Genomic DNA, 108314 nt, shown 5'->3' on the forward strand with positions numbered 1-108314 from the left:
AATGCTGCTTTAAGGAAGAAAGTGAGAAGTGTGAGAGGGAAGTGTGGTGATTTACCGTCAGACTGGAAAAAAACCTTCCCTGAACAAGGAAATGACTTGGTAGAAGTAACCAAACAATAAGATATGCACTCTGTAAATACCCTTCATGTGAGTTTCGCAACGCCATCGGTCAAAGAAGTCATTGTCCTCTTTCATCAGTCCTAACCTTTAAGGTAACACCCAATGTTTCCATATCAGACAACCTGGTGCCATTTACGCAAGACATTTCCTGCTAATACAGTTTAAATACAGGCGTGTTAGATCCAGTGTTACCAATCAGTCGACCTGTTCATCTCAGACGGATCCTCTGAAACCATGCCCCACTTCAGGCTGAGCAGCACCACACTGTGTGAGTACACAACTAAAGACTAGAGCAATACTTATGTGGGTTCAATTAGACATTTCATTTCTGCTACTGAAGAAGCTACATGTGTTATTATATCAGATGATGCTGGAAGCTGTCATGGACACTGAGTGTGCACGTCGTTCCTGTTACACACAGTTTTGTATATTAAATGTACTGTTTATATGGATGTCTGTATGTAGTTCTGGCAGTTCTTCTATTTAATTGGGATTGATACACTCCAGATATGGTTTGAAATCAAGACATATAAGATAGTATAGCAAGTGAGGTGACATCTTTTTTGCTTTTGCCCTGTTCAAAAACCGCGGGTGGAAATATGCATTTTACTTGGTATCATCATCAGGAGAAAATTGTTCCAGACTGTTCATTTTCTGTTTTGGGGTTGTTGTAAAGTAAAGGATCTAAATCTTCCAGGTGAGACACAAAAGACTTCTATGGCCACAGTTGAGAGGATTCATTTGAGATAATTCAAATCTACCTAGTGTCCTGGCTTTTGTCCAAGTGATTGGGTTCTCCTCATCTGATTCCTATTGTAAAATTACAATCAAACAACGATTGAGTTAAAAGTAATAAGAGAAAGGTGACATACCAAATGGGCCATTGAAACACAGTTTCTCTGCTGTACGGCATTTGTATTTTCTAACATGTCATGCTTGAAAGAGAATAGGTCTGACTGCATTCCTCTGATGTTCACAAGGCCCTACTACAGTGCATGAGGCCTCACTGTCACACTGTGATAGTTGGTAATGTTGTTAGTAACAGGTGTGCTTTTCCTACCGAGACAGGTCAGAAAATCTGCTGCGAAAAAGGCATTTCCTACTCTGATACAAGACAGTTGTAACTTCTGCTTATATGTCTGACAGTTTAACCTTGATGTGTCTTTTCCAGTGCTGGTAGCAACATGTTTGGTCGTGACAGAAGGTAAATATCTGAGTGATTTTGGTATGGTAATGCTCATATTTATTTTCTACAAACAGTACCTGGTTTGATCATACTTCAACTTTCATATCTGTCATTTCAGTTGTTTGGACAGAGAGGGTTATCACTTGTGACGATGGCTCCAGTGTCCAGCGTCTGAGCTGTGGTATGATTAAACTCTCTAAGTCAACAATAAGTGGTACATTTAAATAACCCCTAATAAACCATGTTTAAAGCCCCTGTAAACACAAATCAACACTATCCTTAGTTCTCACTACAAAATGTAATTAGAGATATTGTCATTTAAGTTTGATACACTTTGCAGGATTTCCGTTGAGGCAGGCTATGCTCTGTTTCTTATTACACATTAAGTATGTTGAACCAATAACAGCAGTTCTCTGCACGAACATTTGATCAAAACAGTCTAGTATAAAACTATTTATTTAGTTGTGTTGGTGTTTTATAATATTAATGAACATTTATTTTCAATCAGATTTTTTGTTAAAGCTTATTGAGACACCAAACTTCTATATCATATATTTAATTGTTACTATTTCAGACCAGGTTGATTTATCTTGTGTCACAGATAATGGAGTGATCAGTGTGCAGGCATCGCTGTATGGACGTGAAGACAGGGAGACCTGCAGTGAGGGCAGACCTCCAGGACAGCTTGCCAACACAGAGTGCTCTCAACCGGGCACCGTGGACATCCTCAGGAAAAGGTACACATTACATGTAGCTGTAGGCTACAACATTAGAATCAACATATATTGTTTATTACAACATAATCTGAATTTGGCTACTGCGGTCTATGGGTGGCATATTTAAGTCAATGATTCAATTTCACTGAGCTTTAAAAGAAAAAGAAAAAAAAGCTGTATATCACATGTAGTGCTCTGATCAGCTATAACAGGAAAGCACACTTTACCCAATCTAGCAGTCAGTCACTAGTACTATGCAGCACAGCACAGATGAAGTGAAGATCTTTTATACAGGTAGAAATAAAGACTGTGTCAAACCATCAAGCTTTTTTTTAACAGATGAATAAAAAATCCTTCAGATCTGTAGATCATTCAAACTATTCTATGCCGCTAACTCTTCAACATTGTACACTCTCCTGACATTATGGCAGAGCATTCTCAAGCTGACTTGAAAAGACAGAGTCTAATCTATGCATATAATGTTACATGTTAATACAATGGGACTTTACATAGTACTTAGTCCATGGAAGTGTTGCATGTACAGGGGAAGTGCTGCATGCATAGCATTCTGCTGGTAGAGGCTGCATGGTTTAAAGGATAAATAAGACTTAAAGTCTAACCACAAGAATAGTCCCAGTATGGATTGAATGCCAATGACAGACGGACTAGCAGCAATGCAGCATGCTTCAACACAGAGGAAGTATAAAAAAATAATTTAATCTCAAATGAAGGCCTATGATGTCATGGACTGAGGTGTCAGTCAAGTGAAAACTCACAAAAGTAATTAGGATTCATATCTACTGCACTTTAAGTCCACATCTTAAGCTATACATTTAAAATGTGGGTATAGAGTAAAGTCTTTTTACGTTATTTTACACTATTTATGGGATCTTCGTCAAATTTGGAACGGACTCACCATAGAACTCAAGGATGAACTCTTAAGATGTTGAGGGTCAAAGGTCAAGGTCAGTAGGTCACTGTGACCTATCTTATTGTCAGCGCAATATCTCAAGAACGCTTTGAGGGACTTCCTTTGCAAACGTTGACTCTGATTCAAAGGTGAACCGATTAGTTTTTGGAGGCCAAAGTTAACTGTTAAAGGTGCTACAGGAAACTTTAAATATTTCTGAAACCGTCAGACTTACAGTATGTAGCAGCAAACAAGACCATCAGTAAAAGAATGCAATTTTTATATGGTTTTTCTTAATGCCTTTGTCATCATGGGTACGCTCAACAGGAGCAACAGCTATTTAGGGGGCGCCCTTGGCTCAGTTGGTAGGGCGTTCCCCCCATGGGCCTCGGCCAGCAGTGGACCCGGGTTCGATTCCAGCCAGCGGTCGTTCTCTGCATGTAACTCCCCTCTCTGCCCCATTTCAACTCTGTCTCTGCACTATCAATAAAGCATAGAAATGCCAAAAAAAAACATTAAAAAAAAACAAAAAAAACAGGAGCAACAGCTGGCATAGTAAAAAAATTACCGCTTTTGTCCAAAGTGGGTGCAAGAATTAACACAAACTGAAAGTTCCTCAGAGCACCTTTAAAGCACTGCCTACCACCACTGTACTTTCACTGTTCAGAAATTGACCAGGCGGTATGTCTAGTTTAGTTTTTTTGTGCTAAAACATGATCTTAATGTTCTTCCGACAGGTGTGATGGCAAGAAGGTGTGTGAACTAAACACGTTTGATGTTCGTAGAACTGATCCCTGTCGCGGCATCTTCAAATACGTGGAGACAAACTACACCTGCTTCCCAGCAAGTCCGTCTCATTTCTAAATTAAACCCTTTGATATGCGATATATTTGCAAGTTCTAGAGTGTCAAATATAATTTATTCATGCTTCTTTTGACAGTTCGCCTTGTTGCATGTGAGCATTCTTTGGCATATTTGCATTGTGGTAAGTCAACTTCTTTTTTTGCATTAATGGAAGATTCCCATGACAAACACAAGCATAAATACAGTTCAAAATAATAGCAGTGTGTTTAAAAAATTGAGTAAAGATCAAAATCCTAATAATAGCTTTTATTTCCATACACGCACATGCATTGGGGATATTGCACATTCTATTCCAACTCCAAATATGAAGAAACATTTGTCAAATGTGTCTTCATCTTTACAGAAAGTGAAGAAAAAGGAATATTAGACTGTTCAAAAAAATAGCAGTGTCTAGAGTTTTCTTTACAACTCAAACATTTACTGTATCAACTGAAAAATGCATGAAGATTTAGCTTTCCTATGAATCACTGAACTAATATTTAGTTGTATAACCTCTGTTTCTGAGAACTGCTTCACATCTGTGTTGCAGGGAGCCCACCAACTTATGGCACCTGTGAACAGGTGTTCCAGGACGATTGGACTACATTCCACAATTCCTCTGCATTTCTTGGTTTTGCCTCAAAAACAGCATTTTTGATGTCACCACATAGGTTTTCTATTGGATTAAGGTCCAGGGATTGGGCTGGCCACTCCATAACGTTAATCTTGTTGGTCTGGAACCAAGATCTTGTTCGCTTACTGGTGTGTTTGGGGTCGTTGACTTGTTGGAACACCCATTCCAAGGGCATTTCCTCTTCAGCATAAGGCAACATGACCTCTTCAAGTATTTAAATGTAACCAAACTGATCCATGATCCATGGTATGCGATAAATAGACCCGACACCATAGTATGAGAAACATACCCATAACATTATGTCTGTGCCACCATGCTTCACTGTCTTCAAAGTGTACCGTGGCTTGAATTCAGTGTTTGGGGGTCGTCTGACAAACTGTCTGCGGCCCCTATTCAAGCCACAGTAGACTTTGAAGACAGTGAAGCATGGTGGCACAGACATCATGTTATGGGGATGTTTCTCATATCATGGATCAGTTTGGATACATTAGAATACTTGAAGAGGTCATGTTGCCTTATGCTGAAGAGGAAATGCCCTTGAAATGGGTGTTCCAACAAGTTAACGACTCCAAACACACCAGTAAGCGAACAAGATCTTGGTTCCTGAGACCAACAAGATTAACGTTATGGAGTGGCCAGCCCAATCCCTGGACCTCAATCCAATAGAAAACCTATGTGGTGACATCAAAAATGCTGTTTTTGAGGCAAAACCAAGAAATGCAGAGGAATTGTGGAATGTAGTCCAATCGTCCTGGAACACCTGTTCACAGGTGCCATAAGTTGGTGGGCTCCCTGCAACACAGATGTGAAACAGTTCTCAGAAACAGAGGTTATACAACTAAATATTAGTTCAGTGATTCATAGGAAAGCTAAATCTTCATGCATTTTTCAGTTGATACAGTAAATGTTTGAGTTGTAAAGAAAACTCTAGACACTGCTATTTTTTTGAACAGTCTAATATTCCTTTTTCTTCACTTTCTGTAAAGATGAAGAAACATTTGACAAATGTTTCTTCATATTTGGAGTTGGAATAGAATGTGCAATGTCCCCAATGCATGTGCGTGTATGGAAATAAAAGCTATTATTAGGATTTTGATCTTTACTCAATTTTTTAAACACACTGCTATTATCTTGAACACAACTGTACATATTCATCGCATCAGACATTTTAAACACTGCCTGCATCTCAACTACATGTATTTCCTTTCTGTCTTGCTAATTTTCCCTGCACTTTTGCTCAGATGTTGGGCAGGTTATATTCGTGTACGGTGCTGACTATGGACGTCGTGACATGACTACATGCTCTTACAAGCGGCCTGCCTCTCAGATTCAAAATGTCCTTTGCCATGGCCCCACTAGCAAAGTTGCTGACAGGTAAGGTTGCACGCTTTTTTGTTAAATATAAGAAACTGGCACATGGGAGTTGTTGTTCTCTCTTGAAGTAAAATCAACAAAGAAAGGAATCAAAACAGGGATACCCAGGGGGCAAAGTGGTTTAACTCATGTCACTCTGCATCCACAGCTGTAATGGGCAGAACAGCTGCACAGTCAGAGCTAGCAACTCCGTGTTTGGGGATACCTGTCGGGGCACTTACAAGTACCTGGAGGTGTCTTACGTGTGTGACTGTAAGTATCTCTAAGTCCTGTTTGGATGTACACTCTGCCAAAAGGGTTGTGGTGTCACTAAATGGCCTGATGCAAAGACATGTGCACATTATGTTGCTAGCACACTGCTGCTAAACTAGCAGCTAAAGTCGCCTTATTACATTTTTGTTCTTTTGCAGATCCTGTGGGGAACGAAGCCTAGACTCTGGAACCAGTCCATATAAAATAATAAACATGCACTGAATGAAATTAATTGCTCAGTTTGTCGTTTTGCTCATTGGCTAATGAAATGTTTGTACATAACTACCAAAGTGTAGCTACCAATATGGTGTAGGCTTAGGCTGTGTTCACACCAGCTTTGTTTGGTGCGATTGAAACGAACCCTGGAGCATTGAAGCCCTTGGTGCACTTCATTTAGGTTGGTCTGAACGCAGTCTAAGGGTGTATTCACACATGGAAGGTCCGTTAGTTCACTTGCTTTGGTCCAGACCAAATAGAATTTGGATTTTTTTTTTTGGTGTGGTCCACTTTCATATTGCCCCTTTTGCAAGTGAACCAGCATTACGAAGCAAAACCACATGTGATCTGAGGTCATTAATTCATTGGACAGACATTCTGGGGTGGAGAGAAGCAGGAAGAACTAAGTAAAAACTGCGAATTTATCATTGATATAATATGGGGTTAAAAATAATAAAAATGCCTACATCTAGCCTATAAATAAAGAAGAAAAACATCAAATTATTGTTGTTTCATATGGTTATAATATGTAGCCCTATGACAATGCCACGTTATGTGGCTTCTAGCCTACGATGTGAAACATAATTTTTACTGTATTTTTGCTGCTGGACGTACGGCTCGCGTGAAGAATATGCTCAAACTGAAACACAGCTGATTAAGCTGTGTATCAGCTGGGTGTCAGTTCGGCGCAGTTCAGCACCAAACTGACACAGGGACAGTATTGACGGTCACGTTGGGAAGAACAATAAAAACACACACTTCATACAAAGCGCAGCGTGAACCTGTTGGCACTGTAGGCTACGGGAGACGCTCCTCTCCATCTGATCGCTGAACATATCAGCATGTGTACGCCGCACGCGTCATTATCAAATGTAATATTTTCTCCCGGTCAAACCACAACTAATCTTCCTAACAATGACGACAACAACACTTTCCCATAATGTGAAGCTGATGGCGATTTATTAAAAAAGAAAAGAAAGAAAAGGCGCAGTGCTTCCTGCAATTGGGTCGGATCGAGTCCGGCCAAATTCACACCACAAACGAACTGCAGCAGAGTGCGTTTCGAAGCGCATCGAGACCACCTCTTCAGCTGGGTCTCGGAGCGCTTGTTTGGTCCGCCCCCGAGTGTGATTGCTGTATTCACACCTGTCTGAAAGATGCGCACCGAAGGTGGAAGTGCACCTGAGTTTGTTTCAACCAAACTAAACACAGCATGTGTGAATACACCCTAAGACTCTAGTGCGCACTTCGTCAGAGCATACAGCCATATGCTCCATCTGCTACAGTCTGCTGCTATTGTAATGTGGGCTGACAGAGGAAAGTAGCACTATATTTAATAGTTCTGGCTGTTACAATATGCGCTCCACATTAAAGTGTAACTATTAATCCCAAGATTACTTTGTTTCAGCTTACAACCAATTTGAATAGGAATTTAGTAGTGTTGTTGATTCACGCAGGTCAAATTCTCCACATTTTAGTACAAAGTATGTTTGTTCAACAATTAATGGTATAAATCTGCATAGCTAGATTCTCTACAGGTTAAACCTGGGTACTGCATTCAAATGATTTTTTTTTTTGGCTGATCTAGTTGAGCATGACGTGTGTGGTTCACTGAAACGTCACCATTGCCCATTTCTTTTAAAAAAATGCACGCACGGTAGTAAAAATTTTGAACTATTCCTTTAACACAGAATGGCAATGTGATGTCAGAACAAAGAAACAAACTGTTGTATCTGTGTGTGTTTATGAAGCAAACATGTAATGTTTAGTATTGAAGAATTATATTATAAATAAAAAACTAAATCACATTGAGGCACCTTGAACCAAACAAAAGCCCAGAATATGTTTCTCAATAAAACTGTGGGCCCTGCAGCTGTAAACAACAACAGTGAAACAGTAACTTTCCAGGTAGATATCTAACTTCAAACAGTGTCAAGGATCCAATTTTTCTGTGAGGAAAGTTTGTTTATTCAGTTATGAGAATACACCTTCAAAAATATTCACTTCTCTGACACACCCAAAGTTACATAGTGCACCTTTAATAAATGATCAAGTCAGGGTTTGATGTCTGGAGTAATATGTGAATCACTCTGTGGTCAGAACAGAGAGCGTAAACTGATGCAGTGATGTCATCATATTTCTGCCTTGAACCAATCAATAAGTTATGAGTTTACACAGTCAATATTAACAGTAATACAGCATATTCAATACATAACATCAGTCAGTCTCACTGTGAACCTTTTCAAGTTCTACCTTCTTCATGAATTACACATGTCTGTCTTATGTAATGTGAGACAGATCTTTCACTGTGTAGGATTAAAACAGTGTATGTTCAAAGTAAATAAATAAAATAAAAGTGCCAAAAAGGTAATGTTTCCCACCACCGCCAAAGCTGTTTCTCTAAATCTGACCTGAGTAACATGTACACCATAAATATATCCTAAAAAAAAAACAAAGCTAAAATGACCATCACTTTCTCACTAATTCAACTTCTTAATTGTTTCACGCAAGGCTGCTTTAAAATAATAATAAAAAACACAACGCAAAAACCACGTTGCCCGCTACTATGTCTCAGTGCTTTCAAAAGATATTCATTCGATAATTAATGCCCTAATTATTTAGCAATTCCCACTAGATACATAGTCACTTTAAACCATATTCAAAGTCATTTTCTGATAGCAGTGCCTTATAGAATGGGGTTGTAGTGCACATTTGAGGTATTGCCTTTGGAGTTACACAGTCCATTCATGTGGAAAAGTTTCAGGTATTACCTTTATCAGTTCTGGGTGGATGTAAACAATGCAGAACAATGGAAGTAACAATCCATTTCTCTGAACAATCTGAAGGAGAGAGCTACAGCCAGACAAACCTCTCTAGACAACTTACCGCAAAAACTCTTTCACCGTATCCCACCCCAATTAAGCTGTCTCTCTGACACACACTTCACAGCGCTAGGGTAATTACAGTATCCTGTGGTGTGCTGAGTCAAGGGGCCTTTTGCAGCAATCAAAAGGCCTGGCCTGGCCCACTTTAGAGCTTAATGAAGTCTTTTTGGTGGCACTTCAGACACTACAATCTATTGGTACAGGTGTATTTTAGGCTGACGTCCTGTTATTGTTATCCTGGAGTAGATCAAGTATGAGTGCAACTTTTCTCTGTTCTCCCTCCTCGTCTGCATATTTATTAGGGGTGTACCGAAACCGTTACAATACAGGCACTTACAGGTTGTTTCAGAGGGGAACTGCGATACATAATTAAGGGGTAAACAGCAGTACTAGAATGTCAATACTAGGTTTGTTTTGATGACGGTGCAGAACTTGCACTTTTTGTTTTAGTATTTTATTAATTGAAGAACTTGGTTGTAGTTAACGCTGTACTTTTACTTGAGAATAATTGTATTTATTGGCCAACTTGCAGCAGATACATTTTTTTATATATTTAAAAAATATATATTTTATACATTTTATTTTGTATTTTTAATTTAATTTGAAAAACCTGCTGAGTCGCTGACAGCTAACAAATATACTGTTATTGTTTAACCAATTAAACTCATGTTCCTTATTACAAAACAACAAGTTTTTTTGGGAATTTTTCCTCTTCAGAGTACCGAAAAAAATCGAACAGTGACCTCAAAACCAATGTACGTGCCTTGTGTACCGTTATACCCCTAATATGTATTGCAAAGTAAACTTCTTCCATTAGTGGTAGGAAATACTCCAGTCCTTCAATAAGTTGTTTCAGCCTTATTGTGTAACAGTAGTCAACAGTGTCTGTAAATAGATTGTCATTGTGTCAATAGAAGTACCCTATTGTGGAGGTAGGCAAAGGGGGGGGCAGGTGAAGTGTTGTTCTAGCCTGCCCCCTGCTGGAGGTTGCTCTCATAGTTTTCCATACAGATGTTGACACGCTTGGTGAAGTAGCTGCGGTCAGAGATGGCCTGCAGCAGGTCTGTCTGCACCAGATTCACGTCATACAGCTCACAGGTGCTGGCTGTACGTGTGTCTGCGCCACCTGGCTCCAAGAAAACCTGAGAGAGTGAGACACACACAGAGAGAGAGAGAGAGAGAGAGAGAGAGAGAGAGACAGAGAGAGAGAGAGAGAGAGAGAGAGAGAGAGAGAGACGCACACACAGCATTTATACATGTGGTGAAAAAACTTGTTTCTGCTGCCCCCCTCTGAAACAGTACAATGCTGACTTCTGCTACAGCGACGTCTCCCCTGAACTCCTTCAAATGACTGCGCTGACCCAACTGCAATCTCCATAAGATAACACACTGACTATGCTGAAGTTTCTAATACAGCCACACTTCAAAAATACTGAACTGTCCCTTTAAGCTGTTTCATAAAGCTCTCCATGCGGTAGTCATTGGCAGTACCTTGGGATGGACTATGGTGTCGTGGTCTTTCTGCCGTAGGTTGTCGTCTATGAAGATGTGCTGGAGGCTGGAGTCAAAGGGGTCCACCCACAGAGGCTTGCCCCCATGGATGGAGAAGGTGTTACCAGCCCACCTGGGGGACAGAGACATTAGGAAGAGTTAGAAATGGGACCGATCCCATCCAATTGGTATCTGCTCCAAAATGGCTACAATCCACTCATTGGATATCAGACGGATGTCACCAGGGCCGACGGACTGCGGGGGAAAGTGCGACAGTCGTGTGGGGGCCCAAGGCAGAGGGGGGCCCATCAAAAAAAAAAATGTGTTAAATGTGGGGCCCCGATCTTCGAAGGCCCTGAACAATGCCATTCCAAAAAAAGAAATAATTGACTGGCTTTTTTCTCCCCTGAACCTTGCAAGGAGATCAGGGGCCTGCGCATGACTAACGGCCCCCACACACATCCTGCGTCTACCTCTGGAGCGCGTCGCGTTACCTTACTGCTGCCTCTCTCTGACTTTTCTCGGACACACATGCAACGTCTCAGCAGCTGCTGCTTCTAAAAGCCCTATCTTTCTACATAGAGTTTTCATAGATAATTCCCATTAAAAATGAAGTTCTTTCATGTCATCTATGATGCATATGATTTATATTGAGTCTGGACAGTAATCCGTGCGCCCCATTGCCATTTTTTTTATTTTTTTTGCCATATTTTCGCTTGTTGGAAGTTTTATTTTGAAGGGGACACACCAGGAAATGGTGAAACTACAGCGAAAGCTGCCAGTATGAAGTCAATATGACTCTCAGCAGAGTATTTCAAAAATCACTTTACTGATTTATACGGGAGAGAGAGAGGGGGGTGTGGTCGGGGAAGAAGAAGGCCGTAGACACAGATAGAGCAACGGAAAACTGTTGCGCTCATCATGATCTTTTTTATTTCTTCACTATATTGGATCTCTATATGTGTCATTTATCCAAAAATGAAATGCCAGAACAAATTTAAAATTAGGTTTTAAATCCCTCGGATTTTGATTGCACAATTAAATCGTGAAATAAAGGGATTATTCGCGTATACGACTGAGGGATGTTTTATTTTGAAATAAACACACCGGGTAAACGTGTAACTAGAGTGAATGCTGCTAGTATGACTGTCAGCAGAGTATTTCTCTATCAGTTAAAGCACAGAGACGCGAGAGAGACGCGCTGCTCTCAGAAAAAAAATAGGCGAGCCTCCTGAGGTGAAGGGGAGCGTCGCTGCAGACGTGCCTCCGACGCGCCTCAGCAGTGCGTCTGAGGTTGGATGTGTGCTCGCTCTACGTTGATTTCACAGTCTGCGACAAAAAGTCAGACGCAGACGCGAGGTAGACGCGCAGTAGAGGTAGGATGTGTGTGGGGGCCGTAAGGCATGTGTGCGGGAGAATAATCAGGAGCAAGCCGACAATGAATTGAACTGGTGGCGAAAATAGACGCAGCGATGTTTCTATGGGGATATTTAGCTGTACAGAAATAAGTGCTGGCAAAGCTAGATCAGTTTAAGACGCCACATCACTGTGGCAACACAACCTATCTATCAGCTCAGCCAGTGCAGAGAAAAGTCTGATGAATGCATGAGAGTGATGGCCATGCACAACTGTAAGGTCAGTGTGTGTTGTATTTTCGTATTCAAATAAACAGTTGTTTATTTTTATAGTGCGCATTGGCATCTTTGAGCAAAATACCCCCACCATTTTTGCCTCCTGTGACACTGGCCAGTGACCACCTTCATTAAGACATTTTCTGGGAGAAACACTGCTAAGAGTAATGATTTGGTCATTCATCAAATGAAATATTGTGGAGTTGTCTGGCTCAGAGAGCCGTGTGTATTTTAAGAACGCCTTTCAGGGGGCCCATCAGGACTTTTTGTATAGGGGCCCAGAATTTGGTGCTACGCCCCTGGATGCCACAGATCAAAAAATTCCTTTATTTGAAATGTAATTATTTCAATTATTAAACCAAATATATGAAACAAATAAATTATTAAACCATAGCTACGTGGTCATATAATATAAACATATAATATAATAATATAAAGCACACGTTAAAATAATTGAATTATTAAAAGGTTCAGCAAATATATGCACTGTATAGTTCCACTTGGGTTTGAATACATTTTGGAAATGGTGTTGCTCTTTTAATTAAGAGTCGCTGTGCAGTTGAAGTCTTTATAACCTTATACATAATATCACCGCATACAAAAAAAAAGTATAATAATTATGACAAATTGGACAGCATTGCGATCGGCCGATATCCAGATATCAGAATGAGGTTGCACAAAAAAAATAGGGGATCGGTGCATCCCTGGAGAAGTGTGGATGGAGGGATAGAGGCCAGACTAACGCTGGTCTCAGGTCTGTGTGTGTGGTGTGTGTGTGTGTGTGTGTGTATACCAGTCAAAGTGGTCCTGGAAGCCCCCCAGGCCCTGTACTGAGCTCAGGTACTGGTATTGGGCTCTCTCTCCGTCCCTGGATGACACACACTCGTCCCCTCGACTCAGCACACAGCCCTTCTTACTGCAGCGGATCTTCCCTGGAGTCAAGTTCACACTTAACTGAGTCACCACAACAACAACAACAACAACAACACAGTCACAGTTAGAATAGACACAGAGTGGTGTTAACAAAGTACAGACTGAACACTCACATTTTAGAAAAAACATCCACATTGTATCAACTCACCTTAGCATCAATTTAAAATATTAAATGGGCGAAATAACTCTAAATCTAATCTACACAAGGCCTCACAGTTTTATTTATTTATTTATTTTATTATGATTATTCATTTTGATATAATATCTAGCTTTAGCTTTTTGGATTCATTGAAACATCTCTATTTTACTTCATTGTATTTCTTATCATTTGTATAACCATTGTTGAATTTTATTTTGAAAGTGGTACCTGTACTCATCCAAGTGAACTATTGAAAACAAAAAACCCCTTTGGCACACAGTTTAAACTTAAGAAGAATGCTATCAGCTGTCCATCAAGTAAATCAATGAGTTTAGACTCATTCAATATGTGTAGCCATGCTCTGGGGTGGCTCTAGGCACTGAAGACTTCCACACTGCTCTCTTTAAAAACAGCTCACTGTGCCTGACAGGTTCACCCCACATCCACCCAATCCACTCTCCACTAGTCTCTCAAAATCAATGTGTTCCACTCCAGAAAACAAAAGGGCAACAATCCTGTGGGAAGGGAGTGTGTGTGTGTGTGTGTGCGTGCGTGCGTGCGTGCGTGCGTGCGTGTGTGTGTGCGTGTGTGTGTGTGCTGATGGTCTTATCACTGCAGCTCAGATGCTAACCCCATTGTTAGGTCCCATTAGGTGAACACCTGCAGCATGGCTACACTGAGGTGTGGAGCAATACATTCCTTCTACCTTCACAATGATGCTACATGAAGAGAAACTCTCTGACTCTAGACTTGAATACCTTGAATACCATTGAGTCACACTGATTGTTGTATGACTGTATGTGAAGTCAAACATTAATCCATTAGGTAGGAGTGGAAGAGTTTTATCAGCAATGTCTTATATACCATGTCATGGTTTTAGGAAAAATAAAGTTCAATATTGACTTGTAAAGCAGATCAGGCATCAAACACTGGTGTCTAAGTGGCACAGAGCCGTCATTTTAGAATCAGATACATACTGGAAGGAAACCAGCAGCCATGGGCACTTCCTGGTTTCTTATCAGTAGGTATTTGATTCTAAAATGACATGACACATACACAATATACAGTTTATCTTTTGACCTGCTCCCATTGACTACAAGTGTGGGAACTAAAAGCTAACCTGGAGGTGCAGCCTTTGCCCATTTCTATATAAAAAAATGCAAGCACAGCTTACAGGAACGATTTCTGTCGCCTTATTTTGCACCGGAGATTGTGGCCAAAAACCTGAACATTTTTAAATGTTGAACTATTCCTTTAACCCCTAAAGGAATACTTCATTGATAATGGATAAGTGTGATTGTGTTTTGACCTTGAGATCAGGCAGATCTGGGAACAGTGGGTGAGCCCCCTCGGTCAGGACTCTAGACACAGCCCTTAGCACACGAGGCAGGTCCGTCCCAAAGGTTCTGAACAGGACGGCAAAGTCCCTCCCAGCATGCACCAGGTCTCTGAGCAGCTGGAAGAAGGAGGGCAGGATCCAGTGGTACAGGCGGCCATCTTCTCCCTTCACAGTCAGCTCTTTGTCTGCCTAGACACAACACAGTCACACACACTCACTACAACACAAACAACTGTTCACAAAAGCTCTTTGCTGTTTTACTGTTATAGCCCAACTTGAGCATCTATTGATTAAAACTGATCGATGTGTCTGAGCCATTCCTATCAGCTGTGAAAGCTGCAGGATAATCCTTGTCATCTTCTACTAAGGTGGCGTTCACACCAGCCTTGTCCAGTGCAGTTGAACAGAACCCTGAACCCTGGAGCGCTAGGTTCAACCCCTTGGTGCAGTTCATTTGGATTGGTTGCATAGAGTATTTGTGTGTAGCATGTAGGGATGCTACTGTGTGGAAATGTGGCTTAAGCTACTAACATTTTGAGTAAAGCTACTACTGATACATTTGGGGGGGGTCATTTTAACAGGGGATATTTCCCCCCTCCTTTCAAAATGTGTTTATCATTCATTAACCGCTGCTCTGTGACGCGACTCACACTTTCAGTTGAATTGTTTTTTATTTAATGAACGTGCGCCCTATAACTGTCACGCAAAATGAACCAAATGTCTTTTATATCCAATAAGAAAAATTAAAATAAGCCTACTTGGTGTTGCCGTTAGGGAGGTTACGTAATCGGTGTGAGCCTCACCACCGAGTGACACCAGTAACACCTACTATCACAGCAACCCTAATAGGATGTAATGGCAATGTAGCAGTGAACAGAGTGGGCTGACGAGAGCCCTCCTCCTGTCCAATCTGTGTGTGTGTGTGTGTGCTATAATGTGCCTCTTGCCTTGACCCCCTCTGTCCTCTCTGTGTGTGTGTGTGTGTGTGTGTGTGTGTGTGTGTGTGTGTGTGTGTGTGTGTGTGCTATGTTTCTCTTGCCTTGACGCCCTCTGGCCAGCTCAGCAGGTCCAGATGTTGCTGGAGGACCTGGCTGAACCTCTGTCCTGCAGCAGAGGTGAAGCCCGGCATGCGCCCGAACTGGGAGTAGTAACACACAGCGTCATCACAGGGAGGCAGCAGGGAGGGAGCGTCACTCAGCCAGTCCCACCGGCCTGGAGGGAGACACCAGGGGAACAAGAGGGGACACTTAACATCAGACCACACAGTGACTAGAGGGTGCTGCTAGTGCATAAGAACAAGAGTCTTCTAACTGCAACAATATATGACCCTATGGGATAAGAATGCAGTAGAGTAGCAGATGAGGACATACTGTATAGGACACCACTCACAAAGCTTTCACAACAATACATCAGCGTAGACATACCAATCACCCTACACATACCATATGTACACTGAACTGTGTCTAACTGCTTTCAGACACCATGCTCCTCACAGCTGGAATAAACTCCAAGGTTCAATGAGGCTGGATCGTTGTTTTTTACCTTGGAACATTTTAAGTTTTATGTTAAAGGAGAAGTAAGTGATATGGTATATGGACATTTAGCTAGCTTCCTGTCAGTGACTGCAGTTAGCAGTCCCCTCCCTCGTCCCTACCACATGAACACGCAGCCGCCATCAGCTTATGGAAAGCAGTAAGTCATCGATCACAAGCACAGAGACCCGCCTCTGTATTGCGTTCTGTCTCCTGATTGGATAAAACGAGCGGGATACTTGAAATTATATCTGGAAATTACTGCAAAGCTGAATGACTGGGAGACCTGTGTAATGGATTGTGCATACTGTTTAAGTGATTGCTTTATGAATATAGAGAGATTTAACACAAATAAACAGGTGTAGCCTACAGTTTGGGAAAGTGCCAATATTATTTGTCGAAAGTAAAGTTTGGAAAGGTGTGTTTTGTGGATATTCATCTACATCATGCTGCATATTAATGGAGAAAGCCTGTTCATTTCCCTTTATAGTGAGGTCCCATTGGTACTGACCATGAGCAGCTCACTGTGTGGACTAATGACCCAGATATGATCGACCAACCACACACTCAAACTTGTTTTCTAAGTTTACTATAGCGAACAAACAGAAGAATGGCTCCAGACCACATTCTGCCAAACTGTAGAATCATAATGGACCACAGTATTATCCCATGTGACAGAAGACCTGTGGGCTTCTTATTGTATTGATGAGCTGCTATTCAGCATCAAGTCATTTCAATTAGCCTACGTCACGTCAGTGGAACTGATTTATGGAGGAGTGAGAGAAACTCCTTTTTTTAATTAATCTGAATGGTAATAACAATGTCAACAAGGGAAAAAACAAAAGCAATATTGCTATATTCCTAATATTTTTCAAATGTAATTTATTCCTCTTTATCATTTCACTTTCAGGCCTATTTTCTTATTCTTTTGAATTTATATTTTTTTAACTTGGCACTACTCCATATTATTAAAATAATTAAAATAATTAAAAATATGATATAACAATGAACAGCAATGTTGCTTTATATTTCCCATTTGTTTAAAAGTAGGCTGTTTTAGCCTACATCCACTTTTCATTTCTGATTCTTTTACAGAGCCTATTTATTTTTGCCCTCTTGGTACTCCGTAGCCAACTGATTGGCTGACAACACGTCACTTCACTTAACACCTTTGAATTGAAGGATGTTTAAATAGGATCAGGTGTAACGGCTACTCTAGCTCTAACAGCACAGCAGGGACAATGGCAGCTGACTCAGCAGCACCCCCTCCGTGCTTTCTGTCCAGTCAGTCAGTGAGACAGTTGACAGTCTATGTGTGAGACAGAGAGAGAGAGACAGCTTACCGTGTGTGTCCATCTGTCCCCAGGTGACCGTGGAGAGGAAGTAGTCCAGAGCGGCCACGGTCCCCTGCGCTGTCACTGCGTCACAAACCACGATGGTGTTGTTCAGGTCGATGTGTAACACTAACTTCTTGGTGTTAGAGGAGCACAGCAGCCCCCGAGGGACTGTCCCAACCATGTCCGTCCCGTCATGAGCGTCGTGTTCGCGCTGCTCTTCGGGTTCAGCCATGAATACACTGTCTCCAAATAGTTCTACTGAAACTAGTTAGGCGACATACCATGGAACTGTTATAAGAGGACCCAACCGGCTTCTCGACTCCGCTGCTGTCTCATTCATGTTTTGGTCGTTGTTGCCAGATGTCGCGAAAGAAAACAAGCAACAAGGCATATGAAAACAAGCCCAAAAGTAGCAACCTCTGTGACCCTATATCCATGTTATAGGCCTACACCTTTTTATTGTATTATTTAACAGTCTATAGCTATACACAGCATATAGCCTATAATAAAGGCCCTTGTCCATCTGTACAGTAATAGAATGTAGTAGCCTATTCAATAACGTTACATTCTTCTGACAGAAAGATAACAAGAAACATAAACTGTATTCAATGCATGGGCAGCAGGTCCAAATAAGCAACTGCACTTTATAAACAAACCCGAATAAACGCCACCCACCCACGACAGGACAATATTTGTAAGCGACTTTACAAAAAAAATAGGGCCAATGTTGCTTGTAAAAAGCGGACTTGGCAACATTGGCTTCTTCTTCTCCCAAAGATTAAATGGTGGACAGACACTACCAGACATGCCACAGCGCCATCCTCCGGCGAGATCAGTAGTGTCAGTGGGTTTTAAACAAGCCCGCAGACTATACACTACTACACTATTATCAACAAATAATCTGAATCTGTAAAGTAACTAAGTAAATAGAGCTATCAGATAAATGGAGTGGCATCATAAGTACAATATTACTTTATTACTACTGAATAGAAGCATTCGGGAACACATAATGGAACATCCCAAATAAAATTAAAAACATTGAAATTAGTATTTAACTTAAATTTATTTAAGCCTACTTTTATTCACACTATTTGAAATAAGACAGGCTTTTACTCTCACAATGTCCAATTGCTACATTTAAATAATCACATAATAGTGAATGAGATTATAGCTCTAGCTTTGGCCTATATGTTGAGAAATTGTATTAAATGAAATAGACAAGTTAATAGCCAAACTTGACTCACTTTGCTGTGATTGTTACTGACATTCCTCCATATTCCATCTGGATAAAGTTCTAAAAAATAACAAAAGGCCTGAAGAACAGATTTTTTTTCTCTTCTTCCTTCATATTACATTTTAATAAGAGCTCACTGCATTATCTTTACACCTAGTATTTACTTCTGTTGTGTTATAGTTTGAATTTCTTGTGGTTTAAAGGCTTTTTCCTCAGCCTATTGACTCTAAACTGGCATGTTGCTAGCAATAGTGGGCACCACCAGTTTACAGAGCCTTTGCTGTGTATTAACACCAGAATTTGTTTTCAGCGAACACAAAGTAGGGTATTGGACCGTGAGGAGATATTTACTGATTGACAAAAAAGTGATTTCGACATTAAAGCATTCTCCAGAATCACTGACTCCACCTTCAAATAAACACTGATATATGTTCTAATGCAAGGACAATGTTAAGTGAATGTTCAAGATATGATAAGATATTGAATGTTCTTCAGTTAAACACATTACCAAACAAAGTCCAAATTAATCTAATAGCCAAACGGTAACTTGTTCCTCTGTGGCCTCTCTTCTTTTCAGGATCAATCAAAACTGACTGAAAAAGAAGCCTGGCAGCCATCTTTAAAACACTTATTCAACAAGACAAGGTTGTGTAGATCTACTCTAGCCATAAAGACAATCAATAATGTCAGCAGGTCCCAAAATTGTTTTTATTTATATTAACCATTTATATGTATCCACAGCTGTATTCCTTAATGATTCCCACTTCATATACACAGTCCATTACAAAGGAGGGGAGGGGTGAGGCTGGACTAACTCACACACAAAACTGAAATCATGAAATGTAGCAAAGTCTGAGGTGGGGGCTGGGGTTACTTAAACAGGAGGCTGGGGGGTTACAGCCAGTATTAACATGCAATCATGCACATTTCAGTTTATACTGAAGCCTTTTAACAGTTGCATCCACAGGATCGAATAACTAAAATGAGTACAAAACAGATCAGGAGAAAAAGGAACCAGAGCACACTACAGCAACAGAAGCCAAAAAAAAAAAAAGTTTAGGCAGCCACATAAGACCCAACAGCGTGAGTCTTCTGTGTTCCAGAAAAGTTCAGCACCCATCTTTTGTTTTTTCCTTTACATCAGTTGCTACAATTTCAATCCATGTTACAGAAAAGCCTGCTACAAAACAAAACTTACCAGACAATACGCCAAATAAAATTAAAAATAAAGATTTACACACGTTGAAATAAACTCCCCACATTTACCCTCAAAAATCAACCACAGCTTTAAGCTATAGGGATGCACAGGTGTGGTTAGCGTTAGCAGGTATGGCCTTTTAGCTTGAACCCAGAGCACAAGGTGCGGTTGGTGCGTGGACGGCAGACCCCTCCACTCAACTCTTGCTGGCTGGTTGGAGGTCAGCAGCTTATTAATGAGCTGCTTCACAGGAGCTCTGAGATTATACAAGGGTTAGCTTCTGTGTGTGTTTGTGTGTGTCTATATGCACTGAATGAATAGAAGTATGTATAGAGCTTGGTAAGGGGTTATCAAAGGGTAAGTATACTAAAGTGAGTATATCAATGATGTGGGTGTGTAGTTAGCATTGAGTAGTACACATCTTTTGAGTGCATGTGGAGGTTTTGACATGCGAGTGCAGTCTAGTCCAACTCCAGATCAATGGAGCATCGGAGTTATTTTGACAGCGTATCCAGGTGTGTGTGTGTGTGTGTGTGTGTGTGTGTGTGTGTGTGGACTGAGCACTGTTTGAGGTCTAGTCCACCTCCTCCATGTTGCTGTAGGAAGGCGCTGCACACTCTCCAGCCAGGGAGAAGAGGTCTGAGGGCACCTCAGGGCTCAGTGTCGGGGCTCCTTCACGGTCCAGGTCTGTCCCAAATAGTGACTGGCTAGAGGCCTGTAAAATAAACCAGTGTTAACAAAGACATCCTGCTGCTTTTTTAGTATTCAGGGTCGATTTAATCTGTTGGGGAGGAAATGGTGAAGAATGTACAGTAACATGACTTCAATAATCAACATAAGGGCTAGAAACAGGTGGAGATTTTATTTCCAAAATTAAAAGTACAAGGCTTTATATATTAAAAAAGCAGCATTTAGATGGAAGTAATCTAGATACATTATTGCAGAGAAATTGAAATGGGTAAGACAATACTTTTTTAAATGTTAGCGACAAATCAGTGATTCAAAAGTATATTACAAATACAGACCTAAATCATTTCAGTACAATCTGAATCAAGTGGTGATTATTGTTTTTCCATTGACATTTTACAGGGAACAACACACACATACAATCCAGTCAATTTAACAAAAAACCCAACACAATCCATGAGTTTAAAAACACAAGCTATACCTCACAGAGACTTCTAAAAATTCAGTCTTGTACGTCTCTCAATCAAGTATCCACAGTGTGAGTGAGCTATGCTGAGCTGTGCTGAGCATTTAAGGCAAACATACATGTGCATCTAAAAAAATCTATATAATTTAATCCAAAAAGTGAAACTTTTATATATTCTAGATTTATTACACAAAGTGAAATTAATCTAGAGTAAAAATACTTTTCAGAAGGTTGACATTTATGTGTTTTTTTTAATTGGTTTTATGTAACATTCTTATATTTGGGAGATACTAGATTTCTTATTTCATGAGCAGTAAGCCGTAATCATCATAAAACAAAAAGGAAAGCCTGACATATTTCACGTTGTGTAATGAATCTCATATATAGGATAAGTGTTTTTGAATGGACTTTTCCATGAAATTAATTTTTTTAGATGCACCTCTATGTCACTGTACACTGCCTTCATTACAGAAGAAAACTGGGATTTCCCTGAGACCCACATACACACACACCCACAATCACCACCGCAGCAGCAGAGCAAAGGACTGATCTATGGACAGTTTGGATTCCCACAAAATGACTTTGAAAAGAGTTAAACACTCATAGTTGAGTTGCTGATTATTAAACCAATAAAAAAAACTGAACTTAAGCTATTTTGATTGGAAAATAACTAATTTATTTTGGGATGATTAAAAAAAATAGCCATTAGTATAAAATGAATAAGGAGTTGAGTATTTCTTATATTTTGCATACTACAGGTGGAACTATTACTCTGTACTACTACAATGAATGTTTTGAGAGCTCCAAAACGGTCCATCATCAAGTACTCTGGAGCTTTCCACTCTAAACAGTGTAACACATTGAAAAGAAACATTACATTCATGAGGTGGATGAGAATTCCTTCATCGATAATAGGAAAATCCCCTGTGACCAAACTGCATCATCAGTGCATTTCTCATCTTATTTTGTAGGGTTTTAAAAGGTACAGAACAACAGATTACTAACTATTAACTATTGCATCCTGAGAATTGAAGAACCATCATCTGGCTATGGCTTTAAAATGTTTTAAATAAGAATAAAACCTAAAACACATGTTCACAGGCATTTCAATTAAAAAACAACTAAATAAAATGGAAAAGAAGACATGACACTGACATACAAATATACAGCTGCAGGAAGCCATTTTAAATAGAAGGTGGTAGCCAACATGAACAGCTCCTGCTTATGTTTTCAGTGGCCCATCAATACAATTATTTTCAACATCAAAACAGTGATTGGTCACAAACAAATAGAGGGTTCTCTTTTTTTCATGATATAACATTTAAGATAAGTCACTGATAAAGTGCCCCTCTCACACACAATCCAGTCATTAATGTTGCATTCATACTGCAAGACTTGGTGTGTCATTACTTTCAGAAGGCCTTCAACAGGTGGCTTCATCTGTACCTGTTGTCAGAATGCTTAGCTTTAAAGCATTTCATACATTAACATATAACTATGTAGTATATACTATGTTTCCACGGTCAATTATCAACTTCCCATGATTAATAATATAGCTCTGAGATTCAACAGTAGTGATTAAGGTTTCCAAAGAACCTTTCATTAAAAAACGTGACGCTAAAACTGCAAACTTGTTGAAAAGCACACATATCCTGGAAGCAAGAGTGGATACAATGCATAGAGGCAAAGTAGAGAACAGCTTACATACAATTTGACTGTGCGCTGATAGTAGCACCACTGCAGCTTTAACTACTGATTCTCCTAGCAGTCTTAACATGTTTGGGAAGTTGTTCTTCATCTGAATGGATGTTCTAAAGGACAGACACAATGCTGTAGAGAATGTAAAACCCACTGAGGCATATTGCCATTTGTGATATTGGAAGATATATATATATTTTTAATTTAAGCGGTAAAGTATTCTAAAGGGCTGACCATAAATCAATTATACATACACTTCATTGGCTGTAGTGTTGGGGGGAGAATGCTGAAGTACTACCAGCTGAAGAACGGATGGAAGACTTACATAAGAGGAAGTGGTTAAGTATTTAAAAAGTGCCTACAGCATCATCCAATCTCTCCTCCACATTCATATTGTTAAATGCTTATTGGCCAAAGCAACAGTCAGTGACCCGCCCCCCACACTGCTGTGCTCAGGTCCAGGTGGCCTTGTATAGCAGAGGGTAGACCAGGTTGACGAACAGAGCAAACACAGCAGCCAGCGTGCCCACTACAAAGTAGCGCACCCAGTCATCGTCGGGACAGTCCGACAGTGTGCGCTGCCGTCCCCCAGACCCCTCCCTCCTGTGTGGGCCGCCTCTGTTCCTGTGCAGGCCAGAGCGGAACAGTCCTGGGGGGCCTGCGTCCTGCCCCCCCTCCTCTTCCTCCTCTAGTTCCCTCCATATTAGAGAGGCCTGCGATTGGCGGAAACCGGGTGTCAGCTAACTGGGAACAGGCCCTGGTCTAACAAATACTCTTACACACATACTCAAGCTCGCTCTACCTTTCAGATCAACCACGCTGATAACAGTCATTTTTTAAAAGAACTAATGATATGCTTTGGATTTGATCCTGTCTTGGCATCCCAAACCCTAATCTGACGGGTGTCGTAATGGAAAACTATTTGTATTTAGCTTGGATCTCCGGATGTCAGTACCTCCATGGAACCTATAAGAAGAAAGGACGCCCAATTGAAAAAAGGGAATTCTATTCATCTCTAAAGGAAAGCTGCTCTTTTTCCATGACTACACCCGTCAGATTTTGGTATAGGGGAAAACCCCCTGTGGGTTAGGGGCAAACTGGGACAGTTTGGGAGGCTTTTTTATGCCTGATGTTTGTGTGTGGAGACAGTCACATCATCTTCAAGTAAACACGGTTGAGTAAATCAAAAGCAGTTGTCTTCCTCAATACTGTCTACAAAACTTGGTACAGACAGAAACAAAAGTTACAGATTCTAGTTTAAATTGACATATTGAGCTAAACACATTCACTGCAAAACTGGTAGAAAAGCTTATATCATTTTCTTTTTTAAAGAAGTTTGAGAGAAGGTTTTTTTCATTGTGTATGTATGCTTTAACAGAACCACTCATCTCCTATGGTCACACACAGTCTTGTGTGGTTACTCATCACAAGGTTACACCCAACAAGCCATCTGATCCAAACTAGTTGTATAATGGCACACAGTATTGCTTTACCTTCATCATCTGGATACAGACATTAAAGTGCATCTTCAGACAGGCACAAAGCAAGAGTGAAAGAATCACACTTAACTTAACTCAAGACTCCCCTATGGATTTGCAAACGTTTAAGAGCATTCACGGCTCACTCTCTCTCTCTCTCTCTCTCCCCATCTCATCAACTCAATGCTTATTGCTTCCATCCTTACCAGGTTAAACAAGGGTTTACACACAGGTTTCTCTTGTGCTGTTGATCCTTATGAGTGGCTGACATATATATTACAACTCAAAATGCCCTGTGAAATTATTTCAACACGTAGGGACAATCAGATTCCATAGTGTGTTAACACCTGTCACTCTTTTTAATGGGATATATCTGAAAACACTTTCTCCCACATGACTACAGTTTTTACCAGTGAGCAACTCCAATTAAGCCTTTCAATTGGATCTGATAAACAGACATGGGGTGTGTGTGTGTGTGTGTGTGTGTGTGTGTGTGTGTGTGTGTGTGTGTGTGTGTGTGTGTGTGTGACAAACTGAATCTCACAAACTTCTCACCGTAAAATATATATATATATATTTTTTTTTAAAGAAAAGTGAGTTAAAGGTGGAGTGAGCGATTCTGGAGAACACTTGTTGTTAAAATCACTTTCGATCGAAATCAGTGAATATCTCCTCACAATCTGGTACCTGTCCATACTGTGTGCGCACTAGGGGTGGGAAAAATTATCGATTTTCCGATTAATCGCGATTCTCTCTCGAACGATTCCGAATCGATTCATAAAAGTTAATAATCGATTTATTAATTTTTATTTATTTTTTTACTAGTATTTAATATTAGTATTTCCTGCGAAGCTGCGCATGCACACCACACAAGTGCGAGTTGTTAAAAGTGGCGACAAAAGGGCTGAGAGCAGCAAACCCATATGACCTGCACTGGCTTTGTGTTTGTTTACGTTTTTGTATGAGAGCTGAATTCCAAGCCATACTTGTTGTACAATGTGTTGAAATGACATAGAAAATAATAGAATAGAAATCCTATAGAAACATGATTCACAAGAATAGAAAGAAAATTAAACTGAATCGGTTTAGTTTTTACACTTCCATATTGTGTTGAAATGCAAGCTGCATTGATTATTGCACTGGTCATAGAAAGTCATATTTGTGACAAGAAAAGCTTTTTCTCTATTACAATATTAGAGAAGATAATTCATCTGTTGATTGTATTTAATGATCATCACAAAAGTAGGAAGTGATTAGCAAACTCTGAGTAGCAAACTCAGATGTGTATATAAATATATTTTTGAAAATCACACATGGGTATGTACATAAAAAAAATTGCATCGAGATGCATTGAGAATCAATTTTGAATCGAATTGTTGACCTCTGAATCAGAATCGAATCGAATCGTGAGGTGCCAAGAGATTCCCACCCCTAGTGCGCACTGGGGAAAAAAGTGATGTTAATACACAGCCTAGGTTCTGTAAACGGGCATATTGCATGGTTGCTTTTTCTCCCGACAGGATCCGAGGTGAGGAAGTGATCCTTCACCGCAGGTTTATGAGAGAGTCACTCTGTGTTAGTCACCAAGGACAAGTGTTAGTCCAGGGTGGGCAAATAAGGGGCATTCATACTGTTTGTTTACACACCAGTTTACAGAGCTTAAGCTGTGTATTAACAACAGATTTTTATTTTCAAGGTACACACCAGCAGTGTTAATTTCGTAGACTATGACGAAAAATATTCGTCTACGAACCTTTTTCACGGACGTAAACTAAATAAAAACTAAATAAAAAGGCAGATGTGATGACGAAGACTGAGACTAATTTAACTGACACTATAGTCTACGAATAGGAACTAGACGAAACTGTTAGGGCGGGACGAATGGAGAAGAGATCCAATCAGAACTACTCTTTTTGTGGGACAAGTTGGGAAGAAATCCAATCAGTGCAAAGCAGCGAATGCAACCCTGTGTCGCGGCTGCATCTGGACCATATAGGGAGACCACGCAGATGTGAGCGGGTGGAGTGAGCCGCTGTGCTGAAAAACTCTGCGGTATGATGGACAAAAATGATAGTCAGGGATATCCTGCCCGTTAACGATGTCTAGGGGAACGACTAAGTTCCGCGATCTGTTTGTAGTAGGCTCTGTCTCGAGTTTGAATACACAGAGCCATGTGAAACTGCCGCCTCCGTCCGTTAGTTTCTGTTTTTAAGTTACAATCAACTCCGACGCATGGACAGCGTTCAATTAAAACCTCTAATTGTATTATCTAAAAGGCTTTGATGCAAAAGAAGTCCGAACACACACAGCGGCAGCAGTGTTGCTTAAAGGAAGGCGCAGTTGCTCAAATGTATCAGCACCTCAACTGCGTGCTGCTGCTGCTGCCCAGGGGCGGCCTTAACGATCTCGGGGCCCGTTTCAAGACCTAGTGTGGGGCCCCCCACTTTTTTAAAAGATTTTCTTTATTTTCTTTTTTTTTATAAATAATGCTTGTGCATGCTCCCCGCAAAAAGAAAAAAGATTGTGGAATCCAGTTGGTTCATAGACAGATCATGAGATAATGGACCCCCGGGCACAGGCTCTTAAAGCCCCCCTCCCCCCTATCCAGTCAGGTACACTGATTTTATGTGAGATTATTACTAATGAAATAGAATGTTTTGTATTACAACCATTAAATCTGTGTCTGTATTGCATATTCAAACCTTAATACCATTCAATGAAGAAAAACACTTAGTCGACAAAGTCCGCTGTAGATTTAGTCAAACTAAAATCTGCTTATATTTAGTAGACTAGACTAGACTAAGACTAAAATATCTTAGATGACTAGAATAGGACTAAGACTAAATGGTGTGATATTCAAAAGACTAAGACTAAGACTAAATCAGAATTTGCTGCCAAAATTAACACTGCACACCAGTTCTGACAGGTAGCCGAATCGTGAGGAGATATTGACGATTTTGCCAAAAGTGATTGTCAACAAGAATTGCTGACTCCACCTTTAACAAGGGCTATTCTAAAAGGGTTGAACCTGTGTGTGTAAGGCTGTGTATAGAGCTGACCTGGCTGGCAGCAGCTCCAGCAGCGTTGGTAGCCTCGGCCCCCCCGGGCCTGAGGAAGCGGGGGGGTCTCTCCACGGGGGAGTTCCTCCGTCTGTAGAACAAGACGTAGGCGTAGCGCGTCACCACCTGACTCTCCTCCACCATGGTCACTGTGCTGTCATCAAACAGACGCCAGCCTGGACACAGAGGGAACAGGCTTTAGTAAGGGGACACGTATCAGTTACAACATGGACATCCCATGTCAGGGTTAACAGCAGAGATTGTTAATCATGATAATATGTAACAGTGGGAACAAACTGCTGTCCTTATTACAGGGTTCAAATAGCTTTTAAAGAGTGAAATTCAAGCACTTTCAAGCTTTAAATTTGGGCCTAAAAAAAGGTATTGAAGAAAAATGGATTTTCTATAAAAATATGTACTAAAATCCAATAGTAATATTCTCCAGAATAATATGGAGACCCGAAGCGCACCACACAGTGGAAAGGAGGCATTAGAGTGCTACACCAAGGCTGGCAGCCAAGGCTCTATCTTTACCAAGTAGGAACAAGAGGGAAAGGTGAATGTAACACTGGTCAGAGCTAGTAGTGGTTGTATAAGGGAGAAAGCCCCATTGACCACACACTCACCAACATCACTGCGCTGGCTGTTCTGGGCACTGGGCAGGCGGGCGTATGCCGTGTAGTGGCCTCCTATCATTCCTCCATAGTGGTTGATGACTGCATATAAGTCATAGATAGGAGGCTGCTGCATGTCATCCTTCTGGCCAATACAGAACTTACTCAGATCTAGATTCCTGGAGGACAGAGTGAACAACATGTGAGAAATATATCAAATTATTTAACATTTAGAATATATCAAATTATTATACAGCGCTGATAAATCCTTTGTTCTGATTGGTCAATCAGAACAGTCTACGGTCAGTTATTTCTCTGCTGTTAAGGCTAATCGCTTGTTACTATGGACCTACGTCACTGTTTTGTTTGATCACTTCCTGCCATATCAATAGACTCCACACAGTTAGTGCTACTACTCCTTCAAAATACAGAATATTACTTTCTCAACATGACTTTGAATGGGGATCAAGAGAGCAGGGAACTTAGGAGTCATGGTTAATATCTGAAAAGACTCCAGTCAAGGCCATGCGAGTAAGTTTGGCCACATAGTTACCGTTACTATGAGGAAGTGCTGACCGTAGCAAACTCGTTTTTGCACCGTTAGCAAAAAAAGAACACAATTAAAATACAATTTTGCCTCAATTAATTGGTTATTTAAAGTTAGTAGCCGTGTAATAAGTGAGACAATGTATAGCTAATGGGTCACTCTGGAGAAATGAAGACAGACAAAGTGAAGAGGATGCGCAGCAGAGTGACCCATTCCATATACATTAGCCCTTCCATACTGGGTGTGTATCAGAGGGACCAGTTCCATATACATTAGCCCTTCCATACTGGGTGTGTATCAGAGGGACCAGTTCCATATACATTAGCCCTTCCATACTGGGTGTGTATCAGAGGGACCAGTTCCATATACATTAGCCCTTCCATACTGGGTGTGTATCAGAGGGAGCAGTACCATATACATTAGCCCTTCCATACTGGGTGTGTATCAGAGGGACCCATTCCATATACATTATCCCTTCCATACTGGGTGTGTGTCAGAGGGATGTGTGGTGGCCTCTACCTGACGGGGAAGTCCACCATGTCATTGATCTTGTCCCTCCAGATGAAGCTCCTGAAGGAGAAGCGTTTGAGCTGGATGATCAACACGTTGGGCAGACGCCACAGCAGCAGCTGCTTGGAGGCCTCTCGGTGCTGCTGGCACTTTGGACAGTACCTGGAAAACAAAGGGGTAGTATGGACCAGTGTTCAATAGTGCTTCACAGTGAAGAACCACAACTGAAGCGCTTAGCATGCATTACTAGAATTTAGGGTTAGGAAGTATCCATGTTTTAATTTTTAATTCCCAAACTATACGGTATTACATTCAGGTACTATGCTTCCTATTGCTAAATTTTACAAGATTACATTGAACTAATCACTATGACGTTACCCCAAATACTCATCTTTACTGACAGCACTTGAACACATTCCAATCAAAGTGCCAAGCGAGGGAAAAGAACGCATGTCATTTACTTGGAAGGTATTTTAAGCTTTAAGCTGTCACGTGAGGCGCATGTGTGAGCCTGGCGGGTCTAAAAAAAAGCTTTTTGCTTTTTTGACACGTTCTTTAATTGAAAAATACGACCTACATTGTTAACAGGAGTTGTCATCACTTTTAAAGTATCTTCAAACAGAGGCATTGGTGCTGCTACTGGACATGGACACACACACTCTTAAGGCATTTATAATAAACATGCACCAGGCATTTTTTATGACAGTATCCACTGTAATTACAGGAATACCGTTGCTATTTTCTTTAATACCCTGGTATACGGTAATACCTTAATACCTCCCAACCCTACTAGACTTGTCCGCATGTAACAAAAACAAACAGAAGTGCTGAAGACAGTTGTTGATATGAGCTGTCCCTAGCACATAGTAAATGTGGTGCGTACCATGCCTCCTCCGGTGCCAGCACCTCAGGCTTGGTGAAGAGGTTGAGGCACTGCTCCAGGGTGAAGTGTCCTGCCCGGGCCGTCTCACTCAGAGAGCCGGGGTCCTCCTCATACTCCAGCTCCTTGGAGCTCACCAGCACGTACTCCTTCACCCGCTCGTTGTTCTTCCACACCAGCTCCAGCACTGAGTCTTCAGGGAGCTCTGCCAGGGCCGCCTCTGCACACAGGGGACTGGGTTAGGTTCTTTCATAAAGCACAAGCTTTAAAAAGGTGCTCTATGCAGTTTCAGGGGAGGGCCTGAAGTTATTCGACAAAAACATATTTGCACTACATGTAAATCTTAGTATTGAATAATCCTAGAATCATAAATAAGAAATGTAAGTATTTTGTGGCACCTGCTTGAACCAACATAAGACTAGAATATGTTTGTAAACTAAAATATGGGCCCTGCTGCTGTAAACAACAAGAGTGAATCAGTTAACTGTTCCAGGGATCCAATTTGCCAGCGAGGAAAGTTAGCTTATTCAGTTTTTGGGAATATACACAAAAAAAATGGTCACTTCTCTCACATGCCCAAAGTTACATAGTGCTCCTTTAAGTATGACAATACAACAGCAAGTAAGCACACACCAAGTATGGAAATAGTATTTACCTTTATTTAACCAGGACGTTTAGTTCAAATTCGTATTTAAAATGACGTCCTGGCAGCTAGGATGGAATCGAATCAAACTAAATCTCTGTACCTGAGACAATGTTTGGACTTACCATTCTCATCCAGCCTCTGTTCCTTGTTGGTAGAGTCCAGATGAAAGATGTAGAACTGACTGGCATGGCCGGATGGCGACTCACTTGGATGCTGATAACCTGTTACTGCAGCTGCAAAAAACAAAAAAGAATGATAGAAAAATGATATACAGCTGCATCTCAAATAATTAGAATATCAATGAAAAATAAAAATAAAATTATAATTTCAAACTTTCATATATTCTAGATTCATTACACAAAGTGAAATATATCAGGCCTTTCTTTTGTCTTAATTTAGATGATTACAGCTCATGGAATAAAAAAAATCTAATAACTCAAAATATTAGAATATTACATCAAACCAATCCAAAAAATAGATTTATAATACAGAAAAGTCAAGCTTCTGAGAAGATTGTTTATTCTTGATTACTTCACTTCATGTGTAATGAATCTATATATACTCAAATCACAGAACTAATGAGGCACGTGTCCATCAATAGCTGGCTCATCATTACCCTCTGGCCGCACTGCCTTCTCACAGGTGGTCTCCTTCTCAGCGTGGAGGTCCAGAGAGCAGCAGGGCGTGGAGGAGGAAGAGGAGGTTGACTCAGAGAAGCCTGAGTCTGTAGTGTGTGTGCTGAGGGACAGGGAGTCGTCTGAGGCCTGAGCACACCCCTGGGCCTGGGCTCCAGACAGCACCGTGTCCCCTGGTCCTCCTCCACCCACCACCTGGTCCTCCTCCTCCCCAGGACCAGAGCCCTCTGCACAGCCTGCTGACAGCGGGGCCACGTCAGCCCGCACCTGGGACACTTCAGGGGACGTCCTGCCCGACTGGTACGGAGGCTGGAACACGTTGACTGAAAACCTGCACACAGATAAGAGAAACTCCATTTATAGGCGTACTATACAGTGACAGAGGAGGGAGGGTTTGTTTAAATTTGCACAGCCTGCAGTTAGTTTATAAAACATATTTACTCAACATGAAATTCTTAGTGTTGAATATTTCTATCATCATACATCAAAATTATTTTGAGGCACCTAGAACCTAACAAAGGGCCCTGCTGCTGTAAACAAGAGTGAAACATAAACTTTATAGGAAGCTTTCTAACTTCAAACAGGGTTCAAGGGATGTAATTTTCCTCTGAGAAAAGTTTGTTTTCAGTTATGAGAATTTGAACTTCTCTGGCACACCATTGCACCTTTAACATTTCACTTCCTTTTATAATAAAATGATAACTACAGTCATTTTGAGCGGACATGAACAATGATTATGATAGCTGAGGAAAGATTTTCATTCCACTATCTGAGGCTAAGTTTACACAATGAAGGATTTCACTCTTGAACAGTTAATCAGCCACTGTAATTTCCCAACGATTTAATAATGTATCATTTAATAGGGGATTCTGTTGTATAATGTTAGAGAGTGAAGAAATAAAGAAAATAAAGTGGAGACCTGCATGCTCTGTATGTTGAGTGTTTTGCTGGATATGTATTCATTCATCCATACAGTTGCCTTTTTTTAATGATTAAAGGCCTACTTCACCGGTTGGAATATGAAGGTGTATTGAACTCGGAGATCCCATGTAGTATAAATGTGCAAAAAATAAATAAATCGGATCATCTTAGCCTGAGAAAAGGCAAAAAGAGTGGTTTATGGTCTCACTGTCTAACCCTACAGTTTCCTTCTTGTGACATCACAGTAAGGGTTAGGATTAACAGGACAGCTGGGCCAAAGGAAGACTAAGGGAAGACTGAGGGAAGAAAAACCTCATTCATTATAGTATAATAGTTATTTTATAATGATAGAACGCTGGTTCTGTATGGGTGAAGTATTCCTTTAAGATTCATAACAGCGCTCGCTCTTAATAAGGTATAAAATACTTGCATTTACTCTCTTTGTGGATATTTCTCCATAGATTTAAAATGACGATAAGCAACAAGGACTGTTTATCAGGCTGTTTACCTGGAGTAACCCTCTAGTAGCTGGGAGAGGCGTCCGTAGGAGAGGCGAGATTCTGGCACACTGAGCATGAAGGGCAGGCCCACGCTCTCTGTGTTGGGTCGACACAGACCTTTGTGATTGGGCCAGTGGCTCCTCTGACACGCTCTGGGGAGGGAGTGAACAGCTTTATTATCAGGTCAATGGATATCATTTAAAAGGTGGAGTCAGCCATTCTGGGGAATACTTTTTCGTCACAATCCCTAACCTGTTTGAACAGTGTGTGCGCTTAAAATAAAATCTGGCGTTAACACAAAGCCTAGTCTTTGTAGAGGGGTATGTTGCAAGTTAGGGTGGGCCACTTTGTTCATATACCAGTTCACAGAGCCTAGGTTGTGTATTAACACACACATAGTACAGACAGGTAGCGAATCGTGTGGAGATATTGACGGACAACAAATGGTCTCCATAATGAATGACTCTTTAAGACCTTTAAGAATTAAATGACAAATGCCTCAATGCAGAGTTTAAAACACATTTCTGTTTATAAAAAAAATTAATTTGGAAAATTAGATTTCCAATGCTCAGACATTTCCAAGTAGAACTCACTGATTGCAGTAGCCCACACGGTAGCAGCGGGTGCAGCGCTTCAGCTTGTCTTCCTCAGACACTGGAGGCTTGAGGCAGGCGGCACACTTTGAGATGGGGATATTAGGGACCTGCAGTCTCTGTGAGGGGCAAAACAAAGCAACGCTCAATATCTGGAGAGAAGCCAGCACACTTTAACATACTGGTGCAATGTTGAATCAGGAGTCAGTTGGCTTTTTATTAGTACCTGTTGCACTCTGAGCAATACGACTCTCTCTTTGGCCATGTCTTTGGAAAGCACCTCAAAGCAGAACAACATGTCAGAGGAGGACACAGTGTCCAGGGAATGGGACGGCAGGAACATGCGCTGGAAGCGATTCTTGATCACCTGACCAGGAGAAACAAAACAGATATAGTGTGTTGGGTGAAGTGTTCTGAAGATAGACATTGACAATTGTTCCAGTTTCTTTTTAAAAGGTGGAGTCAGTTATTCTGGAGAAGGCTTCACATTTTGTCAAAATACGTTATATCTGATCACATTCCACCACCAGTCTGTACTGTAAGTGTGCTTTAAAACAAATCCAGTAATACTTCACAGCCTAGGCTCAGTAAACTGGTAAGTATACATAGGGGGCCCACCGTAGATAGCATCATGTGTTTACAACATTTACAGAGCATAGGCTGTGTATTAACACTGTGTATTAACACAGTGATTTTGACAACAAGCGTTCTCCAGAGTTGCTGACTCCAACTTTAAGTGAAGGGGAACAGCGTTTAATTATTTGAATATTTGAACATTAATCAGGACTTTCAAGCCCACATAATGTGTGCAAAGAATTGGATTGATATGATTACATATCGATGATATGATTAAAAATAAGATAATTACCTCTGCCAGTCTGAGGTTCTCTGGTTTGACCCGGACACTCCTGGAGATGGATTCCAGGACTTCAGCAGTGCTGGAGTTCTCCTTGCTCACACTCACCAAAAACTAACATGTACACACACGCACCACACAAACACAAATTCATAATCAATCAAAACAAAATCACAGCTAGATTCTGCATCCCATTTAACACAGCGAGTAGTAAGACTTTATGTGGAAAGCAGTTCTTATTTGATCTTACCTTGATGGGTTTTTTATGAGGGTCTTTAGCAAAGTAGAAAACTGAGAGCACCTTTTGTTTCTGGGGCAAGGGAACGGGCAGGTAGAGGAAAGGGTCAAAGGTGATGGACACCTGAAGAACAAGAAAGAAGAAAGGAAGAAGGTCAAGACATCAATGTATTAATGCTTAATATTAACCAGCATTTACTGTCAAAAAAGACAAACATTTTGTAGGAAAACGATGTTGTGATACCTTGGAGCATGTGGGGCACACCAGCTTGGATTTGAACTGGCCTTGAAAGAGGTCCACTATAAAGGAGTCGTTTCGCATCTTGTGCCTCTGCCATGCCTCGTCTGCCACCAACTGTAACAACACACAAAAGGTTATTTTTATTAATGTCTTAAAAACACATTTAAGATACTTGCTTTTTATGTGATGCCGTACATTATCGTCTCTTTTTCCCTAGCACATTTTAATTTAATAATTAGGTTAATCATTTATTGTTAGTCCCATCCTACTGTCCCATCTTCCCTTTTTCACGATGACATAATTGTGTATTGACTTTTTCTATATATTTGTGTAGTTGATTCCTCTGTCAAAGCATTTTGTAAACTACTGTTTCTAACAGGTTCTATACAAAAAAGGTATTATTTTAAAAGATAGCAGGCCAAGGATTAAGTAGGTTGGAGGAGGAACGCTAGTCATTTCCTGTCCTCCTCTGTAAAGTAACTTAAGTGTAACCCTGCGAAATTTGTAGTGTTGAAATCAGTTTGAGTGATTCTGACCCACAATCCAGTGGCGTCACATCGACGGAGCCATCCCGTATGAAAACAACCAGGGATCCAACGGACATAAAAGAGTCAAGTTCAAGGCACAGTGTTATGAAGAAATAAATAAGTAAAAGTATGTCCGAAATGTGTGCCTATTGCATGCTAACTAGATTATTTCTATGATCAGCTGTGGTATGTAGAATAGAAAAAAGAAAGAGGATGCGATTTGGAACGCAGCCTTTAGTGTACCAGAGCAGCTCAATATTTGACAAGGAGCACCCACCTCGTCCAGCCGCCCGTCAGAGTCCACGGTCTCGGTGTAGGGTTTGTTCTGGATGCGGTTCAGGTCTTCATGGAGCCCGTCCAGCAGGAAAGCCATGAACTCCTGGGCGTCATGCTGGGCGTAACCTGTGAACTGACTGGCCTTACTCGCCACAATCGCCTGCGTGGTTACAAACAACAAAGGACAAAATGGAAATGAAAAACATTGGTCATATTGTCATTGCTACATTTGACATGAACACGTTTGATATATTTTTTTTTTTTTTAGCTTTCTGCCTCACTCACTCTCCGACTCAAGAAAAGGCGACAGAAACCGTTCCTGTAACCGTGCGTGCATTTCTGATTTGGAAACAGTAGGCATAGGGCGCTCATCCGGGTTAACTTGGCTCAAACACTGGTAGTAAAAGGGAGCAGGTCAAAAGATATACTTTACATCACTAAATGGTTGTGTGTGCTTCTTGGGACTTGTTTATTTACCACGTATGTTGCGCTCTATCTTTTTTACACGGTATGTCATTTAAGAATCATATACATACTGGAAAGAAACCAGGAAGTGCCTGTAACAGCTGGGTTCTTTCCAGTATGTATGTGATTCTAAAATAACATAACGTGTAAAAATATAGACTACCAGTTTTTTAGCTAAGCTAACCTGGATGTGCGACCTCTGCCCATTTCTATATAAAAAATGCATGCACAGGTATAGGTATACTTGGTTTCTGTTGCATTTTCTTGAGCTGGAGAGTAGAAAAAAGCTACAATATTCCTTTAAACATGTAGTCCATGCAGTCAAAGCCAGATATAGCCATTCCAAAGCAACACACTTATTATCAGCTACAGCAAATAAAACAGTGTGGGTGCTGCTTGTATACCTTGAGTTTGGATGGTTGAAAGGCATGATGTGTTCCTTTCCAAAGGGCCCTGAGCAGCACAGCAAAGCCAATAGCTAGCCTGCCTCCTGTTCCCAGAGGGTTATTGCAGTTGATTTCTGCCTCAAACGCTCGATCTGCAGGGCCACACAACATACAGGCATGAGGTAATGGAGACACACATCAACCACAGGCATGGCTCCACAAGCAGGGATACTGATAATATGTTCATAGGCACTTTGCTTAATTAAAATCCGCCTTCTCATTTTTATTCCAAAAGGACATCTATGTAGAGTATCTCGTTTAAACATTAACATGTACCTGAGCTGATATGAAATCAAGGCCAAACAAAGAGGAGGACATTTACCATGGAAGAAGTCCCTGAGTTCTCTGGTGTTGGACAGGGATTGGATGACACTGTTCATGAAGCAGGTGTTGCCGAGGTTGACCAATCCTGTAAAGCCAGGCAGACACACCTTCTTCTCCTCTTCTTCCTCGTGGCGCTCGTGGCTGGCCAGCTGTGCATGAGTCATGGGCTGCACCATGCAGGTAGGCTTAGGCTGAAGCAGGAGAGATGCCACTAATTAGACCATCTTCACCTTAGTGTGAGGGTTATTGGCAATGACTTCACGATAGGATATTCATCACGATACATGGGTTATTATATGACATATGGCGATACGTTGCATATTATACATTGTGATATTCCACATAGATCACCGGAAATGTAAAAACTGCTGATACCGTGGAAGCGTGGTATTTGTGCTTAATGAGGTCATCACACTTTCAGAATATCACACCGGCCCATGCTTTGATCCTTTGTACTAACCGTGGTAACAGTGGGTTCTGGCTTGGTGATGGCGACATGCTCAGAGACAGTGCGAGGAGCCACAGTCTCCAGACCAGAGTTGGCCTTATGGGCCTTTGGTTTCTCTTCTCCCACCCGCGGAGGCTCATCCTTGGAGGGCAGGCTGTGCTGGCTGCTGCCTGGCGCGCTGCCGTCCATGCATGCAGGGCTCGAGGGCACAGCCACCTTAGCACCCCCCACTGCACCTTAAACAGAGGAGAATGAAGCTTGTGGTTAGGAGGTGAAGGTCCAACAACAATGGACAGGATGTGGTGTGCGACCTATAGCATGTGTGTGTATGATATATAATAAAGTAGTAAGGTATCCATCCAAAGCATACATATGGCAATTAAAGCCTTGTCATTAGGCATACTGATGATATCCATAAGAGGACATGTATACCCATAATGAAGCTATTATAACAGTATTGATAAATCATATGGTTTCTGCTATTTTAAATAATCGGTCATTTAATCTTGTTAACATTTCATTTTTGCAGGGCTGTAATTCCCAGAGAAATTTCTAGGATGTTTTTTTTTGTGGCTTTTTACTGAACATTGGACATACAGAAAGCTCCTTGAAAGAAAAGCTCCCTTCAATTAAATATACATTCATTGACTTATGATTGAAGACTTATTTGCCCCAATTTTTTTCAAAGTAATGTTTGCTTGCACACATTTTGATCGGCATGTATAGATGACCACATATATCTACTTACTGGTAGGGCTGGGTATCGTTTGAATTTTAGCGATTCCTGTTCTGGTTCTGCTTATCGGTTCCAGTTCTTATCGATTCCGAGTTCGATTCCGACAGGATAAAAAAAAGAGGTCAAACGTTTATAGGATGTTTTTTTTTTTCCTTATCTTGTTCTTGTAGACATTGAATAGTGTACTGTAACTGCAGGATAATGATCTTGGGAAATGCTTGCTCTGACTCACACTGACTCTACGTCATTTTAAATGAGCCTCAATGATCTGTCCAGTATGAATAAAGGTTGATTGATTGAACACTCGGAGGCCGCAGTACGTCAAACACTGTACAGTCTTTCAAATGGATTGCACTTTATGTGCAACCTGCCTTGCAGCTGCACTTTTCCTTGACGTCGCTTTCTTTGGCAAAGTAAAGCCGTCTACCGCGGTCCATCTTTTACACTGCTACTGTAACGTTGCTAACATGCTAACCACTAGCTCGTATCAAACCATGGACAGACACGCAGGCGCGGTTACACGGGTATGTTGATGTGTGACATAGGCACGTCTTTCCACGCATACGTAGCCGTTGATCGTACGAATAGGATTTTCTTTAGGAACCGATAAGCGGAACAGAATTTCAACTAAATGGGTACCCGTCATTTTATTACCGGTTCCAATTTGGAATCGATAATGACTCTAAGGTTGCAATTTCATATTACTGTTTGGAATTGACTGAGAATGTTACAAGAATATATCCCTTTAATATCTAACCCATGCAACATGAAAAAGCTCTATGTATTCAGCCCCCTCAGCACACCTTGTGGAGCAGGGGCCTCCAGCCCCCCCCAGCGCTGGCTGTGTCTCTTCTTCAGTGTGATGTCCAGTCGGGACGGGGTGAAGGAGTAGCTGCACTGCTCAGGCTGGATCAGGTTCCTGACAGAGCAATGTAGACAGAAACCTGTTATTTGTCTTTAACCCGCTAAACATTTTAACATAATGAATGTTTAATAATATTTGAAAAATTTCAATTATGACAAAAAGGATGCCAACTTCCTTTATTATTTGAAGACATTAAACGCTGCTCCTAGAAAAACTAGACTGTTTATGTATCTACAATAATGTTATTTCGACAAAGTTTAAAAAAAAGACACTAGATACTTTCTGGTGCGCACAAGAAACTATCACAAGATAGTATCTGGTGCGCACTACTGTGCTAAACTGTGATCCCACTGTGTGTGTGCTAACATAAGAAAATCCAGTGTTGATACACAGCCTAGGCTATTCAAACTGGTATGTAAACAAAGGGTATGTTAACAAACTCGGGCCTGCGTAGCAAGCAAAATACCGGTTTACAGATGCCTAGGCTGTGTATTAACACTGGATCTATTCCAGCACACACACAGTAAGGACAGGTAGCAGATCGTGTGGAGATATTCACGGATTTTGACAAAAATCAGTGATTTTCACAACCAGCATTCTCCAGAACCGCTGACTCCACCTTTAAGTTTGGTTTTGGCCATCAGATTGACAGACACCTGATCTATATTGACAGGATGCAGTACGACTGCTTTGGCACTGTTGTTTATTCATGACTCATGAGGCCAATAAGCGACACACTATTTGTTGATGATACTGAAGACAATCGCTATGTTTCGTGGAACAAATCAAATCTGCTACTCTTAAAATGCAGTTCAGAAAATTGCACAGAAAACATACAGTCTCTACTTTCTCCAGTTACCCATTGACATTTAGAAATGTCACAAACACATCACTTAGGCAAACAGATGACGGCAACAGTTACCTGAGTTTGACCTGCCACTTGAAGACTGTGTTTGGTCCACAGTCTGAATGGAGCCGCAGGAAGTTAGAGTCGCTGTAAAATGAGGACACACACACAAACAAGATGGTTGACTGGTCACCTGTTCAAAGCCATGACAGTAACGTGTTAACGTGACGCATATTGAGATGGAGCACCTTGTCTGGAAGATGAGGGTGAAGTCCTGTTCCCTGAAGATGACCTCTGCGGTGTCCCTGCAGATCCCCTTCATGTAAACGTTCACCACCATCAGGTCTGTGCCTTTCTCGTACGAGTCGTTCTTCACAAACTGCAGGTTGACCATTGGCTCTGGGGCTGCAGAGAGTTATGACCGGGTATCAACAAACTCATATTAACTGTCACCGCTGAAAAGTATCTGATACGCACTAAAACGTCCAAGCCCACCAAACAATGGTATGCTGGACAGCTCTATATCTTTTTACACATACACACATAGACGGGTAACACAAATTAATGAAAAACCTGATTAAAGAAAGATAAATGAGGAGAAACATAACAACTCCTTTTCCTTTCATTGGTCTTCCGTGTGTAGATCAGTTTATAAAGCCTTTTCTCTGTGCATTCTGTACAGATATGTAGTGGCTAGTGAGGAGATATTCACTGATTTTGGACAAAAAGTGATTTTGACAACAGGCATTCTCCAAAATGGCTGGCTCCACCTTTAATTCTGAGGTATGAGGTGTTTACAAATAAAATGGAAAGCGGTTGGTTTGCAATCAAATAATATTAAACACATACATGTACAGTATTACAATCCAACCCAAGTGCCAACACCTTCTGAACTCACCTTCCTGTGTCTTTGTCTCCAGAGTCGGCTCCTCCTTGGGCTGGTCCTGCTTCTCCTGCCCGTCACATATGCCCCTCCTCTGGGACTCACTGGAGGGGGACTGGGCTGCTGCTGGAGCTGCCTCTGTGGAGGGAGGAGGCTGCTGGTGGAGCATCAGAGAAGCCTTTCCCTCTGGCTCAGGGTCAGTTCTGTCTAGCAGTGTGTGTGGAGGAGAGGCAGACTGGGCCTGGCTGCTGACGGGAGCTGCTGGTTGGCTATCGCTGCCATGTGCCGCTTCTCCAGACCGGTCTGAAGACTGGCTTCGCTCCACGGCCACCTTTAACCACAGAAGACACCAGACATTTAATTTAAGCCTAAGTAATGAAAACACTGGGAGATATACTGAACTGTGAACCCACTGTGTGTGCACTAAAAAGGAAAATCCAGTGTTAATTCACAGCCTAGGCTCTGTAAACTCGTATGCAAACAAAGGGTTACATACCCTTTGTTTATTCATGGCTCATGAGGCCAATAAGTGATCATCTCTTTGTTGGTGATATTGAAGACACTGGCTAGGTTTCCTGGTACAAATCCTGCATACTCTTAAAGTGGACCTATTATACTTTTCGACTTTTATGACCTATAAACGTTGTTATAATGATTTATAGTCATGTTTAACCATACTAGCGTATCAAATAATTACGTACATGCATTTAGACTGCTGACCGTCTGGGGTGGCTGTGCAGAGCACTAAACACTAGGGCAGCCGGTCGAGAAATCACGTGTTCAAATCGGTTCAGAATTTCCTGATATTCGTTACGTAAAAGTCGTCACGAAAAGCAGATGTTTCCATGTATGGTAATGCTGCAACATGCCCCCACCTTCCTGCTCAAGTCTGCCTCGCGCCACTGAAAGTGTTCCGGAAGGAAGGTAACCAATCACAACGGAGTGGGGTTTGCAGGAGGGGGTGGGGGAGCGGAGAAGCACAAAGCCGAGGTGTGGAGCAGACTGCTGTGCTCGCTGAGATGAGAGGAAGAGTTTCCCGAAAATCTACATGGTTTTTTGTGATGTGATTCGTGTCAGGTTGCTCTATAGCAGTTTTTAACAAGAAATTAAGACCAGAAAAGTAGTATAATAGGAGATCTTTAAAGTGAGTTTATAAAACTGCACAGAAAACATACAGTCTCTGCTTTCTCCATTACCCATTGAAGTTCTGGCAGCAGCACTGTGCTGGCAGCTCAACTACAAGGACATTTATAGCTATCATTGATCTGAAGATATACACTTCAGTGGTTGAATGGAAATCAGGACCAAAGCAGCAGCCAACATCCACCAGGCCAGGCTGGGCCCAGACTTCAGCAGAATACATCCACCAGGTATGGACATTGAAGAGATGAAAGCTTCATTAAACAGGATCTCTGAGGAGTTGGTGACCCTTACAGAGGGCCAAGGCACTATGATGAACTAGGTGAGTGAAATGAAGGACTTAAAAAAAACAAATGAGGGCCAGGAGAAGACGATTGCTTCTGACATGGAACAATATTCAAGTATGAACAATGTCATCATAACAGGGCTGGTGATCAAAACCTCCTTTATATGAAAATATAAATACCCGTTCAATTGTACACTATATTTAGGATTTTTTTTGTACTGCCGAGTTGCGGACTGATATGCTGCACTGCAATGGCAACGGTTTGCGTAGTAATACATGGCCGAAATAAGCTTGAAAAAAGTGCAAAAATAAAAGGCTCTTTACCGGTGCAGTGCCGCGTATCAGTCTGAATGGATTTAAAAAATAAATAAATAAATAAATGTATAGGTAAGCTTTCATAAATACATGTGGTGAAAAATAGTTGTTTCTGCTGGCCCCCCTCTGCAACAGTACAATGCTGACTTCTGCTACAGCGATGTCTCCCCACAAACTCTTTATAGTGACTGCGCTGACAGCCATCTCCATAGGGTAACAGACTAACTATGCATAAGTAGTACCTCATAAGACCCCACTTCACTATTAACGATTCCTAAATGAAAGCAAAGCAGAGTGTGACAGATATGCGTGTCTCACCTGAGTTGTGTTGCTATGGCTGGCAGCAGCAGCAGCAGCAGGGACGTTGTTGTGTTCCTTGCCTTGTCTCTGTGCTCTGTTGTCTGCGTTGTCCCTGCGTTGTGTGTCCGGGCTCCGACCAGCGGGCAGGTGTGTGTGTGTAGTTTGCTGGTGAGCTCCAGGAGAGAGCACAGTAGAGTGCGTGTCCCTGTCAGTCTGGGGGGGAGAGGTAGCAGCCTTCTTGCTGCTGGTCTTGGTTGGCTGTACTACGGTGCGCTTGGCACTGGGTTCCAGAGGCTGGGGCTGGGGCTCCCCTCTCAGGACTGGATCAGGCTTTGTTATGGTGGTTGGGGTAGAGCCGTCTCCAGCTCCCCCATTCACCGATACAGAGTCCACGGTGGCCTTGTCCACCAGGGTTGTTTTGTTCTTGAGGCAGCGCTTGACCCCGCGCTCTGCTTTGCCCCCGTTGCGTCTGGGTTCACTGGGAGGCTGCTGGCCTTTCTCCCAGGAAGTATCAGCAGCAAGAGGCGTCGTCTTCTCCTTGTCGTCTTTGGCCTCAATGCAAACGGCCTCCTTCTCCTTCTTGTTTGACTGAAGCACAGTACACATAGGGGGGGGAAGCAATCTGATCATTTAAAGCCCCTGGAAAACAATCCTTCCAACTATGTCATTTGAGAAGTATGTTGCATGTTTTATAATATTTCTGAAGATGTATTTTCAATCAAATTCTTGTAAAAGCTTTTTGAGACACCCAACTTTCATATCATACAGTCATTTATACTATTTTCAGACCATGTTTCCTGAGGAGTTAACCAAAAGCAGCCGAAGGTCACAATTCATTTCTGGATCTTGTATGGATTGTATGGTTGCAGTGGTGAACCTGGAGTGACTGACCTTAAGCGAAGGCCAGATGTGAAAGGGAATCTTCTTCTGCATGACGACGTGCAGCAGAGCTCCCTTCTCCTTGTACTGGACTCTGCTACACGAGGCCTCGATCTCCTCCTGCAGTTGACAGCTCCACTGACGTCCATCTGCGCCATGAAAACAAGCATACACACGTTATTAGAGCCACTCTCGTGTTCTCTCTCTCTCTCTGGTCATTTCTGCTTCACTGTGGTAGTATCTAGGGGTGTAACGATATTCAAATCGAGTCATCATAATACAGGCACATACGGTTTGTTTCGATAGGCAATTGTCGAAAGAAAAACGTTTATATGACGTAAATATGCCGAATGTACAGGTTTGTTTTTGATTGTGTTAATGCTGCACCTTTACTTGAGAATAATTTAGTTTATTGGAGAACGTGCAGCACTATTCTTCCATTTCATTTGAAATACTTGCTGAGTCGCCGACAGCTAATGAATGTTTACCTGTTACTGTTTAACTAAATAAACTCATTTCCCTTATTACAAACAAGCTGTTTTTTTTTTTTTGCATTTTTCCTCTATAATGAGAACCGAACAGTGACTTCAAAACCAAGATATGTATGCTATTGAACCGTGCACTGTTTACGCCCTATTAGTATCCATTTCACACTGCACAATGACTTTACCTGGGAAGCCCACATGGCAGTTTGTGTCAGTGAAGGTTGTGTTGATATCTTCCGTTCTCTGCACGCCCTCCCCACAGCGCAGTCTGACCGTCACCTCATTGACATTCTGCTTCCAGTCCACAAACACATCTGAAAAACACAAAGTAAAAGGACAGTCACATAGATGTCAAACCAGAGAGGGGGGTCCTATCATGATAATTACAATACAACAAAGGCCTTAGCAAACACACACACAAATAAAGAAACACAGAGGTTGTGTATTACCATACACAACCTCTGTGTTTACTATGTATGTTGTGGGGACATTACATAGACTTCATTTCCTGGAGACTTGCCCTACCCATAACCACTACATGCCTAACCCTTATCTTAACCTAAGTCTACCCTAACCGTAAAGCAAGTCTTCATCCTAAAAAGTCATGATCACATTATGGGGACTTCCATATTGTCCCCAAAAGGAAGGTACGTCCCCACAATACCACTGTGTAAACAGAAAAATGTCCCCACAACATGAGTAATACAAGCACACACACCCACACACACACACACACACACACACACACACACACACACACACACACACACACACACACACACACACACACACACACACACACACACACACACACACACACACACACACACACACACACACACACACACACACACACACACACACACACACACACACACACACACACACACTTTTAGTGAGACCAGTGGTGATGATACTGTGTCCCTACTACCCTGAGAGATATAGACATGCACTGCAATGCACCTGCTCGCAAATTCACATTATGCATACCGCTGCACTCATATGGCTCAACTGGGTCAGTCCAGTGAACTCAGCAATCACTGACCAGACATCTATAATTATCTGTGCCACACAAAACTGTCGACCAAGGAAGCAACTGCAAGAAAGCATATGATCGACTTACTTTAGCTAACATGCTACAACTAAGCCCAACACACAAGCTTCTACGCTAGAATCAAGAGTGGAAACATCCACAGAAATAAGGCAACGTGGAAAACCAAACCAAAACGTACCATTTTTCATAGTGACCTCAACAGTGTAGCAAGTGATTCAAAATCAAATATCATCCCAGAGGTGCGAAAAGTCCAATGCCCTTCCGGCAAAGTAGTCAGGTATGAATCACGCACACACAGACACTTCAACAAGGACAACTAGAAAAGTCTTCCCCCTCTCTCACTCTCTCTCTCTCTCTCACCCTCTCTCTCTCTCTAACCCAAAGGTCACAGTAACATCCAATCCCCACCAGCTGGTGACAGTTAATAGTCCTAGAGGAGACCCACCACAGTGCACTCCTGTGACACACAACACTCACAGTCATGATACTGAATAAATACTTGAAATCTTCATGGCACATTGGTTTATTATGACAGCACATTCCATTATCGATGCCAGAAACTGTGTAACACCAACACAGTGGACTGTCAACCTGCAGCTCAAGGTAAAATATTAAAATGGGTGGATATCATTAACTCTGCTGTATGTCAATGAACATATTATACTTTATAAAGAACACAAGTATTACCATGCTTAATACAATATATATAACAATGGACACAATTAGACAACAATCCTAAAATGTAATAGATCTGCCATTAGAAACCATAGGGATTCTGCCTCAGAATTACTTTACTTGGGGGCGCCCTTAGCTCAGTTGGTAGGGTGTCCCCCCCATGGGCCTCGGCCAGCAGCAGACCCGGGTTCGATTCCAGCCCGCGGTCGTTCTCTGCATGTCACTCCCCTCTCTGCCCCATTTCAACTCTGTCTCTACACTATCAATAAAGCATAAAAATTCAAAAAAAAAAATACCTTTAGAAAAAATTATAATAATTACTTTACTTTATCATATGCTGTTTAGCACAGTATTATTACACTTCAAATGTACCCAAACGTATTGAGAAGCAGTACACCACATATGGTTGTGTAATGGTAACACCTCAAATGTGCTAATAACAATATATGGGGGAACGATGTACACAGCATTTTTAAATAAAGGCCCAGAGCTTTATTTTACAAAGCAGTCCTGTGGCAAAAAGAATGATAGTAGAAGTGCTTTTCTTTGAGGGGGCGCTTGTGTTGTGTAGAGTAAGCAGCAGACTCGGGTTAGAATCAGGCCCGGGTCGTTCTCTGCATGTCATCCCCATCTCTGCCCCATTTCATCTCTGTCTCTCCATCTGTCAATTAAGCATGGAAAAGGTACTTCTCCTCACTCAGTGCGTTTACATGCAGACTCATAATCGGGTAAATAAACGAATAAGACTTCAATAGGACTTGTTAAATGCATGTAAACAGCTTTATCCAATCTACTTCGCACACAAATCGGCACATTAACGGACAAGCGAAGTCGGATAAGAACACCTAGATAACGTGTTCATAGTCTGCATTCTATCTGCATGTATACAGGATCGCATAAAGGCATATAGGAGTTTGCGTTCTTCGCTTGCTCGACATTCCAGCTGGGGATTTCACAAGGAAGTGGAAGGACACAACGTAATAAATAGTAGTGTTGTTGCCGGAAAAGAACCGGACGTGGCTCTATAAAAACGTGTTAAAAGGGCTACAGCGCCACATATCGTAGCAGAGTCAGCCATGCGCCGGCCATTTATCCAATTCTCTGAAAGGCCATGTATACTCAGACAAGTGACGCGGTCCGTTCAAGTGGCAAAATCTGTATATGGCTTAATCCAATCTACCGGTCCCATGGAAACGCACTGACTGACTTTAGACTGGTATGAGATGGTGTGTTAATAACCAGGCTCTTTGGACAAGGGGTTGATGGGGAAATGTGATATTCTTGCATCAGCATTTCTACTTCCAGGGATAAACCAGTGTCAAAGCACATCCATCATCACCGTGGGTAACCCAGTCAATCATGTACACTGCTATCGCACAATGCAGCAATGATTCTTGTGCAGGACAAATGTAGGATGAGAATATAAAGGTTGTTTGTTTTCCATTTTGGCACCTACACAGATTAGCTGCAGATTTGTGTGGGAGTGTTTTTAAAAACAAGAAGCTTCCTCTGAATGGCAACTGCTCTCCTCCCACAGAAAATACACATTCAGTCACTAGCACAAATGTAAGGCGTGTAGAAAGCAAGCTGTAATCCACAACAATATTGCAACTAAATAACAAAGCTGCATGTTTTTTTCCCTGTGTTTCTATGTGTTAAGTAAAATATTTTTTTTAAATATCCCAATGTCACTTAACTACAGAATGGACAATGTCAAACAATTGATATCATATATGTGTTAAGGAATTACAGCAGCAGCACTATGCTTTGTTAAAATGAGGGGTGCATTTTTTGGAGTATTCTTGTAATGTTTGAATCCAGTGTTTCTCACCAAAACATATCGCTTTTTATCTTTGAGGTCCAACAAATGTGTTGAATACACTTATCCTTCCCCATAACGTTAGCAAAACTATTTTTAAATAATCCTGCATTTTTTACATTAACATTGGCTAACTTGCGGTCTTGTTCTATCTTTCTATCGCTTGCAATGCCACCAGTTGTTGGACAGTGGAATAGCATAACATCTGCTGCAGAGTGTAAGTGGCCCTCCGTGGATCTGTGCTCGTTACAGAAAACAGGGATCCACTCATTAGAACATTGACATGACAACACTGAGAGTGCATTTACTTTACTAAAAAGACACCAATCCTGACTGAAAGCTGGTGGCCATGATTCTGTGCAAAGAAGTGTAAAGATGGCGACAGCACGCTAGCAACCATGAGTGATTTTTAGTGTGGAAATCAGCATGCCCTTTGGACGATTTTGACCCACACAATCCACTGCGCAGTGGAAACAGAAACAATAATAAAAAAATGGTCTAATAGGTCTGCCAATATAATGCAAATGGTTATAATTTAAATGCAATACCATCCATACAGCAGTGTAATAATACATTCTTCCATTTTTATTTTAAATGACAGTTTAACCTGCAAAGTATCCGCAAATGAATCAATAAGAAAAAAGTCCTTTTTGAGGCTCAGTCCTCGTTGCAGCAGACTGTTCGAATACGGCCCGGGTCGTTATCTGCACGTCATTCCCCTCTCTGCCTCATTTCATCCCTGTCTCTCCTTAAATAGTTCACAAAGATGACAGGTGCGTTGGAGGAAGGTGCACCGAATCTATAGGAAAAAACTCTCTCGCACACGTCCTGTATTTTTGCTGATCATAATTTATTCGAAAGGAAGCAACGTTTCAGTCAAACGACCTTCATCAGGCAGAAAAATGTCAAATTAAAGCAGAAATGCCAACCAAAAAAATCTTTAAAAAAAAACCTTACCTTTCTTGCCCTCTGCAGTAGGGCCGTCCAGTGCTGCTGATGCGGCGGCTGCCCTCTTGGCCTCTCGACTCTCCTGGTTGGCCCGGTCCTTCTGCTTCTTCTTGCTGGTCGTGGAGGTCAGTTCCCTGTGCTGCTGCTGAGCCCCAGAGCCCCGGCCAGACACACCTCCTCCACCCCCTACGCTGCTGGCCATCCTCAGGCACTTTGCACTGACCGGCCGCCCGTCTCCCGAGTCACTACCGCTGCTGGGGTCTGGATCTGAGGGCTGCCTCTTCCTACCCGGTCCAGCTATCTTGGCGATGATACCGGTCGGAACTCTCCCAGAACACAATCAGGAATGATGCCAGGGGGATGGGGGACCTAAGGTGGAAGACAAAGAGACATTTGAAAAAGGTGCAGTAAGTGATTCTGAATTGTTTTTTTATCAAAATCAGTTAATATCTCCTCATGATCGTGAGGTGTGTGCACTGAAAAATCTGATACACAGCCTAGGCTCTGTAAACTGGTATGTAAGATAGCAACCTACCAGTTAACAGAGCAATGGCACAATGGATTTATTTTTTCAGCACACAAACAGTAGGCCTAAACTCCACCTTTATGAACCCAGTAAAAAAAACATTTGAATCAATATGTTCTGTGTGCAAGGTCTAACAAGTCATGTAAACATGTTTGTATAACACACACACACACACACACACACACACACACACACACACACACACACACACACACACACACACACACACACACACACACACACACACACACACACACACACACACACTACTTTACATAATAAATACAACACTGAGCGAGACATTCACGTTGTCTCACACAAAGACTCGTACGGCTTCACAAAACGTTAGCCGACACCGACGTTGAGCCTATTTTCGTTTCCTTAGCATAGCAACAACAACAAGTTGCTAGCTTGACCAGTCAAATGACAAACAAAGGACAACAGCTAATCAGCCATTTTATTGGGCGTTCGGTTACAGCATAAGTGTCTGCTTTAAACGTTTATGCTAGTATTAAGCTCGTTTGCAAGCTTAACAATGCCGCCTCTCGTCCCCTGCGCTGTTAGCTTGGCAACTGTTGAGTTAGCCAGCCGACTCCCGACTGCAGAGGTGCGTTTAGTTTACAGCACACTAGCTTTTGTGGGCTGTCACGTGCTGGCGTATACACAAGCCTGGCTGTCTGTAGCATTCATCCCACGTTACAGTCCCTACGTTGTGTCTTTTCAAGTCCATTTATTGAAAATGCCAACAACTAAATTGGCAACAAAATCTTTAGTCAATTAACGTTACATTACAACCTAATGTAGCCTATGTGGCCCGCTGCCCGCAGTGGGGTAGTAACGTGGGACAATGGGAACGGCATTACTGTACAAGATTTTGTATACTGGATGTTCAGTCTTGGCTTACCTAACTTGCTTACCTTAGTTAACCAGCCACAATACTATTACGTCAGGTCAAAACAAAGTATACTATAGCGCGTTTCCTTAGTGCTATCAATTGGTTTTTCAGTGCATATCTTCCATGAGAGCGCTGGACGGGTCATACAATCCAACGCTCCTACAGGCTACAAGCAGCTAATGTCATTAGCCACATCAAGCTAACGCTAGCTAACTGACGGCTTGTTTAGCCTGCACACAACATGACACCTAGTGACACCTGACGCCCGCCTGGGATTTAAATGTCAAATGAATATTGCAATTATAAAAGCGGACTCACCGGGCTTCAAATTGGTGATAATGTAATTTTCCTGCGGACACACAATGGCCGGTGACTCCTTGTGCCTCCTCTCCCGGCTGCTAAGCTCCTGCACTACCGCGGGCCGCCAAACCCCGTAGTCCAAGGTGTTTCTGGAAGATTTTTTCCATTTATCCGGGAGCCATTTCTGGTCAATTTAAACCAAGTTATTTCAAAAAGGTTAACAAATTAAAAAAACTGTTACAAAAAACTGCTCAGTCTGCTGGTGTCATTCGGCCTCTGCGGCGCGTGTTTTACTTTGTTTTGGGCAAATTACAGTAGTGCCCCGGCCACAGCTGAGATGAGTGCGCACAGCCAGGCCACTTCCTGACTGGAGCGATCACGTGATCTGTAGCTCTCCTTACCTTACCTCACCTCTCTCTACCTCTTTTTTTCTGTCTTTTTTCTTTCTCTCTGTTGAGAATTCGCATGGAGCACAAACGTAACTCATTTGGTAAACCATGACTACACATTACGGCTCATCCTATGAAATAAAACAGCACGTTTAGCCTATAGTTTTTTATCAAATGCACCAGATTGTAAACATTGCTTACCATCTATGCAATTGTTCATTTATGTTTGAATGTTATCTCTCTCCTCTTTAGTGTTTACTTGCACACATTTATCTCCACTTTATATTGGGAGTTTAACAAAATATAACTAACCTAATTGTTCAAGACAGATGCAGTTGTGTTCAAATTCACAAAGAAGGTTTATAAACAAAACACTGGTTACTTTAACAAGACAACAATAGTGCAACCAAAGCCATAAACTAGACAGTAAAAGCAACTATTGCCACGTAAAATGCCTGTCTGATCTCCCTTAATTGTAATGAACTGTAGCTCCATCACTTTAGCTTTCTCTCTCCCTTCTGCCTCTGCACACTATGGGTCTTAGTTCACTCCTGTCATCTTGGCAGTATACTGTCATCACTGCTACTCACAGTGATCAGACATTACTGGGAGGCTTGGGTAAGAGACAGCTGTGTAAATGCAGACTTAGGGCACACCAAGGACTAATGGCAGGCAGAGATAAATAGAACCCTTCACATCACAGAAATAGTAAGTGGTCATTTAATACCCTTGCAAACTGTAGCGTGAATCAATGCATGCACATTCAGGCCACAAGACAACAAGGTTAGAAACGGTATAGGCTCTCACACAAGGAAGCTTTTCATTTGATTCAAGAGACACGCTAGTATAGAGACATGTTTATCCAAACTTTATTCACAAAACACGGTTCAAATTGACACAAGCTTCTTTTTGGTATTTTTTGCTTTGGTAAGTATAGTTGTCAAAATCCTGTGTACTAGTTGACATGGTGATCTGAGGGACATATGTGTGCAAAGTTAGTTTTTTGGTTTATGTATTTTTTCTTATACATAGTCTGTCATAGAAATATTTCATGAGTATGAGACAATAGCATATATTGTAAAGGCACAGTTAAACATGGCTGGAGAACCATGTGACTTCAGTGAGACGTCAGTTCCTTGCATATCTTACACATCAGCATCAGAGTACAGTACAGTTTATGAACAAACAGGTGTGGCATGAATACTGGTGATGACTTTGAGAAATAGTTCAACATGTTGTGAATTAAACGTATTCACTTTCCTGCTAAGAGTTGCATGAGAAGATTAAGAAGAAGACCTTTGGCGGCGCTGAGAAGGGTATTTTCTAGCCCTTAAACAGAGCCATGCTTACTGTTTCCCGATGATCATTCTTTATGCTAAGCTAAGCTATCAGGCTGCTCAATGGAGCGTCATATTTATCCTACAGTCTTGTTTCATCAGTTCTATCGGACAGCTGTTGAGATATTTTACCCTTTGGCCAAAGTCCAGTGTGGACTGATAGAGCGACCCATAATTAGCATCCTGCATCCATAGCATGCACTTTTAGCCTACGTTGCTTGCTATATTATTTCTGTGTAGTAGTATAAGTACACAGCCATCCGTCCTACTCTTGGGCTACTTGCTGTATATCTATTGGCTTAGCATAGTCAAACAATTCATTTTATTTTCACTGAAAATCCTTAAATGAATAACCCTGCTATTAACCTGGTCTACTGGAAACGTATGTCTTGTGATACATCCTCTTTGTATGTTTGGCTTGTTTGAAAATAAAATATCTCACATTATTTTCCACCCAGATCTGTGTATAATTGACTTTTAAAGTATAATTTGCATGACAAATGATACATTTAAAACAAAAAATAATACATCTACATTTGAATAGAAGATGTGATATCAGACAACCTTAACATGTTCAGGACATATATATAATATCTAAATAATATAACAACAATTTTAAATACTTACATAAGAAGGCCGTTTGCACACAAGATAACGCACATTCAGTTGTAGAGTGATAACAGGAGCATCCCCAGGCCTCGTTTTGATTGCCTTTTTTTTCACAGTCTATTGTACAGTTAGTGTTAATGTGGAGGAGAGGCCAGATTAACAGCACAATGTTACTGGCATGTGTTGTAGATCTGGATCTGTTTGTTGATGTCGTTGAGGATGCCTTTCATCTTGTCCTCCAAGCCGTCCAGCTGACGAGCTTTGCCTTCCAGCTTCTTCTGGTTCTCCTCGTAGTTTTTCTCCAGCTCTGTGGGCAGTAGATGAGAGGGTCAATGGCTTACTCTGTGTAGATCAGTGTGGGGAATACATATAAGGCCTGCAGAGACTCAAGGGAGGACACTAATGGAGAGATAAGTGACAGACATGGACCTAACCAACATTGACATTGAGGTCACCCAGATCCAGACCTTGCTATTTCCTTTGAATTGTATATAATAAAAGCCACAACATTGTAAGATATTGTACAACACATAGATTGCAGCTACACTATGTGGTTAAACAATGGCTGTCCATCATGATGATAGTTAATTAAACCGGAGTATATGAACTCATTCATCTGTGAGACAAGCAAGTAAAACAAAGTCTGAGACACCTGAGACATAAAAAGTCAGTGATGATCACTGTAAGTTAAAAAGCAAAACATTGAAGTAAATCAGGTAAATGGCATGTCTCTGTGTGTGTGTGTGTGTGTGTGTGTGTGTGTGTGTGTGTGTGTGTGTGTGTGTGTGTGTCCGTGAGGCCATATATCTAATATTTACCAACTACTGCATAATGTTCTCTTTGTGAGGCTTTACATTTGGCAACACACTGTATTTTGATATCCTTTAAGGCATTTATGCTATTTTGGATTCACTTATGAAGCTTATACTTATCATTACATGTTTAAGTCTTAACTTATTAAAAGCTATAATACCGCTACAAGTTCATGGAATAACACTACTGTGTATAAAAGGTGCTCTACAAACTTTGAACAAATAGTTTGATGGACTCATTAAGGAGTCCTTGAGTTGCCTTTCTTCCCTCGGCTTACGTTTTTTTGTGTAGTTTTTTATTTATTTCAACCAGCATTGAACTTGCTTTTGCCAAGTTAAATAGTAAAATAATTTTTTTTTAAATTAGTAACCGATTATTTGCACTCTAGACATTGCAACCATTTGTTTTAAAATTGTAAAGCGATTCCTTTCTTGATCCGAACAATTCCAAAATCATATAAACTTTGTCTTTGTCTTCATCTCCATTCACAGAGACACACACACACACACACACACACACACACACACACACACACACAGCCATGTAAACACACCTGCTAGTCGCTGCAGTTTGTTCTGTGCATCTGTCAGTAGTTGCTTAGCCTCATCTCTGAGGCTCTCTGCTCTCCTCCTGGCGTCCTTGGCAGCCTTGGCCTTGGTATCAACGCGCTGCTGCACCTCATTGTATTTATCTGTCAGCTGGCCGTCTAGAATCTGAAGCCACAGGAGAGATGCTGTCTATACAAGGTTTTCCCACACATTATTAACAATACATTTTCAAAACTTTTCCATGAAATTTGACCAAATTCCCATAACTTTATTGAAGTAGCTTAAAGAAGGTAGGCCTGTTAATGGTCATATGATTCGAAAATGAAACCCTTACTGCGTCTTTCCTGAGCCATGTGTTATATTTGTCTTTGGAAAGCTATACATTATTAAACACACATTTTCTAGGGATTCTTGTGGATTAGCAAACTGCTAACTGTTAGTTTGCTAACATTACTCACTCTCAAGAACAACTGCCAACTAGCTGCATCCCAATGTGTATCACGTGATGTATAGTAATTAAAATCCCAATTAGATGTTACTGTAAACAATAGTAATTCAAGGAACTATTTTTGCATAACATAACATAACATAACATACCATTAAACATGTTTTAGGATTTTTATGAACATGTTTTAAACACTAGTGAAAATGAGTGTAAATTCAAAACTTTTCCAAAACATTCAGTTAATTCCAAACCAATTCCATGCTTTCCAAATTCCATAAGTACATGTATACTCTGTCTATACCAGCTGTAAACATGTATTGAGGCAGATGTGTGTGGGCGTTCACACAGACACCCACCTGCTTGGCTTCGTTAGCCTTGTCTCGTGCCATGGTGGCGGTCTCTTCAGCGCGGGCTGCTGCCATGCTGTTGTTGGCCCGTTTGGTCTTCAGTGCACTGATCTCCTGTCCCAGTGTCCCCAGTCTGTCCATGGCATCATTCAGGTCCTTCTCACTGTTGGACGTCTCCGACTCAATCTAAGGAGAAGAATGTCATGGGTGTCAGTAAGTGAAAGCTGATCTTCCTCAAATTGAATCATGGCAAGGCTTGTGTTGTGTTGTGATTTCTCAAAAAATTAATCCTATTTGTTCATGTAATAACCCGTATGTGTGTCTGTCTTGAATGCATATTGGACATCATTCTTGTACCAGCCAGTCTACACGTGGATATTGTTGTTCCAAGCCATTTGGTGTATGCTAAATTCCTTCAACAGGGCACTGAGTCATGTATGCTTTTCATCAACCACTCCTGAAGGAAATGTGGCTGGTCAAGCTGCACAATTCTCCACTATTTCAGCCAATGGCTAATAGTGTGTGTCTGTTGTTTGGTACTGGACTAGCAGCGTAGAGCGGGTTTAACAGAGCCTGTTCTCTGAAAACAGTTGCCATTTATAAAATTAAATGCAAAAGAAATGAGCTGAAAGACACTAAGGCATAGTGGCGCTATAACCACATCAAATACTGATTATCTATGTCTGGGCTGGCAACAATGATCCAATGATCCAAAGACTCCAATCTTAGCCTCTGCCAATCAATGAGTGAGAACCATTGCTCAAACGCCATATCACCCTATACAGATATGGCTATGGTGTAACCTGTTTCATGATTGGTTACCTGTGCCAGTCGGGCCTCAGTCTCCCCTATGTCAGCCTTAGCTTTCTCTATGGCCTTCTCTGCTGATGTCTGGGCCGTCTTAGCATCCACCAGGGCCTGTTTGACTGTCTCTGCTGTGGTCTTCACCCCCTCAGCACCATGCCTACAACAACAACAACATAGTGTTACTGACAGTCACTTCAGAGAGGAGAAAGAAGTATGGAATGTTCTTCGTATTATGTAATTATAATAGTTAATTAATGTTCAGAATACTGTCTATGTTGTTGTTATTGTGACTACCTTGCTCTCTTGGCGTCCAGCAGCAGTTTCTCTGCCCTGCGGACGTCGTGTTGCGTGTTCTCCAAAATGGCGTCCACGTTGGAAAGGCTGCGGACCCGCTCCTTGATCTCATCAGCCAGATGTTTGATCTGGAGGGGGGAGGCGGGGATGGACAGCTCCAACACACGGTTAGCCACCGCCTCAATGCTGTCTGGGTCTGCTCCCTCCTCTGAGACAGTGGAAAGGTTGACATAGGAAGATCCATTCAAAAGTGACATGAATTACAGTCCCCTCCATAAGTATCGGAACAGTGAGGCCAATTCCTTTATTTTTACTGTAGACTGGAAACATTTGGGTTTGACACCAAAAGATGAATATGAGACAATAGCTCAACATTTCATCTTTCATTTCCATGTATTTACATCTGGATCTGATACACAACTGAGAAGATATCATTATTTGTAAAGGAACACCACATTTTTAGGCGAGCAGAAGTATTGGAACAGATAGACTTTAAATAAATTAAAGTGAATAAAACATATTATTTTGTCACAAATCCTTTGCTTGCAATAACCGCATCAAGCCTGTGACCCATTGACATCACCAAACTTTTGCATTCTTCTTTTGTGATGCTTTTCCAGGCTTTCAACGCAGCCTCATTCAGTTGTTGTTTGTGTTAGGGGGTTACTCTCTTAAGTCTCCTCTTTAGCAGGTAAAAAGCATGCTCTATAGCGTTTAAGTCTGGAGATTGACTTGGCCAGTCTAAAACCTTCCACTTCTTGCCCCTGATTAACTCCTTCGTTGTGTTTTGGGTCATTATCTTGCTGCATGATGGAGGATCTTCCAATCAGTTTGGTTGCATCTTTCCTTAAATTGTCAGACAAAATGTTTCTGTAAACTTCTGAGTTCATTTTGCTGTTGCCATCATGTGTTACATCATCAATGAAGAATAATGAGCCCGTCCCAGAAGAAGCCATGCAAGCCCAAGCCATGACATTGCCTCCACCGTGTTTCACAGATGAGCCTGTATGTTTGAGATCATGAGTAGATCCTTTCTTTCTCCAAACTTTAGCCTTTCCATCACTTTGGTAAAGGTTCATCTTGACAACAACACAGTAACACATGATGGCAACAGAAAAATTAACTTAGAAGTCTATAGAAACATTCGGTCTGCCAATTTAAAGAAAGATGCAACCAAACTGATTGGAAGATGCTCCATCATGCAGCAAGATAATGATCCAAAAAAACTGCAAAAACAACAAAGGAGTTCATCAGGGGCAAGAAGTGGAAGGTTTTAGACTGGCCAAGTCAATCTCCAGACTTAAACGCTATAGAGCATGAATTTTACCTGCTAAAGAGGAGACCGAAGGGAGTAACCCCCCAAAACAAACAGCAACTGAATGAGGCTGCGGTGAAAGCCTGGAAAAGCATCACAAAAGAAGAAGGCAAATGTTTTGTGATGTCAATGGGTCACAGGCTTGATGCAGTTATTGCAAGCAAAGTATTTGCGACAAAATATTACGGTTTATTCACTTTAATTTATTTAAAGTCTATCTGTTCCAATACTTTTGCTTGCCTAAAAATGTTGTGTTCCTTTTCAAATAATGATATCTTCTCAGTTGTGTATCAGATCCAGATGTAAATACCTGGAAATGAAAGCTGAAATGTTGAGCTATTGTCTCATATTCATCTTTTGGTGTCAAAGCCAAATGTTTCCAGTCTACAGCAAAAATAAAGGAATTGGCCTCACTGTTCCGATACTTATGGAGGGGACTGTATACATGTTGGTTAACTAGCTAAATGTACATTTACTGGTGCATCTAAAAGAAAGAAGAAGAAAAATTCATCTATTCTAGTTTCATTACACAAAGTTAAATATGTCAGGCCTTTTTTCTTTTTCATTTTGATTAATATGGCTTACAGCTCATGGAATTTCATTTTTTAGATGCACCTGTAAACTATATGATAATGAATAAAGGCAGAAGCACACTGTTGAGACTTACGAGTGAGGAATTCTCTGATCTGTTTGATGAGGTCCCTCAGGTCATTGTTGGAGCGCTCCACTTTGTTCTTGGTGGCTGTGGCTTTGTCCAGAGCGCTCTGGGCTTGACTCTTGGCCTCCTGTGCCTTGGTCTTGGCCACTGCCACCTGAATGATCCACACACATGCTTAAGACAGGACACACAAAGAACTCTCCTCCATAGGTCCTGTATATTCTCACTACTCTTCATCTTCCGTTACCTAACAGCGTTTAACAAAAAATATTTATGTGATAAAGTTTTCCACTAAATGTTTTTCAGTGTCACTTCCAATCAATTATAGTACCCTGTGTTCCAATACCCATACTTCCATACTATTTAGTATGCCAGAAAAAGATTTAGGATGTCCCAATACATTCATGTTAAATGCAGTATGCCAAAAATACCAGGATAACCTAATACATCCAATTGCATTTTGCAGTATGGAAACGAGCATGCTTTTGTGTAGTATAGTAGAAAGAAAAAGTATGTGATCTGGAACACAGGGTTGGTCTTAATAAGTGCACGTGTCCCAGAATGCCCATGATGCACTGATAAACACAGGCTGGATGTCATTTTAGAAATGAAGTGTAAAGTCAAAGCTGACAGCTTCAGTCTGTGATACACTGTAGAGGGGACACTGACACAAGATGGAATCTAAACTATAGATGTGAATGAATGTAGCCGTAGGCCTATATACTGAGAAAACCTCCCACAGTGGCAAAAACTTTAAGAACTGCCAGGCAAGTGATTCCCCCAAAAGATCTGTCGCTGCATTGCATTCTGGGCTGGCAAAAAAGTTACCTAAACCTCCTATGAAATGACTACATATATTTTTGCGCAAAAAAACCCTACATGTAGAGTTGTATATTTGAAGCAGCAGTAACACATAGTAGTCCCATATGCATCCATACCTTGGTAAAGAGTGCCTCCACCTCTCCCATGGCTGTGTTCAGCTCATTCTCTGCGTGTTTGGCTCTCTCCAGAGCATTGTCGGCTAACGCTACAGCTCCGTTACAGTTCAGCCCTCCACAGTGGCGGTTGCCCTCGTCGTCATGGCAACCCGCGCCCCCACAAGGACTCTCTCCACAGGGAGCATCGCCCGGAGCCCCGCAAACCTGTGGGCACAGTCCAACATGGATCAGGCTGTGTGTATGTGTATGTGTAGCATCATCACCTTCTTACAATAATGGCATGAGTTGACTTAACAATAATATTCTTTACAGATCAGAATCTTACTTTTTCTGTTGGCTAAATTCAATCATGATGAAACACACAAGCCAGCTAAACACTTGCTAAATATAACGTATCATCTCAGCTTTGGACTGTAGTGGAATCCATTTTATTTTGCTCTGGCTACTAAGTTATCTTCAAATCATATAGCCTATTTGAATATATTATTATAGATGCTTCACTTTATCTACATTTAACCACTATATACACTATGGGCTGTTGTAAGTAATAATAAAATAGTTCTTAAACAAACTAGTGGAAAAGCTAAAAGATTACCATTATATCCCTAGAAACACTTGCTAATACTTCCCCTTCTTCTGCTTCTTTTACTTCCCTCTGTCTTTTGTGTTGATGTATACAATGCTATCCACTTTGTTAGTGCTAAAAAGCTTGCTTCAATGACAAAGGAATGTGGTCCAGACCTTCTCATTGATTTTCTTCATATCCAGCCCCTGTGCTCTGGTGTTCAGTTCTCCCAGTGCGCGCTTGTTGGCGGCGTTCTTGCGGTTGAAGTCGTCCTTCTTGGCGGCGATGAGGCGCTCTGTGCGGAGGCGTGTGCCCGCTGACTGGCTGACCGTGCTGGGCTTGGTGGTGGTGGATTGGTTGGCCCGCCGCTCGGCATCACGAGACCTGTTGTAGGAGCTACGGATGCTATCGTACGCACCTGGATGGAGAGAGGAAGTGGAAGAAAAGGTATTCATCTATAACCATAACAATACTGAATCCTGGATACTGAAAAGATAAACTTCCTGAAATCTCCCCAAAACATGATATGTTTTTCAAAATCTGTTTTTGTCAAAATCAGTAAATATCTCCTCCCAACCCAGAACCTGTCCGTACTGTGTGTGCAATGAATAAAATACAGTGTTAATACACAGCCTATGATCTGTAAACTATTATGTACACAAAGGGTATGTAAACAAAGGGGGCCCACCATAGCTGACAACATCCCCGTTTGGAGAGCCTAGGCTGTGTATCAACAACACTGGATTTTATGTCAGTGTGCACATAGGACAGACAGGTAGCGGATTGTTAGGAGATATTGACTGGTATTGACAAAAAAAATATTTTGAAAACAAGCGTTCTCCAGAATCGCTGACTCCACCTTTATTGAACTGAATATGGATATAGGTGCATGTGAGGAAACCAAAGTAGGAAAAGGTCAAAGAAAGTTAATAGTTACCTTTATAGATTTAAGGTAAGATTGTTAATGGTTGAGTAATGAGGAGCTACCCTCCTTCTTGTTCTCACCTAAGAAGTTGGAGTTCTTGAGGATGTCCAGTTGGTGGTGCAGCTGCTCTGAGGTGAGGTTGAGTTCTTTGGCCTCTCTCTCCAGAGCACTCAGCTCCTTGCTGGCCTCAGAGTTGCTGTCCTGGACAATGGTCAGGTCTCCTTCCAGACGGTTCAGTGTGTCTGTAGTCTCACCGATCTGTGCTCTGCAGAGCAACACAATCACTTATCAGGCTGATCTAAAATGGATTCCTGATTTGATCAAACTCAGAAAAATCATCCGGAAATGTAAAGATATTTTTTCTCAACTCTATTCTTTTAAATGTCCTTTTTGATTCTGTTACCTCAAAGGGATAGTTCAGTATGTTTTGAAGTGGGGTTGTATGAAGTACTAAGGCACATTTACTATTTCACTGTAGTTGCAGGGACCACAGTTTGGTTTACAAACATATTCTAGTCATACGTTGGGTTAGAGGTTCCTCAAAAATAAAGATTTTGATTTATAATAATATAATCATTCAATACTAAGAATTACATGTAGAGAAAATATGTTTTGTTAACTAACTGCAGGCACTGAATATGTAAGGAGGGGAGTTTGCTTGCATAAGTCACGAAGAAAATGAATAAATGGATATTTTCAAATGCTGAAAATAAACAAACGCAGTGGGATTAAAATGTAATAAAATGTAACACAGTGGTACCTGAGTTCTTCAATGAGCTCCATCAGGGTAGCGACGGCTACAGCGGTTGCGTTGCGTGCGTTGACAATGCCCTGAGCCTGTGCTAGCTTCTCCTCCAGGTCTCTGAAGGCCTTCTCATAGACTCCAGTCAGCCCGGTGGTCTGGATCTCATGGGCGCGCTCTGACAGAGCCTTGGTACGTACGGCCAGGTCCTGGGAATGACAAGCAATTGTGAAGAGAAAACAGTGCTTCAATCCATTTGGCTTCCGCTAACTGGGAATTGGACCAACCTTTGTTTTGTATGAAAGTATACCGGCACACATACATCTATTTAGTAACAAGCTTCAACATGGAAACATTTTGGTACAATCTCAAGAAGATGATGTGTAATGTTATAAGTAAGAGCTTGGTTTTGAGTGTGTAAGCAATGTTGTAGGTATGTTGCATCCCCTTTGGACAAAATCAGTAGTGTTTTTACCACGCCAGCTGTTGTTCCTGGGTGAGCGTATACCCGTGACAAAGGCTTTAGGAAAAACTATATAAAAATAGCATTATTTGCACTGATGATCTCATTTGCTGTTACATGTAATTTATGATCATCAGAGAAAACAGAAATATTTAAAATTTCCTCGTAGACCTTTAAAATAATTGTAAATAATTATTGTAACATCTGTATATTGTGTCTTTTTCAAAATTGCTCAATAAACATAAAGTTGAAAAAAAGAAAATAAATGAAAGTGTGTACCTGCACAATGCGATCCCAGTCCCCAAAGCACTGGTGACAGGGCTGACAGTTGGGGAAGGTTCCGGAGAAGCCGCGGGCACACTGGTCGCAGCGCACACCCGACACGCCCTGCTGGCACACACAGTGGCCGCTTGTTCTGTGACACTGAGACGTCTCAATGCCACGCCAGTCACAGTCACAAGCTAAGGGGAAAAAAGGCCAGGTGTGAATATGGAAAAAAAACAACACAGTTCTTAATGAAAACATATCAATTGTTTACATCTATGTTCAGTATTAAAAAATTAGTTTTCTGGTTGAATCCCATGTGATACATTCAGATGTGTGACAGATTTATTGGCAAGCCTTCATTTAACATTTACTGTAGTCCATTTTAAATCTGATAAATCTAATAATAATAATATTAATATTACTAAATAATATATATTCTATATAATAATATAATATTGCTTGTTATTCAAACAAGTAATTCATTCTTAAAATATAATGGACACACACATCCGTGAAACTAATAGCAGACTGTTGAGATATTCAGCTGCAGTCGCTGCCGAACTCTGCGTTAAAGGTGGGGTGGAGACAAAATCACTTTTTGTCAAATCAGTGAATATTGATACTGTGTGTGTGCTGCACTGATGTGACTAAAAGGGATTTTTCTTTTCTGGAGCACGTACAGTCTGATGCCTTTGTGTGTGTCTAACCTCTGCACTGTGTCCTGGGATCTCCCCAGTAGTTCTCCTGACAGTCGGTGCAGGTCTTCCCTCCAAAGCCGTCACGGCACTGGCACTGCCCAGTGAACTGCAGGAACAATTCACTTCATTGAGTCTTCTCAGAGAAATTTATGTGTACGTATTGACACTTGTATTTAGGCATGGGCCGATGACCTGTTTCAAGGTTTATCGCGTGGGTTTGAAGAAGCCAAGTTTTCAAAATCACTATTATTTTCCGTCATACATATTTTAACACCCTCCTCCCCCGCCCACATAGGATGTTAACATACACGTTTATTAGTGTTCAGAATACTCATGCATCATAAGTTTTACTAAAAGAGAAATGTTTGGAAAGTGATCATTTCTCTATAAAACCGTGTTGAGCTGCTCACTTAAAAGGACTGCTTTTCAATTGTTTATTGTATTATGCTATCATACAAGTTAATAAATGTTCAGAATATGTTGTTTATAAATAAAAAATATCATGTTCAGCCCCAAAAAAAAGTATCGTTTAACACATTTGAGACCTGTAATCCCAATACCGTTGATACCGTGAAACCGGCGAACAGTATTTTTGCCTAAGCTTTTCATACCGTCAGAATATCATAGCGGCCCCATGCCTACTTGTATTGCATAGTGCTTGTTGTGCCTATTTGAATGTGTTCATGTCGAAGTGTTCCAGTCCCTACCTCGTTGCAGGAGGAGGTGACAGAGTTGTTGGGATCACATCCACAGCGGTCACAGCCTCCTCCACTGGCCAGGTTCCAGTGGTTGGGGGCACAGTGGTCACAGGTCAGCCCCATGACGTTAGGGAGACACTGGCACTGCCCCGTGGCCCGCTGGCACACACAGTCCTCACGCTGCATACACTGGCTGTGTTCAACACCCAGGAAGTTACACGTGCATTCTGAAGGGACAGGCACAGACTGTTAAACTCTTAACATTCATAGTGTATCCTTGTTTTTTTTAACATTACAATATGTTTTTATAATGTTTTTAAATGCAAAATAATTCAATTGCATGAATACAATTATAACCTTATGCTTCAATGTCTCTCTAGCAGGATATTCCCATTTAAAGTAGTCCAGAAATGGCTGCCAGTCAGACCTGGTAAAAATGCCTGGACTAGATGCCCCTGTCTGAGAATTTCCGTTTTTAAAAATGTGCCATCACATCCCTAACCCAGTGCTTATTGGAAATGGCTGATTTCCAATTAGACAAAATAAAACCTCTTTCTGTTTTTCTTTTCTTTTTTTAAAGACTTTTTTTCCCACTATGGTGTCACTCACTCCTGCAGTTGCGTCGGGAGGCGTCTCCGAAGTAGCCGCTCTTGCAGATGCCACAGACGGGGCCCTCGGTGTTGTAGAGGCATTTCCTGCACTCTCCGCTCCGCCGGTCACACGCCTCCATGTCAGACATGTCTATGTTGTTGTTACACTGGCACGGCTGGCAGCGGCCCCCGGGCTGGGAGGGGTTGCCATAGTAACCTGGGGCACATTCCTCACACCGGGCACCTTGGATTGGAGAAGGGATATGGAGGAACAAAAAAGGAAAGCGAAGAAATAGTTACAATAAGAAGGTGGAGGGGGGATATAATAGGATAATCACATAATTGCATACTAATACTAATAATAAATATTTGCAATTAGACAGTGTTGTGCAGTGCTCTCCAGGGATATCCTAAGGTGTATTCAACAGCAGAAAGAAGTGAACGCTTTGGATGTATAGCTGTAGAATCAACAGGTAATCTCAGTGTGATCTCTCCTCTTACCACTGCATTAGACTAAACTGTACTAGACTGGATCTAAGAATGTTTTGAGTAGACACTGAAAGAAACATGTTAGTTTAGCAGACTTGGCCTAACCCATCTCTACAAAGCATTAACATTGTGTTTTATTAATAGTGTTTGAATCAGTTGTGTTACTGGTCATCACTCGTTGGGGTTGGGTTAACCAGATCTCATTAGTTAAGGGTCGTTGTTGTCATAACACCCTTCTTTAGTAGATTATGCAACACGTTTACTATACAATACTATATTGATGATATGATAGACTATAATAGTCATTTGCATTCCATTATTTAGCCCCAATGTCTCAGTCTGTTTCAAGAAACTCCACATAGACCTACACTGTGCTGTGTATTGTTTTATGCTGCATCCATCATCTGAGTTATTAGTTTAGTCAGGCTTCTTCCTCTCATCTGTAATATATCATGGCTGTCCCATTTAGGCTGGACTCTGAAAGAAGAACTACTTGTCATATTTGAGACTAGAAAATGGAATGAGAAGCTAGTGTAGGGCTAAAGTAGACCTACAGGGTAGATACGTCCACTAGCTCTCCCTCCCTATACTTTTGAAAATCAGAACCCTAAAAGTTCCCTATCCTGGCTGCATGCCTATACTGCCTTATTGAGCAAATGACTCCTTAACAACCGCCCAAAATCATTCAGCAGTTAATCCTATTCCAAACACAAGAGACAGAAGCTGACCCAGACTCACAGCCGGTCATCACCTGTGTATAAAACAGTGTGTTACAATATTACCCTTCCCCAAGAAATTTGGGGAAGGGTTGTGAGTTAACTTTTTGAAACCAGATGTTTTTTTACACAATCACTCAGACAATAATGATTCTGGGTCAGGTCCTACTATTTGCTAATATCTACACAGACCTGGTTCAAATATTGTTTTATCGTACGATTTAACCACCATCATTTTTAAGGAAATTTTTTGGTCCCTTTGGTGCCATCTATAAACATGAGCAGTCACAGAAAAGCAGGTGAAAGGGGTTTGTTTTGCCGTTACTCTTTGAGCCAGGTCTGACACATGGACAGGAGTGCACTGTGGCACAGCAGCAGCCATGCATGCTGGGTAGGAGATGGGTAAGTGGAGGTGTGGGGAAGGGGGGCAGGGCTCAACCATCATTACTCACGCTTAAAAATGGTGGCCCCGGAGCGTTTAACAATCCCTGTGCCAGTAATACAGGGGGGGGGTGAAAAATGACACTGGTTACCGTTCACCCAGAGCCCACTGACAAACAAAACCCTTACCTCGTTTCAGTTCATCATTGGCCTTTACACAGAAGGCGGGAGATTGGAGTAGTTGTATTACTCACATTAAGGATATTAGCTCAGTGGTTGACTCAATGGGTAGATGGGAGGAACCACATTGTATCAGAGTTCAACTCAGTTGTCTAGGAACATAAATGCTGTGCTAATAAAAAATAGAAAAAAAAACAATCTAAACAAGAGTCAACATCCATGCTAGCAGGAGCTAACAGAGAACAGCGTTGGGGGAGATTGTAAGTATGTAAGCTCTGTTTGCTGTATATACGTAAGACTTTGAATGCACTGCAACCCAATGAGATGAAATGTCCCTTGGTTTCAGTGCATTGATAGTCATAAAATGAAAGGTATCTTTATAGGAGGATATATACCGAGGCATGATGGAAACAATGGTGCTTCATAGATAATGTGTTTTAATCATTATTCATTACACAAAGTGCATCATGAAGAGCAGTATGATAATAGCCTACAGCATTACAATGTTAAGGTGAGCTAAAGGCTCATAATGTCACAGTTCTGTAGCCTCTTTAAGGACAATGGATTTCTATGTGACATCCATTCTACAACTTTAACTACAGAAACACGCACACATCTGGACACAGCAAAGATTTCACCAGGAAATATACACACAGAGAGGAAATAGAGCATGAGCTTAGCTTTACCTGTGTAACCCTGGTTACAGTTGCAGACTATTTGTCTGTTGCGGTTGTCCTGGTAACAAGATGCAGCAAAGTTGCGTCCACTGTTGGGACCGTCTGGACAGGGGCATGGACGACACTGACCACTGGACGCTTTGCCCAAAACTGGATTACCATAGTAACCATTGGCACACCTACGGACATGACAAAGGGGTTAAATACCAGGGTTAAAAGGCACACTACTCTAAGCAAATAGCATGTCTAAAGTCACACATCACAGTCATATGATTTACAGCTTTTCTATAATATATACTATATATACAACTATGTAGATGCATGCATGTATGCAGCCGTAATCAGTCTTGTGTTGTTGTTATATGATTAAAGGAATAGTTCATTTTTAATAAAAAATAATGTTTACGAACTCTCCAAATCAAGAAAACGTGTCTATTTACCACATTATGTTGCGCTCTATATTTTTACACGTTATGTCATTTAGGAATCAAATACAATCTGCAAACAAACCAGGAAGTGCCTGTGACGGCTGCTTTCCTTCCAGTATGTATTTAATTCTAAAATAACATAACGTGTAAAAATATAGACCGCAACATAAAGTGATAAATAAACAAGTCCCAACAAGCACAAAGGGATGTTAGTAAAGTTACATTTTTTGACCTGCTACCCTTGACTACCAGTGTTTGAGCTAACCTGGATGAGCGGTCTTTTTCCATTTCTAAATCAAAAATACTCGCACAGTTACAGGAACGGTTTTTGTCGTCTTTCCTTGAGCGTGAGGAAAAAAGCTAAAATGTTGAACTATTCCTTTAGAGTGAGAATCTCCTTGCCTGTCACATTTGTCTCCTCCGGTGTTGTCCCTGCAGTGGAGACATGCTCCAGTCCTCTGGTCACACTGCTCTGCGTGTCCGTTACACTGACATGCTCTACAGCTGGGGAAGCCCCAGTGACCCGCCGGGCAGCCGTCACAGCGCTGACCAAACGCCCCAGGACGACACTGGCACTGTCCACTCAGCTTATCACACAGTAGAGTCACTGAGCCCTCCACACTGCATCCACAGGCTGGAGCAGAGGATGGGATGGAATGGGAGGAGGACATGAAGCGGGGAGGAGTAGAAAACAAAGTTAGAAAAGTGAGGTGGAATAAATACTTAAAGATGGAGTCTGCAATTTGGGAGAGCCCTTGTTGACAACATTTTTTTTGTTGATCAAACTCAGTGAATAATGGATGGTGGGGAGATATTCACTGATTTTGACAAAAAGTGATTTTGACAACAAGCGTTCTCCAGAATAGCTGACTCCACTTTTAAATTAACGGGCCTTAAATTTGTAATTGTAACTAAGCGGCACTAGAGGGCGCCAGGAGCACTACATATCACTAGTTTATCACTAGGCCATTCCAGTGAAAGTTTTCAAAGTATAAAAATATGAAAAATGCCGTTATATTACATCTATTCTATAGGATCAGGTCTGGATTTCAAGGGGAAAATGTAGAAAGGCGGAGTTCCTAACCTACGCAGCCTGAGGGTCCAAAGCCATAGGTTCCCGGAGAACACTGGTCACAGCGTCGCCCAATCACACTGGGCCTGCATTGACACTGGCCCCCGCGGACATCACACAGTGAGCTGACGGAGCCTTGAGGGTCGCAGTTACAAGCTGGTGGAGAGGAGAACAAACATGGCTGATGAATGGAATTGATCGGCCTAACGAAAACCTGGATTAGCATGAGTCATCATTAGTGCAACATTGCATTGACAGACATTAGAATCTCCTTTTCCTTTATGATAGTAATAGTTCTAAATATTAAATTAGGCATTGTTTCACTCACGCAGAGCCCCGTCGTTTATGATGGCCGACATGCTGGTCATGAGCTTGGCGCAGGTGTCACTCATGCGTGGGCGGGTCACACTCTTTGCCCCCTCGTGACAGCGGTAGCGCTCGTAGGTCTGCTTCCTGATGTTAGAGGCTGGATCTCCTGCGTTGAACATCTCCATGGAGGTGTGGCGTGGCATCAAGGCCAGCTGGTGCAAAGAATAAGACAGATATGAAAAGAGGTTAGCTGGACATTTCAATGCAGTCTTGTTAAGGGGGTCACGATTTTAACCAGGTGCAATATGAAGTCATTTAACTGTACACATGTTGAGAAAAATAAAGCAAAAATAAGCTCCAGTGTCATAACTGCACATCTACAACTCGTGCAAAATGTGTCATTTTTTGAAATGTAATCAAACAAATTCCTTCACAGGTTAGCTGCTCATTTCAATGCAGTCTTTTTAATTGGGTCACTGACTATATCCATGTGCAACATGAATTTTTTTAACTGTATGTATTTTGAGAAAAATAAAGCTAAAAATGAAAACTATAATTTTGTCCTGAGTCAGATGCTGATTTCATAGGGCTGGAAAAAGAAAGTAAGTCTCACAGAGTCCACCAGTACGATAGTGTTGCCTCCTTCGTTGAGGACACTGTTGGCGTCCTGATAGCGGCTGAACTCAAGGCGGATGGTGTACGTCACTCCTCTCTCCAGACACACAGGCTGAGAAGGGACCACAAACCTGCAGCAAAACACAGTCACAGCACACACAGTGGACATTCAGAGATTGTGTTTGCATGTGTGTGTGTGTGTGTGTGTGTGTGCATTCCTGTGTGCGTGCTTGCAGGAGTGTGTTTGTTTTAATGTGTGTTTGCGTACATTTGTGTGTGTTTATGTGTGCATGTGTGTGTGTGTGCACGCGTGTGTGTGTGTGTTAGAGCCACAGACCTGGCTCCAGCAGGCAGGGACACAATGAATCGGTCATCATCTGGGATGGTGTTTCCACAGGGGCTGCTGGTAGGAATGGGCCCGGGGCGGATCACCGTTATCCGCACCTCTTCCCAGTCTCGGGGCATCTAGGCACAATCAGTCAATTATGGTTAATAATATGCAGTCTAAAGCACAATAATATACCAGCAGGATGCTCCTTTACATTAATAGTCAGTGGAGGCTTGTCTGTTCAGGGTGGGCACATAGTTGAAGGGAGAGTTTGAAATTGTGTGAAAATGTGTCATATCTACACAAACCAAAATTGCATTTTAATTGTTTCATTTAACCTTTATTTATTCTGGATAGATCATTGAGGGGTGACCCTCATTTACAATAAAAAAAATTAAAACATTTTAGTTTTATGGGCTTTGTGTTGGTCTAACTCTGGCTTAGGTGTGAGTCTTTTATCTTTCAGTAAGTAAGTATATATGAGCAACACATTCTATGAAGTATTCCTTCCTCCTTTTGCTCTGGATCCACTACCACTACAGATGATAAATGCACATGTCCAAAGACACACAGACCTGTGACTCATAGCGGATGAGCAGCTCATATTCCATGGAGTAGGGGACGTTAGTGATGAGGAACTCCAGGCTGCCCCCCACAGGGACCCGACTGAAGCCCAAGCCTGTCCATGTGGCAGGGCGACCAGGCTGGTGCTCCCTGGTCTCCAGTGCACAGCTCTGACAATATACACACATTTAAAATTTGAATAAAGTAATATTTCCATATTTAAGCCACATAATCACTCCAATACAAACTAAGAATCCTGCTGGGCTCACCTGCCCCATTTTGGCCAGCTCCGCCTCATACAGGAAGTGATCATGAGCCATGAAGAAATACCCAGACTCCACCTGGGCACACTGCCGTCCGGTCATGTGACTGCGGCAGCGACACTGACCGCTCTCCATGGAGCATCTACAGAGAAGTCATAAATAGCTTTCTGATTTTGTTATTTTACAGCTACAGTTATTATATGGCTTAGCTAGCTCAATACTTTTAACACACAACATTAGGTACAAATAATGCTTACCATTCTACGAACTAGTTGAGCATAGGCATAACTTACTTGATAATTAGCACTAAACTTATAATTGGCTGATGGGAATGCCACTAGTTTTGTTGCTGGTTTTTGATCATCAAAGTATGTAGGCTTCATCCACTGGGGACTATGACTGTGTCTACAAATTGCTGCTATTTAATGCCTGGACCAAAGTAGTGGACAGATTTACATTACCATCGAACAGGCTAAGAATAAAGTGAAGTAGTGTAGGGTTTTCCATTTGGGAACTGAATTAGGATATGACATTTGAATAGAGGATGTCAACCTTTAATGGCACAGAAACGCAACCATTAATCTTATCAATAAGATTACAAAGGCCTTCAGTTGCTATTTTGGGGAAAGAAATTCCTTTCTGAATGTGTTATATTATGTTATGTTTCAAAGAGATCACTTCTGAAAGGTGCCCTCCACACTATGTCATCTCCTTAGTAACAGCCTCATACTGCATGTATGACCCGCTGTGACTCACTGGTTGTCCATGGCTCCTCCGATGTCACACTCACAGCCTCTGCAGCCGTTCAGGTCGTGGCTCAGAGCCCAGTGTTCAGGCTGGAAGACAGACAGAGGACACAGTCAGACAGACAGACAGACAGTATAGACAGACAGTCAGTCAGACAGGCAGACATACATTCAAGTTCACATACATTCCATCAATAAAAATAAATTACATGCATAATAAATCAATTAAAAAGCTTTATAGTTTCACATGACGTCCCTTGATAAATAATTCATCCAACCTATTCTTCAAAGCGTTAACTGAAGGGGACCTCACCATTATCTTCCGGTAGCTGCCATGTTTATTACGCACAAATTGTAAAGACTTAGAGAATTTTTTTTCTCTTTTTAGACAAACATGTTTTGGGTTACAACTTTAAAGAATTCCCTCTTTGATCAATGTATTTTTCCATGGATGAGAGGGGGCCTTCCCCTGCATTGTGACTGTGAGTGTGACTCATACATTCTGTATCTGGCTCTCTAATACTGTATAAAACATTGATAGCGTTGGGTCCTAACATCACAGCCAATTTCCTTTCCATTTACGTCATAAGATTTGTTTCTGTCTTGAAAATAGCTGACATGACAGTGTGACTGTGAATACATGATTATTTTGCAGTCAGCACTTTCCCTTTTTAACTTCAGTTTGTTTTGGCTGAAGTAGTTGTAATTTTTCTAAATGTAGTGGTTTCTTCCCTTTGAGTTATGTAAGAATCTGGTCACTTTTATGCTGTTGTGGCATTTGCATCAATCAACGTCAAGTTTGTGGACAAGGCAATCCATCTACAGTAATACTGCTCTGTGGTTGTTGTTTTTTTTAGCTGAGAAAGATATGTGGAAAGCAAACAGGAATGACATTGACTTTTACTCTTCAGTGAGGCAGCTTCTTATATATAGCTTTTTACCATTATCTGTTTATATTTGATTGGAATACACTTTCCCTACAGTGACAGTTAGATCAAACATTGTCTTCCTCCTGTTCAGTGTTGACATTGCTCCATTGCTAGCTTAAAGGTACACTATGTAACTTTGGATGTGTCAAAGTAAACATTTTGTAAGGTATTTTCTCATAACTGAATAAACAGACTTTACTCACAGGGGAATTGGATACCTGGAACACTGTTTGAAGATAGAAAAGCTTCCTGAAAAGTTACTGTTTCACTCAGTTTGGTTTACAAACATATTCTAGTCTTGCGTTTGGTTTCAGGCGTCTTAAAATCATTTGTGTTTACATATGATGATATAATCATTCAATACTAAGAATGACATGTAGAGTAAAAATGTTTTGTATGCTAACTGCGGGCTCTGCAAATGTAAATAAATCCTCCTCCCCTAAAACTGCATAGTGCACCTTTAAAGAGGCTCCACAGGGCTTATCAGAAGACAGGTTCAACTTTTGGAGTCAGGTTGAGGCCCTGACCATTTTAGACTTGCTGTAGCCCACACATCAAATCCCTGGAGTAAATTTAGCCACTGTGCCCAGGCAGGAGCTCACATTCCTGCCTAGACTATTCCTGGCTGAGTGGGTTTGGGACCAAGAGGTTGAATTATAACAGGAAGCTGATCACGTCTTAGCACACTGAGCTTCTGGTCTGTTTTAGCAAGAGCTACGACATCAGGGAAAGAATCCAACAGGTTGGCGTAGTAGTGAAATCCAATATCACTTAGCAACTCTTACAGCCGCTACTTGCTGCAGAAACCAACTTGGCTCTGAACATTTTGGCTAAAGCGGCCCAAGAGCTTATGACATACTGTATGCTTTAGCAGAAATGTATTGTCAAATAAGGAGTTAGAATTACTGTACGATATGAACAGATCCAGCTATTTAGATGTGCCTTTGGTGCAGTGCTCACAACATCACAACACCGGTTCCTCTGTTGATGGGAGGCGATGACATAAATTTAACCGTCTACTCAACCGTGCTGCTTTAAGTCCCTGCAGACTAACAGACAACAACATGACAGCATGTAATTCACAGGTAAGAAGAGCAAGAGAAACAGAGAGCCTACAGTATGTGAAGTTCTTACCAGACACTGGTCACAGCTGCGTCCGGTGACGAGGCGCTTGCAGAAGCAGTCTCCACTGACCGGGTCACACTGGGAGCTTCCTGACACCGTCCCCCGATGGTCACACCGGCAGGCTGGGGGCACACAGCAGAGTCACTCAGCCATTCATTATTAGTGATCGCAGCACATCATTGAAAAGCATGATGTCAACATAAATGACTTAATGACATAAATACAAAACTACCACTACTGGCAAAGCAACATTGTTAATCAATTTATTTGTGACCCCCGAATGGTAGATTATTATTACAAAACCTAGAAGATCACACAGATCACTGTACATTTTCCTTTTGATATAAAGGTGGGGAAAGCAATTCCGGAGAACGCTATCTCCTCATGTTCTGCTACCTGTCCGTACTGTGTGTGTGCCAGGGGAAAATGCACAGCGTAGACTTTGTAAACCGGTATGTAAAAAAAGGGTATGTAAACAAAGGGGCCCACTGTAGCTAAAAACATGCCAGTTTACAGAGCCTAGGGTGTGTATTAACACTGGATTCTTTTCAGAGCACACACAGTACGGACAGGTAGCAAATTGTGAGAAGATATTCACAAATGTTGACCAAAAATTATTTGGTAATCACTACAATCTCTAAGTGTACAATCTGGATCATTGTAATATTTATATATGTTTGTAAGAGAGGCGTACTCACGTTGGCAGCCCTGAGGGTTGTCAGCGCTCAGGCCGAAGTAGCCGGTCCTACACTTATCACAGCGTGGCCCCTCCACGTTGGCCTTACAGCGGCACTGGCCCCCGAGCAGACCCAGGGAGGGGTCCGTGTGGCTATCACAGCTGCCTCCATTCTGGGAACCATCAGGGTCACAGTCACAAGCTATGGGACAGACAGACAGGAGCCAGGCACGTTAGAAAAAAAATTCATCAGGAGGCAAACTTAAACAATGCATGATCTTCATGATGCTTGTTGTATTTTATTCTGTTGTGAGTTTTTGTTGTTGATGTTAAGGTGTCTGGGATTTGAACGTGGAGTAACACTGTGTGACTGGACATAAAGAACACACATTTCTAACACAGAAACATAAAGCAGTCTCTAAAAACATGCAACACATGTGCCTACCCACATCCATACATATATTATCAGTGTGATGGGTGCCAGCAGTATGCAGATTGTTTAATATACAGTACAGTATATGTACCATATTTTTATAAAAAAGTTGTTATTGTTGATCTCGGGGAGTGTGGATAAAAGTGCTACTGTAATGAAATACAACCCAGAGAAATGCTTTAAAGTTGGATAGCATTTAACCTTTGAATGGTGCTATAGTCCAAATATAACTTAAAAAAATGTGTTTGGAAAATACACTAAAGATAATATTAGAACCACTCTTATACTGTATCTGTTTGATCAATCTGAAGCTACAGCCAGCAGATTAGCTTCCGTTAAGCAAAAACACAGGAGGAATCTTGTTTCTATGATTTCACAGCAGATTTATTTAGTCACTGGATCTACTCATTTGTGTATCTTGTCTGTGCAGTAAGATTTGACTTTGAAATGGAGAAGGTACTGTCTAAATCAGGCCTTAAGGGTTTTAAAGTTCCAATAAGTCACTATTGCAGCTCCCGTGTTAAGCAGAGCACCAACCAGCTAGCCAAACTACAATAAATCACTTCCTGATCTGCTCCCATTCATACAGTGTCTCCCTCAGCGCCTGTCTTTCCTCTGCAGTAACAGCACTTTGGCACCAGTCACACACACACACACACACACACACACACACACACACACACACACACACACACACACACACACACACACACACACACACACACACACACACTGCAATGAGTAGTAACTGTAAGATTTAGGGAATCCAAACACACAGTACTCACCCACACAAACCCTTGGGTCTCTGATGTCCTTCACAGGGTCTTTGTAGTAGAAAGGTTTGCACATCTCACAGTTGCGTCCCATGGTGTTGTGCTGACAGTCGTCACACACTCCACCGCTTGTGTTTCCTGTGGCCTGATAGACCGCCATGTCAAAGTGACACTGGCTGGAGTGGCCGTTACAGTTGCACTCTAGAAGGAAAAAACACATGTATTTTCAAATGAATGAGAAGCAGACAAAGATTTGGAGTTGTTCCAGTAAATATCCCAAACTGTCACTTGAAGCCATTAGCCTGCTGAGTAAATTATGAATGAAAAGTGGCAGCACATGGTGAACCCTTTTGACATGAATTGCTTTTTGGCTAACAATACTGAGCTGATGTTGCACTGCTTCCTTCTCTGATAAATGAAGGTACAAGACAAGAACATTCCTGTACTTACAGGTAGGACCTTTTAAGTATGTTCCCTTAAGAGTACAATATTGTTTTTTTAGGAAGGACAGTAGCGAGCTTTTTGACTGACTTAAGGGTTCAACATGAAAGAAAGAAATCATTAGTACCATTTCAATGACACGGGTACGTGCAATATTGAAAATGTTTCATACATTGATAATAACTATTATAATTTGTAGTATTATTAGTTATATAAAGCAATTTATAGCAATAAAAAAAACAAATAACAAAAATAAATCTTGTAAAATACATTTTGGATCATTTTGCTATGTGTTTTCTATCAGAGGCCAGTCTATCAGTTCACTTAGCAACAATTAGATGAGGTAGAAAAATTTACCTGAACTGAAGAGTACACAATCGGCAGGGTACCTCTCCTCCAACAAGCACGTGAACCCTTTTAGGTACACCATGTTACTTGTGTTTTTCAGTGTGCATACTCACTCTTGCAGGCGTTGCTGTTGCGTCCCTCAGCCGGTCTCCAGGGCATGTCGTTGTGGAAGTCGTCACATTTCTCACAGTTCAAACCCTTGGTGTAATGGTTACACACACACCTGCCGTGAACCTTCAACAGAGATGGGAGGAGGAGGAGGAGTCAATCTACAGGTGCATCTCAAACAATTACAATGTCAATGAATAGTTAGTTTTTGTCTGTAATTTCATTAAAAAGGTGAAACTTTCATGTATCCTAGATGCATTACACATCAAGTGAAATCTGGAATAAACATACTTTTCAGAAGGTTGACATTTCTGTATCATAAATCCTTTTTTCGATTAGTTTAAATATATATTTTAATATACTGGAAATGTTTTATTGGATCAGCTGTAAGCCGTAATCATCCAAATGAAAATAAAAGAAAGGCCTGACATATTTTTACTTTGTGTAATGAATCTTACAATTATTCAAGCTTCACTTCTTGAATGGACTTTTTCCATGATATTCACATTTCTTTTAGATGCACCTGTATATGCGGATGAAGAATCCAAACTACTGCTATTTAGGCTGTGCTGTATATGGAGCTTCATCATCACTCATCACTCACCATTCCTTCTATCCCGTCCCTGAGTCCGTCGATGGGGGCGCACTCTGACGCGTGGCCGTAGCAGAAGCAGTTCCCGCGCACCACAAGCTCGTACATGGCGTAGTAATACTTCTCTTTGATTTCGGCTCTGGGGTCCAGCAGGTTGTCTCCCAGTGTGTGAAGCTTGGTGAAGTTCACTCTTATGTTGGTGATCTTTAGCTGGTCTGGTGGGCACAGAACATATTAAGAGAATAAATGGCAGGGGGAACATATTGCAGGGATATACAGTATATATATTCAGCTTGTTTTTCAAGTCGTCTGTTAGATGAATTTGCTGGACTTCTTCTTGATGGATGGTTTCACACACATAGACACACACAGAAGCACAGACACAGACACATACACAGACACACACACACACACACACACACACACACACACACACACACACACACACACACAAGGCCTTTTACCCGGCAAGAGGAAGTTAAGGCCAGTAGAGCATGACAGAGCTAAGTGTGTTGCAAAGCATTATGGGTGAACAACAGGGCTCTGGGAGGGACAGAGTTTTCAGACATCTTGTGGTTACATTAAAGTTAAAGAGGGTTGACCAATGGGAGAAAAGAAAGAATATGTGAGTATGGGTAACACCTTTGTACATAACCTGTAATATGATTTCCACTTTTAGAAGTGTAAAAGCCCAACTCATGGGACAAACCACACATGACTTTTAATCAAATTGAATAAAAGAAAAGTATACTCAAGAAACAACAATGTAGTTCTTGTATATCACAGTGTGTGTGGTCACTGCTGTCTGTGTTCCAGCTTTTGGTTCAAAACATAAATCATTCAAAAAATAAGTGCGGCTCGGCTCCTTTATTTTGGAACCCTACCCAAGTTTTGACAGTGGAAACGCAAAGCGGGCCCAGCTTCTGACTGAACTATACAGTCCCTTCAGAATATCCAAACTGTATTTCCTTCTTCAACTGCCCTAAGGGGTATTATATAAGCAATATGATCTATAACCTGTGTAGTATCAAGTGCATTTCTGAAAGCGGGGGATTCTAAAGATGATGGACACTAATAGAACGTGGTGCTGAAATGGTTCTGCCCAGATCCGGTCTTTATCCTCTCAAACTATTTGGAGAAAGTTCCTAATAGGGAGAAAGATAACGCTTTTCCAGACAGATATGTCTTTTAGACCTGTCAGACTAAACATTGGCCACTGTTACAGTCCAGCTGTTCCACACACACACACGCACGCACGCACACACGCACGCACGCACGCACACACACACACACACACACACACACACACACACACACACACACACACACACACACAGATTAATTAAGTTTAACACACAAGCATACCAACACACTTTAAACCCATATTCATAAGGGCACACAGCTCTCCCTTCTGTATTGTTACAGTCCAGCTGTCCCCCCCTACTTACACATATACACACACATATTATATACACACACATATATACACACACACACACACAGATTAATACACTTTAATCACTTTATTGTTAGCATGATGAATATAATCATGAGGATTATAATAGCATTGCATCAGCTCTGCCTGCATTCAGTCCTCTTTATGAAGCCTCAAAACAGGAAATGTGCTCTATTTGTCCTGTCATTTTAAATCCTGCTGGAGGGTAAGCAGCAGTGTTTCATACTTTTCCTAATTCTGACCTTTCCCCACTGACTTTATCTGCAGTAACTGAATCCTTTTCTGAGACTAAAACAAGAGTCTTCATCTCAGCCAGCTGCTCTGTCGAACTGCTTTGAGATCAATGCTGGTGTCCATGGGAGGTGTAAGTCACTCTGAATGACATCAACAGTTCATGTCTGGGAGTTACAACTCCAAAAAGATGCAAAATGTGAGACTCAAGACTTCATGCAGTAACTTTGCAACCCCTTCTCCAGTGCCCCCCCTGGAACACTTAGGGCTTTTCTTTGAGGGACCATATACTTTAACTTTGCCATTGTGAAAAAAACGCCACCCCGAAAGATGAATTCATTTAATTAATAATTCATAATAATTAATTATCAAAATAATTTACAGAAGAACAATGACTAGGCACCTATATCCCTGGAAGACTTTGCAATACTGTAACATTGTATTGAATTACCTTTTTAGCATTTCTGTTTTCTAATTGGGGGCATATAAATATTAGGTAAAGTGAATCTGTAGTTAGCTAGCTGTGTAAAATGTGTCTCAATTTTAAGATAACACACCAAGTTGATGCTGGGAGTAAGAACTGAGCAGGGGCACAGGGCAAAACATCGAGCAGAAAGAAATTATACAAAAAAAGCTAGCCAACACAAAGTGGTTTGGATGTTGATTGATTGTTTTGCCAGCAGCAGACATTAAACATGTATAGTTGAGATGTGAAGCCCTGGCTGACAGCTCTTCATTTGGGCCTGGCTGCGCACAGTGAGACATTTAGCAACAGAACAAGAAACCCCTCTGCTGCTACATTGGAAACTCAGGGTTTTTTTGGAGGGAAAAGCTCTCATGTCCTGCCAGTCTAAACATGGCGGCTATGACAGCGTGTGGGAGAGGAACAGCTGCTTTTAACATCTGTCCATGTCTCCTCCACACACACACACACACACACACACACACGGCAGGGCCAGGTTTCACACCCCCTAGGGAGACCCAATCTGTTACAGCTGGATAACAAGAGCTGATTGTGTTGGCTGGGGACTGATTTATGGGGACCAATGTAGCTACAGAGTGCAAAAAGAAAAAGCAAAGTAATAAACTTATGATACTGCAGCTATGTTTCATATTTCACAAGAGAATATCAGTGGAAACAGCATCATCAAGCCTCTAACCTCTGTGGGGGTGTCATGGAAGCTGTGGGGGGCTGGTGACTGGAAACATCTTAGTCAAGTCAAGTCCACTTTATTGTCAATTTCTGGGCCTAAATACCTAATACCTAAGACTGGTATGACGGAAAATAACAGTGGTTTTGAAACTTTGACTTTTTAAAACCACGGCATGCCTTGAAACAGGATACTGGTCCATGCCAAAAGCATTCATCCCCATGTTAACCAACTGACTGCTGTTAGAAAGTAACATGAGTGTGACTTACTCTGGATGCTGGGGCTGTATGGATCCACTATCCTGATGGAAGGGTCCAACACTCTGTAGATGACCTAGTACAGGACAGACATATTAAAGCACACATTACATACTTAGACTATCTGACAGGTGAAGTAATAATGAAATCAACAGCAGCAGGTGCGTGAATCAGGCTTTCCACTTTGTGTACTGCAGTATTCAGTGGTGCACTTGAATAGTGTATTTCTCCAAACTATTCCTTTAGGTCAGGCTGTAAGCGTACAGTAAACTATAACATTTACATTAAAGACTGGGGCTGCATTCCAATACCCATACTTTCTGCTATTTAGTATGGTAGCAAGAAAATGTAGGATGTCCCAATTCTGAAAACAACCGGGGATGTGACGGATATAAAAGCAAGAGGTAGATCAAGGCGCAGTGTTATGAAGAAATATAAGTAAAAGTATATCCCAAGTGTATGCCTACCTCATCCTAACTAAATTATTTTCATGGTCACATGTAGTATGTAGAATAGAAAAAAGTAAGATGATGCGATTTGGAACACAGGGCAGATCTTCTGAGATGAAACAATGTACGTATGTGCCATTGTTTTATTATTGTTCATAAAAAATGTTTTAGAAAGTTTGAGTATTTATCATGAGCAACTAATTTGACGTGTCATGTAGGGTCATTGCTCACCTCCCCCTCGCTTGAGGGCTCGATGTCAGAGTAGCGTGACTCACAGATGACCTGGTTGATGTTGGCTAACGGGCCCTGGGACACTCCGGGGAAGGTAGAGGCACAGTCGTGAGAGAAGTAGCGGTAGATCTGCCACGTACGACCAAAATCTGCTGAGCGCTCTATCAACATGGCCGCCGGACGGAAGGTCTGGAAGAGAAGAAAGACAAAAATCATGCAATGTATTTAAAGGTACCATTAGCGATTCTTCTGAACAAATCTGTGAATATATCCTCGTAAGCCACTACATGTCCATACTGTGTTGGCGTTGAAAATAAATTCCAGAGTTAATACACAGCCTAGACACTGTAAACCGGCATAACGCTATCTCTGTTGAGCCAGTTTTGTTTCCATACCATTGTTTACATGCCAGTTTACAGAGCCCAGGCTGTGTATAAACACCAGATTGTATTATAGCACACACACAGTACAGACAAGTAGCAGATCGTGGAGTGATATTCACTGAATTTCACTTTTTAATTTATTTTTCAACAAGCGTTCTCCAGAATTGCCTACTCCACCTTTAAGTGCATTTTGATGATCAGGTTAATATCAAAGTGCAAAACAAATGGAGCTGTGAGCCACTCCATTCAACTCATTGTGAATGGGTGAATGAGCTGAGGACAGGAGCTCTGAGCCCATACCTTGAAGGTCATAATCAGGTGAGTGAAATGAAACTCTGCTTCCAGATCCAGCTGGACAAAGACATCCGACTTCCCTGGGAGAGAGAGACACACAGAGAGAGATATTAAGTTTATTTATTTATTTGTTTATTTGACAGGGATATTGCACAGCTCCTTAGCACCAGATTAGTACCAGAGTTAGCTATAAGCACATTTTCATCTGTAGTCCCAGTTTACATAAAGCTTTTTTACAGCTAGTCACTGCCAATACGATTGTATTTGTTCTGTTCAAGAAATGTCAATGTGTATTCAATTGTATTGAGACTGTTTTGTTAGGCTGCACTACACTATGTGTGGTGCAATGGCGACGCCTAGTGGCGAAACAGAGATAATGTTTTTGGATGACGTTACTGTATTTAAGTGGATGGAGTTTAGTTTCCACATGTTTCAAAACGGAGAAGTACTGTACGGCTGTTCTGAATATCGGATCCTCGGAGGAATACGTCCGTAAGTTTTCCTTTGGTTATTGTAGGTAGATATCGTCATTAACAGTTGTGTGAATATGTAGGCAACAATTTAATTGTTGTCAAGTTATAATTTTATGTCAGCCTAGCTTATTATTTCTTTGTGTAAATTAAGCTAGCTCTAACTGCATGTGCGCAGGCTAACGTGTGTATAAGATGTGGATATTTGGCTCATTAGTAATTATACTTTTGTCTGTATTCCATAGTTTTACGATGAAAGAATTGGACTTCAATAAATCTTAAGAAGATAAACTAGCCTGATTCTTTGCCGTTCGCTATCTGTCTATGGCCATTGTAGACACAACTGCTAGGACAGAATAGTAAAAGGACGAAACACAGCGGGTGAAGATCAAAGAACAGCGTTCCATCACATCAGTGTCAGAGTCACAGCGACAACATGGCTTCTCAGAAAGAAGAAAATAAAGCAGACCTAACATTAGAAACTAGGTCATCTGTTAGCTCTTCGTCAAGCAAGACTGTTTCATCAACGGCTAGCAGCGCTGCAACTAAAGCGAGGGCCAAAGCAGAAGCACTAAAAGTAAAGAGCGCATATGCAGAGAGGGAGGCAGCCATGTTGAGGGAGAAAGCGCGCATTGAGGAACAGCGGCAGAGAACAGTTGCAGAAGCAGAGCGCAATAAAGCAGATGTGGAAACAGGGCTCAAGGTATTGCAGTTAGAGAGGGAGGCAGCAGCAGCATCCAGAGAGGCAGAGGTCTATGAAGCTGCAGCAGACTTGGATGATAGGCACAGCGATGTAGGGGATGAAGAGAGAGCTCGACGCACCAGGGAGTATGTGCAGAACCACACTCCGGTACAAAACGCTCAGCAACCACTTCCTGACCCACAGCATGCACCTATAGATTCAAATCCCTCTCTACACCAGTCTCCTCAGACACCCCATCACCACGTCAGCTCCCAACAGCATGCTACTACAGAGCCAAATCCCCCTCTCCACCAGTCTCCTCAGACACCCCATCACCATGTCAGCTCCCCACAGCATGCACCTATAGATTCAAATCCCCCTCTACGCCAGTCTCCTCAGACACCCCATCACCATGTCAGCTCCCCACAGCATGCACCTATAGATTCAAATCCCCCTCTACGCCAGTCTCCTCAGACACCCCATCACCACGCCAGCTACCCACAGCATGCACCTATGGATTCAAATCCCCCTCTACGCCAGTTTCCTCAAACTCCCCATCACCACGTCGGCTACCCACAGCATGCTGGTATGGGCTTTGAGCGCCAGCAGAACAGTGCGACACAGAGGCAACCAGCTGCAGTCCCTCCTTCTCGTGTCTCATCAGAAGGCTACACCAACATGCCACCTCAGATACCTGATTTCGCCACCTATTTGATAAGGAGAGAGATGGTGAGTTCTGGGTTGACCCAATTTGACGACCATCCCGAAAATTATTGGGCATGGAAAACCTCATTCCAGAACATCACACATGACCTCAACCTGACGCACCGAGAGGAACTCGACCTTCTCGTCAAATGGCTCGGCCCAGAGTCATCCACCCAGGCTAAACGAATGAGGTCAGTGCATGTAACCAGCCCTGCAAACGCAGTCAAAATAATATGGCAGCGACTAGAGGAATGCTACGGTTGCCCTGAGGTTATCGAACATGCTCTGCTGAAAAGGCTGGAAGATTTTCCACGCCTCACCAACAAAGAACCTCGTCAGTTAAGAGAGCTCGGCGACCTGCTACTTGAATTGGAGTCTGCAATGTGGAGTGGACTAACGCCTGGGCTTGCATATCTCGACACAGCACGTGGTGTTAACCCCATAGTTGAAAAACTCCCCTTCAACCTGCAGGAAAGATGGGTGACACAAGGCTCCAGATACAAAGAAGACCACAAGGTAGCTTTTCCACCTTTCAGCTTTTTTGTACAGTTCATTTGCAACCAAGCAAAAACCAGAAACGACCCAAGTTTTGCATTCTCATCATCCACCTATTCAAACAGCCAGAAGCCAGACAGAGCAGCTAAATTCAGCAACACGCCGTCTGTCTTTGTAAAGAAGACTGAGGTGTCAGCCACAGCTCCAAGCTTCCTGAACAACCAGTCTGAAAGGAAAACTGATGAGCCAGATAAACATTGCCCCATCCATAACAAGCCCCACCCCCTGTTTAAGTGCCGCACCTTTAGGAACAAGCACCTAGACGACAGGAAAGCATTTCTGAAGGAGAACTCCATCTGTTATCGATGCTGTGCTTCTACTAGACACCTTGCAAAGGACTGCAAATTGTCTGTCAAATGCAGAGAATGTGACAGCGATAAACATATCTCCGCACTCCATCCTGGTCCTGCCCCCTGGTCAGCTGAAGAGACCAAATGTGAACCAGAACAAAACAGAGTGGAGAAGAATGACATGCCCTTTAATGTCACCTCAAAATGCACCGAAGTATGTAATAACTCTCGTCAGCCCAGATCATGCTCTAAAATCTGTCTGGTGAAAGTCTACCCCTCAAACCAGCGTGAAAAGATGAGACGTGTCTATGCCGTGCTGGATGAACAGAGTAACAGATCATTGGCTAAGTCACAGTTCTTTGATCTGTTCGGCATTGAAAGTAACCCCTCTCCCTACACTCTGAGGACATGCTCTGGCACAGTTGAGACGGCGGGGAGAAAAGCAAGTAACTTCACTGTAGAGTCACTCAATGGAGAAACCATAGTGAAGCTCCCTACCCTCATAGAGTGTAACTCAATGCCTGATGACAAAGAGGAAATCCCGACACCAGAGATAACACAGCTCTTTCCTCACCTCGCTCCAGTGGCTGACAAGATCCCGCCTCCTGATCCCAGCGCTCAGATCCTCCTACTCCTGGGGAGAGACGTCTTAAGTGTGCACAAGGTACGTGAGCAGCATAATGGCCCCAACAACACACCATACGCACAACGCTTAGACTTGGGCTGGGTCATTGTAGGAGAGATCTGCCTGGATGGAGCTCACCAGTCTACTGATGTCAATGTCTACAAAACAAACATACTCCCAAACGGCAGAGCCTCATACTTCACACCATGCCCCAAAAGCATCCATGTCAAAGAGCAGGCAAGTTCTCAATCTCTCCAGTACTTACCCTCAAAAGGCTTCAGCGCTGACACAAACTGTGTTGGAGACGGTGTTTTCTTCAGGACGGCAGACGATGAAAAAACAGCCCTGTCAATTGAGGATAAACTCTTTTTGGATTTAATGGAAAAAGAAGTGTATCTCGCTGAAGACAACCACTGGGTGGCGCCATTGCCTTTTCGCTCACCACGAATCCGGCTTCCTGACAACAAAGAACAAGCAAAACACAGGCTAAACTCATTACAGCGCACCTTTCAAAAGAAACCAGGAATGAAAGAACATTTCTTTGACTTCATGCAAAAGGTCATTGAAAATCAGCAAGCAGAACCCGCTCCACCTCTGAAACCAGGTGAGGAATGTTGGTATTTGCCAATATTTGGCGTCTACCATCACCAAAAGCCCGACAAAATAAGAGTGGTGTTCGACTCAAGTGCCCAGTACAGTAACATCTCACTCAATGACGTTCTGATGACGGGGCCCGACCTCAACAACACATTAATAGGTGTCTTGCTGCGTTTTCGAAAAGAAAGGATTGCCATCACAGCGGACATCGAGCAAATGTTTTACTGTTTCAAGGTAAAGGAAGATCACCGCAACTATCTTCGCTTCCTGTGGCACAAAGAAAACTGCCCTGAAGAGGAGATAATTGATTACCGGATGACTGTACATGTCTTTGGAAACAGTCCGTCACCAGCTGTTGCCATATATGGACTGAGACGCACAGCAGAGCATGGCGAAGCAGAGCATGGCACAGACGCTAAAGAATTTGTGCTCCACAACTTTTATGTTGACGACGGCATCACTTCTGTTCCCAGTGAGGAGGAAGCTGTTGACCTCTTAAAACGCACACAGGAAATGCTGGCAGAGGCTAACCTGAGACTCCACAAGATGGCCTCAAACAGCGCCACAGTCATGGAGGCCTTTCCACCAGAGGACAGAGCGAAGGATCTCAAAGACCTGGATTTTAACGCTGATCCACTGCCTCTCCAACGCAGCCTTGGTGTAAGCTGGAACCTTAAAAACGACTGTTTCACTTTCAAAGTGTCAAGAGAGGTCAAACCATTCACACGAAGAGGAGCACTGGCCACTGTCAATAGTCTGTATGACCCCTTGGGGTTCGTCTCTCCCATCACTATGCACGGAAAAGCCTTAGTGAGAGAATTCACATCAATGCAGCAAGAATGGGACACGCCTCTCCCAGCAGAAAAAAGGGCACAATGGGAAGCATGGACTACATCTCTTACTGACCTTGAACACCTACATATCCCAAGACAGTATGTTCCAGTCACTCTCTCGCAGGCTCATTCTAAGGAGCTCTGCGTCTTTTCAGACGCGTCTGTTCTGGCCATAGCTGCTGTTGCATATCTGAGAGTCATAGACTCAGACGGACAATGTCATGTGGGCTTTGTGATGAGCAAATCTAAGCTGGCTCCATTTCCTGCTCACACCATCCCACGGCTGGAGCTGTGTGCCTCAGTGCTCGCTGTTGAACTCATGGAGCTAATAGAGGAAGAGTTGGACACAGGGCTGCAGGTCAAGTTCTACACAGACAGCCGTGTAGTACTCGGCTACATTCACAATACCACAAGGAGATTTCACATGTATGTGGCCAACAGAGTAACACGCATAAGAAAATCAACCACACCGAGCCAGTGGCAGTACGTTCGAACTGACCTGAACCCAGCTGATCACGCCACAAGGATTATGCCGCCAGCTCAACTGCACCTCACCAACTGGTTCACCGGTCCCAAGTTCCTCACACAGCCAGATGCTCCAGAAGACACAGAGGCAGAGGGTTTTCAGCTTGTAAACCCGGACCTGGACCTTGAAATCCGAACTCAGGTGACTACACTGGCAACCTCAATTGCAAATCACACTCTGGGCTCAGACAGATTCCAGCGTTTTTCAAGCTGGAAATGTCTTGTGAAAGCTGTTGTTGTACTTACCCATGTCGCAAAGTCATTCTCTCAATCATCACACACTGAGACCTGTAGAAAATGGCATTACTGCACAAAACCTTGCACATCTGAGCACACACAAGCAAAATCTACAGTTATTAAAGCTGTGCAACAAGATGTGTACGAAGACGAGTTCAAGAGCCTAACACAGGATGGGAAAGTGTCACAACATAGCTCACTCAAACAACTTGACCCCTTTATCGACAACGAAGGACTGCTGAGAGTTGGTGGGCGTGTGCGCAAAGCTGACCTCTCTGACCAAGAAAAGCATCCTTTAATCATACCACCAAATCATCACGTAGCTACGCTGCTCGTTCAACATTACCACAGCCAAGTAGCCCACCAAGGCCGCCATTTCACTGCGGGCGCAGTACGCACAGCAGGATTGTGGGTTGTAGGTGCCAAAAAGCTCATATCAAGTGTCATCCACAGATGTGTCATGTGCAGGAAGCTGAGAGGGAGACTGGAAAATCAGAAAATGTCAGATCTTCCTGCAGACAGGTTGTCTGTAGATCCCCCATTCACACACACCGGGCTGGATGTGTTTGGTCCATGGAGTGTTGTGGCACGTCGAACAAGAGGGAGCAGTGTTGAAAACAAAAGATGGGCTGTCATATTCAGCTGTTTAAGCACAAGAGCAGTTCACCTGGAGCTGATAGAGTCAATGTCAGCTTCAAGTTTCATAAATGCTTTGCGCCGCTTCTTGGCTGTCAGAGGCCCAGTTCAACATCTACGTTCAGACAGAGGGACAAACTTCATCGGTGCCTGTGGGGAACTGCAAATCAACACAGAGGACGCAGAGATAAAAAACTTCATGCAAGATCGAGGCTGCACCTGGTCATTTAATGCACCACACTCATCACACATGGGAGGAGCATGGGAAAGGATGATTGGGATCGCACGCCGTATCCTCGACGGCCTCCTGTTGAAAGAAAGTGCCACAAGACTCACACATGAAGTTCTGACTACACTAATGGCTGAAGTCATGGCCATCATGAACTCTCGACCTTTGACCCCTGTCTCAACAGACGCAGAAATGCCTCAAGTTCTCTCACCTGCAATGCTGTTGACTCAAAAAGCCAGTGTTGCACCTGCTCCACCAGGAGACTTTAAGATCGACCACCTACACAAAAGCCAGTGGCGTCAGGTCCAGAGCCTAGCAGACTGCTTCTGGAAAAGATGGAGGCAGGAGTACTTGACCACGCTGCAGCCTAGGAGGAAGTGGACTGAGGCCAGACCTAATCTTCAGGAAGGTGACGTCGTCCTGCTTAAAGACTGTCAGGTGAAGCGCAATGAATGGCCGGTTGGGCTCATCACGAAGACCATGCCAAGCAGTGACAACAGAGTTCGTAAGGTCATGGTGAAGACTGCCAAACAAGGGACTGTAAAAGAGTACTTAAGACCTATTAATGAGTTAGTTGTACTTCTTCCCAAGGTTGGTAATTAATGGGAGAATAATAATATAGTGGCATAATAGTTATTACGCCAGACGGGGAGTGTTCTGTTCAAGAAATGTCAATGTGTATTCAATTGTATTGAGACTGTTTTGTTAGGCTGCACTACACTATGTGTGGTGCAATGGCGACGCCTAGTGGCGAAACAGAGATAATGTTTTTGGATGACGTTACTGTATTTAAGTGGATGGAGTTTAGTTTCCACATGTTTCAAAACGGAGAAGTACTGTACGGCTGTTCTGAATATCGGATCCTCGGAGGAATACGTCCGTAAGTTTTCCTTTGGTTATTGTAGGTAGATATCGTCATTAACAGTTGTGTGAATATGTAGGCAACAATTTAATTGTTGTCAAGTTATAATTTTATGTCAGCCTAGCTTATTATTTCTTTGTGTAAATTAAGCTAGCTCTAACTGCATGTGCGCAGGCTAACGTGTGTATAAGATGTGGATATTTGGCTCATTAGTAATTATACTTTTGTCTGTATTCCATAGTTTTACGATGAAAGAATTGGACTTCAATAAATCTTAAGAAGATAAACTAGCCTGATTCTTTGCCGTTCGCTATCTGTCTATGGCCATTGTAGACACAACTGCTAGGACAGAATAGTATTAATTATTCATAAACCACTTGAGTTAACCATCTACTGTATATCATTCATTTTTCTTGAGTTCAATTTTCCATTCAGATGGGGGCCGGAGAATAATGGCTGCATTGCACAAAGTGAAGTAGCAATCATTCTTTTTGGCTAAAGAAATGACATGTTGACAGGAAAAAGCATTGAGTCAGTGGCAGCAGTAATGTAGCGAGCATGTCGGAAAAGCCCACACGCTTCCTGACTTTACTCCCCCTCTAGGAGCACTTTCACTTTATGTTGCTGAGTACAAAGCCAAGGAGAAGAGCTCCCACTGTCCGCCTACAAACCACAATGATTTACTCCAACTCAAAACCTTCTAATGTTGCTGAATGTACAAACAGTAGGCCATACTTACTGTAGGCCATATACTGCAGGGTTCGACATAACGTATAGCCCGATGGCCCGGGGCCAGTAAAATCATATGCAGGGCAAGTTGATTGGCCAGTCACTGTCCCGCCCGGGCCAGTGACTGGCCAATCACAGTTCAGTATCTTTTTGTAGACTACATCATGGTTCATTGAAATGCGCGTTGAGAGTCGTAATGAAAGCAGTGTTTATTTAAGACTCAATATAATAAACCTAATATAAAATATATTTTTTAATGAAAGGCCAGTGGACAACCGATGCGTGGGCGTTTTGACAGGCGGAGCAACAAGCGGGTGCACTCTCGCTCCGTTGGCAGAGCTGCCTACCTTGCTTTGCCCCCTTTTCTTTCTTCCCACAGCAGAGGTTGAGGTGCAGAAAATGATAACTGCGCTTTTCCTTTATCTGCCGCCGTAATGTTACAGTATTTGCATCCAAGCCCCAATGGTAATACAAATGAGAGGCGTTATTTAAACGCTGTGAATGCGTCTCCGGTGATTGTGTCGGTTGTAGACAGAAACGAACGGAGGGACTCCGCTCACTGTACAGTTCCTATAGTCGCGCAGTTTGGCACTGTGTTTTCAGGCTCGAGACATTCAATCAGATCGCGGAAGTCTTTCCCATTGAAATCGCTAACGGGGAGAATATCCCCGGTTATTATTTTAGCCACAAACCACAGTTCATCTGCGCGGCGGCTCACTCGCTGGCGAGATCACACAGTGAAACGCTGCTGTGATCGGACGAAGGCATTGTGTGTTTCTAAGGTGATTTAACGTCATAGTCTTAGACGAGCGTTTAACTTATGCTGCATATTTTGCACTGCATTGTTTTTTATCAATAGTTTGAAAAAATGGTCCCACACCGGACTCTTATTATGTGAAGCTGACACTTCATGGAGAAGTGACACTCCTGCATCGCGCTCACGACCAGACGTGAACTCACATACACGGTGAAATCTCCCATTAAAAAAACGGCATAACCCACTGATTTTCGGATTTCTATTCTATTTTTAAAGTCAACTTGAGCGCAAGTGGAAAACCGGTCATTCGGTCGACACATTCACATCCCTAATGCATATAGAGAAAGTAATAAAAACAGCCTACCACACAAAGAATGATCAGACCTTCATCTCTTATTTTTTTTTTATGTTTGAACATGACTTCTGCAAGTGAACTATTCATTGAACTGCCCAAATTCAAGAATAAAAACAACCATCAAACTACTGGACTTTAAAATACTGGCCGACTCTTTCAACATACTTTCAGTTGAAGGCTTCTAATTCAATATGTTTGCCTGGTTTTATATTATGTGTATGAGCAATATCAACATTTCATATAATTAACTAAAATAAAAATAACCAAATCTAAAGGGAATATCTATACTGTTACATTATAGATATTCCCTTTAGATCTGGTTATCTTTCTTTATTTTTCTAATACAGGTATTATAATTATTGACACTAAATTATGAAGAAAAAAAAAGTGTGTGCAGGGCCAGTGAAAATATACAAGGGGCCAGTAAAACTCGGATCCACTGGCCCGGCGGGCCAGTAGGAAAAAAAAGTTATGTTGAACCCTGTACTGTATGCTCTAGGATGTTAAGACTTTATTATTTGCTATCAAAAATGTTGAAAAATATATATTTTTTAAGTATTGTATGTGTTAAAGGTCTTGAAGCACTAGAGCAAAGTGATCAAGATGGAGCATGATTTACATAATAGTGTTGAAGGAATGAACATGGCAGATGTATTGTTCCTTAGTAAGTGAACAAAGGAAGGCTGACGTGAACCAATTCAAAGACTACATTGTGAGCTTCGTTGAAAGAGAAGAATTTCAGTTATATACTGTACATACTAAATTGAGATGGAAGACCCACCTGTTGCACACTCACTTGTAGGTGCCTTTTGATCAGTGGTGGACAGTATTAAAGTACATTTACTTGAGTACTGATCTTAAAGGTGAAGTAAGCGGTTTATTTATGTTAATATAAGTGTAAAATCGCTCTTTATTCATACAGTAATCACTTAGATAATGTGCGCGTTTCATAAAGCCGATGTCTCAGTCAGCTGCTTTGCATGTAATCGGCAAATAAACTTATTGTAGTATCCCGAAATTTTTATCCAATCAGAAGATTGAACGCTACAAACCGACACGCGTGTCACTCATATATAGTATATACACTCCATGGTCTCACTGCCGGTGCACGCCAGAGCAACAGATGGGTGAATGTGTATGCGCCTACAATGGCGGAGCAGGTAAAAATCCTTCCCAATGTCTGTTTTGATGGTTTTTATCATGTTTTATCACACTTATAGATCTGAGATGATGCTAGATAACTTGCTGCTTGAAGACCGCAGCGCATTAATGTGGTGACGTAGGGACGAGCGAGGGGACTGCTAACTGCAGTAACTGACAGGAAGTTAGCTAAAAGAACCATTCCGCTTACAGCACCTTTAAGTACATTTTATTGTGTATTTGTACTAAACTTGAGTATCTGTTTTTATTGGGAACTATTTACTTTCTCTCAAATACATTTCAAAGACAAGCATTGTACTTTTGACACATTTCAAGAAAGCCTGACATTACTCGTTACCTTCAGGCTAAACAAAGCCTTAAAGTCAGCTGTTGATTTTTTATTTTCTTAAAAACCAATTTGCCACGTGCAAGTGTCCAACGTTGTCACGATAGTAAGTTTATGCGATGAAGGAATGTTTATTTTATAACATTATAATTTAAGCTAAATATGTGTCCTTTTAAAAGCTAATACTCTGGTACTCTGAGTCAACATTTGAAGGTGCATCTTTTAGTTGTAGTCGAGTAATATTTGACCAGGAGTATCTATACTTTGACTGAAGTACTAGGCATGACTACTTTGTCCACCACTGCTTATGGTGTCAGCATGCCTCACCATGATAGAAGTGCAGTGCACACAATCAAAGCCACTGTAACTCATATCAAATGGGCGCACTGTGCAGCTCCAGCACCATGGAAAAGGCCACAGAGAGATGCCATGGAAAGGCAGTAGCAACCAGGAGTAAAAATAGTCCCCATACTTCCTCTGCCCTTCTTCTTCTTCTGTTTCTCTCTGTTCTATTCTGGGTTGAGAGCCGTCATCAACAGCACTCCATTCCAGTAACATGGCTCACAACCAGCTCAAGTCAAGAGCCCTGTGTCCAACTCATCTCTACTACAGTCACTCATTGTCAGTGTGAGGGAAAACACATCAGTTCAAACTGCCCTCTGACCCTGTCCTTACCACTGTCTCTTTATCATTAATGAATATTCCTTCAACTTGTACGTGTCTATTTCCGTTAAGGTTTGTTTTACATTTCTCCCCTTTCGCTCTTTCTGTGTTGAGATGCCGGAGCAAAGCCTACTCTGTTATTAAGCCCATCTGTCGCTGGTCAGAGGCTGTTGGCCAGTGTGTGTGTGTGTGTGTGTGTGTGTGTGTGTGTGTGTGTGTGTGTGTGTGTGTGTGTGTGTGTGTGTGTTTGTGTGTGTGTGTGTGTGTGTGTGTGTGTGCGTGTGCATGTGTGTGTTTGTGTGCAAACTTAATACTGCTCTTAAAGTTCCATGCAGCTACCAGTTGCTTACATCTTGTGGTTTCAATAAACCTTTAGGGTCTTCCCTCTTTCCAATAAAGTTATTTCTGCATTTCAAGATATGCATTAGCCTCATTCTTCTCTAAGACTATGACTAGCTTTAAATAGGTACCAGTGCTTCATACCTTCTTTACGTAATAGGGCCTAGTATTAAACGTAATACTAAACATTTTTGCCTTACTCTCCGGCTAAGGCTATAGAAAACGTTCCCTTAACTGTGCGTGTATTATTGCATCCAGGTTAGCTTGGCTCAAACACTGGTAGTCAAGGGGAACAGGTCAAAAGATACACTTTACAACATCACTAAACACTCCTGTGTGCTTGTTGGGACTTGTTTATTTACCACATAATGTTGCGCTCTATATTTTTACACGTTATGTCATTTTAAAATCAAATACATACTGGAAAGTAACCAGCCATCACAGGCATTTCCTGGTTTATTTGTTAGTTTCCAGTATGTTAATAAAGTGTGTGCTTAGAGTGTGCTCACCATTCTCCGACTGCCACCAGGACTTCTTGCGGTGTGGTTTGAAGGTGGTGATGACGTTCTCTACGCGGTGGTTGATGGTGTTGTACACGGGGTCGTATGGACGTCTGGAGTCACAGTCGAAACATTTCTTCTCGTCCTGCAGCAGGACAACACAAGGTCAGGATTAAAGGGATAGTTCAACATTTTTCAGTTGTACCTTTTATGCCATACTCAAGAAAAGGCATTTTTTGATTCAGAAATGGGTTATAGGTCGCTGATCCAGGTTAGCTTAGCTAAAAAAACTGGTAGTCAAGGTGTCAAGTCAAAAGATAACCTTTACAAACTTAACTAACCCAAGCTAACCTGGGTGAGCGACCTTTGCCCATTTCTTAATCAAAAATGTAAGCACAGTTAGAGGAATGGTTTCCTTTTTCCTGAGTGAGGCAAAAAGCAAAAAGAAATCTAAATGTTGAACAATTGACTTGAAAAGGTCAAAGGCTTCACGGACCAATGAGAAAGCCACAACACAGCTGTGAGTGTCTGACCTGCAGGTGACTGACTATGCAGTAGGGCTCCTTCCTCCTCATGCCACACGTTGACGAGGCCTTCAGCTTCTTCTCTCGACCCACCAGCAGGTCCCCCGTCGCTGGGTAACAGCTGCCATGGGCACAGCCGTGGCTGAAGTCGGGCTCCTGTTGGCCCAAAGCAGCAGCAGCCAAGACTGGAGGGAGGAGGAGGAGAAACAGGAAATCAATCACAATCAAACAGGAAGCAGCAGTGCACAGTGCCACCGTTCCCTAATCCGACTCTCCTCCTTCACAGGCGTACATACAGTAATCAGTGTTCTCCTCTCTGTCCTTAAGAAAAAGGAAAAAATCAAATGTTCTTATCTGTTCCTGGTGATGAAAGAACTGCAGGAAACTCTATGTAACGTCTGAGTAACTTCAATCTGTTACAGTGAGCGGACCAGGGGATCTGAGACACTGCTTCACTGTGCTTTGTCCCACCACTAGGCATTGGCCAATAACTGCTTTCAAGGGATACCGTGCTTTGAGAAAGTCAAGGTTTTCGAAAACACTATTATTTTCTTCTAAGGTATAAGCAGGTATATTTGTTCTCATCCGTGAATTATTTCGTTTATAGGTTGTTTGTTTTTTGGTCTTGTAACACTTGTGTGTAGAATGGTTTTGCATTTACACTCACGATTGTACTTGTACAAAACCTGTTGACAACAAATATAGTTGAATCGTTCACCATGCTTTTTCTCTAGCACAAATAGCATAATGGATGTGTGAGCCAGAGACAGCATCTTGCTAGTATAAGAACAGAACCACTAGAGTCTGCCAGGCCTTAAAGATGAATGTAGACCTTGACACAGCTACTGCTTGAACAAGGGCCAATCTAATGTTGAGACAACATCCAGTAGGAGGAGGATATCTCAGGAGCACTGACCCGACAAGAGGCCCCTGCTACAGGCTAAATCTGTCATCCACAGGTCAACTAAGACTAGCAAAGCCTGGATGAGGAACATCTTGAAAAGGGCTGCTGAATTATATATCCTCATAGCTCAATGCTCAAGAAGGAGATGTTTAATTTAATTTAATTTATGTGCGACTTGTGAACATAATGCCATGGTATGGAGCACAACCACACAGAAATAACAAAACAAAACAATGGCATACAGCATGGTCAAAATACCACAAATATTTCTTAAACAATCGAAGAAAGGTTTTTCGGAAAGGCACCCATAACTTTCTACCTTGGACCTCAATTGCAAAACTAATTTAAATACAGTAATACTTTGGCAGGTACTTTATCCTATCATTAGTTACATTCACATTCTTACATTCAAACAAGACATGATGTGACTCAAAAATATCCAACAGAAAAGACAGACATGGCTAAAACACTTGTCATTCTATGAGCCAGGCCTGGAGCCATGGTGTGACTGTAGCCGTGCTATATGTGGGAGGTTCATAAACCTTCATGACCAGCAACAGCAGCAGCAGCCGCATCATATTCCACTGGACATCTTGACGTGAATGCCTCTGGGACATGGGCTCTGTGTGTATGCTGCTATGATGGGAGTGGAGAGACACAGGGTCCTGCTGTCTGTCCATATAGCCTGTCCACAACAGCTGTTTCTGTTAATCCTCCCTCCACACAGTCCACACAAGGCAACATGGAACAACACACACACTCCTACACTGTGGAGCACATTTAACAAGCGTCGGAAAACTGGGCTAATTATATTCACATTTAACTGACAGATAAACCGATAATGTGTGTGACTTTGAAGACTATTGCACAAACAAATGTATCCTGTAGCAAATGATACAAGCACAAATAATCATTTCATTTAAGTAAACTTAAATCAGTCAATTTGATTTTAGAAAAAAAAATCCTATCCTAGTTTATCCTACTGGATTAGCACCATTCACACTCAAAAATACAAGTACCAGTGTGTACCTAAAAGGGTATAAATGCGGAGAGAGGTTCCCCCTTTGAAAGACAATGTTGTACCCACCAGTTCAAGTACATTTGTGTCCATGTTTCACAATGGAATGATAATAATATTAAGAATATAGATATTACACATACCCTTGGCATATACATCATACAAATGTGTTCTATCTTTCATGTTATCTTACTGTAAGTCAGTCAAGATGCATGCTACTGTCCTCTTTAAAAAAAATACTGTATACTTAAGGGAACATAACTAAAAAGTGTTTCTGTAAGCACAGAAAATGTATAGTCTCATACCTCCATTTTTGTGTGTGTGCTATCATGGTTGCAACAAGCTTAGTGCTGTCAGAGAAGCAGCAGCTGACTACCTGTTGCTCATTTGGCTGACACCAACCTGAGACTTGTCTATATGCCAGGCCAACACAGGTTTCCTCTCTAGAGTGAGAGTCCAGTGTGTGTGTGTGTGTGTGTGTGTGTGTGTGTGTGTGTGTGTGTGTGTGTGTGTGTGTGTGTGTGTGTGTGTGTGTTTGTGTGTGCGTGTGTGTCTCTGTGAAATCCTCCTCTGCACTGTTCCCAGCTGCTCCCTCTCATAGCCGTGTCAGGGTGATAGTATGTACTTCTTCTTTCTCCCCTAATCAGTGAGTGTAGACCTGCACAGTGCATCCAGGCACCAGCAGCTACTGAAACCATTATACTGTACTGCTAGCTAGTCTCCCTGCTGTGTGCCTGTCATCATTCCTAATGTGAAATCTCACTGCTGTGGAGGGTGTAGGCAGCACAGACAAGTTGCCTAGAAATGTGAGCCTTCTCCATAACAGGTAGATACGGTATGAGATATATAACTGTGGAAGCATTCTCCATTTTTTTTATCTGCTGTTTTTTCTTATAATATGTCCATGGCTTACACAGAAGATGCCTCTTAGAGGATTTGGTTAAGATGGAAGTAACAAGCTGGGCTGCAAAGACTATCCCTGCATTCCAGTCCCCATACTTCCCTGCTATTTAGTATGGTAAAAAAAATATTTAGGATGTCCCAGTTCTTGTGGTCAGATGCAGCATTCTTAAAAATACCCAGATGCCTACTACTAGATCGTGTGGAAATCAGCATGCTATTTGGGTGATTCTGACACAGTTCAGTGGGCAACGGAGTGACATCACAACAACGGCACATCACATTGACTCCTAGTGAAAACAACCAGGGATGCCACGGATATATGCAACAGGCAGGATGAAGATGCAAATGTTATGATGAAATAAATAAGTAATAGTATGTCCCAATTGGGCATGCTAACTAGAAACCTTTTATGATCAGCTATAGTATGTAGAATAGAAAAAAAGCGTATGCGATTTGGAACACAGATTATGACTGTAAGCGACCTGTGATAAAATGGGCCTGAGGTTGTCCCCTTATCCTTTTCTATCAGAGAGAGGAAGAGAGTGTGAGAAAACACAAACAGAGCAGGACAGACGGCTGATTTAAGGAGTGAGAGAAAAAGAGAGAGTGACAGAGAGACATAGAACAGAGGCTTCGTACAGACAGCGGGGACACCCATCCAGACACAACTTGATATCTATTCTGGTCTGGAAAGTATTGGCACGCTCTCAAAGGTCTGTGTGTGTGTGTGCGTGTGTGTGTGTGTGTGTGTGTGTGTGTGTGTGTGTGTGTGTGTGTGTGTGTGTCTGTGTGTGTGTGTGTGTGTGTCTGTGTGTGTGTGTGTGCGTATGTGCGTGCGTGTGTGTGTGCATGTGTGTGTGCGCTCAGAGGAGTGAGCAGACGTCTGATGTGTATACAGTATAATCACTAGGTGTCTTCTTGTCTGTTATCTGTTTCTGTCTGTAGTGGTTTTTGTCTACTAATCTGGCATCACACGGTCTGATAAAAAAACAAGACATAGAGAGTAATGAATGGCACATCACTTTTTACAAGTCGCTTGATGGTGCCAAATGAAAAGGGTTGACCGTTTAGAACTTTTTGAACCACTTCTCTTTTACACACAAACACACACACACACACACACACACACACACACACACACACACACACACACACACACACACACACACACACACACACACACACACACAAGGCTTATGTGGTAATAAGCAGAGTTGTCAGTTTCCCATGCTATAGTTGCCAAGCCTCCTAGCACAGTCATATGCCCCTACCTCTGACATTCCCCCCACACACACCACATTGGGTGAGGAGCCAGGCAGATATCAAAGGTGTCTATGGTCTTTCATAATCTATCAAATAGCTTGAGTCATCTTTTTGAGTAAAGCAAGAAACACCAATCTTTCTTTACAAAAAAAGCCATTGGAAGACATCAAACTGGGAATAAGAAAATATTTGTTTTAGATTGATATTAATCAATATATTAATTCAATATTTTAGAAGTGAAGCAATAATGAAAATACTTATGAGTTGTACGACTCTAGGATTGCAGCAATGTTTTTATCTCTGTCTGTGTTTTGAAGGCCTGTGGGCATGGCCTCAGTGTGGGTGTGCAGGGAGGGAATTGACCAGCTGAAGCAAGGCTTAATGTGATTCTTCTTCCTCCCTCCAAGTGAAAGCATCATATTGTTGTCTAAGACTCTAAGGGACAGAGGTGATTTAGTGATTGATGAGACTTGAGTTCCTCTCTAGCCATATATGGAGAGGCACAGTGGAATGCAGGCTGACAGCTGAGAGAAGACAAGGGGGGGTCGCACTGCTGCTGCTGGTGTGTGTGTGTGTGTGTGTGTGTGTGCGTGTGTGTGTGTGTGCGTGTGTGTGTGTGTGTGTGTGTGTGTGTGTGTGTGTGTGTGTGTGTGTGTGTGTGTGTGTGTCTGTAGCCCTGTGCCATAGTGAAACTTTTTAGCCTGTTCACCACAAAGGATTATTATTGAGCTACTTTCAGCAGCGTATGAAATCCTCATATTAAAGCTGGGGTATGTGATTTTTGATTGGTCAAAGTTAACATGAGCTGTACACTTTGACCAATCAGAGTGAGGCTCCGATTCTCTGTTCTTATTGGCTGTTGGGACTGTCCATTCACTTTGGCACGACTTTGTTGGTGTAGAGCGTGTCAGGGAGGGACCATAAGGGAGGGACCAAAGAGAACAAGTGGAGCGGTTGAGGTATTTGGATTCGAATCTCTATCCCAACTGCCATTCTCTCCCCAAATCCTCCACCCCAGCTTTAAACTATTATATTATTAGACTGTTGTACGGATGTGGATGTCATGCAGGTGACATACCTCTCACTGTTATGAACCTATTCCTGAGGCTAAAAGTTTAAAAAGCCATGATGTCATAATGCTATGCCAAAGGACAGTGAAATCTGACTGTGAGCCAAAATGTCTTCGACATGAGGCAATGCTTAAACTGTCAGAGGGCTGAATGGTGCTGTCCCCGACACACACACACAATTACACACACACGCACACACGCGCACACACAACACACACACACACACACACACACACACACACACACACACACACACACACACACACACACACACACACACACACACACACACACACACACACACACACACACACACACAGGTGAGCTAAGCCTTTATTCCTGGCTTTCATCCCTCCCTTTGATTTCCTCTCTGCTTTCAAGCAGTCAGTAAACAGAGTGGCCTACCAAACTTTTTTAAAGTGCCTCAGTTTGCCTCAGTCCTTCACTTTAAATAAAGCCTATTACATGTGATGGAGAGAAAGAAAAACTAACTAAGTGTGACTGGATGGTGTCGACAACATGGAGAGTCCTGCACTGAAGTGGTTTTTGCAGTGGACCACTGTACTATTCGCTCTAGCGGCAGCACATATACCAACGCTGATCCTTTATTCCCACTTGGTATACTAATTCTTTAGATCTAATTTTTTATTTTTTTAAGATTTATTTTTGGCATTTTAATGCTTTATTTATAGCACAGAGAGAGACATAGATAAAATGGTGCAGAGAGGGGAATGACATGCAGAGAACCAACCATGGTCAAATTTGAACCATGTCTGTGAGGACTGAGCCTCATGGGGGGGAACACTAACCAATACACCACCGCATTGGTCTACTCATTCGATCAACTGGTAGGATGCTAACCTTTTAGCATGCCTTTGACCTGTAGACTGAGTCTAAAGCTAATACATCCCAGACTGAATGGGGGGGGGGGTGGCATTACATTAACATGACACATTCCATTGGGAGCTGTGAGACACAGTTTATAATGATATAAACCAAGACAAACAAACAAACAGATGGACAGCACACAGGGACGCTGTAGACTCAGACAGGAGGAGGCCGAAGAGTTCAATTAAACACATGACCAAGAATATCAAAACCATGGTTAAAGCCGTTCTCAGTCAGCCTATGACATAAAGATAACACCTTTTTAAAGGAAAAGTTCAGCATTTAAATTTCTTTTACATTATTGCCTCACTCTCCGGTTGAAGAAAAAGGCAACAGAAACCTTTCCTGTAACATGTGTGCATGCATTTTTGATGACGGAATGGGCAAAAGTCTCTCATCCAGGTTAGCTTAGCTCAAACACTGCTAGTCAAGGGGAGCAAGTCAAAAAGTAAACTTTACAACATCACTAAAGGCTCCTGTGTGTTTGTTGGGACTTGTTTTTTTTTACAACGTTATGTTGCGCTCTATATCTTTTGACAGAATATGTCATTTATGAATCAAGTACATGCTGGAAAGAAACCAGGAAGTGCCTGCGCCGGCTGGTTTCCTTCCAGCATGTATTTATTGAACTATTCCTTTAAGACAGGCAATGAGCTGAGTGAGTGCAGTGGGGCGGATACATTTAGCACTCACCATCACACAATTATTTTAGAAACTGGGCAGAGTGAAAGTCAACAGCCTTTTGATTGTTAACTCCTCCGAGCTAATTAGTTGACATTGTCCGTCTCTGTGTGTCTGATGGAAGGCTAACTCCCAGCTGTTCCCCTGCTCGCTGCAGTTTTTCTTCCTCAGCTCCCTTCACTCCCCTCTCTGCCCTGCCGTTCACCTTCCTCCCGTCTCTCATCCTCCCTTCCTTAATCAACCTGGAGTACTGTATGAAAATGGCCGCTGACCTTGATGTCATGTGTTATTTAAAATGTGAGAAGACGATGTGCAGGGCAGAGCCCGGCCGGCGCCGTTATTTTGTTGACAACTTGACAAGACTACAAGCAGTTGGAAAGATAAAACATTCCATGAAGATCATTTAAATATAGTCAATCAATGGTTCACCTGTAGCCATTTCATTGTGGGAGATGATAAAAAATAAATCTAATTTTGGCACTGGATACATCACAGAATGATCAAGACCGCAGTTATACATAACAATGGTGGCTCAATATGTAACTGCAGCAATCCAGTAGATTAAAACATTTGAACAAAATCTTCATCTTTCTGAACTTTGCAGGCAGGAACATAAATTAAATTGTATTTTATGCAGATGTCTAGCCTCAGAGGATATGACAAACCAAGGAAACAGAGCCTATGTGTAAAGCATTTGCAATCTATTTGGAATGGATTGTTCATAATATATTTAGTCTTGGTGAGACAGGGTCTAGCTGCCATTGGTTTCAGTGAACAGTGAGCCAGACACATGCCATGATGACACAGGCTGTTGGAAATAAGAACGCAGCTGCTCCCACTAGAGGAGACATTGACATTCTGTGCCATTCTGGAGACATGGCACAGAATGTTGGAGAGGAAACAATAAACAAACAGGTGGAGTTATAGATCTTAACTTGGTACAGTAAGACACATGACACGCTGCCCCATCCTGCTTCTGCCCAGCCTTCATTCACACATCTGAACTTATGGACCATTTACTACCATTCTAATAGAGATCAATGAGTAATAGTATTTCCAACAGGCTGTCTGACCTGCTGTATCTTAATGCAGGTTTAAGAGCAGAGGGTTGTCACTTTGGATTCTCAAATCATTTTTTTGGAACCTCTTCCTAGGGATGTGACTTTTTTCATTCATAAAATTCAGTCCTCTGTCCTTACGTTTACTCAAATAACTATCCTTAAAGGTGGAGACAGTGATTTTGGAGAAGGCTTGATGACAAAATCTGTGAATATGTCCTCCCCACAAACTTGTCCGTACTCTGTATGTGCTCTTTACAGGGCCTAGGCTGTGTAATAACACTGGCTTTTTTTCAGCGCGCACACAGTTCAACATGAGGAGGAATTCAATGATTTTGACAAAAAGTTTGACAACAAGCATTCTCCAAAATCGCTGACTCCACCTTTAAGTGCTGCTGCTGGTGGAACATCACAGTTGAAGTCCTAAACATTGGCGCAAAGTACAGCCACAACCACAGCACATCAAACCTATACAGTAGCATAGTGGATGTAACAGAATGATAATTGATAGTATGTGTACAATCATCCAGTGAAGCCAGTGTCTGTCTACTACAGAGGACAGAGCCAGCAGCTGAGAGCACACATGGCCAGCAGATGTTGGGTGCAGCCTGTCGGTCAAACAGCTTGTCAGTTAGCTCAGCCGTAGAGAGTGAGTTGCTGCAGGCTTGATTAGTGGTGGCTGTGTGTGTGTTGTGTGTTTGCCCTGTGTTAACTGATCACAGCCTCAGACGGGCACAATCTGGTTCCATTTAGAGGGAAAGCTCAGAGAAAACGACAGCACACATGGGACTATATTCGTTAGCTGAGGCATGCGTGTGGTGGGTTTGCGTGTGTGTGTGTGTGTGTGTGTGTGTGTGTGTGTGTGTGTGTGTGTGTGTGTGTGTGTGTGTGTGTGTGTTGTGCTTCCTGTCATTTTGGGAGCTTTGTGATAATCTGGGTAATGGCTGCATGGGCTTGTGCACAATTACAAACACTTTTTACCTCAGTTGGACGTGTGCCTGTGCTTTCTCTAACTGTGTGTGCATCTGAGTCGTGCATGTGTGTTGTTCAGTGTGCATGTTCACATGAGTTCCTATGACCAGCAATTATCTTAATAGTGGCATAAGATTGTCTGACGGTTAGATGTTGAAATTGCTTTCCTCTGCCAGAGAGAAGAAGGTAACGTGTGTGGCCAAAGGCAAAGGTCAGATAATATTCCCACTGAGACAGAAGCCTATAGGCTCAAGAGTAGGGCTGTCCTCAATACAATTTGACATTTATTTATATGTGTCTTTGAGAACGAGTATCCAAATACTAAAAAAATAAGAAATTAAAAAACACCATTAAAAACAACAACGCTCCATGCTGAAAGTCTGACCGCAACGGGGGATACGAAAATATGTCTTTACTTCATATAACCACGCCCCAAACTCAGCGATTTTTACCAGCATCCAATAAGGAAGTTACCACAACTGTATTAACCAGGAAGTGCCACTGGGGGCTGGGAGCAGAAGACAGCCATCTCTTGTTGACTCCAATGTTAAATATGCCGTTTTCACAGCATTATTAAACCTATTTACAGCCTGGGCTACAAAACCATTTTAGTCTGTATGTTTAGGTCATATCTCCATGACAACACTGAGGGGGGTGAATTTTTTTGGCCCACGCTAGTTTTTATTCTTTTGGAGGTTAAAATGTATTGCCGCAATCTCTTGAGTGACAGCTCTCCGCCCATTGTCCCTCACTTTGCCTCGGAGGTATACGTCAGCTATCTCCCTCCCCCTCACAAAATGGCGACGCGCACAAACCAGGATTATTGGATGCCGTGTGAATAACTGAGGTCAGCCCGGATGTTACATCCATATTATTTACTATCTATGCATATAACCAACTATTGAATTGAATTACCTCTGAGTGAGCACTTGATGCTCTGCTTTATACTGTCCATGGCCTGCCAAAGTCTTATGCATCAGTGAAAAACACTGTACTGCCATCACACACGTGCCAAAAACCACAACAACCAATGCTGCTCCATTACGCATTAGCGCTATATATAAAATAAAATGTATTATTACACTACATGATGCTGCTTCAGGTCCATATAGCACCGGCCTTTGGAGGATTGTCAATACAGTATATTTCAAACATAGGTGGAACATGAGGTCTTGCTGCTGGTCTACCCTTAGAACGTGTGTGTGTGTGTGTGTGTGTGCGTGTGTGTCTGTCTGTCTGTCTGTCTGTGTGTGTTTGTGTGTGTCAATACAGGGCTTTAGTAAAAAATCACGGCACATTGTGACCGACAAACAGAAATATCTCAATCTAAAAAATTCAAAAATGATCTCAATAATTAAATCTTTCTCTATTTTCTCTCTGCGTGTCTGTCTTTCAGTCTTTTTTCTATTCCTCGTTTCATCCCGTATCACATTGCAGTATCTCCCTCATAGGTTCATGTTACACTGTTTGTAGCCCTAGCTAGATTTGTTCCTGTGATTTCAGCCGGTGTGTGTGCCATTAGATAATTAGAGGCCTCTGAGGATGCTTTTTAACAAGCTGCTCAACACAACCTGTCATTAGCTTAGCTATGTAGCCTGCTGCAGGAATCAAAAAGATCACAGATGAAGAGGGGGTGACATCTCACTCTGTATCCTAATTGAATCAAACATGGAACCCTAGTCTTCAGCGGTGGAACAAAAGTGTTTTGAAACGGATTTCATTGAGAGAATGATAAATTGTCTATTATTAGATTCCACTAAAGTTGTTGGCCTAACACCAAACAACCTTTCAAGCTATTTCACTATAGGTGGTTGTCAAAATAACTTGTTGTCAAAATCAATGAATATCTCCTCATGATCCATGCACTACATGTCCATACTGAAAATAAATCCAGTGTTAATACACATCGTAGGCTCTGTAAACTGGTACGTAAACAAAGGGTATGTATACTATGTAAAGAAAGGGGAGCTACATAGCTATCAACACACCAGTTTACAGAGCCTAGGCTGTGTAATAATAACACTGGATTTCTCTCCAGTGCACACACAGTATGAACAGGTACTGGATCATGAGGATATATTCACTGATTTTCACTTATAAAATGTTTTTTCTCTAAAATCACATAAAGTTCAAATAGCCGAAAAAAGTGTTTCTTTATTGCTGCGTTATTACCTTTAAACTGTCAAGGCACATGGCAGCTCTACTCAGGTTCACCTCTGTTTAGCAGCAACCCAATAGTTTTTAATGAGACCATCACCATGGCCTAATTCCTCCCCCTCTCCTCTGTGCCCTCCCCCTGACAACAGGCGGGGGGAAACCCAACTCACTGTCTTTTCATGGAGACAAACCTGTTCCCTCTCTCTCTCTCTCTCTCTCTCTCTCTCTCTCTCTCTCTCTCTCAAGCCCTCCAGTCCTCCTCTCCCTCTCTTTGTCCCGGTCCCTTCACCACCCCCCACTCACCCTGTACTGTTTCAGCCCTCTCTCTCTCTCTCTCTCTCTCTCTCTCTCTCTCTCTCTCTCCCTCTCTCTCTCTCTGTCTGTAGAAGGCTTAACCGCACCATTGTTCCCAGATCCGCACATTTCCGGACGCAGTTGCTTTACAAAGGCTTCGGGAAACGCCGCACTCTCTCTCACTCCCACTGCTGCCTACTAATGCCAGGCCTCACCTGCCCACACACACACACACACACACACACACACACACACACACACACACACACACATCCGATACGAACGACAGTAGTTGAACAAAGCCCCATTCCTCTACACATAAACCTTCAAGAAAGGTGAATAACAGAGGACTTACCTTCCTTCTCTTTCATGTGAACTTCACCATCCTCCCTGCCTGGTTCCCCCTGTACCTATAAATGTATTATTTACTATGTATCACTGTCGGCACTTTCAGCTGTATATGCTGTCATTTTATCTTTTTATTTCATTGTCTCATCTTATCTGGTCCTGTGTGCCTGTTGTTCTCTTCTTGTCATATGTTAGTGTGGTTATCATTTTGTGTATTGCTGTTTTTTGAAGAGAGCCAACAAAAGTTTTAGAAATACAAGCGAATAAAAATCCATGTCCTTATGTCCTTCTTCCTCCATATTAATGAGTAGTGCACGCGTTAGCTTGTAAAGGTTTTTGCTTAAAACTAATTCTGCAGATGCACATGTGCACAACCACACACACACACACACACTCGAACAGCATCCTAAAGGTCATCATTTAACCTTTCCACCCCTCCCCCCCCCTCCCTCCCAGACAAGAAAAAGAAAGTGAAAAGAAAAAGAGGAGACGACACTGCTGATTCTTTTGTCCCGTGATCAGCCTGAGGTCTTTCATTTTATCTTCCTTTCATACACACACACACACACACACACACACACACACACAGACGCACCTTTACTTATATTCTTGTACACCAATTAGCCCGTCTCTGACCTGAGGGTTTGGAAACGACCCCTTGACCTTGGAGCTTGCACTCAGAGGCGTCAGCAGACTAAATGGACAGCCCCCTGTCTCTATAATGACAGTGTTTCTAGACCAAAGCAGTCCTCTGTCAAACACACTGTGTCTTGTCTCTGATTTCCTCCCATGCTCTCTGAACCGATCCCATCTCCACAGAAGAGTGGGAGGGCCACAGGAAAGTCATTATGCATTTAAAGAAAAAAGACAAAATCTTGAAAATAAAACGGAAATACAAATTCAATTCATCGCCTTTATAATTCTCATTGCACAGTGTTCTTAAAAGACGACAATTAACTTTTGAATTAAACTTGTCAATTAAGCTCCACTAATAACTGCACTGGATTGTCATCATCATCATATTCAACCGCTTATTCGAAATCGGGTCGCGGGGGCAGCAGCTTGAGCAGGGAACCCCAAACTTCTCTTCTGCACTGCATTGTATCAGAGTGAAGGTATTGAATGTTTCCCTTTGTAGACGGTCCCTGTGCTCTCGTCTCACAGCCCGCTGCACATAGAGAGAGCAATGTTATTGATCCAGGAAGTTCACATCTGTCAATTGCTTTCCAACTTTACCACGGTCCATATCTGTGTCCTGTTTATTCTGGACATTGTATTTCCACAAAAACTTCCTTCTCTCATATTTTTTTTTATCTCTCCCTCTGTGGCCCTAATCCTTTTCCGTACATGTCTCTCTGTAGCTCCTTTGGCTTTATTTCATCTCCAGACACACATATGGAATTATCTATCCACCCTTACCTCGGTTATAAACCCAAATAGAAAAAACACAACATATACACACAGACATGTGAAAAAGCAACATGAGTCTTTGCTATTCAAGGACTCACTATTCCAGCATTAGAGTCTCATTCTGGTAGCCTGGTCCAACCAGACCATCACATACTTCATTCCATTTGTACAGAAGGTCTGGAACTGCTCTATTGGCAAACGTTCACTCACTTGGAGGCGGGTGTCTGTTGAAGTTTAAAACTATTGGATCTGCCTAGTGCCACTCTGGATCGGCCAACCAATCGCATTACGTTTGGTTGTGACGTATGTCATGAGCCGGCTTCTGACGGTGCATTCCAGTTGTACTGGGAACTCGGAAATTTCTGACTTCACTACATATTGTAGTCTATGAATCTACCGGTACCTGGCAACGGTAACTTGTTAGAGCCTAACGTTTAGTTATTTTGATGAGAAAGGTTTTAGGCGTCCATACTTTCCCGAGCAGATGCACTGGAACACAGACAGGTCCGAACTCGGAACTACCAAGTCGGAAATTTCCGAGTTCCGAGTAAAGGAACGCAGCATTCAACTGAAACTGGAGCGAGACTTCGACGTCAGCATTCTCAGCCACTCGCTCTGTTCGCTGATTGGACTGCACAAAAATCTGTTCGAACAGGAACCCATGAAGACACTTCAGCCCTAGACTGACTACTGAAGTGAAATGAAAATTGAGCGGAAGTAGGTGGGGCGGTGCCAGACATTAAAGGGGAAGTCAAATATGTTTGTCAAAATCACTCAATATCTTCACGATCCACTACGTGTACCTACTGTACTGTGTGTGCACTGAAAAAAAGTCTAGCGTTAATACACAGCCTAGTCTATGTAAACTGGCATGTTGCTAGGTAACACTGGGCCCCTTTGTTTACATACCCCTTGTTTACATACAGTTTACAGAGCCTAGGCTGTGTATTAACACGGAATTTTGTTTCAGCGCACACACAGTGCAGATTGGTAGTGGGTTGTGAGGAGATATTTACAGATTTTGACAAAAGCATTCTCCAGAATTGCTGACTCCACCTTTAACAAAAAGAGCAAAGTGCTAAAAGTTCTACCAAAAGAGTTAGAAAAAACCCTTAAGAGAGCAATTTGTCCTGTAAACTATACCTCTGAGCCTCATCCGCCACCAGTGAGAGTGAGGGGACACCATGGGTGCTATAACAGCAGCCACTAATAGATAGGGCAATAAGCCTATTGCCTCAGCTCCAGGGAACAATGCATTTTATAGAGGGGGTCATTACACAGATTAATCCTTAGCCCACTGACAGCACTGAGCACACATCTGCTTGACTTAGAATGCAGATGTCACACCACAAGTGAACTTTTCGGCCTAATATACTTTGTCTAAATTAGATTTTTTTTTTAAACTGATTGCGAAAAGAAGCCTGTATCCGATGTTGTGTGGTGTGTGTTACTATATTGTTAAAATCTGGTCATTTCTCAGCTTTTCTTTATTTGTCCCCCCCACACACACACACACACACACACACACACACACACAAATACACGGGCTCGCATCACTGACTGGAGGTAAGGTGTGGAGTGTGTGTCTCTATTTGCGGATTCAGCTGGACTTTTTTAGGAGGACCATAAACAGAGCAGCGACACCACCCACAGAGCCAGGCAGGGCCCGCAGACAGAGGGAGAGAGACGGGGGGCGACCCCACACACCCCGGAAGGCCAACTTAAAAAAGAAACATTAGCTATCTTATCTGGGTGAAGGGAGATGCAAGGTCCTCCCACCACACACCACCATAGCCTGCCCTGCACTCTGTTAATTGGGACAAAAATCTTTTATATATGCTTTATTCTAGCCTCCACTTGGACTCTCAATTTGCCATTGTTTTCCCCCATAGAAGATTCACATGCAAGGAACTCTAAACTGCTCATAAATCAAGTGCAAGTTTTTTTCTTTCTTTTTTAATTAATGTTAAAAATGTTGATCAAAGTTATATATTTCAGTGCAAACATGTCAATCTTAAAGGACAAAGTAGTAGACTAGCCTCTTATCATAAAAGTGTGTCTGCTAGTGAGCTGAGATAAGATTAGGCCAACTCCTCAAAATAATTCTAACTTGAAGAAACCAATTGGAAACAAGTGTCAAGATCTCCCCAACCATTCCATCACGCTGCCATAGATTCACCACGTGATGTTTTGGAGTGACACGAGACTTCACCTCAACATCATCCACTGACTTAACAACATGAATACATTTAAGCTCTGTATATTTCAAAGAGCGCCCAGGCAGTGACCTGGAGGAGGCAGCCCTTAAGTTACCCGCTCAGTGAATCACTTCTATAAGGATTAGTTATGGCGCATAACAGACAGACATGGATGGATAGTAAGGCTATTGCTCTATAGCTCTACTCACCGCAGACGAGCAGTAGTAGTGACGCTTGCATCTCTGAGCGGCTCCAGCTGCCTGTGGAATGAGACAGTTTGTGTTCAAGCGGGACATAATTTCACAAACATTCATAGCCTATAGGGTTGAATAAAACGAAATGAATTTAATAGCCTTTTGTAATGTGTGGGTCGGGAACACAGAGAGGTCCTTGAGATAACTTGTTCCGTTATTTTTTTCAATTAGCTATCACCTTTCACGTTATAGAACTGTGTGGGCAGTTCTCCTCCGTGCTGTTTAAA

At 42.0% G+C, this 108314-nt stretch overlaps 4 protein-coding genes across 6 annotated transcripts; 1 reads left to right on the forward strand and 3 right to left on the reverse strand.

The window, feature by feature from the left end:
• The first annotated feature begins 326 nt into the window (after window positions 1–326).
• Window positions 327–6254, forward strand: LOC307253190 (L-rhamnose-binding lectin SML-like). The gene is made up of 9 exons (XM_080031102.1): window positions 327–388; window positions 1292–1324; window positions 1425–1487; window positions 1908–2043; window positions 3670–3779; window positions 3873–3917; window positions 5651–5783; window positions 5932–6035; window positions 6194–6254. Exons 1-9 carry the CDS (start codon window positions 355–357, stop codon window positions 6214–6216), a joined length of 681 nt encoding a protein of 226 aa, XP_079887228.1. The 5' UTR covers window positions 327–354; the 3' UTR covers window positions 6217–6254.
• Window positions 6255–8289: 2035 nt separating this feature from the next.
• On the reverse strand, window positions 8290–17833 carry LOC307252951 (uncharacterized protein). Its single transcript, XM_080030772.1, has 6 exons — window positions 17545–17833; window positions 15709–15881; window positions 14640–14858; window positions 13052–13212; window positions 10628–10760; window positions 8290–10278 (listed from the first exon to the last, which is right to left on the reverse strand). The coding sequence occupies exons 1-6, from the start codon at window positions 17768–17770 to the stop codon at window positions 10102–10104; spliced, it is 1089 nt and encodes a 362-aa protein (XP_079886898.1). The 5' UTR covers window positions 17771–17833; the 3' UTR covers window positions 8290–10101.
• A 1668-nt stretch (window positions 17834–19501) lies between these two features.
• On the reverse strand, window positions 19502–50317 carry usp19 (ubiquitin specific peptidase 19). 3 transcript variants are annotated; one of them, XM_080031552.1, is made up of 27 exons: window positions 49996–50317; window positions 48266–48625; window positions 43946–44074; window positions 43288–43424; window positions 42415–42984; window positions 40371–40686; window positions 39721–39877; window positions 39548–39619; window positions 38564–38679; window positions 37773–37838; window positions 37037–37260; window positions 36575–36767; window positions 36211–36344; window positions 35343–35501; window positions 34542–34652; window positions 34311–34421; window positions 34073–34174; window positions 33431–33571; window positions 33205–33323; window positions 32620–32763; window positions 31172–31521; window positions 30678–30788; window positions 29913–30129; window positions 29039–29191; window positions 27985–28151; window positions 27359–27534; window positions 19502–20685 (listed from the first exon to the last, which is right to left on the reverse strand). In XM_080031552.1, exons 2-27 carry the CDS (start codon window positions 48456–48458, stop codon window positions 20545–20547), a joined length of 4509 nt encoding a protein of 1502 aa, XP_079887678.1. In that variant the 5' UTR covers window positions 48459–48625; window positions 49996–50317; the 3' UTR covers window positions 19502–20544. The 3 variants fall into 3 exon arrangements, with proteins under 3 accessions (XP_079887678.1, XP_079887680.1, XP_079887679.1); XM_080031554.1 differs by lacking the exon at window positions 37773–37838 and having other exon boundaries at window positions 37037–37254; XM_080031553.1 differs by lacking the exon at window positions 37773–37838.
• Window positions 50318–51263: 946 nt separating this feature from the next.
• On the reverse strand, window positions 51264–104248 carry lamb2 (laminin, beta 2 (laminin S); the record flags this gene model as incomplete). Its single annotated transcript, XM_080030773.1, has 34 exons — window positions 51264–52619; window positions 53679–53838; window positions 54475–54651; window positions 55288–55429; window positions 55567–55774; window positions 57549–57693; window positions 58478–58681; window positions 59219–59460; window positions 60048–60232; window positions 60728–60918; window positions 61452–61633; window positions 62147–62243; window positions 62845–63062; window positions 63445–63669; window positions 65878–66047; window positions 66699–66930; window positions 67381–67524; window positions 67697–67889; window positions 68291–68423; window positions 68630–68757; window positions 69196–69354; window positions 69454–69589; window positions 70204–70283; window positions 72257–72369; window positions 72946–73125; window positions 74142–74330; window positions 75032–75152; window positions 75631–75833; window positions 78726–78789; window positions 79394–79582; window positions 80077–80150; window positions 92155–92290; window positions 92679–92854; window positions 104233–104248. The coding sequence occupies 34 exons, from the start codon at window positions 104246–104248 to the stop codon at window positions 52483–52485; spliced, it is 5349 nt and encodes a 1782-aa protein (XP_079886899.1). The 3' UTR covers window positions 51264–52482.
• Between the last annotated feature and the right edge of the window lie 4066 nt (window positions 104249–108314).

The sequence above is a fragment of the Ammodytes marinus genome (assembly GCF_949987685.1).
Source record: "Ammodytes marinus genome assembly, chromosome: 7".
Taxonomy (NCBI): Eukaryota; Metazoa; Chordata; class Actinopteri; order Uranoscopiformes; family Ammodytidae; genus Ammodytes; species Ammodytes marinus.

Excerpts from the sequence above, each read along its gene's own strand:
- LOC307253190 (XM_080031102.1), top strand. The coding sequence starts at position 355 with ATGCCCCACTTCAGGCTGAGCAGCACCACACTGT. Across the intron at positions 389-1,291 it reads GCTGAGCAGCACCACACTGT|TGCTGGTAGCAACATGTTTG; the intron begins GTGAGTACACAA and ends TGTCTTTTCCAG. Across the intron at positions 1,325-1,424 it reads ATGTTTGGTCGTGACAGAAG|TTGTTTGGACAGAGAGGGTT; the intron begins GTAAATATCTGA and ends CTGTCATTTCAG.
- usp19 (XM_080031552.1), bottom strand. The coding sequence starts at position 48,458 with ATGGCCAGCAGCGTAGGGGGTGGAGGAGGTGTGTCTGGCCGGGGCTCT. Across the intron at positions 30,130-30,677 it reads ACAGAGGCTGGATGAGAATG|AGGCGGCCCTGGCAGAGCTC; the intron begins GTAAGTCCAAAC and ends CCCTGTGTGCAG. Across the intron at positions 28,152-29,038 it reads ATGGTGGACTTCCCCGTCAG|GAATCTAGATCTGAGTAAGT; the intron begins GTAGAGGCCACC and ends TCTGTCCTCCAG.
- LOC307252951 (XM_080030772.1), bottom strand. The coding sequence starts at position 17,770 with ATGGCTGAACCCGAAGAGCAGCGCGAACACGACGCTCATGACGGGACG. Across the intron at positions 10,761-13,051 it reads TTCCAGGACCACTTTGACTG|GTGGGCTGGTAACACCTTCT; the intron begins GTATACACACAC and ends TCTGTCCCCCAG. Across the intron at positions 10,279-10,627 it reads ACACCATAGTCCATCCCAAG|GTTTTCTTGGAGCCAGGTGG; the intron begins GTACTGCCAATG and ends TCACTCTCTCAG.